Genomic DNA, 144179 nt, shown 5'->3' on the forward strand with positions numbered 1-144179 from the left:
TTCCCATTTTGATATGATTGTGCACTTGTTATATGATTATTTAGTTTATACATATTTCTTGCTTGCTTTTGGTCATTTTATTAAGTAAGATTATCTCACTATACTGGTAGATAATTTTACTAGTTTTAAGCACTGGGTCCAAAATTGGCAAGAAATAAATGACCAGATTTTAAATCTCACTGACTTTCCAGTTACACCTGGCTCAGCAGCAAAAAATCTTGGCATCATAATTGATTCAGATTTATCATTCGATCAACACACAGGCGGCATCACTAGGACAGCTTTTTTACATCTTCGCAATATTGCCAAGATAAGAAATGCTCTATCCCTGCGTGATGCAGAAACACTAGTACATGCCTTTAGTACTTTTAGGCTAGACTACTGTAACGCGCTACTGTCAGGATGTACGAGTAGGACTCTAAGCAAACTTCAACTAGTCCAAAACGCCGCAGCCAGGGTGTCACTAAAACTAGAACATTTCATCATATCAGTCCAGTGCCATCATCACTTCATTGGCTGCCTCGTAAATTCCATATTGATAATAAAATTCTTTTATTGATGTATAAAGCCCTACATGGTCTCGCTCCTGAGTACCTGCAAGACCTTATTTCCCATTACGTGCCATCACGACTACTCAGTTCACAGAGTGCTGGCTTATTAATAGTCCCCAGAATTCAGAAGGTTTCAGCTGGGGGAAGAGCTTTTTCTTATAAAGCCCCCAAACTCTGGAATGATCTTCCAGAAACTGTTCGGGACTCAGACACAGTCTCAATCTTTAAAACTAGGCTGAAAACTCACTTGTTCAGTTTAGCTTTTGGTAGCTAATGTTCTCCCTAGATAAAGGCAGCAGATCCAGGGGTCCATGGACACAGGGAATTATAGTAAACTGAGATGCTGGTGCTGTCGTCCCACTGCTCGCTCGCGGTCACTCAGGTTTGTGGACGGTGGAGCGGAGGGATGCCGAACTGTTTCAGAGTGCTGCCGTGTCTGTGTGTCCTTCTGGTTCTCTCCTCTTAGTTAAGCTGTCATAGGCAGATCTGCCGGAGTCGTTAGCCACACTCTGGAAATGTTCACATTCCCTGTTTTACGTACAAACAGACAGAATAAAACTAATTCCCTCTCCCTGCCTTTTTTCCAAGCATACAGCCGCCCACATGTCCGGCCGGACACTGAAGGACGACTGACTGTCAAGCTCTCCTGCTACCTACTTTAGACCAGCTGCCCACACCCCAGCTACCGCCACCTGCCTTGGACTAGCTGCACACCCTACACTGATGTTTTCATGGACTCCTGGCTATTCCTAATACTAATAGTACTGCTATTAATATTAGTAGCATAATCACTTATAGGTGTTTGACCAGAGGAGGATGGGTCCCCCCTGGTGAGCCTTGGTTCCTCCCAAGGTTTCTTCCTCAGCTCTGAGGGAGATTTTCCTTGCCACTGTTGCCCCTGGCTTGCTCACCAGGGGGTTTTTACATTCTTGTTAAAACTTTGTTTTTTCTGGAATTCTGTGAAACTGCTTTGTGACAACATCAGTTGTAAAATAACGCTATACAAATAAATTAGATTTGATTTTATTTGATTTAACACAAGCAAAATTATCAGCCAATTTAGTGAGATCATTTTACTGAATAAAACAAGTAAACAATGTGTGGAAATAAGGTAAATAATCTTAAATTATGCTTACAATAATCTCAGCAGGAGAAATATTAGAAACATGTTAATGTTTCTAATAGTGTGCTGTCATTGAAGCTCAGGAGTTGATATATATGAGCGTGTATGCCTGGGCTTTTTAAAGACCACTGTCCATGTCACTGAAATACTAAATATTCTACTGCTCTGGTCGACGGTATTGGAACACTCCAATCAGCTACACTGACACTGGTGATGGTAGAACTTTATATCACTGATATTTTAAAAACAATACAATATCCAGTTTACAGGTTTATTCAAGGAAGTTTTAGCAGAAATAACAAGCCTATTCTGTCAATAATAAACTCCTCTCTTAGCTTTGGATACATCCCAAAAACTTTTAAACTTGAAGTAATCAGACTGTTAATTAAGAAAGCCAACCTCGATCCCTGAGAACTATCAAATTATAAACCTATTCCCCTTTAATTCTAAGATCTTGGAAAAAGTGGTAGCAAAACAAAGCTCCTATTTTCTATAGGAATCATATACATGAAAAATTTCAGTCTGGTTTTAGACCACATCACAGTACAGAGACAGCACTAGTAAAAATGGTAAATTATCTTTTATTATTCTCTGAGAAAGGAATGTGTCTTTGCTAGTCCTCCTTGATCTTAGTGCAGGATTTGACACAATAGACCATGCTATCTTACTAGATAGACTAGAAAACCTTGTAGGGGTAACAGGAATAGCTCTTTCCTGGGTCAGGTCCTTCCTTATTGATCACTATCCGTTTGTTAATGTAAACATATCCCCACAAAAGTAAAGTATGGTGTTCCACAAGGCTCTGTTTTAGGACCTATATTATTCACAATATATATGCTACAATTGGGCACCATACTTTCAGCTACCATTGCAGTTGTACCCATGCTCAGCCTATTTATTTGGATTCTCTTACTTACTTTACCTTGTGTTTTTTCAGCTTTCAGTGGCTTCAAAATCAGATTTATTTATTAGTTTGTGGCTTTTTGTGTGTTTGTGTATCAGGGATGTGGAAAGGGGCTTTATGCATGCTGTGCTTTTATAACAGGGTTTACTGTCTCTGCATGTATCTTTATCATTTATCATTGATAGGACTTCTTATATGTGGAATACAACTTCAAACACAATCTTAAAATTATTACAAAAATCAAACATTAGCTATCAAGTTGAGTAAAACATGGAACTCCTGAAAGGTAGAAATGAGACATTCCAGTTAAACTGACAATGAAGAAAAAGCGATAACGTATTATATAGAATATAGACTGTAAGATGTAATTTAAATTCGATAAAACAAAGAATGAACACGTTTTAAAAGAAGTGATGTGAATCTTTCAGTGTCTGGATGGTGAAGGAGTAGGTTACTGCATCCTGTTAAAACGAGCGCTAATATAATAACTGAGAGCTTATTTTAGATTTGATAGCTTAGATTTAGCTAATAAAGGAAAACATAAACCAGAACTTGAAGCTCCTCCTGTTGTTGGCACTTCTATTTAATGTTAACTCTGTATTTGTGTACATGTATGTGGTTAAACATTCAAGACAAAAATAAGTCAAGTTTTTAAAATTTATTTTAGGCTAAAACAGAATTTACACATATAGACTTCCTAGTTAAGTCTACGGAGTGCACAGCAAGACAAATAGTCTTTTAATATAAAGCGGTGACAGACTAATGTTGACAAATACTAACAGACCAACATGAAGCTACAACGTGGACAAAATCGCAGAAACGTCAGGATGGGACTTTAATAATGTTATAAATGAGTCCCAGTTAAAATGAATTCCAAAAAATGGGATGCTGTGGAATAAAACAGTATGCAATCACGTGCAAATCATTTCAAACCTATATTCAGCATCCCAAATTTTTTTGGAAATGTAGAGGACTGAAAATCAACATTTTGTGATATGAGTTTTCAAAGCAGCAAAAGGCAAAGTCTGTACCTGATACTGGTTTATAAGCAAAAAAAAAACATTTTATAATAAATTCATAATGTTTTCAAATGCCAGCGTGCTCAAACAAATGCTGATGTAGAAAGGTGAAACAAAAAAATAACGAAAACACAAAAAACACTGGCGCCGTAATTACGGTAAGGCAGACTTTCCTTCACTTGTTTGCTCTTAGAGAAAACACCTTTTGTATGGCTTGGATTTTTTTTTTTGTGAGTAATTTGGGGCAATTACTCTCTTTCGTTTTTCCAGCCCTCTTCTTCTCTCTTTTTATATTTTGGGGCAACTTCTTGTCTCAGCCCTCTTTTTCTCTCTTTTGGTTTTGAGGCACTTTTGTTTTGTTTCGTTTCTTTCCGAAGACTAGGTACCACACTGGTCACCCCTCCACAAAGGTGTGACAAACACTGCCATTTCCTGCTGCCTTAAGTAGTGGAGCCTCAGGTGTAGCTAGTGAGCCTAATTAGTCTGTGGCTCCTCGCGACCATCGCCCTCTGCTGGCAACAGGCAGTGCAGGCTGGGCACCTTGCTGCTGTCGCCCTCTGCTGGCAACAGGCAGTGCAGGCTGGGCACCCTGCTGCTGTCGCCCTCTGCTGGCAACAGGCAGGGCCGGCTGGACCCTTACAGAAACCATGACAATTCTCTAAACCAGGGGTATTTAAATAAAATTCATTAAGATCCAGTTAAAGAACATTTCCTCAAGCAAAGATCCAGAACATCATGTCTAACTTGCATTATGATTCAGTGCCATATACTGTTTACTGAAGTAGCCTAGCAGGTGTATCAACATCTTATACAGTCAACAACTGAATATCAAATCAAATAAAGTACAATTCAGTGATATTTCAACGATATTTATCATCAGTTTTCTCTTTTTACATCACGCCATGTAAACTAACTTCCCTCTGACTCACTTTCTTCTCCGACTGCTGTGTCGTGCCTCATCCCTCCCCTGTGTGTGCCTCACTTGCTCGAGTCTCAGTGCTCTTTGTAATGCACAGATCTGATTGGTTGAGTAGCGTGACATGCGATATTTACAATGCATGCGATTGGTCTGTGAGTCTCCTGGCCACTAAAGTCGCAACATAAAAGGCTAGAAAAGCTAGGCTGATTAAAATAAGACCAGTCCGTCTAAAATTAAATAATTCTTCATAGTTTATTGGTTAGAGGTCCAGCTCCACATAGGACAGCGCCTGGATCCAGACTCGGACCGGACTCAGTCCACCTGTTAGAGACCTCTGCTCTAAACAATGCCCAGAAAACTGAGCCAGCACCTCTGTGACTCTCTTTCAAAAACATAGCTTCATAAATTAATAGCAGGGCTGCTGTTCAGAAACCAGTCAGGTTGAAGAGCTGTGATCAATGATGCATCAACTGGACCACTGGTCTGATTACTTATTAAACATTCACACTGGCTTGAGTAGACTGTCAGCGCAATGAACAAATCTGGGTTTGCCAGATGCGGGAAAAGAATACCTGCCAACTGCAAAGTTTGGTTGAGGAGCAATAATGTTTCTGCAGCCATTGTTGATAGTTTAGCCTCCTTACCTCTATTAAAAAGTCTTAACATAACATCATACAGTGCACAGTCTAGGGATTTTTATGTCCAACCTTTTTTCCTGTTTCAGCACGACAATACCCCTCTGCATCCATAAAGAAATTGTTTGCCGAGTTTCACGTGGAAGAACTTCACAAGCCAGCACAGCAAACTGACCTCAAACTTTCCCAACACCCTTTGGATCAACTGGGGAACACCAGTACCTATCCACCCTAATGTTGCTGTGGCTCAGTAGAAGTGAATCCTCACATCAATGTTACAACATCTAGTTTAGTGCCTTCCCACAGGAGTAGAGGCAGTAAAGGGGGACAAGGTCCCTACCATTGTCCTTCTCCTCGGAACGAGATGTTTAATTAGCACACATGGGTGTGCCGTCCCCCTACTTTGAACTACACAGCGTATTACTATACTGTTAGGTGCTTCTGATGTTATGTCTTGCCCTGTACGTACACTAGTAATAGTGCACATCTACAATCTAGTTCATTAACCCTTTAAACGTCCAGGGCACACTTCTATAATCCAAGAGTAGCTCAATCAGTTTGTACTGAACTCCCTGTAGTCGCTGAATAATAAGGCATAGTACGTAATAACCCTCGCATTGTAAAGATTTAACATCATTAATCTAACTGAAGTTCTTCAATAAGCTCCTTAAGCATCATCATCATCTTCTGGCCTGGTGCCAACTGTACAGGTGTGGCTGTACATTAGTCATTAAGATTAGTATAGGAGGATGTGGACTACAACCAATGCAATGCGAACTGTGATGCATTTAGGGGGAAAATGCACCTTCAGTCTGTCCCAGGATCACATGGGCTTCATGGGCCCCTTGGGTTCTGCAGCAGAATTTGAAACAGGTAAACTACCAAACACAAGCACAGAAAATAATAATGTTAACAACAAATGTTATTATGAACCACACAATTGCTTTACATGAAAAATCATGAAAGATTTTAGTGTGAATTTTTGCGAATTTGCAAAAACACCACTGGTTAAGATTAGAACCAGGGGCCAGTGATGGGCTTTGGATTGTTCTGAGTCCTGATGATGCCAAGTGCTCCATCTAATAAGAAGGACTGTTCACTACAGAGACGTGCCTTCTGTTAACAGAGTTCTCCTTCATCTCACACTCTCCAGGATTAACCCTTCGGGGAGTGTGTGCAGTCTTGAGTATGAAGTTAGAGGCATCTTGCTTAGGAAGTTCATCACCTGCCAACAGAATCAATTTGCATTCCTCTTTAGGGTCAACTGGACTTCTGATAACATGTGGAAGTTCTGCACCTGTTAAAAAGATGAAATGTGATGCAGTTCATTTGTCTCTCTAATGTTTGTTCCCTCAATAACAACGTCCACTAAGATTAACTCAAACTGTAACTGACTACACAGCAGCACATAAGAGGTTACCGAAAGAAGTCCGACATTCAGGCAAGTGGCTCCTGTTAACTGGCTTATTTGTGGGCTTCCAGTGTAACAAATGAAAACTAGAAGAAGTATTCCAGCCCGTATATCACTCAGTGCTACTGCCTTCCCACAAAATACTGGCATTATAGATTGTGCTGAGTGTGTTTTTACTGGTGCTTGTCAACACACACCTCTAATGTGTTGCTAGGTTAGTAACTTAGTAACACACGTGTGTCAGAAATTACTACATGGTATTAGCCACAGGGATAAGTATCACCACTGTCGATACACATACTATGTTTAAGTGCCAGTATTGGCGCCCATACAGATACTGATACAATATAAAACTGAGCAGAGCAATGAAAATGAAATAATGCACCTGACTATATTTAAGCTTCAGAATGCTTCATACAGACTCCGTGTTCAGTTCAATTTTAGGTCATGCTATAACTCAGGGCTGCCCTGTGATGGACTGACGACCTGTCCAGGGTGTATCCTGCCTTCCGCCTGATGACCGCTGGGATAGGCTCCAGCACCCCCTGCGACCCTGAGGGAGAAGCGGCTTAGAAAACGCCGCTGCCGTTTCTGCCACTAAACACTACAAAAGCATCTGATCTTTATTCAACATTTGCCCCTACTCACAAACAGCTCAGAGCTATTTAGAGCAAAGGATCTTTGCAGTTGTTCATGACATCGTTATGATCTGCGTCCACGTTTTTGCATTTGCATACATTTCAGGTTGATTACAGATGATTGACCGATCAGGTCAGAGCAAAAACCAGACAAAGCATGTGAACATGGCCTTATACCTGAGCTGATGAGCTCCCCAGTTAATCAGTCAACATTATATTGAGCTCATCATTCCTAAAGATGAGACTCAATGTAAACATTTTCCAAACAACAATTTGAGAAAATTGAATATTTTTATTTTGCAGCAGGCATCGGCCACGCATTGTACTTTTTTTTTTTACTTGAAGTAATGGTCATTGATGGGTTTGCAGTCATGTATGACAAGGACGTCTATTAAAAAAGTATTTAATATTAAGTGATTTCATGTGAAGTATGTAGTTAATTCAGTTAAATAATGCAGTTTCAAACCATCAGCAAGTCAGTTGTAACCATTTAACTTAAAGCATCAGAAACTGAGCTGACGACTTTTACACGTAATGTAATCTCGGCTATAGTTTGACAACATTCACAAGATTTACTGTAGAGAGAAAATTCTCATTTTGTATTAGGAAGATAAAGTTACTGTAATTTAATATTTACTGTACTCTAGCTTTAAAAACAGTTAATATTATAGTACATGTACAGATTATACTGTCTACAGAACTAAAAACTGCAGCAAAATTTATAGCACCATGCTGTAAATTTATAATACCTTGCTGGCAATTTTAGTTGCCAGTAATTTACTGTAATTTCACAAGAATAGTTTAGTGTACAAACAGGATCACCGATTTTTAGTTCTATAAATTAAAGTAAAATAATTTGGTCCCATACTGTAAACTTGCAATACATTATCAGCAAATAAAATGACCAATAATTTCCTGTACATTTTACAGTAAATTTCTTTAGTGTGGCCATACGTTATTTCATGCAATCAAATGTGGTGGGAAACTGTTCAACCTGAAATAAAGCCAAATTAAAGATGCTGCTGTGAGGATCAAGGGGTGAAAACTGCATGAGTGACTGCGCACCACATCGAAGCACTTGGTCATTAAGAAGCATTTGATTGTGGTGAGAAACTGTACAACCTGAAATAAAAGCCCAATTAAGGAAGTGTACATGTACAAATTTAACAAAGGTTGCAAACCAGATTTAAGGCCACATTGTGATGAGTGCTTGGCCATAAAGCTGCCTTGCAGGTCACAAAGCTGAGACCCTGTTAGGGTGGGGGCAGGTGGAAGTGCTATGATTGGTGCCATGCCATTATAGTTGCCATCTTCAGCCATTTAACGGTAAGTCTAAATATGTCAGTACACCACATCTGCATTTATTTGCTTGCTTTATTTTCCATAAGTGAAAGCCACTATATTCACAACAAGAGGGCCTACTGAAATGTTTGAACACAGCCCATTGAGAATAAGCAAACAATCAATTTAATTTACATCTTTTTGCAGCAACCTCAAGTGCAGTTTAATTTCACCCAGAACAGTGCAATGCAATCACATGACTTCTGCTGGTTTGGCACCAATTTGCTCCAAAGGGTACTTTCTGCAGCAGCTGCATTAGGCCAGTGCAGGGAAATCCTCTGGGTCCTCTGGGTTTGGAGCCTGAGGGAATAAAAGTCTCACTCAGCTATGGTGCAATTCAACTCAGCTTAATGACCATTCACAAAGATGAACATTCAGACATTTTCCATTCAGATGTATAAAACTCATGCACTTAATTTATTAAATGTGATGCTGCAGCTGAAGGTCCACATTTGCTTCAACTCTGCTCACAAACTGGAGAAAGTCTTTTGCACTGCTGCATTACCCATCAAAACACTCATTCAGTGCTGGACAGACCACATACCAGCCAAGGCAAGCCAAGTTGCTCTTGACTACACCAGAAATACATTAAATATATTTGCACTGCCAAGTGCGTCAAACCGGCATCTTTATAGGGACGACATCTAGAGACCTCCAAGCAGCAGACAAGTGATGCTAAAAATAGACACTAAAAAGTTTAAACGCTCACAGTGAATCAGTTCAAGCCATTAATGGCAACTCATTAATAAAAACTGCATAAATTAGAGGCCATGACTCAGCAATGCACACTAGCCAAATTATGTTCAGGTCTATATTAAAAGACAAACCTACCACATCAACAGTTTTCTCAGGTGATCTTTGGGGAGCGGTTACCCCACGGCCACGGCCACGACCCCCTCGCCCACCTCTTCCCCCTCGAGAAGGGCGGGCCAGATTACCAAAGTCAATCTCCAGCTGAAAGGTGATGTCATTTGCAGGATGCCGAAAGACTACATCCTCAACGATGCCATCTGCATGCTTCTAAAATATAGACCAGACTTCACAACAGACACTCGCCAAGACTGCCAATTTGCTTGCATCATTATGACAGTCTATTAGGAAAATGACAACTTGCCTCAATATGCTTGGACTTGTGTATCACCACAGCTTTGGAGGGCAACTTCGTGTCTGCCTTTCTGATGTTAAACTCCGTCTTGGGTCTGCTTTGCTCCTGCATGGACTTCCATTCATCCAGAGACATCTCCATGGCAACCTCAATCACTTCTTTCTCAAGAGGCCTGCAGGAAGAGTGTATTTACAACTTAACGCACGTTTCAGCCAATTAAATTGTCATCTTAAGATTTCACTCAAATGCCAAACATACTGGTTCTCTCCATCAGTCTCCAGTGCGTCCTCACTTTCAACAATCTCCTCATTGGGTAGTGCATCAGCCATTGCACTGTTAAATCAAATGAAAATTGAGGGCTACGTCACCAAGATAAACTGCCTCAGACAAAGTATACACATTAGTACAAACATTACAGTAATCACCCCTTGGACAACAGTTTTACCTAATATGATCCTTCATGGACCCCCAGTTACGAGGTCCATTGCCTCCCCTCTTCTCTTCAGGACGAACACTCCTGGTTGAAAGTCAACTCAATTCAGAAAATTCAAATATTCAGATGACAAAGCTAGACAGGCAGAAAGGCCTAAGTAAGCAATGGCATTTAGTTGACATCAATATTAAGAATGAACATAGCTTCCAGGACTTGCCACCAAGTGAGCTGGGGATAAGAGACCTTACTTCTACATTCAGCACTGGAGAAACAGAACACTTCTGGAAAATGGTGCTCTTACGCTCGGTCGCTCCCACTGTGGCGCTCAAACTCCCTCTTCCCCCTTGGATCAAAGCCATCAGTGGACCTGGGATACCCAGCACCGCGAGCCCCATGCCCCCTTCCACCTCCACGTCCAGCTCGGTCAAAAAGCTCTCTAGGCCTATGAAGGTTCATTAGGCATCACAAAGAGGTACTGCAAAAATTGTTTTAAAAAACTCTGAACTAAGACTTGAAGCACTTGTTACCAATCCTGGTCATGGGGTCTACCTTCCAACAGAGTATAGCTCCAACTCCTGCTAGTTAACTTCTAATGTTCTTGCATTAGTATGATGCAAGGGAAGGGCAGTACATTAGGCACGTCAGAACTAAACTCTGCAGGACCGAGGAATGCCAAGAAGAGGGGTGGTGACCCTGAGCTTGAACATTAGCCCATGGATTTATGAACCCAACATATTCACAGTTCACTCAGGCCCAACAGTGAGCAAGAAAGGTGAAGCATGAACACCTTGAATTTTATGATAACCATTCGTTAAGCACAAATTAATATCTAAAATGCTTGCCTGTCAACGGAGTACCTCAGGAAATTGTCACCCTCACTGAACCTGGGTTCATTAAAGGCAACACGTCTCTCCGCTCTCTCCTCAGGCTGACCATGAACAGGGTGCGTCAGGCCTGGTCAAGATCAAAGAGGAAGTGGATTAAAAGACATCTAAGTGAAAACCATAGCACAGGTTCCCAGCCCACCATCTATCCTGCATATAGGTGGTAACCTGCTCCAACACACCCACTCCAACTCAGAAAGGGCTTGTTAATTAGGTAGTTGGTAAGGACCAGGTGTGTTGGGAGCAGGACAACGAAGAGCAGAGCCCCTGAGAAGTCCAGGGGCTGGGAACAGGGCAGGGAAATCTCATTTCATCCATTAAGGGGAACTGTGGCTCCAGGTTTTATTCCCACAAAGCAGGAACTGGCATGGTCATTTGTTTACATGGGGCTATAGAGATGGATATTCAACTAACTTGAGGCAAAACTAGGTTATACAGCAATTCGTCACTTTAGACCAATTGGGCAAAAACAAAGCAGCCAGGTTAGTTGGGCTAGTGCGGCCTTCTCCTACCTATTATACCCCTATTAATATTCGCAGCAGTGTCACCGGCTGCACGAAGAGGAACCTTCCTGTCTCTCTGGGACTCCTTAACCGTTGTCGGAGGGGGAGCGGAGGGCGTCTTCACCTTCTCCTCCTTCCTCCGCTCCCGTGCCTGTTGTAGTAGCTCGAAAGGATCTGTCTCGTCATCCAGAAGCTCCCCGAAGCGGTTAGCCACGGAGCACTCGTACTCGTACCCAGTGTCGTTCATCTCCTCAATCAACCCCTTCATCCCAGCAGCGGCAGAAGCCTCACAAAGACCTTAAAACCATCGAGCGGTTGTAATTAAACACGTACAGACTGTAGGTAGCTCCAGAGAGTCAGAGAGCACCGAGAACCATCTCTGGAGAAGCTTCCCGACAACACGAACTTGGACCAATTAATCAGTCAGGCTCATTACAGAGAGCTCGAGCGCAACGGCGGTAAATTTATAAGCAATCAGGCCCCGCCCCCTAACCGCTGTGATTGGCTGAGCAGAACTTATTAACGCCGTCATCTACCAATCAGAGACGGAGGCCTTTGGCTGGCCCTTAAATGGTTCTTATAGCGCGTCATAACTAGTGATGTGTCGTTCGCGAACGATCCGGCTCTAAGAGCCGGCTCTTTGAAGTGAACGATTGGAACCGGCTCCACAATGGGAGCCGTTTTTTTCCTTCAGTGTCTCGCTGTCTCTCCGATTCCCTGTCGTTGCGCTTGTGCTCTGCAAGCGCCACAGAGCCGACAGTTTTTTCCAACGTCGTTTTTTTTGTCCTTCGGTGCCTCGCTGTCTCTCCCCTCCCCATCCCCCTCCCCCTCTCCCTCCCAGTCCCCCTAGGCGTGAAAATGAGTGACAGAAAACGTAGCAAGATTTGGACTCATTTTAATGCAACGTCGAGCTCCAGGGCAGTGCAGACTGTGCAAAGTCAGCATTTCATATAGAGCAGGCTCGACAAACAACTTGCACAGGCACATGAGGACATCACACTCATCAGTATTGCTGGAGGAGTCGAGACCAGAAAGGGAACCTTCTGACAGTGCAAGTGCATCAACTACAACTACTTCTTCAGGTGCAATAATATCAACTCTAACTGCTTCTTCAGCCGCCACAACGTCTGCCCCCATTCCTACATCCCAGCCTTTTTGTGGAAGTGGTGCTATTTTGTGATAATTTAATAATTGGTTATAATAAAAGTTTTATTTATAAAGCATTGTTATGCAGCATTTTTACTCATCACAAGTGCTTAACAATGTCAATAATGAAACAAAATGTTATAAAATTAGGTTTAAGCTATTAATTAATTAATCATGTGAAAATACATATATGGGGAGCCGCTTGGGAGCCGAAAGAGCCGGCTCTCCACAGTAAGAAGAGCCATTAGAGCCGCATCTCAAAATAGAGCCGAAAATCCCATCACTAGTCATAACCTAAAAAGTGCTGATCCAGGATCAGCTGCTGTTCACTTAATACAACTCAACGGGATGAAAGTGGCATTCCGCGCTCTTCACTCTTTGACTACATGTTACCGTATATACTTTACTGTAACACAAACTGATGTATATTATATTACTCTGATAATCGTTCACACCTGAGGTCATTACTGAGGGAAATCAATGGCAAGAGTCTGACCTATGCATGAAGTATACTCTCCCTCTACTTTAAAATTAGTTTCAACATAATGTTCCTTTCACTTGACGGCGCTGCACTCTTATTCAAAAACAGCATGGCCCAACTGTCAGCCTGTCTATTGAGAAGGCAGCATGCTGGCTCATGCTCAGATCAGATTGGTCCCTCACTCTTCACCCAGGCCGACTGAGTTGGTCAGAGAAGTTAGAGTCATGTCTGCTGGTCACGCTGAACAGATTCTCAAAATCAAAAGGTGAATTTGATTCGGATCTTTGTTTTCATGCGTCCAGGTAGGAGGCATGGAAACAACAAACTTTCACAGAGCCTTATTCGGATCAGCAGGCATACAAACCACATGTTCCACTTGTCATCTGCAGCCGGAGGCCAGCAGGGATGGACCTGGCTCTGTTCCACTGGCTCTGCTTTGTTAGGTACCAGGCCGTCAGGCATCTGCACAGCAGCCAGCAGCAAGTCCTGTTCACTGGAGGCTTTTACTGCCTTTCACCGGATTTTTCCTCCCATACCTGTCAGAAGCTGCCATAGTGTGCTCACTGCCCCCCTAGTGTGTGTGCTCACTGCCCCCCTAGTGTGTGTGCTCACTGCCCCCATAGCGTGTGTGCTCACTGCCCCCCTAGCGTGTGTGCTCACTGACTCCCTAGTGTGTGTGCTCACTGACTCCCTAGTGTGTGTGCTCACTGACTCCCTAGTGTGTGTGCTCACTGCCCCCTAGCGTGTGTGCTCACTGCCCCCCTAGCGTGTGTGCTCACTGCCCCCCTAGCGTGTGTGCTCACTGACTCCCTAGTGTGTGTGCTCACTGCCCCCATAGCGTGTGTGCTCACTGACTCCCTAGCGTGTGTGCTCACTTCCCCCAGTGTGTGTGCTCACTGCCCCCCTAGAGTGTGTGCTCACTGACTCCCTAGTGTGTGTGCTCACTGCCCCCTAGTGTGTGTGCTCACTGCCCCCCTAGCGTGTGTGCTCACTGCCCCCCTAGTGTGTGTGCTCACTGCCCCCCTAGCGTGTGTGCTCACTGCCCCCCAGTGTGTGTGCTCACTGACTCCCTAGCGTGTGTGCTCACTGACTCCCTAGTGTGTGTGCTCACTGACTCCCTAGTGTGTGTGCTCACTGACTCCCTAGCGTGTGTGCTCACTGCCCCCCAGTGTGTGTGCTCACTGCCCCCTAGTGTGTGTGCTCACTGCCCCCCTAGTGTGTGTGCTCACTGACTCCCTAGTGTGTGTGCTCACTGACTCCCTAGTGTGTGTGCTCACTGACTCCCTAGTGTGTGTGCTCACTGCCCCCCTAGCGTGTGTGCTCACTGCCCCCCAGTGTGTGTGCTCACTGACTCCCTAGTGTGTGTGCTCACTGCCCCCCTAGTGTGTGTGCTCACTGCCCCCCTAGCGTGTGTGCTCACTGCCCCCCAGTGTGTGTGCTCACTGCCCCCTAGTGTGTGTGCTCACTGACTCCCTAGCGTGTGTGCTCACTGCCCCCCAGTGTGTGTGCTCACTGCCCCCTAGTGTGTGTGCTCACTGCCCCCCAGTGTGTGTGCTCACTGACTCCCTAGTGTGTGTGCTCACTGCCCCCCTAGTGTGTGTGCTCACTGACTCCCTAGTGTGTGCTCACTGACTCCCTAGTGTGTGTGCTCACTGCCCCCTAGTGTGTGTGCTCACTGACTCCCTAGTGTGTGCTCACTGACTCCCTAGTGTGTGTGCTCACTGCCCCCCAGTGTGTGTGCTCACTGACTCCCTAGTGTGTGTGTTCACTGACTCCCTAGCGTGTGTGCTCACTGCCCCCCTAGCGTCTGTGCTCACTGCCCCCCTAGCGTGTGTGCTCACTGCCCCCCAGTGTGTGTGCTCACTGACTCCCTAGTGTGTGTGCTCACTGCTCCCCTAGCGTGTGTGCTCACTGCCCCCCTAGCGTGTGTGCTCACTGCCCCCCAGTGTGTGTGCTCACTGCCCCCTAGTGTGTGTGCTCACTGCCCCCTAGTGTGTGTGCTCACTGACTCCCTAGCGTGTGTGCTCACTGCCCCCCAGTGTGTGTGCTCACTGCCCCCTAGTGTGTGTGCTCACTGCCCCCCAGTGTGTGTGCTCACTGACTCCCTAGTGTGTGTGCTCACTGCCCCCCTAGTGTGTGTGCTCACTGCCCCCCTAGCGTGTGTGCTCACTGCCCCCCAGTGTGTGTGCTCACTGCCCCCTAGTGTGTGTGCTCACTGCCCCTAGTGTGTGTGCTCACTGACTCCCTAGCGTGTGTGCTCACTGCCCCCCAGTGTGTGTGCTCACTGCCCCCTAGTGTGTGTGCTCACTGCCCACTAGTGTGTGTGCTCACTGATTCCCTAGTGTGTGTGTTCACTGACTCCCTAGCGTGTGTGCTCACTGCCCCCCTAGCGTGTGTGCTCACTGCCCCCCTAGCGTGTGTGCTCACTGCCCCCCTAGCGTGTGTGCTCACTGCCCCCCAGTGTATGTGCTCACTGACTCCCTAGTGTGTGTGCTCACTGCCCCCCTAGCGTGTGTGCTCACTGCCCCCCAGTGTGTGTGCTCACTGCCCCCTAGTGTGTGTGCTCACTGCCCCCTAGTGTGTGTGCTCACTGACTCCCTAGCGTGTGTGCTCACTGCCCCCCAGTGTGTGTGCTCACTGCCCCCTAGTGTGTGTGCTCACTGCCCCCCAGTGTGTGTGCTCACTGACTCCCTAGTGTGTGTGCTCACTGCCCCCCTAGTGTGTGTGCTCACTGCCCCCCTAGCGTGTGTGCTCACTGCCCCCCAGTGTGTGTGCTCACTGCCCCCTAGTGTGTGTGCTCACTGCCCCCTAGTGTGTGTGCTCACTGACTCCCTAGCGTGTGTGCTCACTGCGCCCCAGTGTGTGTGCTCACTGCCCCCTAGTGTGTGTGCTCACTGCCCACTAGTGTGTGTGCTCACTGACTCCCAAGTGTGTGTGCTCACTAGTGTGCATGTATGTGGGTGTTTCACTGCACCGATGGGTTAAATTCAGAGGTCTAATTTCTCAGTGTGCAAACATAGTTGACTGATGGTTCTGAATTCAAAATGAGTGTGTATATAGTAACACACACACACACACACACACACACACACATATATATATATGTGTGTGTGTGTGTGTGTGTGTGTGTGTGTGTGTGTGTGTGTGTATGTGTGTGTGTATGTGGCATACTGAATATATTTTTATTAATAACCAAAATAAGGACAATGTAAAAACAATGTCTGGGGCTAACAGTTCGGTTTCGCCCATGTTTACGTCCCCTTGTACTTCACAATATGTAGTTAATGATTTCTGTGATCTGCAGATCTTTTCCAACATCTTCAGATCACAGAGCAGAATGTACTCTCAGACGGCTTTTCAAGCGTTGAGCTTTACACTGATTCCATTTTGGGTTTTCACACGCACAAGAGAGCTGTGTGCACTTCCGAAAGAACGATTCCTAAAGAGTTCTTGGCTTGGATGTACAGTTCTAGGACAAAGTATAGAACCTTTATGTTATATGAAGAATTTTCAAAGTTTAAACATATTTTTACATTTAAATATTTCATTATCATAATGCAAATTACCAAATAGTCCCTGTTTAATTGATTTTAATTTCATGACAGCCACACACTTATAAAAACAAAGGTTCCTGGTTTGTTTATTTTTTTGTTTGTCTGTTTGTTTGTTTTTTTGGGGTTGGGACATTTGTTTATATTAAAATAAACATTTACTTGGTATAGAACCTTTAACTCTGCGTGGCATGAACCCTCTTGTGTAAGCTAAAAAAAACAAACAAAACAAAAAACAAGGCTTTTTTTAATGTTCTCCGGTTTTCTCAAACACTAGAGGGCGCTCCCGAGCAGGTCCAAAATGAATGGGTTGATATGGAGCATTTGAGCAAAATCATAGTTTATAACTGCTTAAACATGTTTAATGTAAAATAATACATTCATTTACTGAACACAGAGCAAAATGAAACAATTTAACACCGCTGTTATATTTTTAAGAGCTTTTAAACTCGAGCTATAGGAGTTTAAAACGGCGCCTCGTGTGTGTTCGTGATGTCAGTGAGCGCGAACAGCCAATGAGCTGCTCCACACGCCCATCAATCATCCCGCTCTAGCAGTAAAGCCCGCCCCCTGCTGCCCGAAACCGGTTTGCTGCAGATAAAGAATAATAGGTGAGATTTCTGTGTTTTTTAGTGGAATTCGTCCTTCTACTCTCTAAAATTAAAGAATCGTTCTTTATAAGTGATTAGAAACTATTTTAACTCGTTTTTAGCCGATGAGCGCCATTCACTCCCATTCATTGAGGATTCACTCACGGGCGCCCTCTGCTGGTTAGTCCTGTTTTGATATAACCGGCGAATAAGAAGCGGCCAGGCTTTGCATACAGGCGTGAGGCGGAAGTTTTGATTTTCCTTGGTGAGAATACGTCACATTCTATTTCAAAATAAAATATTATTAATGTTATTATTATTATTATGGATGTTATTATTGTCAACAAGAACAACAACAATAATAATTGTATTACTATTGTCATCCATATTAATATTATTATTGTTTTATATGTATCCTTTAATTGAGGATACCTTATTTCATTAAATAGCATGACTTCGCAGAATAAGCTCAACAAATTTGTACCTATAACAGTGATTGTGTCACAACAAACTAGAAACCCTGCAGAAAGAAATTTGTTTTAAATTCTGTACCAGCCTTATTATTCTGTTGTTGAATTCAAGTGTCCACTATTCATTCACTCCAATAACCAAGAAAGTAAAAATAAAAAAATACTAGTTTGGTGTTCAGCTTACTTTGGTGCTTTGGTTACTTTGATGCTGTTGCACATTGTTCAAGTTACTGTACAAAATGTAAACGAGGACTGTAACAGCTGTGTGAGAATGCATCCACGTGCATTGCCAAAATCCTGGCATTACTTATAGGGACAATCTGACCAAAATTAAAAACATTACCCATCACTACATTTGTTTTACACATATCTATTTACAGCGTACAATTTGAAAGACTAATGGTTTTGAGAGGATATTTGAGGGCGGATGGATTTATTTTATACTGTCTGGCTGAACAAAGAAAAAACCAGCAACCTTCCGGTCACAGGGCCAGTTCCCTAACCTCCAGCCCACGACTGCCCCAAAAACTGCTCCAAGACTATAAACAATCTACCATACTAAACAACTAATTGCTATTTCTATTTGATCTTTGTTTCTACTTTAAATCTAAGGTATTCTATTGTGTGTGGTGGTATTTTAAAATTGTAGGTTTTTAGAATTTTTAAGAAAAGGGTTGACTCATCCCCTCAAATGGACGATGGACAGGGAGAGTTACGGGTCTCTTGCAGGTAACAAATGAAAAGATAACAGCTCACTTTGAACACTTCTCAAAAGAATGACTTAAAGTCATTTAAAAAGACTTTAATATTGTACAAAGTTAGTAATCCAATGATTTCAGTGAAAAAACATTCAGGTATCTTTCACAGTCAGACCCCACCGCCTCCATAATTAACAGTACATTCAATCTGCTGCAGCTGTAGTAGGGGTTAGCACAATGAATCTTATGAACTTAAAACAAAGACAGACTAACAACCACCTGGAATACAGCTACAGTACGGATAATAAATTAGGTGTGCACATCGAACAGAACTACAGGTTCATTTTCAGCCAGACCGAAGGTGCTGAGTTCAGTTCTTAGGGGAGTCTTCCAGGGCATCTTGTGCCTGAGGCTGTGGACTCTGAGGAGGGCTCTTCACAGCAGGAGTGTATGTAATGGGCACCACTCTCTCCTTCTCACCTGGAGAGCTCTCTCTGGGCGCCTGTATCTGCAGCTGACCGTTATTTAAAGAGCAGGTCACTGACTCAGGATTGACACCTTCTGGAAGGTCAAACTCCTGCCGGAATTCCTGGCATCTGTATGAGTAGGATCCTTTGCCATCGTCCTGCTTTTTCTCGGTCTTCCCGCTCACTCGCAGCTTCTTTCCCACTTGCTTGACGGACAGCTCCTCTGGGGAGAATTCTTTAGCGTCCAGTGTCAGCGCAAAGCGGTCGCCTTCTTTTCCCACCTGGAATGAGATGGGCTTGAAAGTTACAGAGGCAGGGACATGGTCGATCTCGTCGAAGATCTTCCTGTGGAGGCGCTCCATGAACTCCAAGTTGTGCCTCATCTCTTGCATGTGCCTCATCATCTCCTGCTCGATTTGGAAGAAGAGAGGCCTCGTCTCTGGCCAGAGACTGCGTACAGGCCAGTGGAAGTCCATGAAGGGGCTGAGCGGAGACTGAAGTGTGCTTGGGCAAAGCATCTTTGGTTGCTCTCAGTGGCTGTGCTGATCGTAGCTGCTCGGCTGTCGTGCTGCTTCTGTCTCAGCAAGCGCAGCGCTGCGCTTTTATATTCTGGGCTGGAAAGTTCCAGCAGCATTCCAGCTTTGCAGCTTGACACTATGTGTCATCCTTGTACCAGAGTGCGATGACCACGCAAGTGCAGTCATATGCCAAAACAAGCTGGTAGTATTTTTGTGATCTTACTGCCACATGCCAGAAGGAGTACCTCATTGTTCTATTTAGAGCCACTGCTACTGCACTTCTGTCACAGGCTGCCACATAGACAGACTTTCTGTTATTTGTTTTGTGATAAAACTTCACTAAAACACAGCTGAATGCAACACAGTCACTGGTTGTATTGTATAAAGTAAAGCTGGGCCCATTTCAGTAAACACACAGTACTGTGTTATATGTCTTCTGCTCTATTTCTCAGGGTTCAGAAGTAAATTCCCAAACATTGTCATTTAATGCTTGTCATATCTTAAATTTAGCAAGAGAGCAGGCCAACAGCTGTCCCTCATCCCACACTCGTGCCAGATATCTCATGTCTACTTTAAAAATAACTGTAACAAAACGCTATTTGAAGTATTTACTGTTTCAGAGTGTACCCCAATGGACTTTGAGGACTAATTGACATTTATTTATCCACAAATGGATGTATTTAGTCATCCTATATATGTATTTATATGATATGTACTATCTATATGTACTGTATATATATATTACTGTGTGAAAGTCTTAGACACCCAAGACACATTTTCAAAATCTATCTATTTGTGTTTATTTGCTGAGAAAAGTGTTAATATTTGAATAAACAAAATGTATAGAATATTAATTAATATTGATTATGTATACACTCACCAGCCACTTTCAATTGCTTGTTAACACAAATAGCTAATCAGCCAATCACACGGCCGCAACTCAGTGCATTTAGGCGTGTAGAGTTGGTCAAGCCAACTTGCTGAAGTGCAGACCGAGCATCAGAACGGGGAAGAAAGGGGATTTAAGGGGCTTTGAACGTGGCGTGGTTGTTGGTGCCAGACGGGCTGGTCTGAGTATTTCAGAAACTGCTGATCTACTGGGATTTTCACACACAATCATCTCTAGGGTTTACAGAGAACGGTCCGAAAAAGAGGAAATATCCAGTGAGCGGTCAGTTGTGTGGACGAAAATACCTTGTTGATGTGAGAGGTCAGAGGAGAATGGGCAGACTGGTTCCAGATGATAGAAAGGCAGCAGGAACTCAAATAACCAACCAGAATCTCTGAGGAACGTTTCCAACACCTTGTTGAAAGTCTGCCATGAAGAATTAAGGCAGTTCTGAAGGCAAAAGGGGGTCCAACCTTTTACTAGCAAGGTGCACCTAATAAAGTGGCCAGTGAGTGTATATGTCTGATAGGTGGGTGAATACATATTATGCGTAATATATAGATCATGTCTGATTCATGGTTGAATCTATCCCAGTAAATAGTGCTACTATTCCTTTGATCTGCTTGCTTTTGAATATTACTATTACTATAATATTTCGAATATTTCATGTATTTGGTGTTTTAATGATTTTATTGCATGTTACACTGAGCACGTTTTAGTGTTCAATAGCTATTATACTCCTTTTCACTTCATGGGGAAGTGTGTTGAAGAAACAAAGAAGATGCATGAAAACCTTATATAACATGAAACTAGCATGCATGAATAATATGAGCCATTCATATGTGAATGTTTTCTATCATACATCGTCATACGTACGGGTTACACGTGTATGTCTGTATATGCTGATATATGGAAATGTCCCATTTGGAAATGTCCCATTTTAAACAAGCTGGCATGCCACATACATATATCTACATATAAGTTATATAAGGCTGTATAAGTGACATTTAATACATGCTAATGTATGCCATGTATTTGGAATCAAAATATTTCCATTAGTTACTTTTCTGATTGTTGGTTGGTTTGTTTACGTCGCTCTTTTTGTCAGAATTTTGAAAAACGGGTGGATTTCCCCTTTAACGTAGTTACTTTGGCAGCTACGCGTCCTCGTTAGACGAGTTGAATGAGTGACGTAGCAGTACTTTTGCTTGATTTTAGGGGATTTAGGCCGCTTTGCTTAAACCTCCACCTCTGATTACGCGAAGGTTAGAGGTGGAAATATCTTCCACCACAGAGTCTAACAGGATTACTGCGCCCCTGCTGTCTGTCCGTCTGTCTGTCCGCCCGCCCGCCCGTTACAGCTTCAGCTTCAACAGCGCTAGCTAGCCACCATGGTCCCTCCTGTCCAGGTTTCGCCGCTTATCAAGGTAATTTCATACCACCCGAGAAAATGACAGCCATAGTAGTGCAGCTACAGCAGTTTTACGAGCCAGTCCTTCATTTGAATCAACGCGACCTTCATTCATTCAAGGCTAACCACAGTAGCTAACCGCAGTAGCTGTATGCTAAAGCTAAGCGTCAGAAGGTCAGCGGTGATGGCTACTATTAGCTTAGGGAAGCTAATTTAGCGAGCAGACGACGCTGGACGTTATTTGACAGTAAACTAATTGTGGTACTCAAGAGATTAATACACCTCGCCCGTCCGGCAGGAGACTGAAAACTGTTTAGCCGAGCTTTTTATCTTCGTGTCACTGAATGAATCACTAGGCTAATTAGCTCGTCTGTGCTGGCTGCCTGGCCTGTGCTGGTTGCCCAGTTGCTTGCTTACATCATTCAGAGGTGATGCTGGCGTCCAAAACTAGACCCCTGACACTGAACGCTGAATTACTCTGCCGCTGTTTCCTCCCCAGCTAACGCTAACGCGTCTTCCTAATGTGGAAAGTGTGGAGAGGTTATCTGGCCAGCAGCTAGTCTATGTCTAGCTCCATGACTAGGCAGACAGGTGACCTGTGGCGAGATCTCAGTAATAGATGGTCTCTCTGGCTAATTTCAGACTGCAAGATGGTCCGCCTTGCTGGTGGGAATAATCTATGGAAAGCAGAGATATGGTGAGGCCCTTGATTATGTATTGTTCTCAGTGTACAGGTATTTGATGGCCTGTGATGGTGTTCAGTCAATATGTGGACTCTACCAGTGCTGGACCACAAGTATTATGTGCCGTAATTTTGGTCCAGTTCTGCGAAGTTAGGTAACAGTATACCTGTTTTATAAATATTCTTATTATCTAAAGATTACCTGAAGCCCATTGCTGCCGAGGAGAGGCGCGTTGAAGAGGCAGAGAAGAAACTGAGGGAGGAGCAGGAGAGAATCTACAAACAGCTGGCTGAAGGTGTGTTGGGTTTGTTGCTGTTTACTCTCAAACTCATTAAGATGCATTCTATAAAAAGGTGGCCATTCAGTGATTCTTTAGTGAAGAAAGTTGTTCTATGTAGAAGCATGAACACTCGTAGAACCCTTTGCATGATTAAATGGTTCTTTATGTTGTGAAAGAGTTCTTCAGACTGACGGAGAATGTGCTGTAGATGGTTCTATATAGGACCTTTTTGAAAAGGCTTTGATTATAGTACCGAAACGGGTCTTGTTTTCTAAACTCTTGAAGAATCGTCTTTTTACGGGTGAAGGATGTGAGTTAGGGTGCTTTCTGTTTTCTGAACACAAAGTGGAACACTTTGGGTCTGCTTAGTGTAAAATTCAACATCCTGGCAGGCAGTTGTAACCTTACCTGGTGCTAATACACATTCTGGGCATGTATAAATGTTCATTAGTTTAAAATGAATAAGAATAAGCTAAAGCATAAGGATTTTAGTATTGTGAATGGAAAAAATCCAAATGACGGCAAATGAAATGGCACTGAAATCAACTCCCAGTTGTCAGACCTTTTAGCACACAGACAGTGCCACCATGTGGAAGCTGATGGATGATATAAATCCCACCTGCAGGCCTTGGTGCCACACGGCTAAACCAAGACTAACTCTGTCTTTCTCTTTGCAGCCGACTCTGAGAGCATTCTGAAATGAATCGCCACTTCAGTCTCCTCAGTCATGCCCTGCACTACAGAGTTTAAGTGTAATTATATTACCTCTATTTTTCAATAAAAGCATCAAAAGTATTTGCGTTGTCTGTTTTACTCACGCTTAACACACATGGATCAAAATAAGTTCAAACACTTTAAACAAACGACAGTTTTCTGATGCATTTGAGTGGCGTTGGAAACCATAAATGCCAGATTTCACACTTTGTTGATTGCACTTGAATGGCCAACAAAGTCATATTTACAACAGGATACACAGGTTTACGAGATGGGACAAATACCACAGCCTTTCACCTTTTGCACAAGTGAAAGATGCTAAACTTGTAGTGAGAAAATATTCCTGAAGCACTTAAATTAGATCTGTGTGCTTTTTAGCACAGGAGAATCTAGATATGTATTGTCTGGACCTTCATCAGTTCGTCCATTTCTGAACGAGCACCCAAACAGAGTTTAGTTGTACTTACTAGCAAACCACCTGATACAACCATCCAGAACCGGAAAGCACCATGTCAGTGAGTTATAGGCGCAAAAAACCGCCCACTTGAATTCTTTTTGTGATGTCACACAAACGGTCATATACCCATCTGTTCAGCCTCGAGCTCATTCACACTCATGATGTAAAGAGCGCTTCTTGGATTGCTTTTTGAATGAAGCAGAATACCTCGAGGCCAATCAAACCCGAGATCATTCACATATACTAGTCTCAAAGGCACAGTAACAAAAGCAGCCTGTCTAAATCTGAGGGATAACGAAAGGGTGGAAAATGAATAACGACATTGTTCTGCATGTCAAGCGACACAAATGTTATAAGTGGATGTCAGGCAAAAAGGAGGTTGTAGGATATGGGCACTTTAATGCAGCAGATAATTTTTCTACTCATTTAATTTTCTCAGTACTTTAGCTCCACAGCTTAAATTGAGGGAATGGGAAACAAAGTGATTTTATTCTGAACTGGTCATCTTTTCTTTAACAGACTGTATGAGCATTAAGACTTAATGTCCTATCGCTATTCGAGTCCCTATGTTCTGAACTCCTGCTTCTGTAGTGTAAATCATTAAGAAACAGTGAAAGATTCTAATAAAAGGAACCGTACGTCCATTATCCTTGTCCTTCAGCGTTACTACACTGAGGTTTAAAGAGTGCAGTTGTGTAAGCCACACATGGTTTAGCATAAATCCAGGGATTCAGGTCACAGTCCAATACGAGAAAGTGCTGAGTTTGTACAACACCACTCACTGCAGGTTTTACCCAACTAGGCTTTCGGTGGTCTAAACTGTTCCCGTTCCAGTCGTTTATATTGCTGGAAATGAATAACAAACTTTGATTTAAATGAAAAAAAAAAAAACCTATTTAGAGAATGTACATATTTCACCGGGGGCAATGAATCAACACAATAACAAAACAGACACGTGAAATGACAGAAGCAACACAAGCACAGCGTCCAAGCGTGAGTGTGTTATTTTCTTTATAAGGAAATTCCTAGAGGGCAAGACTAGAGCTACACTTACTAAAGTAACCTTAGCAAGTTACAGGCAGGCAAGCACTGAGCTAGAGGGGTGGAAACTGCTGATAGTTTGTATAAGATAAGAGGCTTTATTAAGGAGTGAGTCACTGCTCATAAACAGCTGTGACATGACAAGCTAATTAAAGGACTGGTGGAAATGGAACATCAAAAATAGTGACATGAATTTATGGCTTGGATTAAATCTTAAATCCATACTTTTCCTCCCACTTCACAGAGCAGCTGACCATTAAGCAAAAAAAAAAAGGTTGTTCATAAAAATACGTACTTTAATTCTTCTTGGTGGAAAGCATACAGAAACAGCTTTACAGGGTGAGTTATCAAACATGTTGGAGTGGGGTGGGGCAGTATCTTAAAAGCAATACAATGACAAATTAATCACAAAGTTGAGACCAGTTCTACACTGTCTTGTTTTGTGTGTGTGTATGTATTTTATATATATATATATATATATATATATATATATATATATATATATATATATATATATATATATATATGAGACAGTTTGACTTGATTTCCCTTTAGGCAACTAGTGTTGCATATGCGCAATCAAAGCAGCGAACTTTAAATAGCAAAAATTACTGCCATAATTCAGGTGCTTTACAGTGTACTCCAGTGACATTCTCTCATTCTAAAGTCTATCTCACCTACATGTTTATGTACAGAATGGAGACACTGCTGTCTTGATTTTCTGAGACTGTCTCATAGACAGCTAATGGAAGAAAGACACTTCCTTCCTCTGTAAAGATCACACAAAATCCACATCATACCCCTTTCTGAATACTCTTGCTATATCATTACGGATAGCTGTAACATCCACAGGTTTTGTGTCATCAGAGGTTAGCTGAGAATTCATTAGATGTATGGTTTCAAGGCCACTGGCATCAGTATTCCCTCCAATTTCATGTCTTACAAGGGGAAACATCAAGTGTTTTCTTCAGCAAAGCAGAAGAATTCTAGCACCTGATGTAAATAATGATGGAAATAAATGTTCAAATTGCAGGTCTCTCAGGTGGTCTAAACAGAACATAAGTGCAACATAGAATCTGATACTACTGATGCTTTTATCTTCGTACATACAGACCTTCATGCAAACAAAGCACGTATTACATGTCCATTAGCCACTGCCCATTTTATGTTTAATGTTTGGTCACTTCAGGAAGGACAGTGTTCAGTATTATGCATTCTGTGACCCAAATATGTATGTGGAATGCCGTTGGGATAACGGGTAGTGGGAAGTAATCACAGATACAGCATTCATTTTCCAGATTATAGTTATTCTACATCTTGAATTTCAATTACTGACACGGAATTACATTCATACTTTGGATAAATTAAGTGGATCTAGAGACTATGTGACAAACTTGTACAAATAAGAGTGACTGTACTGGTACAGTAACTCATTTTCAGTGACAAGAAGTATCAAACCACAGTTATCACAGTTGATTTCAAAACTTTAAATTTGTCTCCAAACAAAATGAATCAACAGGTATATCACCCGTTATTGCATTGTGATGGAGATTAAGTGCAACCCATCTATAATATGCACAATCCAAACTGAATTTCCCTTTAAAATATACCTTATGAATACTAGACTTTGCCCAGTGACATCACAAGAGGTAATTACTCAACAAAACAGATTTAACTAAGCCAAAACATAAACATGCTAACAGAAAACAATGATACAAATAGGAGCCAAACTTAATTTTTAAAAGAATTTGGTGTCAGGCCCTATTTAGTCTAAAGCAGAACGGTCAAGCTGGATTCCCTCCGGGCCACAGCTCTGAAGAGATGACCATTTTCCCTCTTCTGAATTCTGACTTCAGTTCATGAAGGCCTTGTTAATCAGCTGAAGAGTTGAATCAGTGGTGTTTAATGAGGCAGAAGGCTAATCTCTGCAGATCTGTGGCTCAGAAGGACCCCAGTTTGACACCCCTGATTGAGGCTTATTGATAGTATATGATGCATTGAAAATGTGTGGCCCCCTTATTCTTTTTCCTGGGTCCCTGTGTTCTGGGGTGAGGCCCACCCCCCCTCCCCCATGCCTTTAGTGGCTGTTACCCTTCCAAGTGGTCCCTTAGTTTTAGCAGATTGAGCAGGTTTTGGATCCTGAAGAACCTCCACTGGCATTATTATTAGTACCTGTAGAAGAAGAATAGACAATAAGTACTTAACAAAAACACAGGTCCTGTTTATTCAGAAGTTTAGTTTCACTGATAAAATGTAATATATTATTCAAACCATGTTTGGCTGCTGCAGCCTCCTGCTTTGCCTTGGCTGCTTCTTCAGCTGCCTTCAACTTTGCTTCATATGCCTCCTGCAAGGCCTTCCACTCTTTTCTGTTGTTCAGGATGCCATCAAACATGGGCTGGATGGATGGGTGGAAACGAGAGAACTCCTGCACAGGAGAAGTTCATGTAATGTGACATTGGCCTTTGGCCCATCAAGGTGTATTTACTACTCGGATGCAGAGGATAACACAATTCATGCAGTATAATCATAGTTAAAGAACACTGCTACACCTTACCTTGTAGACAAAAGTGCACACAAAGTCTATGAAACCACACTGAAGCTTGGGTAATTCTGCTGCTTTGTTCCGATCCATCATGGGCTAAAGATAAAATGTAGGATAAATGAATAAATGATAAATGTAGGATAAGTATACTCCAGAATCAGACTTGAGTGTACTGCTTCAACGTAAGTTAGCCTACATAGACATAAGAAATGGCCAAACCAAAAAGTCCTTACAATTGGTTGCTGTTCAAGAACAGTCCTCTCCAAGTCACCCTGCTCCCAAAATTCTGCTGCAACAGAGAGGGCCACCTGGGGAGAGTCAAAGAGTCATGTACATGAGCTCCAAGACTTTGTTATGCTATATTACTCTACAATAGACAATAAACCCTGTCAGCGCTCACCTTGCTCTGAACTTCCCATGGCTTAGTGATGGCCGACAGATCACAAGCTGTCATCATCATTGCCCTGTTTGTTCAGTGGGATGATAACAGATGCTTATAAACAAGCCTACACTGAAAGCCTTTATTACTTTCAATCAGGAATGTGGAACTACTTTACAGTTTGCCACATTTGTCTCCTAGAGAGCTTCATGCAACTTTAAATGGTTTACTCTCACATTACAATCTCCTTCCTTGTTGTTTCCAGAGACATAAAATCAACCCATTTCTTCTCATCCTCATACGTCTCTGAGAGATCCACAATTTTCTGGAACATCGTCCTCTTCCTGTTAACAGAGAGCGAACCACACTATAGGTACAAGAGCAAATTATACTTTGAAAAATTAATACTGGTCGAATAATGATAACTCACTTGAAGTACAAGGCAAGGTCAGTTGCGATAATGGCAATATCGATGAGGTGGAAAACATGCTCTGTCTGTCTTCTGTTGAGGTTTTGAAAAATGTTTAAAGACTGGGGAGAAATGCGAAAGGTCAAGATCAGTCCTTTTGGCTATGTGGTTATGATGGTTTCTCAGTTACTTCAAAGCAGGAGAGCATTATTTATTTAAGATGCAAACTCTTACCTCATCTGCAAGCAAAAACTTGCCAAATTCTAAGTGATGCCTCTCCAGAATGGAGGAGCCATGCAGCTTCGCTAGTGGATTTTGAGATCTGAACACGAAGAAAACAAATACAAAAAGAAATGATAAATTCTTAGAAGATCGCCCGTCTTATATGTACTCTGAACAACTGCTACATATAATTAAAATTGTTCTGTAAATCAAGTTCTGCAGTGAGAGTTATTAACTCACTTGACTTGGTAGAGATTATTGGTGCCTCTGTGATCGATATCGTGCAGGAAACCAGCTGTGATCATGGCCATGACCTCCAAATCTGTGTAGTACCGCTTCAGCTTCCCTGTCTGACTCCACAAATAACACACTATAAATGTAGCTTTTATTGTAGCTTCTCTTGAATTTAGAGTAGATGCAAAAACATTTTAAAAACTATTACATTGCAATGCATTGGTGATGTAAGAGAAGAGGTTCCTACCGTCAGTAGTGTGAACATGGTTTGTCCAACATTGAAGCCATGGCGCCAGTTGTGGTAGGTTATCCGCCTGTAGCCTTTGCTGACTGAGTACATGAAGCGCACTAGAACCTAATAGTTAAAACAAACAAAGCATTACTACCCAAGTTCTTCATTAATTTTCTTCACTGACAGGAATACAGTAAGCATTTAGTTGCGTAGTGTCATTTGAGTCTCCTAACTAGTGCGAACACTGACCTCCTGAGGGATCTGGAATTTCTTGACCACTCCAACTTCGTAGTACATTTGGATCCCACACATCACCAGGTCCATTTCAGTGCAGTCGAAGTCTGAAAACCGGAACTCATAGATCTCAAATTTGGTTGGCCCTGGAAGTTCTTTTTTCTATAGGCAAAGATAACGGATAAAGGAGTCAACAGTTTGTTTACAATACATTTTGCTTATAATTCATTAAAAGTGAATGTACTGATGTAAATTGTGGATTGACCAATTTTCTCTTTTTTGCTGTACCATTTCAGGGTGCTACCATCTTAACATTGCAAATAAATATCTATATAATTAGAATTTTAAATGTAGACTGTGAGGTTTAACAGCGTGTACATACCAGGATCTGCCAAAGTTCATCCTCTTCACAGTCTCTTGGTTCTCTCCCATAAATCTCCCTGGTTTTCTATAATGTTCAAAAATGGAATCAAAGTCTATTTGTCTGCATTATTAGATAAAGCAAATGCAACTGATTCAAAGACTTACAAGGACATTCTGAATCTCATCATCTCGACACTTGACGTGGTACAAGACCATGTCCTGGGCAATATCCTTTCTGTTCTCCAGTTTATTCATCTTATCGTAGGTGTCCGGGTTGAGTGCTGACCAGCCCAGGAACTGGGTCAAAGCCTAAATAAAGATCATTTGTTAAATCAGAGTCTTATTGGCATGCACATGCAGTAAGCGATTTATTCTGACTGGTTAATCACCCAGAGACTGATTCTCTAAAAGCAAACATAGTTTCTAAACTGGGGATTCTGTGTTGGTCAACCAAAAAACAATACCTCCATTAGTTGTTCATCCTGTTCATCAAATGGCTTGCCGTCTTTTCTGTTATAGAAAGTTGCCACTCCCACTATTTCTTCCTTCTTATTGACGATTGGTAGAGACAGCACATTTTTAATGGTCCAGCCTCTGTCATCAAGAGGTTCAGTCTACATCAGAAGGAGACAAATGTTTGGTATAGACGAAGACTCGTGAACTCTGAAGTTCACATTTTGCTATTTTAGATGCTAAGTAAAATTTAAAATATAGATTTTCGGTAGAAACCATGGATTGCTACCTGAAAGGTGAACATTTCCTCTGCTGCTGCATTCATGATATTGCAAATCTTAAACACAAAATAGAAAAATCATACACAGCATTACAATGTGACTTTCAGACCTAATGAATATACTGTAAAAAAAGCAAAGGCACAACACTTACAAAACCACTCTCTGCTACGTAAGTGGGTAGCCCACTGACCAGTGCCCAGTGGTCTGCAGGTGGATTTCTGTAAACAAACAAACAAACAAACAAACAAAAAAACCCCCAAATATATATATATATATATATATATATATATATATATATATATATATATATATATCTCAGCCATTTAGATTCCACTGATAAGTTTATATATTGTTGTCAGAACAAAAACTTTTTGTTCTGACAAAACATTTTGTGAACTTTTAATGCTAAATAGACTTGTAGAACTGCTCTAAAATTAATTAAAATAAAACCTGATTACCTTATCTTCCATTCAGAGCTAAGAATGTTTTTCCTTCTCCTGTGATTTTACCATTTTGAAGAGATTTTGTTCTTACACCAGTGATATCATGAAATTTATTTATTTATTTAAATTTTTGAAGATGCTTTTAAGTCATTTCGATCCTTCTACCAGACCTCCGGAGAGTGAGCAACAAAAGGCAAAAACTTACGGTATGACTTTGATTTCCTCTTTCCCGTGCAAAATGTAGTCAATAACCTTGTAGAAGTTGATTTCCTGTAAGAACAAATAAACAAGTCTTCAGGACATTTGACAAGCTTAGGTGCAAGTGAATCATCCAGCTACAAAAGCCGCTCAGACACGTACCCTCCCATCTGGAGTCACAGGCCCAGAGTACGGTGCCTGCTCTCCCATCAGCACAGGCCAGATGTCAAAAAATTCCTGTTCAAGAGCACACGAGAGAAATGCATTAATACAGGAGTAGAGAAGTATGATTCTGGCATAAACTTTGACAAATGTTTTTGGTGAAAGGGTATTTAATCCTTAGAAGTTGAGATTATTGCCGGTGATGATAAAAGCGTGTATAATTTTAGATTTATTATTTCTCAGTCTACGCCTCAAAACACACAGACAGGGTCTGTCAAAAGTGTGGATGCTAAGCTTTCACTCAATACCATATTTGTGTTTACAAGTCGGACATATTATAATTTAAATTTCATGAAAATGCATTGGGTATACAGTCCTGCCGTGTTTCTGTCATTGTTGGACATTGAAACAAACAGAAAAAGTGCAGACACAAGCCTGTCAATGCAGAACATAAACAGCATGTAAATGTAATTCATTATGTAATGTGTAGGTATGGGTTAACACATGGAAAAGTCGTGTGTGTTTATTCCTCATACTGTTAAATTGTACCTTTTCCTTAGTCATATCCAGCAGACCCACAGAGTACCGGTCACAGTTGAGGTACGCCCGCACTGTGTACAGAGCTTTGTGAAACTGACGCTCAATGTCTGTGAGCTCTTCAAAGACTTTGTTAGCAGACCACAAGAGCAGCTGTTCACAGAGGAGAATCAAAGATTTCAAATATCTTATTCTGGGCAACATTAGTGCAGCTGCACATATGATATCCAAGAGGACACACTCACACACTCACCTGCCCTTTACGTGTCTCACAGTTATGCAGGTAGCTCAGGTGGTAAATCTTCAAGTTCAAAGTACCAACTTTCAGATACTTTAAAAAAAGCTGTAAAGAAAGATTTAAAGAACAGCTTGAACATGGAAAAGACTTTAAATATCATCTATATACATTCAACATGAAATACAGCATATTTAAACACAAACGTACAGTAATATGTTGGTGCAACATGTGAGGAATGAATTAGTGTAAATGAATGTTTTTAAGGTGTGAATAAGCAGCGTTTGGAATGGCCAGAGCTTTACTGGACAACACCATATTTATGTGTCTGACCTTTATAACAGATTTACTTCACAGATATCTTATAAACCTCCAGAGATGTGTAAGCCTTTGCTTGTTGTCCAGCTTAAGAAGGGCAGTAGGGTAATACCCCCCCTCCCATAATGCACTGTACCAACACACATAACAGAGAACTGACAGTAGTCCATTGAAATGGCCTCCAAATGATTGCCAGGCTATAAAGGTTTTTTTTTTCTTAACCAAACAATGCATTTGTGCACTAGCCTACAGCTTTTCTGATATCCGTCTTCAAATTATGCAGATAATATATAATATGGCATGCAGCGTCCACTTTAAATAAATCTGCTTTTAAACAAAGAACATAGTAGCTCATGCATGGTGAATCTGAGCACATGGCATACTTCAGCATCATAATCAGATACAGCAGATATACGTTACAGAGCGTTGTTTTGGGGGGCATTAAGTGGTGGACGGTGACTCACATCCTCATCCTCGTCTGTGAAATAGGGTCCAGTGGTCTTATTGATGGCCATGATGACTGCCACTACATCCTTTCCGTTCATGACTGGTGCAGCCAAGACGTTGCGTGTAGTGTACTCTGTCAGTTCGTCAACAAAGGAGCTGAAGTGGCTGCTCTGGAATGATTAACAAAAGTTTTATCAAAAAAATCATTAATAATGCTAATCACATGTCTATGTACCTTTGATAAATACTATTGTACTACTAAGGTAACATTAAGGCTTCAAAGTTTGAAAGTTTAACTGCGAATGAATGCAGCAAATCTCATATCTTAACCCTGTGCACATACAATATAAAACCAGTCAAAAGTTTGGACATACCTGATTGAAAAGAGGTTTTTCATCGTTTTTGAAGATATTTTGATCTAATCTAAAATTTGTGTCTAAGATATAAGTAGTGACGTAGTGAATATTCTTATATACAATTATTTCCATTGCAACAAATGCATACCAAATGTTTTTGGCACCTAAGAAAAAGAAAAATTTAAAAGCTATTTATTTGGGCAGTAAGCATTTATTTTCACAGAAAATACTGACTGTACAATAAATACAACTAACATTAACGCAGTAAGTAGTGATTTTATGTCATATGCTTGTTCCATATTTATGCTACATGCTTGTTCCTACTCATGGCAGCTCAGTATTGTTTGGCTAATCAATACTTCATTATAACAATACAAACACGCTGGTGATAGATTTCAACAAATCTATCCGCAGGTCTTGAGGTCTTTATGTTACTAGTCTGTGTGCTTGTCTAGTCTGTTCTGTTGCATGTCATAGACATATGTATTCTCCAAGACAAATTCCTTTTACGTGTAACATATTGGTTCTAGTATGTGAAACTTCCTCAAGATGTTCAGGCAGCCTGTTTAAAGTTGTCTTCAAGGTAAAAGTGGGCTACAATGAAAAATCTAAAATATTACATATGCTCACTGGTCACATTATTAGGTACACCTTGCTAGTAAAAGGTTGGACCCCCTTTTGCCTTCAGAACTGCCTTAATTCTTCATGGCAGACTTTCAACAAGGTGTTGGAAACGTTCCTCAGATATTCTGGTTGGTTATTTGAGTTCCTGCTGCCTTTCTATCATCTGGAACCAGTCTACCCGTTCTCCTCTGACCTCTCACATCATCAAGGCATTTTCATCCACACAACTGACCGCTCACTGGATATTTCCTCTTTTTCGGACCGTTCTCTGTAAACCCTAGACATGGTTGTGTGTGAAAATCCCAGTAGATCAGCAGTTTCTGAAATACTCAGACCAGCCCGTCTGGCACCAACAACCACGCCACGTTCAAAGTTCCTTAAATCTCCTTTCTTCCCCGTTCTGATGCTCGGTCTGCACTTCAGCAAGTTGTCTTGACCACCTCTACACGCCTAAATGTGTTAACAAGCAACTGTACCTAATAAAGTGGCAGGTGAGTGTAGTTTTAATGTCTTCACTATTATTCCACAATGTGGAAAATAGCAAAACTTTTATCAGTTCATTTGTCCAAACATTTGAGATATGTGCATAGTCTGCTGAGTATGTGTACTTGGGTTTACTTCTGCACAACCGTCTACCACAAACAGTGCTGTGGTAAGAGATGTTTGCTGTGTCCGTGATTATACATCGATGCTGAACTAGTTAATAAATGGTTATATGGCAGTGAGGATGTTTACCCTGACATGTAATAGGTCTGGAGTTCAGGCGTGTTTGACTATTTTCATTAATGATTCAGAATGACCAGAGGTAAATAAAAACAAAAGAAGCACAAACAACCTTTTGCGTAAAAACACAAACACTTTTCAATTGAACATTCTTGCTGACACCAACAAATGCTGCAGGTGAAATAATCCTCAGAAATAAATGGATTATGTCAAGAGGATTTAGGTATCCTAAAATATGTATGTACTATACTGCACCTGTATGCGTAGATCATTGTTGCTTACATGTTTTCGCTGAACTGATTAATTTATGAAAAAAGATAATATAAAGCAAGTACCCAAAGTAGCTTTTTGCTAAATCATATAAATATATTTCTTACCTCATTAACATCCTTGACATTGATGGGTTTTTTGGTTTGAGCAACATGCCCTACTATGCCAATATCAAGGGGAAAGACAATCTCTGAGTCTGGTGGTACCATACATTCTTCCAGCTTGGCTGTAGTGTTGACATCGAATAGTCGAGTGGCCAGTTCAGCAATGCCGTTTCTCTGACGGTACATGAACAAGCTGCAGCGGTCGGCATGAATCAGAGCACTGATTCTCTTCAGGATCTTGAAGATCACTTTCTCCATGTTGACGTTCTCCTGCATGTCTTTGATTAAATCAAAGAACATTTCGCCTTCCTCTACTTGAGAAATTTCTTTAAAAGACTCCAAATCCACCTTGGACTCTGGGATTCCCATCACAGAGGCCACAGCTCCAGGTTTGAGTTTTTTAGCGAAGTAGTTCTTAGCAAAGCCTGGGTTTCCATCCAGGAATTTCTCCACATCTTCACTTTTGACACTCATCGTGGGTTTGGGATATTCCACCCCTGTCCCAGTACTGGCCTGTAATCACCTCAGGAAGTTCAAACAAAGTTCAAGCCTATTGTTGCCTAAAAGAAAGAAATATATTTGCAGCACATGATCCTGAAACTCAAGAAAACGGAGGACAGTAGAATACTACCCAATCGTGTGGAGAAACACCTGCAGCGGCAGGGGCGACCTGAGTCCAATCCGACTGTCATCAGCAAGGTGTTTCCCTAATAGTGTTGAAGGTGAACTAGGATCTGCTCATGCAAAACTGATCAGGTGATAAGTCGCAAAGCTGGGGTCCACTGCCACAACACCTTTGTCCTCCTTACTCCTCTTTTCTGCATCAGCAGGAAACAGACAATTTGTTGAAGATCTTTTCAGTTAAAAGGTACAGATGTGCTGGGCATGTACTGAAGATACGTGTCTGCTTTGTTCCCCTTGTCTCCTCTCCCAGGCCTTTGTGACCCAAGCTCTTTATGTTCTTATTAAAAACACACTCCTCATTCCTAAGCCCTATTTAGCCAGGCCACTAGCTGATTATCTCAGCACCCTGGTCCCCTCCTCTACACGTACCAAGACAGCAACAAAACTGCCCTCCTCTAAGATGAAAAGAAATAATGAACAAATCATTGCACACAATTATAACATATTTAACTGTAAGACTTCCAGTTCATACTCACTGTTTCATTTGATTATATGTATTTAAAGTAGGTCTATAATGAGGGTACTTTGTACCATTTTAGTCATTTTAATATTGAATATTGAGTAATATGGTCCCTAGCAAGTAAATAATAGTGAGCCTAAATAAGAAAATGTCATTAGCACATATCTATATAAAGACCCAGTAACCATCTTAAGTAAAAGGTCAGGAGGATTATCACCACATTAATAGCTCAATACCTGTGCATAATAATCTACAGTGAGGACAAAGCCTTCCAACAGGTATGAGTGAGTGACTGAGAATGAGACCAACACTTGACTTTCATACCGGTTGCAAAATGGGCAGCTACAAGTACAAATAACTGGACTGCCAATGTTCATATCAGTCTCCTTTGTGTATAGTAATATACAATAAAATTCACCTAATCTCTGAAGAAATGCACCTGCTTTGAACACCAGCATAGCCAGAAAAACATCTATTGGCCAGTATTATTGAATTGAAAACACATAAGGGAGTTTCTTACCTCTCCAAAAAGCTTGCTCAACACAATGAAAAGAAAAACAGACACATTTTGAAAATTAAATCATCAGCTTACCTGAATGGATAGTGAATATAAAGGCGCAGAGAACTTTCATATACCTATAAATATATACAGATGTCTGAATGCTATCCTGTTGCTCAAAATTAAACAGGTGCAATGTTTAAAATGCACAGAGGGGGGAAGCAGAGCACAGTTGGTGATGTCCCCTGACTGTGGGTCCACATGAGACGTCGATTTAATGCGCATAATAGTACTGTGATGACATGTGATCTAATGAACAAGCGCAGCACAGGATGAGTAGTATCCCTACATGGAAGATGCCAGACTGAAGGCATCTCAACTATAAGGCTACATAAAGCTGCTATGCTTTTTCATATTTTTTAAAACTGGGTAAAAGTGGAGATACAAAAGCATTCTCAGACTAGTTGTTTGAGACATTAAGCACAAGCAAGACCAACAAGACCACCCTTTCATTTATTCAATTTTCAGCATCAGCAAGGAAACTAAAAGATGTGTTAACAGAAAACTACCAAAACACACCTTAGCTTGCAGCTGTCTTTCTCATATGCATCTAAATTGGCTTAAAGAGATATTTCTGATGAGATTAGATATAAAATAATCCAAATGCACGAGGAAGGAGAAAGTCAAAGAAAAATAAGTAAAACATATTGAGAAAATGGGACTTCTAACAAACATGCAAGTCCTGGTAGACCACCAAAACTGTCACCACCAGACGACCAGCACTTAAAACTTGCATCTCTAAGAGATGAAAGAAAATTAAGCTTCACTCTTGCTTCAGATCTCCAAAAAAAATCACTATGGTTTCTCTCCATCCTTCCACTGTGAGAAGACAACTCAATGCTATGTGTCTGAAAGGATGTGTAGCTGCCATTATTTAGAAAAGGAAGACAAAAAATGAGAATATTTGCATTAGAACTCTGAAATGGGACATCTGATATGTGGAGGAAGGTTTTATGAACCAATGAGTCAAAATGTGACATCTTTCAGAAAGCAGTTTGTACACAACTGAAGCAATGAAAACTCTGTGAACTCTGTGTTTTCTGAACAATGGACTGACCACCCCAGAGCCCAGGCCTCAACATTACAGAATGAGTTTTGGATTGCTTGGATTGTGAAAAGCACAAAATGCAACCAAACTTTGGAAGTGTTGACTTTTCCCCCCACAAATAAATTAAAAGGTGGTATCTGAATTGTGCACAGTACTGTTTTGCAAATACACCCATTATGTCATTACAACAAATGCGATAACTGCTAAATTATCCACATTTATTTTGTATTCTGTATTCACATAAATGACAAGATACAGTTCAAACAGTACTAGCAAATCACTCACTCCTCACTTAAGCTAAACACAACTAGTCAGATTCCACCTTCTATTCTAAACTGAAAACATTTCCTCCACTGTGGGCCTGATGACTGGACTCAAGACATTTTTACATATACAAAGGAAAACTAAAGCGAGACTAAAGAGAGACGACTTAGCAGTCTCATTTAACAGTAAATATGCTATGCTATGCTATTCGCTCCAGATACCAGACTCCACTCTTACTCTCGACAGGATTTAAGCTCTTAAACTTAGCAAAGCGAACAAGGCCCAGACTTAGCAAAGGTCCCAAGCCTGGTCCAATGCATACGCCTGTGGGAACATGTGCTCAAAGTCCTCGCGGCTGAGCCTGCACTGAGCTCTGCTTTGTCTGAGGACTGCAAGCCTGTACAGGCTGGCTGGGGTTAAAGCCTAATCACATGGGCAATGTGGGAGATTAGGCTGCAAGTCCAGGGGAGGAGGCCCATGTGGAGCACAAGCAAAACAGAACAGTTATGGACGCAAAACTAGGGGAACAGGAGGAAGTGAGCCTGCCAGTGCTGGAATAAAGGTCCTATGAGGACACAACTTTACAGTTAGGAACTCTTGCATACTAGAAATCAGTGTGGTGTAAGTGCACATTGACGTCCTGTGATAATTTAGGGCAGGTACCCAAAGATGAGATTATTTTATGATAAGCCAAAAGATAAGTTGTGTCTCCATAAAGCGCATTCCAGCGCTTTACAGCACAAGAAAGGCAACTACACTGAGTACATCTTACTAAACAAAGTACATCTGCATCCCAGCATTTCTGTTTACATGTATAAATATAGCAAAAGCTTTGAAGTACAGTGGCCAAAGAAAGAAGATGGCTTTAAAAAAAGAACTGTGCTAATCCTTACAAAGCTCATCTGCAAATAGCCAATATCATTGAACTGCGTATCTATGGTCAATGCCAGGAGCTCAGGCTGGTTTTAATGAGAAGAGCAGCAGTGTCAGATACTTAAATACTGTAGCCCTGCCGAGCACAAATTCAGCATGTACACAACAGTCTCCCTAAGGCAGTTATCACCGGGACTGGTTATCATCAAATCCTCGTCTTATTCAGCATGGCATATAACTCTTAGTATTCTTTCCTCAAGCATACTGACATGAGTACACACTATGTTTAACACAAGTGCCTGTGGACCTTTAAGGACACTGACTGATCATCCAGTCCTAATGCTACTCAGGGGTGTTCACAGAATATTGGTCACTCAGTGTGAGATTACACAGCCGCGTGGGAAACAGTCACCTGAGAGGTTCAGTGTGGGTCATGTTGCCTAAAAGAAGCAGTTAGAAAAGTCTTGAAGTCTATATATATATATATATATATATATATATATATATATATATATATATATATATATATATATATATACACACACACACACACACACACACACACACACGAATACATATGTGGTGACGCAACATGGTGGCTATGCAACTTGAAATGCACTCTTAACTCAACAATGTGAAATGATTCCATTCCATCTAAGAAGAGTGACAGGGTATGTATAGTCATAGTTAAACATGCTATGAACTTTCAGTAGCTCATTCCACCAAACTCCACAAACACAAACATAAGACCACGAGGGCTATAATTACTATATCTGCTATTATCTCTGTGTCACTGCAGCAGCCATTAAAATAAATAGCTGTTTCTCCACTCCTGTAGTTTACTTGTACGGTTTTATTTTCTTGCTACATCATTTACCTCAATAATGACTTGCTCATGATAGAGTTCAAGAATTACTTTCACTAAAGTAATAGGTAAATACGTACAAGACTGATTCATTTGTTTATTGAACTACATAGAGCTGAAAAGCTCTTACATAACAATATTTATAATGTACAATCAATAAAACAATTCAGAGAAGGATATTATTACATACAAGAAGAGATGAGTTTTAGTTACCACACTGTGATAGTTATGTATTAATCTATTTAGACTATGATAACTGTTATTTCAAACTTGTTAGAACTCAAAATTACACAACGTGTTCTCGTAACAAGCAAAGCTGGTTCGGTAACTATGAACATCGCATCAAACTGGCCCACAGCCAGCAGGAGCCAATTACAATGGAGAAAACACTAGCACATGCACTTCCACATCGTAACCAACAATCATAGCGTAATCGTTGTCCCTTTGCCAAAACAGTAGAACACTCTTAGGACTTCAGATAACAGGCAAAGATTAAAGTAAGAGAATCAGCGACTACTGGCTTTGGGTCTACTAAAAGACAGTACAGTCAACTTTGAGCAGACATGTTGCCTCAAAAAGTGACTACAAGGCAAGATGTTCACCAAATACAATGCCGGATTAGTCATTAAGACATGTGACTTGGCTGGGCTCAGACTAAAGCAAATTCCAAAAACAGAAACCCTGAGAAAAGTCATAGGTAAACTTAGAGACAATTCAACTCTTTTTAAATCACCATTAAAAAAATCTTACCCACAAAGGGCATATGAACCAGACTAATGTTAGACAATAATAGAGTGATTTGTGTTTTTTAATGAGGATTGGCCTTTGTAGTTAATATTTGTCTAGCTCCAAGCCTACAATGCAGAATACCAAGCAGATGTAACTGTGTCAGCATATATTTGATTACTCTGCAACTGGGATATATATATATATATATATATATATAAATAACAATACAGCTTTATAGTATGTACAATGGCATCCCTTAAACTGCAAAGTAAAAATGTTGGTGAAACTATAGCAATACGATTTATTTGAACCATTTTAAGCAAAACCTTTCCCTGCATTAAACAGCTTTATTTGGATATGGGTCTTGTGATTACCCAATAAATACCCTAAGAAAAAGAAACACACAGTAAGATTGGCTGCTTTCATTACTAACAACTAACTCCCCTGGCCCTGTAACTTATAAATGTAATGTATTACATCAAATAAGCTCAAAATATGCATGGTACATTCAGACATTTAAGGAGATGATCCTGTTTATTTACAGTTGTCACCAGACTTTGTCATTGGGTTTAACTAATACAACTCCTTAGGTTATATAAAGCCTTAATTGTTTTTACGGCAAGCATGGGAGTGTTCAACCAAGAAGCCAGATTACTCTGAGGATTTCTACAACCGGATTAACCCTAGCTTTAAGCACCTTATTTAATTACAAGAAGTGAAAATAATCAATAAGCCCGTCTGTAGAATTGGTATAAAGAGGGCCCTGTTACACGCAGACGTCAAAGCCTGGTGGAGAACCACAAAGAGAGGTCCTACACCACTGTTTTCTTCTTACCCTTTCAACTCCAAACAACATCAGAACTAACAGGTAAGATCTGGAAATGTTGTGCTGAACTTTTGAAGCATTAGACTTGGAGTGGATTGTACCACACATTTTTTCTGGTGGACTGCTTTCTAAAGAGAAATTCTCTGGAATAACTCTTAAGAAAAACATTTTAGAACTAACAGCAAATTACAGCCGCATTTGTGGACAGTTATTCGTGGACATGGGGGTGGATAGGTCACCTGTGTTCTCTCTCTCTCTCTGCTGTACAGAATGGAATACTACAAATTTGCCCTGCTTGTGGTCTTCTTGTCCTACATTGAACGGTGCTGGTCTTCTTCCTGTGTGGTGGACAGCTTCACAGTCAAGCAGGACTTCGATCCAAAAAAGGTGAGTCTTGAGAATATGGAAGAATGAAGAAAAATGAGTCAAGACCTGGGTGGCATATTATTGGGTGAAACTGTACAGTATAGTTATTGCTAAATGCCAAGGCTAATATGAATAAGGCCCTCTAACCTGAGCTTTTCACTCACAGTATGCAGGAAAATGGTATGCCCAGCAGAAGAAAGACCCAGAGGGACTCTTTCTCCAGGACAACATTTCTGCAGAATACACTATTGATGAGGATGGCACCATGACTGCTTCCTCCAAGGGTCGTGTCACTCTGTTTGGGTGCGTTAAGGATAGAACACTTAAGCAAATATATAAGACAGGATAGGACATAAGACGTGGAAGGATTAAGTTTAGATATTAACGATTACAAATTGAACTTGAGCTGAAATTGTGCTAACTGTCCTTTCCACATGTAGATTCTGGGTTGTGTGCGCTGATATGGCTGCCCAGTATACTGTGCCTGACCCCTCCACCCCTGGAAAAATGTTCATGACCTACCAGGGCCTGGCCAGCTACCTGTCCAGTGGAGGTCAGTTAATATACACACTAGCACAGGTCTTTTCATTTAAAAAAGCACCACTCAGCAATCAGATCCCTGTAATCTTAATGATCTATATAACAGCATGGTTTATATTCATACAGGTGACAACTACTGGGTCATTGATACCGACTATGACAACTATGCCATCACCTATGCATGCCGCACCCTGAAAGATGATGGCACCTGTGAGGACGGATATGCCCTGGTTTTTTCTCGTAACCCCCGTGGCCTGCCCCCTGCCATCCAGCGCATTGTGCGCCATAAGCAAGAGGAGATCTGCATGGCTGGCCAGTTCCAGCCTGTGCTACAGTCAGGTGAGATGGCTTTTCTCAACTTTACAGCTAAAGCCAGAGCTAAGCCAAAGCACCTTTATCATGGGTGCTTTCAGGGCAAGAATGAGTAAATAAAGTGATATTTATGTAGTACCTTATTTATATACTGTGGTAAAACATGCTGATTCATACACAGCAAAACTCTGGGAATTAAATGACACCTACCATATTAAAGTGTAAAAATTAATTTAGCATTAAGTCATGAAGCCTTTTTAAAACTTGTCTGAATATATGAATTTACAAAATGACTTTTCCCCTTTTTGCCTACAGGAGCTTGCTGAACTCGCTGAGAGAGGTTCCATTATCACGCTGGCATGAAAAGAGACAGAGAGGCATCTCATAGCAGCATTTTAGAGATTCAGAAAACAAAGCATGTATCAGGGAGAAACTGTTTGCAACTCACCGTCTCAAGGGAAACTTGTGGCTCTGAAAATAAATATTTTTTAAACAAAAGGTCTGTCTTGAAGTGTTTAAAAAGTCTAGACACAGGAGTATGAAGCCTTTAGTTCACGTGTTAACACACGGTCTGCCTTTGTGGTGGTAAATGTGCTGAAATATAAGGTTACTGAACTTTTGTTACTGCAACGCAGTGGTTTTAGAATAAATAGTATTTACTAGTAATATTTTATTACGTAGTGATTGCCAGTAAAATCAAATGTTCACATTAACATCATATTTAAAATATGTTTCCCCTTTGAAAAACAGCATGTTTCCACATGCATTACAGGCTGCACTTAAACAAGACTGCTCTACTGTAGTTCCGGGCATTTTTTTTACCAGTTAAAAGGAAAATCATAGAGTTCACAAAAGGTCAAAATATAAAATGCGCCAGGATTCAAAAAGAAGACAGACATTCACATGACTGTCAGTATTCTGGGTTTACATGTAATAAATCATGTGTTGACTTTTGGTATCAAGATAGTACAGAAAACTAGATCTTTTTGTGATGAGGAATATATATATACAAAGAATTTAAGACTATGTTGTGCAACGATATCAGTTCCAGATCTAGACTGCTCAGTGTGGCAAAAAGTAAAAGTATTTTACCGTACCATGCAAATATCCTCAACACCTTAACGGCATAGTTGCTTGAGATATCAAATACTTTTGAGAACTTTGGTGATAGACAAAAGGATCCAACATGATCTCTCCAAAACTAATAACAAGATGTATTTATGTAGACTGGAAGTGTGTTCCAAAGCTATAAAGGAGAGGATAAAGTAAATTTTAACAATTCAGCAATATAATTTGGTCAACTACATTAGTAAATTATGCTTAATGACATCTCAAGGAGTTTTTCCTTGTCGGTGCCACCATCAAGAAAGCATGGACTGCCACAGTTGTTTTATAATAATCATATTATAAAAAGTACACATAAAAATACAAGAAAAGTAACATTGGACAAAGAAATATAACTATGAAGGGTGCATCAAAAAAAACCCTGTCATTTGTGTCTAGCAGCACTTAGGTGGACACTGTACATGAAGAAAAAAAACTGTGTGGTTTTTGTGGTTAAAGAAAGCATTCCACCAATGGGTCATACTTGGGATTTCATTTGGGATCTTCGCAAATCCTTTAACACTTATACAGAGACAGAGCCTAGCCAATGGTGCCATCACTCCTGTCTGGAAAAACAGATTGAATCTGCTCTAGAGAGTCAAATTACCTCATTTACTGAAGACAAACAAGAGCAAAATAAAAATAAAATTAATTCTATTGTCAACATTACACAATTCAGTTCAACTGACCAACAAAAATATGGGCTAAGAATTCTAATAATTGTAGTGTTTAATTATTAAGATTAAGATTAAGTGACCCTTATTAGTCCCACTACGGGGAAATTTCACCTCCGCATTTAACCCATCCATGAAGTGAAACACCACATACACACTAGTGAACACACACACACTAGGTGGCAGTGAGCACACTTGCCCGGAGCGGTGGGCAGCCCAATCCGCAGCGCCCGGGGAGCAGTTGGGGGTTAGGTGTCTTGCTCAAGGACACCTCAGTCATGTGCTGTCGGCTCTGGGGATCAAACCGGCGACCTTCCGGTCACGAGGCTGGTTCCCTAACCTCCAGCCTGTGACTGCCCCAATTATAAATAGATCAGCATTTACAAAGCAGAAATTAGACTCCATCAGACCACAAACTAAATTCAACAAACTGCAGCTTCACTCTTTGATGTTTTTAAAAATTAAGACAATGTTGTTTTTTATTATACAGCCAGTACAAAGTCTCTTGGCAGCTGCCAGTTGACCTTTCCTGCAGACGACAGATTGCCTGTGCAGGACTGATGAGAGCCTTTCCTGGAGAAATCTGTTTTAGGGAAGCCTGGGTTAATGATTTAAGTGGCTTTTAAGGGTCAGTTAGTTTTGGTCGCTAGGGTAAGGGAATAATGTTGAAAAGCCCAGACGAGGAGTCTGACACACTTTTCTGACATACTTTTGTTTAAAATGACATATAGGCTATAGGACAGATGGAAAGACTAAGAAAATGCTAACATGGTCGATATTTATACTTAAGTGTTTGTATACCTAATGCTTTATTTGCACAGCATAAATACTTAAGGTGAACGCTATAAAGTCATTTTTTGTACAACACCATGAAAATTAGGGGTGCGGCAGACTTTTGACCCATGCTGCATAATTTGATGTTCTAACTACCCAGGATTAAGTCTTCTCTCAAACTAAATGTCTAAATCCTGCTCCCTCTGGTGGTGGCCTAATTTATTATCAGTCAAGAAAAGTTTGTGGGTCCCTGGTCAAACAACAGATTGATTTTATTGGTGAATTTTTTCCACTATATGTGTATTTCACAAATCAGCAAAATATGCAATTTGACTGATGGTGTTCAAACGTTTGCATATGACTGTATGAATGTGCATGTATAAACTAAACATGGGTGTGTTCTGCAAGAATAAAAGATATATAACATTTATAACATATTTATATCACTTAGGAATGGTTCTTAATACATACATGTTGGATTTGTGCCGAAAATGAAAATAAGTGTTCAGTGGCTGGCATTGTTCATTTTGTTAATTACTTGCCTTGGTCCATCCTTGATATGCTTGAAGTCACTGATTCTTATCAACTAACCCTTGCACTTAGACACAAATTCACTACCTCCTCATGAAACAATAAGTAACCACACTTACTGTAGTGGAGAACTTTCCATGAAGAAAACAAAACATTAACAACTTTGTTTTGGTTTCCCAGAACATAACACCAAAGCATTTTCTCTTTAACTCCTTCTAAAGGAGATAGTGGACATCAAAATTATAATAATACTCCTAATTTAAACTGTTTGAACAGCACATGCTGAACAACAATGAATTAAATCTCTAATTGCTACCTGGGACATTGCCTCTCAAACATGAGATGTGACATTTGACATTCCCAGGCACATCCCTGAAATATGTAACTTGGTCAGTTGCTTGACTGAACATGTGTAAATATTTATATGTAAACAGTCTGGTCATGTGGTTAATATGTACGTTACAATGTGAGCTGTTGTGTGCTGATACATCCGCAGGCCTGACAGCAGTATGCCTGAACAAGCTGTATGTCTTTATTACTTTAGTTAATGCTAACACTAAAAAAAGAAACACAATAAACAATATACATGACTTAATTATTAAATCATTAAAAGGAATAAACACAGGTCTGAAATTCCTAATGTGCTTAATTTCTATTCTAGGTCATTTCTATTGTGCTTAATGTGATATGATTTGGGACAAAATATTGTCTCATGCAATCGACCACTAATTTTATTTCGCGATATCAAGCAGCACGTCCAGTCTTATAAAACAAATTCAACTTTAATAGAGATATTCATTCATTTTGCTCAGATTTTCTCAGTCACGACTGTGGGAGGCACTGTTTCCATGGTGATAAGACAGATAGCACACAACCCCCATCCCCCATCTGTCCCGGATTGGCTGTTGAGGTGGAGAGCTCAGTAAGAAGCGACATTTTTTTCCCATCATTCCTTTCCCCATTCAAAGCACGCTAGCAGAGCTGATGCACGCCAGGAGAATCAGCGAGCAAGGCTGGCAAATGTATTCTCCACTGTACTTACTCGCTCCAATGATGAGGGTGAGTTGTTCTTTCTGTCTCATGATACTCTGGCCCTTTAAAAGCAGGCTTTGCGAATGAGGGACTCCCATCTATTTGCAGGCACTTAAAGTGTCTGAAATCAGATCAGAGATTAGCTATTTGGATAACAACATGGATCTACTGCTTGATTGTCTTAATCTTTATAGATCTATTCATAGTTTGTTATTATTATGTTGTTTATAAATTCCAAAACATTGTACAACTTGTGATAAGTGATTTGGGGCATTATGCCATTTCCCACGCATTATCCAAACTAAGGCAAAATGCCTAAACATACGGCTTACAAAGAAAATAAGGCTCCTCATTTTCCCAGAAATCATGTTTAGATAATCTGTAATTCTCTCATAGCTTCTTGCATGAAGACACCAGCACTGTCTCATATCAGAACAGTAATATCAGATAAAATAATTCTCAGAATTGACAGCATACACAGTGACGGTAAGTTATTATGCAGGAATATTTTTCAGTGTCCAGTCCTCCACTAACAGAAAATTGAGGCCTTTGTCTGGAACAAAACCAGAGCTCAATCTTCAGTAAATACAGCAGCAGAGTATCAGAAGTCATTATCCATTTGCCCCACTCCAAACACAGAAAAATACCTGGAACAACCCAAACAACGTCCGTGCCGGATAAATCATGAAGTAAAAGCATCTCATGAAAACTTGCGTGATAAATTGCATCATATAAAGAAATACATTTCTTCATAATACACTACTTGTAAAATAACTCTCTTCACTGAAACTAAAAATGTCGGAAGGCCCGCTGCAGAACAAAAACACATAAGACTCAATTCTTTAATGTGGTCCTGCTGAAACATGCATGTAAAATCTATTTTTACACTCTCATACAGTGGTGTCACTAACTCAGATCACCCCAGTCATCACAAGACACAGACAGTTTGGGCCAGTTTCAATCTGCCTTGGTTTCAGCAACCTTGCAGAAAACTCTGCAGTGATTCCCATAATAACACATTGGGAACAAGTTTTCTACCCTTGAGACAGTAATTATCTTGACATAATCAAGACAATAATTTTGTAGAAATAAAAACTCATTTTAAATTTGGTGGCCAAGGACAGGATAAGTCTAATAAAATGATAGGACAGCAGAAGTCTAATAAAACGAATGATGCTTCTTAATCTATGGGCATGGACATAGAAATGTTTGTAAGCCACGAGGATGGTGGTTAATAAGTAGTTTGAACTTACATGTACGTAAGCTTAAATAGATGGTTTGAAAGAGTTGAACAGCAGTTTATGAGAGTAATTTGTGAGACATGCGAGCCAGATGCTGACATTTGGTGGCTTTTTCAGGTGACTTATGCGGCTGAAAGAACACAGCTTGAATAGACACCCCACGCTTGAGAGCAGTCAGTACGAAATGGACTGCACCCTTTGCCCTGATCCTGCTGATGTTGCTCAATGGAGGACTTGACAACCTACTATAACTATGTTCAACCCTATAAAGAGACAACGGCCCCACCCTTTGTGTTTTCAGCCTATAAAAACTGGCAATATCTGACAAGGGACTTCTATGTTTTTGCATCATTTGATAACAGGCTTGAACTCTAAGGGTTTCTAAGGCTAAGCGAGGTGACAAGAACATGTTCGTGTGAAAAGGAGAGTGTAGGGTTGTTGGTTTTTTTTGGATGAATACAAGTTGTTTTGTACACCTTTAAACAGTTTGAGGACTTCGCTCAACTTGTATTTTCTGGGTGAGTGACTTTCTTGTGTAGATTTCTTACACTTTGATGTACTTCTGCAGATAAGAAAGAAAATCTAGCTAGAAGCATTACTACAACATGTCTCAAGAAAAGTCGTTAACAGTCTTGGTGGGGATTTTAGAGCAAGTGTCATCAGATAGCTAGTTCTGTATTAACTGGAACTGATACAAACCTTTGAGCTAGACCAAACCATGCTATAGCTGCGGCTATTGGTGACAGATGCACTAGCCATTTAGTTTTTTAACCTAGAAAGATGGATTAGGCAGGTGAAACATTCTTGAAACATTCCCCAGATATTATCTGTCTCCTGCAAACCCTTCCAAAATCTGAAACAGGATTTTTTTAAAACAAGTAATACAGACATTTATGACAGCCTAATTTATGTTTAGTACAACCACATATGGTGGTGTAGTCTTTATGAGCTTCACAATGCATGAGCTGTTCTCAGGCTGTCTTTATTTGCAGGAAGGAAGCACAAATCAAGACCGATCTGTTTGCTTTAATGACATTAGATAGGTAAATGTGATATGACTTCACACTGACTTACTTCACATGACTTACTTTTTACTGTTTAAGGGTGTTTTTAAGGAAACAACTGAACTTCTTTTGTAATTACACTTTTAAATGCTCAAAGTGAAACGCCTTTTTCTTCCTGTATAAAGTCACATGCAAATGTTTGAACACTCCTGGTCACGCTGCATGTTTTATTGATTTTTCTAAGTGTAAATACGTCATTCTCTACATATTTAAATATTGTGGAAAAAATCAGAACATGTGACACTTTTGCACAAGGAATATTTTATGGCTTTATTTTTTAATTTAGCAAATAAACAGCAATTGTGCATTAATTGTGCAGATGTCTGTACTTCGTTTCACTCAGAACATCATCAAAACGTAATTTGACCAGGGGTGTTCAAACTTGTGCATACAACTGTATAATATAAGCAGACGTGGGTATTGTGAGTTGGTGTAATATCTGCTTCAGTAAAAATTGTACTTTTTACTAATATCTTTTCTGAACGGTGAGGTTAATTAATAAATTTTTTCCTCACCTGTTATAAACAGCATCATAAAATAGGATTAGTTTGTGCAGATCTCTATAAAGTCTGTGATACATACCCTGGATACAATGTCATGTCAATAAATTTCAAAACCAAGGTAAATTAGAGGGCACTGTGTTAGGCCAGGCCTTTGGGTCTGCTTAATATCCACCCATCATAAAGTTAAAGTCAGTTGATAAATAACGGAAATTTAATTAAGTACACAAGTTACTCTGAACAGCTGTTGCATGACATCTGCAGAGATCAAATCTGGAGAGATTTTACAGCACAAAGGGGTTTTTAACAGCTGTTGATTTACCGATGTAAACTGATTGATCATCATGTCCACCCCCTTCTGTCCCCTCATAACTCAGCATAATTTCTTATTGAGTTGGTGCCGACCACTCAGTGTGGCCATGGGCCAGCAGCTCCTCAATAACCTACTGAGAGGGAATATCTGCAGGCTCACCTCCACATCACTAAGCAACTACAAGCAGGTGTCTACAATGCTAAAAGTTCTGGATTTTGTATGTTCATCAGAAAATGCAAAGTATGTTAGGCTTCACAAATTTCAGTATGCAGTCTTCGAGCACTCCATTTGAAGAAACAACCAAGTCAATAAAATGGATAGGGCATGGGGCACATTTTTAAGCCAGCTGTTTAAACAGCTGATTGTTCAGTTTCATTAGTACTTTTTTATACTGCTAAAAGATTTAGTTGATCACCAATACCCTTCTGCCTTTTTCACCTTTTAGCCGACAGGATAACAGCCTCACCAGCACATGGATACAACACCATTAGAAGACATGGAGGTTGCAAAATCTCCACCCATGATATCCTTGGAACGCAAAGTTCGACCAAGAAAAGGACCAGTAGAGATCATAAGGACCAAACTGCGCCGCCAACTATCTTGTTCTGTGCCCAAAGTAAAGAGCACAATAACAGACTTCTTCCCTGTGATGCTCTGGTTGCCAAAGTATAAGATAAAGGAATATGCATGGGGTGATCTCATGTCAGGCCTCATAGTGGGGATAATTTTGGTCCCTCAAGCCATTGCGTACTGCCTACTGGCAGGCCTGGAACCCATTTATGGTTTGTATACATCCTTTTTTGGAAATATCATCTACTTTATCTTGGGCACATCCAGACATGTATCTGTGGGTATCTTCAGTCTCATGAGTTTAATGGTGGGACAGGTTGTAGATCGAGAAGTCTATCTGGCAGGTTTTGATTTGAGTGACGAGAGTAAGCAAAGCTCCTTGGACAGTGAATGGAACATCACTGAAGACTTCAGCAAAACTGCAATTAATCTCACCATAAATGCCTTCAATATAAAGTGTGGAAAAGAATGCTATGCTATCAGTATTGCAACTGCATTAACATTCCTTGCTGGAGTTTACCAGGTACCTCCTCCGTTCATTACACAAATTCCCAGTTCTAGTATATATAACTGTATATATACTGTGAAATCCTAATATTTTACATTTTCTCTCCAGGTAGTAATGGCTGTGTTTAGGATGGGGTTTGTCTCCATTTACCTATCTGCTCCAATGCTGGAAGGCTTCGCCACTGGTGCCTCATGTACCATTCTAACAGTCCAGGCTAAGTATCTACTGGGCCTCAAAATCCCTCGCCACCAGGGCTATGGAACAGTGGTGGTGACTTGGATCAACATTTTTAAGAACATACACAACACCAACTTCTGTGATATGATCACAAGTGCTATTTGTATTGCTGTGCTACTGGGAGGGAAAGAGCTGCAGGAACGGTACAAGAATCGTCTGAAGATGCCACTGCCCACAGAACTTGTAGTAGTGGCATTAGCCACCATAGTGTCCCATTTTGCTGATCTCAATGGACACTACAGCTCTAGTGTCTCAGGTGCCATTCCAACTGGTTTCATTCCCCCACAGGTCCCAGATTTTGAACTGATGCCAAGGCTAGCACTTGATGCCATTCCACTAGCTGTGATCAGTTTTGCCTTTACTGTTTCCCTGTCAGAGATGTTTGCTAAAAAGAATGGATACACAGTGAGACCAAATCAGGAGATGTTGGCGATTGGTTTTTGTAACATTATTCCATCCTTCTTCCACTGCTTCACCACAAGTGCTGCTCTGGCCAAAACTATGGTGAAAGACTCAACAGGCTGCCAAACACAGGTCTCTAGTGTAATAAGTGCCTTTGTAGTACTCTTGGTCCTTTTATTTTTAGCCCCATTTTTCTACTCCCTGCAGAAGTGTGTCCTTGCCTGCATCATTATTGTCAGCCTGAGAGGCGCCCTGCAGAAATTCAGAGACTTTCCCAGGCTTTGGCGTCTCAGCAAGATTGATGCAGTTGTCTGGATGGTGACCATGTCTTCAGCTGCTTTGATTAGCGTGGAGATTGGACTACTGGTTGGGGTAGTCTTTTCTATGATTTGTGTTGTGGCTCAAACCCAGTACCCCAAGGTTTCACTACTGGGTCAAATCGAGAACACTAATCACTATGAAGACATGGGCGACTACAACAGCCTTTTGAGCATTCCCAAAGTAAAAATTTTCCGCTTTCAGGCTCCCCTTTATTATGCCAATAAAGACTTTTTCTTAAAGTCATTATACAAAGCAGTTGGACTTGAACCATTCCTTGAAATAACCCGGAGGAGAAAAATAGAGAAAAAGGCAAAAATAAGAGCTGCAAAGAAGCCTGACGAAGAAAATGGTGATGTAAGTATAGGTCTAATAACTAGTGAGCTGGATTTCCATACCATAGTCTTGGACTGTTCCTCCATATCCTTCATTGACACTACAGGAACGAACACCTTAAAAGGACTGTTGAAAGAATATAAAGAGGTTGGGGTAAATGTAATCCTAGCTTGCTGCAACACAAAGGTCATAGATTCTCTGAGACAAGCTTCTTTCTTTGGTTCTGATGATAAAGAAATGTATACAGTCTCATTCCACACTGTTCACAATGCAGTTTCTTTTGCCATTGATGATGCTGCAGCATCAGTTAACGCTTCATCTGTGTAATCTGTCTGTAACTTGATCTAAACACATAAAAATCTAACAATCTGAAACAGTTATCAAATACACACCAAAAAAATTCCCAACTGTATTCCCAAGAATGTTACTGACCCATACTACCATTAGCCTACAGTGAGGGGAAACAAACATTCGGACACTTTTTTTTGGTTATGTAATATACTTCCGGTGCATACGTTCACTGCAAATTCACACACATGATGTTGTTTGACTTGTATGTATGAACAAAAATGAAGAAGTTTGTTTCTATGGTAAGAAGTAATTCACTTTTTAAAGCATTGTGGTTCAATTTTGACCCATTTCCTCTTAGAAAACCATCTTCAATTCCTAGAGGTTACAAGAGTCTTTCTGATGGGCTTGCAATTTCAATCTTCTCCCCAGAGACTACTTCTTTGCAGATGAAATTAAATTCTCCTCTAATATGTCCCAGTACATCACTCCATTCATGCTTCCTTCTATGACATGCTCCATACTTCACTGAAGCTGCGGTGTTCTTGGTATCAAAAGTGCAGCCCTCCTTTCTAGGAATATGACAAACTGAATTATTGCCAAAGAGTACATTGTTCAAAGGGGGTCCTGATTTGTCTAAACATCTGTGTGCATATTTTAGACATGGATCTCTGTGCTCCTCTTTCCACAGAGTCCTGCAAGACTTTTGGAGTGTTCCTTCCTTACCTATATTTGATGTTGATATATGCACTGAAGGTATATTAAGTAACAAAAACAAAAATATCAAAATACTTGTTTCCACTACACATTTAAAACTAAAAATTATATATACAGAAAATAACTTAGTGAAGCAGAAGGAAACCATGAGAGCATAAATAAGCCCAACACTGTTAGATTTCTTTCCCAACACAATTAGATTTTTTTCTCACTTTTTATTGCAAGGAGAGATGTGACCATGGTTACTGTATGTACTTAACCTATTGTATTGCATATGCCTAATGTGAATCCATTTTTGTATTTTTGTATGATTATTTGATATCCATCTAATGGCAAATAATATTTAGGGGAAATTGTGAAGGATGATCTGGTTTATAACTCAGAATAATCAATATTATATGAACTCAAGATCTAATAGAATTCCTGTCAGTTCGTTCAACTGTTAACAGATGTTTTTGGCATTATTTAGTGATGTCTGTATAGTTTGTTCTTTGGAGTGTCCAATATAAATCATTCTACTTTTTTACACTGATAATAAACAATGGCAAAACTAGATTGCTGGGGATTTTCATTCTGTAAAGTGGGTAATTAAGCAGCATAGGCTCATTTTGAGATCAGTTACCTTAATCCAGTATACTGTACCCCTTTTTATGTCTAGGGGCTTAAAGGAGATTCACACCCACGAAGGAGGATATCTTGCCCATAGGATTCATTTCAGTCTATATCGAGGAAGAGGGGCTGTTTCAAACTCAGCACAGTCACTTTACTTCAGCAAACTAAATAACCACATGGAATAGACAAGGCTAGAGTGCTGGTACCATTCCTGTGCATGCTACAAGCACAGTCAATCAGACTGGCTCTTCTAAGTTGATGTATAGAAAATGCACTGGATGAAAACGCAGTTGTACATAACTTATGACAGCTTGAAACCTGAGAATTGAGAAGATTATGCAAAGCCAGGACTGGAAAACAAAAACAATTCCACCACACTTTTCAGCTGGGCCACTAGCTATTATGGGCTTGCACATACCTTGTAGTAGTGATGCACCATACAATACTCACACCAACAAAGACAGAGGAGAAATGGAGCAGATGTCAGATCAGAGTGCTGACCATATTTAGAGCGCACTGGATTCCTCTCTTCTTGTATAAACCTGTGAAGGAATAGACAGTGACACTTTTGTAGTGCTCAGCATTTTGTCCATTTTGAAAGGTGAAATAACGTTATGAGTGACTGGTAATAAGTAACTAGTCTATGGGCAAGCCGTCGTACTGCACTGACTGAACCACAAAACCAAACGTAAAAGCTTTAAAGATGTGGAGCCTAGTCAACATAACCGTTTTGCCTACCAAACAGTGGAATCAAAACAACTTTTGACTCAGTAGTGCAGAGCATTATTTGCACCATGCACAAGCTCATTCTAAACACAGTGCAGACCTGCTTAAAAGAGTGAGATGCAGGCAGTTGTATAGTGATGCAGATTGCTAACGGCCAAGAAGCAGAGGTGGATGAAGTACACAAATCATGTACTTGAGTTAAAGTAGAGATACCCAAGGTAAAATATTCCTCCAGTAAAAGTAGAAGTTCCTCCCTTTAGACCTCCACTTGAGTAAAAGTACAAAAGTATTTGCCTTCAAATGTACTTAAGTATAAAGTAAAAGTACTAAAAGAGTAATTTTGGCTCTGATCTGGTCCTGTTATCATTTTTATAACCAGACTGGCTTCATGAACTCATTTCAGGTGAAAGTCCTCCAGCGTCTCTCTTGGTAAACCAGTCTTTTAATAGAAGGTCATTAATTAGTGACGCTGAGGTCTATTAAAATGATCATAAGCACAAAACACTGAAGGTAAACAGTTTCCATCAGGGAGAACCGAGTGGCTCTGAAATCACTTTTACACACAAGCAAAGTTTCAGTTTCAGATTACTTTGTAAATTAGTTACAAGTTGAATAAAAACTGGCTTTAAACTCAGGATCACAAGTAAGTTTTCCTTTACTATGTTGATCTGTAGGCCTCTGTTCATAAACATAAACCAGCCCAAACTAATTTACTATAAAATGAAAGTGTTTGTATGAATTCAGAAAAAAAGAAACAGGCCAGTCTCGACTGCATATGTGGACATATTTCTATATTGTGCTCTATTTACACAAAGTTAGGTTAGTTCATCATTTAGGTCGACATGTGCTCCCAAAATTTACGCTGCTGCGCTGACGTTGAACCGTGTGCTGCACTGGGTCGGTCTGACCAACAGGTCAAAACCAGCTCTAAACTAAGTGACCGCTGGGCCCTGATTGGTGCTCTGGCTTTGCGCTTCTTTCGTTTTTGACATGTTACGTTTTTATACACACAGAAAACAAAAGGAACAATTCTCAGAATGTAGCGGAGGAAAAAGTCAAATATTAGACTCTGAAATGTAGTGGAGTGAAAGGAAAAAGTCGCCCAACATGGAAATACTTCAGTACAGATACACGAAAAACTACTTAAGTACAGTAACGAATTACCTTTACTCAGTTACTGTCCACCACTGCCAAGAAGGCTTATGTCACAGCCACGCTTTAACTGTGTTCACTTGCATAAATCATCTTAAGCAAATATTGGCCTTACTGTTTCCCTTTTCCTTAAGAGAGCTGTGGAAAACGGTCAAGTGGAAGGTGAAAAACATCCATAACTGTGACAGTTTTACAATCTCCTGAGGTTTTACAACTTGTAATTTATCCCTCAAGCTTTTAACATAAGAAAAATACAGATAGAAAGGCTAGTCGAAGTGTTATGCTATGTTTCAGGCAATAATCAAGCCACTGGTCGAGTGTCCAGGAATTTGACTGGGCTGAGGTGGCAACGCTGCCCATAACACTGCAATAAGAGGAGAAACGGCAGTTACTTGTAGCTCAAACGGCGAAATACGTCTTGCAGAAAGCAACAACAACGGATTACCCGTGCCACAGACAGCCTGGACATGCTCATGTGCCCAGTAGCTAGTTAACAGGGCCTCTGGAGCTCTCCAGTAGGCGGCAGTAACATGGCCCGCTGAGCTCAGCCTCTCAGGAAGAAAGGAAGAGACACATTTCAAATTTTAGCGGTCGCGTTAGCGTGAGCTGCTCGGCTTGGGGTTGAGGGAGACACGGCCCTCCGAACACTCACTTCCTCGGTTGGGTTTGAGCATAGAAAAGTATAGGTAGCGTGAACAACTAACAAAAATGATGGGGAGTCGAAGAAGGTGAGTCTGGGCTCGACGTGCGATAGGAATACAGGGATAAGTGAGGGGATAACGTTAGTGAGCTTACCGCCAGCAGTGTTGCGGCGAGCTATCAGCTAGGTTAACGTTAACCTGTCCGGCTTGCTGGCTTTAGTCGAGTTCTCCGGCCGTTGGTTATTGTTTGCCAGCTGTTACTCCGTGTTTTTCGACAGTTTTCCAGTTTGTCCCCGTGTTCGTCGCTTCGTGTTGTGGCGAAGCTGAATACCGGTTAACGGAAAATCCGCATTCGTTTGTTTTGAATTTGTTTGAACTTTAACTCACGTTCGCGAGGGCGCGCGCACGAGACGTGTGTTTTGTTTGTTTGTTTGTTTGTTTGTTTGTAAGTTGGTTCAGTCAGAACATACTCTGTCCGAAATTACGTCGAGGGATTATCAGCCATTTTATGCCAAACATGTAAATGTGTAATTATTTTTAAAAGTGTCTTATAACTTGTTCAGTTTGGTTAATGATAATCGTATGTAGTTCCAGCTTGGATGAACTTCCAGTCCTTCCCATTTTAATGTCTTCTCAAGTTCTTTAAGGTTGGATATTCTGCTAAATTAGTTAAAAGTCTGCAGTTCCATGACTAACTTTGTTATTTAGGATAGCTACTGAAATTAAGATGGATTAAGTAGTAAAACTCACTTTTTAGCCATATGGATTGATTTTTTTTTTTTATTTTATTTTTTATTTTTTTGAAAAAGTTCTTCACATTTCTTCTAAGGCAGTTTCAGAGCAAATGGGCAAAAGGAAATGGATGGATAGATTGAAAGAAAGAGAGAATGAACTTTATCCCGGAGGGATGTCATTACATGTAAACTTACATAAGCTATGCAGAAAAATGCAAAATAAAAATAAATCTAGACATAAGTTAAAGTACAAGAGAAATAAAATAAAGTATAAACTATATCTATTTACATATTTACATGGCATATGAGACAGATTCACTGTATTTACAGACAGCACGCACTGAGTGCTATGAGGTAGTCTTACAGCACATATGTCACATTTTGAATATTTATGGTCCATTATGAATATTTAATAGGTGAATGCACTTTGGCAGTAACCTGAAGGGCTGGGCTGTGATCTAAAAAAATAAAAACCGATTCATTTCGACATACAGTGAAGCCATGGCCTCCTCGCTTGTGACCGGGATAAACCACGCTATGGCGAGGCTGGTGGACATATGGGACAGTATCGGCATCATGGAGGATCAGAGGATTGAACGAATGCAGACTGTGAAGAAATATATTGAGGTGAGCTGCTGGCGCATTTATGCATGTTTTCCTCTTGCGTGTTTGTTTTTCCTGTTTCACATTCTAATAATGTTCCACACAGGACCTTTTGACAGACATGATCAGCGAAGAGGAATCCCTGAGGCATCGGATCAAAACCAGTATCATTACTACTCAGAAGCAGTTAGAGACGTTGTGTCTTGAGTTGTCTGAGGAACCATATAAAGTAAGTTTAGTGCCTTTGATCCATCAGCTTTCTGTCTTACCATCTGAAACCAGTATATGATGATTGAATTCACACTGTACAGTTGGAGGAAGACCTGACCGTCCTGCAGATGGAGAAGAACCTCCGCTGTCGTTTGGAGGCACTCCTCAAGGAGAAGACTGAGCGGATGAAGGAGCTGAATGGCTTGAGGCAGCAGGATGAGGAGCTATGTGTAACCCTGTGTGCTACGCCCTACTACATTCCAAGTGGCAGCATGCCCTCCCGCACACAGCTCCAAGAGCTCAAAGAGCATATTAAGAAACTGAGCGAAGAGAAGGTAACAAGCAGTTCTGGTGAGACTCTTCTCTGTGGCTTCAAGCTATGTTTGTTCTTTCCTTCGCCTCTTCTTCTTTTGCTCCTCTAGGGGTTTGGAAAACTTTGAGCTTGAGTAATCATCACTCACCACAGGATCTTGATTATTAATCACTGCTGTCACACCGTCCCATCTGTTGGTGCAGGAGAGCAGGGTGAAGGTGTTCTCTGGGCTCAGGGAGGACATCAGGAACCTGATGGATGAGATGGGCCATGAGCCTGAAACCACTCTGGAGAGAGAGTCCGTGTGCTCTGATACGGACATCTTCCTACTTACACACGAGAACATCAAAGCTCTGAAGCTGCTGCTCAGTCAGGTGTTAGTGTGCACTTTTTAGTGTGTACAGAGTCTTTTATTGGGGTGGGCAATATGAAGCTTTATTGTTGCCATGATAAATTACATCAGTATATTTTTCAGAGCATCTATTATATTAAAAAAAGAAATTACTTGGCACTGGTAGTCAGTCCCAAAAAGAATTGAATCCTTGATTCTAGGCATTTGGGAATCGAGTCGAGTCCAAAGCTTTGGACTCATTCCTCCCAGAGTTCAGATTTGCCTGCACCAGCACACCCATGGAGTGTGAGATCCTACTGTCACTGGCTAGACGGCTTGTCTGAAAAATACATCCTTCCACACTTCGCACATCAGCAGTCTAGCTGTGATGTCGTATTTTTGCCGTATTGTCCACCCCTGCTTTAATCTTTTGGTTCTTTTAGTTTTTGATGTAGTAATTACATATTTTAAGCACTGAATTTATTTTATGTAATATCTCTAATTCTTTTATAGCTAGAAATGAAGAAGGAATCCCTTATTTTAACTCGGGACAAGCTCAAAGATCGAGCCATGAGCCTGTGGAATCGTCTGAGTTGTCCAGAACAAGAAGCTGCAGAATTCAAACAGGAAGCACTCCGTACACTTTCTGATGAAATTAGAAGGGTAGAAACTTTAAAAAGGCTTCAGTCCATTACCTGTCATCAGTTTTTTAAACGGGATGATGACTCAAGGGTTTATCTTTTGCGCTAAACACAGTGTCTTTGCAGTGGCAGAATGTGGTGGAGCGTCTGGAGGTGCTCCAGAGGGCCAAGTTGGAAGAGGTGATAGACAAAGTGCGACAGGAGCTTGTGGTCCTCTGGGACAAATGTATGTTTGGACCAGAGCAAAGAGAAGCTTTCGGTTCCCACTTCTGTGATAGTAAGTTTTATTGTTGGGACATATTAGGATTTTGTGACATTAAAAAAAAAAACAAAAAAATTTTTTTTTTTATTTAATTCATTCCAAAGACACGACACAGTTTTGTTTTCTTCTCGTCGTCTTCTTTTTCAGATAATTATACTGAGGAGCTGCTCTCTCTGCACGACAGTGAGCTGCTGAAGGTGAAGGAGTTTTATGAGACAGCACGTCCATTACTGGAAAGCATCGAAAAATGGGAAAAACACTGGGCTATCTTCCAGGACTTTGAGGTGCTCGCAGAAAACATTCCATAGTGTCTGTTCACCATGTTACTGTAATTCAAGTATTTAACCGGCCTTTTCCAAGTTCTGATGAGTATGTAAAGTGTTTGTGTGCCGTTTCATGCAGAGGAAGGCTGCAGATCCGAACCGGTTCTCCAACAGAGGAGGTGCCTTATTGAAGGAAAGCAAGGACAGGGCCAAAGTGCAGAAATTGCTTCCTAAGGTACAAAGTATTCTGTAGCACTAGGGTTGTAAGACTTCGTTGGTCTGAATGTAGCAATTCAATTACATCAATTTTGGAATGTTAGTTAGACTTGGAGATTATTGTTGATGTGAATATCTGATGTTTTTCATGTACATATCTGCTGATGCATACATTTTTTGAAAGCTACCTGCATTAGCATTAGAAGGAAGTGTTACGTAGAGTTACAAATGCAAGGAAATGATTAAAGTACGGTGTCAAGGTCTAAAGGTACAAAAATGATTGATATTATTGTGCATCCCTAACTGAACGACATTATAATGATGCTCAATACAGCATGCTCTCATTTCTTGGCCCTTATTTGTGTAATGTGTGTGTTTCGTGACTGTGTAAGTAAGAAGTGTGTATTTTGTCAAAACAATTCAGAATTAATACCAAATAAACAAATCATGGTTCAAACATCCATGATGAACTGAATTGTGGTCTAAAAATCTTAATTTAAAGTTAAATCCTTGTGGGATCAGAGATTTACAACAGATTTGGCACCATCTGTTAATAGAACGGCCTAAATTGCTGCAAGAAGGGAAACCTGGACCTGACATGACATGAATGTGTGGTTCAGGTATGATTTGTACTCTTGGTGTCTGCAGTACAGTACTAATTGTATGTACGTGCATATGCAGCTTGAAGAGGAGCTGAAAGTACGTGTAGAGGCTTGGGAGAAGAATCAAGGCCCCCCCTTTCTAATTAGAGGACAGGGGATCATGGAGTACATTTCCAAGCAATGGGAAGAACATCGCTTGCAGAAGGACAAGGAGAAGACCGAGCGCGTGAGTTCTGTGTTTTTGATTGTTTTAACGCCTTACGCAGTTCCTGGTGATCTTTAAAGGTCCTCTAAAATATAGGCATTAAACTCTAAGATGACTCCTGAACATCATGTTGAAAATTCATTGCACATATTAAAATCAGTCTGAATAGTCTGCCTACCATAAACATCCACTTTAGGTCAGAAACTGATGAGGGTGAAGGAATAGAGGAATAGAGGTGAGCTGAGCTGAACTGAGAGTCAAGCACACTGAAAAGATGAATGTCATACATGTTTTATATACTGCAACACAATAACTTGTACACTGTGAAGTATTTAAACCATTCACCAAGTTGTTTTTAGGTCTTATTCACTATTTCAAGAATTGCGAACAATAAACCGATTAGTTGTCCATTTACATTCATGTATTTTATTTTGTTAAATTATCAGACTGAGAATTTGATCTTCATTTTTGAAATATTACGTTTTGGATTTTATCACAATGTAATTCTTATTATAACCTCATTTATTATAGCTTGGTCCTATACTTTCTTTCTCTGTCGTTTTAGGTTTCATCATTCTGGGCTTATCAAGCTTTCTGATTTCCTAGTGCCGTACTATGTATCTGAAATCTAAAAGGTTGCTCAGTACTAGCAGATCTGTGACCAGATTGGTTTTATGTTATTGAAAACAGTGATTACAAACTTTTGAACTGCAGTGTATAACCATGTTTGATTTTCAGCCAATCTGTTTGAATAAAACGGGTATCAATATGTGCCATTTTGAGTTTTTTTCCTTTTAGGAATCTTTAGTATATTAACTTTTTTTTTTTTTTTTTTTTTTTTTTATTGTGTATCACTAGATTATAACTTTGCTGCACAGTGAGCTGTAATAATGAAATAATTCATCTTTGCTGAATTACAGATGTCCAAGAAAGCGGACACCTCTCAGTTTAAAACCCCCATTAAGAGAGCTCATGGACAAGCGAATAGTGCCGTGACTCCCAGCAAGATAAGGAAGGTACTGCAAGTAAACAGTCGCCTACAGTTGTTTAATGTTGGTCATAAACTCTTCCCTCATCCGTTTCCTCATTCATTTCCTGTTAAGACGCCTAATCAGGCTTCACTCCGCACGACTACAGTGAGCAGCAGCAGCAGCACCAGCAGCGTGTCCAGCACCTTCCTGTGTGTGCCTGGCAAGCCTCCACTCTCAGCCAAGGTAAAACCGCTGCTAAAATGCCTGCTTTCTTTGTCAGTTGGTCCTGTGTAATACTGATCTTTAATGTGGAGTGGGAATGTAGTTCATAATGTTAAGCAGTTCCTTTGGCTAACACTAGAGGGCACTGTTGCCCAAGAATAAGAATGCATAAATGTGACCGAGTTGCTGTTCAAGTTCACGTAATGGTCAGCTCACTAGTGACTGTTGGATGTCACTAGACAGGGGGTAGATGCTAGAAACACTTCATTTTGCTTATCTGGCTTATGCTTTCATTGTAAAGAGGTCTGCTGATCCAGTAAGACCCATTTGTTTGCTCTTCTTTGGTCCATCAGAGGACTAAGACTGTTGAGACTTATCCAGTCCCCCGAACACCACTGCAGGAGTTCAACACTGATAAAAAGCCCGTCGCCATCAGCTACTCCGATTTTACGGTGAGAAAGATTGAGTGCATTTCACAAGAGCAGTTTTGATTTCTGATAAAAACCACCTGAATATTATTCCTTTTTTTTAGTCTCTTACTTTGAGACCATTATGTACTTTACAGTAGCAGTTATCTTGGTGGAGGTGTTTAATTTACACCATGTATATGAATTCCTCCCACAGAATGAGCTCTCCAGAAAGGCCAGTCACGATGCTGTTCTGAACTCCACTGTTAAAGACGTGCTGTGATTTTGTCTTCAAACTGTGGGTTGTTTTGTCCCCCCCACCCCCCACCCCCATGTCACAGGTCATGCATAGGTCAGTATCATGTGCAGCTACAGATGGAGTGGCATTGAAAATTTCAGGATGATTTTATGTACTTTTGGTGTAATGTTGTTTTAAAGAGCTTGAGCCTTTGCAGTATATGCTGTTTTATCTATGCTTTTTTTTATCTGCTTTGTATGATATCATTCTTTTGTTGGGGCATGCAAATATGATACATTTCAAATATTTTGTGCTGAGCGCTTTTGAAGCTGTATCTTTTCTGTTGAAAGCCAAATAAATATCTGAAATTCTACCACTTGAGTAAGAGTTGACCCAGTCCATATAATCTTAGATTACTTGGTGGGCATGGATGCCCTAGGTAGTGAATCCTTTGCCTTACACAGTACTAGGCCAAAGTCAAAGCCCACCACTTCATTTATTTAAATAACAATCAAAATAGTTGTACAGTACAAGTAATTAATGTTTTACAGGGTCGAAAAAATGAACTGTATATTTAACAGAATAATAGACAAAAGCCTCCAACACTAAGTGCAATACTATCGGTGTTCAATTCGTCTTTTTTTTTTTTTTTTTAATGGGCAGAACTCTTAACAGGAATTACTTTGTGAGTCAGAAAATGCATCCAACTTCTAAGACTGAACTTGGGAGGTGTGAAAAATTGAAAGCAAGTCTGAAAAGAATGGAAGGAAAAAGTGGACACTACATAAATTTTTTTTTTTTAATTTCCTTTTTGGCTGGAAATTAAATGGCAGGGTGGTCGGGTGGTCTCTGACACTCACGGTGCTGTAAGGGTGGTTGGCAGAGAGTATTATCTAATCTATTTGTTTAGCGTGGGTGCGGATGTGTCCAGTTTTATCTAGTTTGCCCGAGCCTACATTTTCCGTCCATAGTACTCTGTATACTTTGCATTTTAATTGTGATTTGGGTCTCTGACAGCTGTAAGCTGCTTTCTGAATGGTGCATCTGTAATTGGCTCGTGTGGGCAAAATGGTATAATGGTTTGGGCACTGTGTGTATTCAGGGCAATGTGGCGCATTATGTAATTAACAGTCCATCGTTCGGCTGTCTCCTCTGAACATCTAGCTGTCTGGGGAACATAATGAGGAGATGAATGGTATATTAGGCAGTTAAGGTAGGTTTGTGGAACGAATGTGACTAATTTCATTGGAGAGGTGAATAGATACAATACTGACCACGTTTTTCTTTTTCTTCCTTTTTTTTTTTTATTTTAATAAAACTTGGCCACAGCTCCCAGATCTGTCCCACAGATTACATTAAACAGTATTTCAACACAGATCAAAGAGAATACAAGAAGGTGTAATAAGAAACGTCACACGGTGACGGGCGTCATTGCTCCTCATTTTAGAAGTCGAATCTACGCATTTTAAAATAAATAAAGCAGTAATGTCATGAACAACATCAAGCCTAGACTGATCTTCAACTGGAAGTTGTACCATTTAACAATGGGAGTAAAAAAAAAAAACATTTGAATGGCTTAAGCAGCTTTACGTTATATTTTTATTACTTGCACATACTGTCGGCCTGTGCTGGTCTTACAGCGAGCCACATGGCTTGCCTTGACGTTGCGATAGGAAGTAGGAAACCGGTGAGATATACACTTGTCATCATTTACAGTCTTGGGCAGATGTACTGTGCTGAGCTGGATGAAAGGCCAGTTACATAAATGAAAAATGGAGAGGCGAGAGCACCTCATGACCTCTTGAAAATATGTTTGCGCTAGAAGGTCAAGAGGTCAAAAAAGCTTTTTTTTTCGTTGAAGCATCCACTCCATTGTCCTCTGGCACTCGGTTTTGTTCCTCTGTGTATTGAGCTTCACTCGCGTTCCTGAAGGCTAATTATTTTCTACAGTCTATTGTACCTGTTTAACCTTTTGTGTCTATACATGATCTCAGCGAGGCTTCTTCAGGAGGTGATGGGTAAAATCCACGGTCATTAGAGCGTTCGTTTGCGTCTCATTTGAAGATGTGTCTTCCACCCACGGGTTGATGCTTGTTCATTGTAACAGCTTGTTGCCATCTGTAGGTCTGTCTTCTCTTTGCTATAAAACACCAGCAGAATCCTGCGATTCCTGTTCACTAGGCAGGATTCGTTTGCCGTTGTCACTATAGCTTCGGTTAGGAAGAAATGATAGTCTGTGGAGACACAGACAATACCAGTATTAGTGCTAAAGGTGCAAACAATAGTGTGCCAATGAACACTGTGCGAGAAATCACAATAGACAGTGGTTTGAATGAGATGCAAAAAAGTGAACATGCTACTCAATTCAAGTGATGTGAGGAAATCATATAGAACATGCAGAAAATGTAGTAGTCATACAAAATCTAGAGTTTGCAGTTCCACACATGAAAGGTTGATGCTAACGTACCATACATGACACAAATAGTAACCTTGGACAAGAGATTTTGCCAGAAAATGCACAGACAATAAATGAGCTGACGTATAACAGACAAAATTACAAGGGGAAAAAATCTTAAAGGGCCCATATCATGGATAACTTTCCTCACTTTTTAAATGAGAGTCTGATGGGCTGTAAACATTGTTAAATATTTCAAGATAATAAATACTATTCACTCCCCAGCCTATATCGTTTGAACACTACCCAGTCAAATGACATGTTGTGTGAAATTATCAGTTAAAAGTTAAATTAACATCATCTTTTTTGCATGTTTGGTCTTTTGCTGAGTTTAATAATATTAAAAAAATTAATAAAATAAAATTTGAAAAAAAAGTGCTATACAGGTATATTATATCTATAATATATGCTATATCTTAAATATATATAATATAATATATGCTAAGCAGGTATATTATATATATACTTTTTCCCAATGTGTTAAATTCAGCAAATACATAGTTATGATGCAGTAACATCTGCAGACGTGTGCTCTCTGTTGAGGATATGTTCATTTATTTTCACTTAGAAAATCGACAGAACGTAATTTGACCAGGGCCACCCAAACCTTTGCATAAGAAACTGTAAGAAACTCCCAAAACAAAGGCGACAAAAACACAAAGCCTGTTTTGAATTCATCATTTTTGTGATGTCACAAAAACAACACGTATATATCACTGCGGTTGGGAGAAAGTGTTCAACCTCTATTTCTGTCATTTTTTTTTTTTTTTAGAGAATCTGAAAAGAACAGCTGTCTGTTATTTTGTGTTAAAAGTGATGAATGGGCCAACAGAAGGGCTCCAAAATCACTTGATTCCATTAACTTCCATTCAAAGTTGAGAGAATTTCCTTCTTCTGTAAAGCTGTTTGTCCCAAAAAAACAGACATACCCATTTATTTAACACACAGCGGTTTAGCCCCACCCATTCACATTGAAGTTATAGGCAGTGTTTCAGTCCAGCCTGTTTTTTAAATGAGGTACAATGCAGGGAGATCATTTACATATTTCAGCTTTAAAGCACAGTAACAGAAGCAGCCTGTTTAACTGTAAGGGATAAAGAGAGGTTAGAAAATGATAAACATGAATCATGACCGCTTTTTGTACATACAAAAACATTAGAAAAATGCAGGATATGGCCCCTTTAAATAACAAAATCTCTCCTAGTATGGAATGTCAACAGTGATGACCAGAGGGGGCTTTTCATGAAGCAGGATTTCTCAGATTTCAGACATATGGGACCATCCCTTCTTTGCTACTGCATCATAACTGAGAAATTCCTCTTCAGGAAATACCTCCCATCACAGTCATCAAGACGACAAATGTAGCCACAACATGGACATAATCATGGTGCAGTACCTAGGTTGATGGGCCTGTCCATTGAATCTGTGTCTCAGGAGCTCCTGCAGAGCTGGTGAGGGAACCTCAATACAAGTACTCCTGATCAACAACACAAAATACAACAGATAATCCTAGTTATGTTAACACCAACACATCCCTAAGGGAAACTAAGTTAGCACATCCTCTACAGGGAACACACTTCTGCACAATTTAATGCACAATTGCTTTTTATTTGATGAACCGAGCCCGTGGGGGGGGGGCTTGTGCAGACATTATTGAAAATGTTACGTTTTATTTTTTCCAATGTTTAATAGAAATTGTGCAAAACATTTGCAGAAAAAAGTCCATATTTAAGTGTGTTCTCAGTAGAGATGTATTAACTCATTTTCACTTAGAAAATCAACAAAACATGTCGTTTGACCAGGGAAGCTTTTGCATGCAACTGTGTATGCGTAAGGAATACTTTATCTACAACCAGCACAGAAAGAATGCAGTGGTGTTAATCTTGCTGGAAATGCAGGAGGGAACTGTAAGCAGAAGTCGTCTAAATTTGGCCAGAGAGACACGTACGCTGCTCCTTATCTTTTTCATCAAGACATCTGCTTTTCTTTGCTCTACTCCACATTTGCCTTTTTGGCTGGAAACATTTTTTCCCCTTCAGTAACCCGACAGCAGCTAAAAAGTCCTGCCTTATTATGAAAATAGATCTGACCTACTCTGGGTCTCAGTGTGGAAGGAGTGCAATTGTTTTTTTTCTTCTGGAAACCAAATTAATTATAACGCATCTGAACGCAATAAAGCCACACACGCAGCATAACAGATCACTCAGAGATAACATTCCGAAAGAGAGTCATCTCAACTGAAGCTCATGGACTCTGATCCAAAACCATTAAACACAGTTTATCCTTGTTCGGGAAAAACATTATGCAAGAGCGTTCACAGAGAGCCCTTTTTTTCTTCTATCATTTTCAACGGAACGCTCCACTTCCTGCCTTAATGTCTGTGCCTGTTTCAATGAGATAGACTAGAATTACTGCAATGCTCTGAAAAGTCCAGATGAAGATACTGCTAGTAGAAAGGGTTTGGTCCAATTAAAGCATCACATCAAACAAATACAGCAATTCCTCAGTGTTTACAATGAATAAGGGCAATAGAAATACCTTCTGGCTGAGATTAACAACTCTAAGCAGCGCAAAGGTTTTCTAAACTCCACCTGAAAGCAATCTTTGCTCCATTGCTTTTGATCCATTCCGGCTTTTTTTTTTCTCCTTCGCTGGCAGAGGTTAATTCCAGAGACTTTCTTTAGAGTTATAGTATTGTAACCATTTTATGGTGGACTTAAATTTCATACTGCAGTCTGGAAGTTAAGCCCACTTGAATTACTGTAGGAACCTGATACTAAAACATCATCAGTCATGGAGCATCAGAATGTGGTGCAGAAACTCTAAAAGTATCACTTCGTGTGCAATATCTCAGCCCTCGCTGCTGAACCTCAGCAGACCTTTGACGCAAACTGTACAGCTTCAGCCAGTCAAACCTGGCACTGTTCATTCTTATAATAACTTGTTGTAGCAATTTGTCCCACGTTATGTTCCTTTATTATCCGTTCTACACTGTCAAAATTAAAAGTGTCCCAAAGTGTGTTTTGGAGCTCTGCCAGAGCAGAACAACATTTGGTTCCCTTTAAAAAATAAACCCAGGGAACCTAAATTCATGTTTTCTTTCGAAGTAGGTTGCTCTTGTGGACACCCAATGTACATGTATGTAACTTTCCAACGCCCAGTAAACCGGATGTACTTCACCAACATTCTCCTCTTTCAGTGTAAACTGGGCAGTCCTAATCTTGGGCAACATTTATGTATGCAGTACCCTCACCAGTCGCAAGGTTGATGTGGCTAGGCCCACTCACACAGCTTTTCGAAAATGATGGTCCCCTACAGTTTCTCAGTAAAACATGCCTAGAAAGAGAGCTAACAACCAAGTGAAAGCTAACCTACCAAGCTATCCCATCTGTCTGCCTGTCGTTCATCCATTCATCCCTCTGTCCATTCACATGTAGCAGTAAAATGACTCAGATCTATCTCTTAAGACTGCCCTGCAATGGACTGGTGACCTGTCCAGGGTGTATCCTGCCTTCCACTCAGTGACTGTTGGGATATGCTCCAGCTCCCCACGCGACCCAGAAGGATAAGCGGCTTAGAAAATGTGTGTGTGTGTGTGTGTGTGTGTGTGTGTGTGTGTGTGTGTGTATCTTAATATTTAAAATCTGCATAATGCTTTTACTGAGCTAAACACTACCTGCATATATAGAGCCCCACTTCATTCACAACCTGCTTTGGGGGATATCAGTATGAGAGCATGCCAATCACAGAATATTAGAATATTAGGACCATGGCCAGACAGTTCGCACACTTCTGATCAGCATTTTTAAAGTTGTGTTTTATTGTGTTTCTATATTTTTGTTCTCATATAAACATTGCTGGAAAACACCCAATTTTAGTATCATACTTTTTTTTATAATCTGTTCCCTGTGATGGTGGCGGTCCACGGTGGCGTAGTGGGTAGCACTGTCATCTCACAGCAAGGGTTCGACTCCTGGGCCAGGGTCCTTTCTGTGTGGAGTTTGCATGTTCTCCCCTTGTTTCCACCAGGTACTCCAGTTTCCTCCCACGGTCCAATTGGAGATGTTAAATTACCCCTGCAATGGACTGGTGACCTGTGGTGACTGCTGGGATAGAAGATGGGTGTGTGTGTGTTCCCTATGAGTTATGAGCGTCAAGAACCTAAGTTTAAAGAAGCTCATGTGATGTCATATGTTCAAGCTAAGAATGTGTATTATTTAGGAAACTATATTTTTCAGTCTGTAGAGTAGTTTTAGTAGTACGTAGGGGTGGGCAAGATAGCAAAAATATAACAATATAATATATTAAGACTTTTACGATACATGATCACATCAAAATATTCAGCTTTTCTGAGGTTTGATTACTTGGAACAGACAAAAAACTGAAAAAATCTATCAAAAAGTTCAAAATGTAATGGGCCTACTATTTAAGAAATTTCTTCTTAAAACTCACAGTTTTTACAAAGATTCTGCCATTCACCAATGGTTTTCACTTGGAATTTGTTCGCAGGTAAGAACAGAATCTACACACACTCAAGAGCACAAACGTGCGAATAGCTCTGCGGTTTAAGAACATGTGATGAAACCGACGCCGATTTTTTCTAAGGACCTTTCTTGAGAACAAATTTAGCAAACTTGGGGAGATATTGGAGAATGAGGCCCAAAGATTTTTATCCAGTGTTTCACATTCACACATTTCACTAAATCCAGTCAAACAGGATTCGTTCTGCTCTCTTTGTAATTTCACATGCAGCTGTGTTCTTTCAGTGTTCTTTAAGTACCGATAGTGTCAATGATCTGCTCCGAAATGCATACTGTGACGTAATTTATCACAATGATGATAGAGTAAAAATATCAGCATGCTGCCAGCCCTTACTTACAGGAAGGTAACAGTATCTAGTGCATGCATTAGTTCTTGCTTTTTATTTTATTACAGCTTCACATAGTAGCACTTTGGCAGTGTAAAACCTAGAGTGAAAGATTGGAGCGTACCTGCGGCGGTACAGGAGGAGTATAAAGTGATTGACTTGTGTGAATTAGCCTTGTAGAAAGCTTTGCTAAGTTTTGGTAGTGCATGACTGTGGAATTTTCAGCCTGGCTGCTAAAGAAGCCGCAAAGTTCATCTTGACGTTCACATTTCTCATGCTCGCCTTCGCCTCTTCCTCTCTTCCCCCTGCGCAAACCGACCAAGTCCCTAACAGTGTTCCTGTTACAACCGTTCAGAGCAAACACGCAGCCGTATAGGCGTGCATGGCTGCAGATACTGCAGGGCACACTGCTCACATGTATTTGACTTCGCAGGAACAGCATGTTTACTATCCGAGAGGCCTCTCAGATGTTTCTTTCGTGGATCCCCCCCTTGCCAAAGTCAGATACAATCGGTCTGTATCAGAAATCATGGCTATTTTTCATCTTTTCTGAGATTATCTCACGAGGAAAAGGTCACTTGAATGCATCCCAGGGAAAGGTCTCCTTGACTACTTAAATTTGCAGTTAAATGCAGACCTTGCAGTCTGAACCAAAAGCTTCTCCTGCTTTCCAGTACAAAACTGCGATCAATCACGGATGACAGCATCTGAAGCTCCAAAGAATCTGAATCAAATTATCATCAGTTCTGACTATTCTGACAGACGGATGCCTGAGTAATAACTGAGGGCTGAAAGGCATGCTAGAGCTTCATCTATAGGGCGGCCTACACCTGTTAGGTATAAGTAATATTAATATTGTACATTCTCAGAAATGCAGTTTGGGGAATGGAATTATGGAACTTAGCGTAGCTTGAACAGAACAAATCTCCCCTGCGCAGGGTTAGAGCTCTAAGAAGAGCAGGTTGTTGGCACTAGATGAAACAGTAGGAAACTGCAGTAGGTATTCTCTAATACAAAGTTAACAAACCAGATGTTCAGATATTTCTACCGTTAAGATGTGCTGTTCTGTGCAACATTCAAAGACCACCCTTTACATATTTCATTTCCAGTCAAAATGGCCATTAAGTACATATTTCAGTGTCAGAAAAAAGGCAGAAAACATATTTGGCAGAAACCTACAGAGAAGCCTCAACTACTAAATATAATAAATTGTTTTTCAAAGAAAATAGTATATTTTTCCAGCTGTGCAAAGTTCAGTCTTGGTTGCATTTTCTGCTTCCCACAATTCAAGTACTCCCAAACACATTCAATGATGCTGAGGTCTGGACTCTGAAGTGTCCAGTCAGTTGATCTGAGAATGGCAAATTTTGTCTTTTCTTTCTCTCGACACTTTTAGAAAAAAAGGTATATTCAAGTTGCCCATCACAGTCATGCCAGGTGACAGTACCTTTTTTCTGAGAGTGACATATGAAAGCTTTAAATACTGTTTATCTGATGGTGTCAGTTTTGGTGGTCTACACTGGTCTGGCACGGTTGTTAGGAGTCACAGTTTCTATTTTGACTCAACTTTTGGAAACTCACTAAGTTTCCTTTACCTTTCTACCTTATGCAACCGGATTATCGTACATCCAGTCTCCTCAGAAGTATCTCCTTAGGCCAACCCTTAATGACCATTTTGACTGGAAGTAAAGGACGCCGTCTGATTTGCCCAGTCCTGTGTATATGAAATGTCTCAATTAATAAAGACAAGAACACTAGTTAAAAAGCAAAAAAGTTAATAGGCAAACATTAATAGAAAATTTTATGTCTTTCTCACAAAAATGCGTTCACAAACAGGCAAAAACAAATTGCAGTAGAAGAATGTGGAGATTATAGTTTAGTGCTTTAACTGTCACATAGAAGAAAATGAAAGACTTTCAAGGTACCCTTGGGTCAACAAGCATTTCTAGAAGGCATTTTTCAAGCCGTTCACATGAACCTTTACTATAATAAGACTCGGTGCGATAAGATCAGTAATCCAGTTCAGCTCAGTTCCCTCTTTTATGAGGTACATTATACTTATAATGTCCAGTAATACTCCCCATATGTCAAAACAGATTCTCACGACTCGTGTGTTTTGAAACGCATTTTCCAAAAAGGACGGCCCATCTCTGTCTCAGGCTTCTTGTCTTTTGCCTAATACGAACATAGTGTTTCGACAGCAGGTCTCCAGATCACATTTCCGACTTTGGTTATGAGTGCAGGACAAAGGAAATGTCCAAAAACAAACAACAGTGGTATTTCAGAGCGTGAGAAGACTGTATAAAACACATGAATTCTAATTAAAAACCAGTAAAGATTACTTTGCTTTGCATTCTTCACAACTATAAGTATATTTACACACATAGCATGAACTAAATCGGACATTGATTGGAATTAAAATGGTCCGCTGTGCAAAACGATGACTACATAGGTTCTGACTCAACAGCTCGAGGCACATAATGACTTCAAAGCAGCACTTGAATGTTCACATGTTCTCCACTACTGAGTGGCCTCGGATCAATTTGCCTTCCCCCAGGTATCAACTCCAGCAGAGACACCAAACATCTGCTGACATCAGGACAAGCTCAGGCTTTTAAAGCCATTAAGCTTAAGAGCCGCAATTAGTCTCTGAGAGCCATCTATGTCTGTATATCATTGACAAAAATGACACTTTTCAACATCCCCATAGGCTCTTTTCATGCTAAAGACAATGCGTCTGCACCTTAGCTGCTGTTCTTTTTTTCCATGACAAAAATGGGACGTCTGTAATATTTGCTTCATGTTGGCGCAGAATGATTTGAAATATATATTAATTGCAAGTGACTCATGTTTTTATTCTAAGTTATATATATATAAAATTCAGGTTGATATTTTCCTTTGGTGGTATTTATGTAGCATTACGTGATAAGTGAACCACAGTGGTGCTGAAGCCAAAGGGTTAGTATATACACTGTAGACTGTCACTGCTGTAACAAAACCTCCCGTATCTGAAATGGGAACGTCATAGGAAGAGGAAAAGCTCCTAACTTGAACGGGCCCATATCATTTATCCTGCTTTTGTGTAGGTTTATGTACTAAGAACAGTCACAATCCATTTTCTAACCTTTCTTTACCCCTTAGAATGAAATGACCTGTCTTATTACTGTATCTTCAAGACTGAAATATGCAAATGATCTCTGTTCTGATTGGCTACCTTGTATTGCACCTCATTCAAAAAGCAGTCCAGGCTGAAACACTTCTTATAGCTTCACTGACTTCACTGTGAATGGGCAGGCTAAACTACTGTAGGCTGTTTTAATATAAATACAAATAGTTTAAGTATGTAAGTAAGTAAATGTTTGTGACATCACAAAAACAAGTCGTTTTTGCAGCTTAGTTTCAATGTACAGACTAGCTATACCTTGCTATACCTTGAACATGTCCACACACTATATCAAACTCTTTTATATAAAAAAGCTTTCAATGATACGAGCCCTTTAATGTATGTCAGTGTGTTTCTGAACAACAAATGCTTTTCTATTGTTTATTCATTATGAAATGTGTACATAATGTAACACTTTAACAGTACTTAAACTGTCATTGTCACACCGCAGACAGATCCTCTCAGTGTTGCGAACTCCATCTCCCAAGATACTTTGGGAGAACACGTGACCTCGGACTTTCTGACAGCTTCGGAGTCCATAGCGGATTCCATTTCCCAGGAGACTCTGGGAGATCACATGTCTGGTGACGATCAGCCACACACCTTTCTCTGGTCACAATCACCAGATTACTGACTCTCTACACCTGTGACAGGTGATCATGTGACTTAGTCAGTATAGTTCTTAAGCCTGGGCTTTAGCCAGCTCTCGTTGTGAGGTATTGCTTCATTCATGAACTTGCTGAGTGTTTTCTTTGTTTGCCTGTTCCTGAATTTGTGTCTGACCCTTTGCCTGTTCCTCAACCTTGATTTTTGCCTTGTCCTTTTGTCTTTGTCTACTTGATCTTGGATTACTGGTTTTGACCCTCCTGCTTGTTTTGTTTATTCTGAATGTTGGATGTATGTATTGGATGTGTGGTCTGATAAGTACTGTTCCGGTCTCCGTTTTTTGTTTGATCCCGTTTCTTTTTGGCGCTATGTCGGTCCCTCCTGTTTTACGTATTGGCTCTATGACCCTGGACTGTCTTAACCCTGATTTTGGATTTGCCCATAATAAATCTCGCTTGTCTCCGCACATGCGGCCGCCTCAACATCGCTCCCCATTGTTACAGGCATTTTCAAATGCTGTATAAAAGAGGGGGAAAAAAGGGGGAAGGTTTTGCTATGACAGTGATGAAATATATGTTTAACCCATTAAAATCCCAGGCTTATTACATACTAAGGCTGGGATTTTAACGGGTTAAACATGCAAACTGGCTGAGATATTCTTAGGCTTTAGAAGTGTGAAATAAAACTTTAGGCCTGCCGAAGGGCTCTGGCCACTTAAGGGGTTAAAGAAAAGTGTTCTGATGTTTGGGCTCTAACAGGTCACATGCTTTCATGAACATAATTACTGTTCCTGCTAACAGTGATCTGCGTGCTCTGCTGCGGACTGACTTAGTGAAGTGCTTTATATGCCCCTCTGCCAACACATTCTATGTTCTGCCTAGAGAACAGCCTGATGCCCTACTGTTCAGCAAACGACAAAGCACTGATCATTTTCCAACTGTACAAAATATCCATTTGGTAAATGTGTGCATTAATTTTAGCAGCCGAAATCTTCAGCGGACGTATATGATCGCACAAGCCGTGGCCGACTAGAGCTAAAGATGAACCAAGAAATATGGGTGGCTGAAAATATGCGGGGGCATTACGAATGTGCTCAGACACATCAAACTCAAATAAACCTTTGCAAATCTCATTTTGATATACAGATCAAATCAAACCACAGCCAAATAGCTTGATCATTTAAAAACATCCCAAACATCTGTGATAAATAGATCTAATCCCTGGAGGATATAGATCCCTTTCTGAACCTAAGTTCTCACATACTTGTGAAATCGGTGCACATTTTGTACAGAAAAGGACGTGAAATAGCCCCTTCCTAGCCACTGGCGGCTCGAATTACACAAGCAGTGATAGTAGAATAGCAAAGAGAAATACTGGCCCATGTTTCAGTTCAGCTGGGCCAAGTCCCTGTTTCACCTAAATGTTCTAATAATCATCTCTGACAAGTTTGGCAGCGCTTTTACATTAGATCCATATGCATCCAGGCCCCATCAGGCCAAATCCTGTGCTATTGGAGTTGATTTGTATATAAAAGTTTGTCATTTGCTTGAAGTGAAGCACAGATTACTGAACTCTAGGTATGAGAAACTTGATAGGCCTGAAAACATGATGTCATAGCTCATTGCAAAGCATTATACAAGGTGAACCATTCATTAACATTCAAAAAGTCATATTTTCTGCTGTTTTCTTTGAACAGTCAGAGTTTATCACTTCGTCAGCGAAGCCTAAATGGGTTTCCACAGTTCTGCACTAATACGTAAATTAGATGTTTGGCAGTTCCAACTCGATTCAGCCATGTAAACAAAGCTCAGCACACGTCCATGCCATGTGTCACATTGGAAGGCACTGATAGAACTGGATCTGGGCAGTGGTTGCTCAAAAGGTGGGATTTAACAACGAAACCCCACAGATTCTTACAGCAGAGGAAAGGAACACTGCCACAAGTTTGGCACCGATTAGTATTATAGTGCCAATTTATATAACAAATATGAGACCTGAAAAACGTGTTGAGAAGTTGAAAAAATTCTCTAAACAGGACAACTCAAGTTTCCTTCCGGTCCACTCGAAATGAGTGATATATTCCTGAAACATGCTAATCATGTATAGTCAAAGCAACCGAAAATGAGGCATTCACTCCAAGCACTATAAATTAATGTTATAACCAGAATTTATTTGACATGGCGTTAACCTGGAAAAGCTGGATTTATTGCCCCAGAGATTAAACCTGCCCCAGTTCTGACCAAAAATGGAAACATCATCCTTAGCGGTGGATTACAGAGGATACCTTTCAAATGCAGCTTGCCAAGATCGAATATCATTCATCTACAGTTCATCAGCACATTCAAGCTTTCAGAGCAGGCTGAAATGGGTAGACAGATTCCACAATGCTATCTGAATTGCAGGGTTTATTCTTTAAGTTTCTGCCTTTTGAATAAGAGATTGCAGCAAAAGTAGCAAATCAAGATAATCTCAGTACCATGAAGCGATCACGTTACTGATGAGACACTGAGATTGGAGTTTTGTCCGAAGTAGAGCAGCACCTCGCGCATGAGAACAAATGCTCATTCAAATGTTTATTTTCACACCAAAGCTATTAAACTTGCTCCATTATCTATTAGAGCAGACCATCTGAGCAAACCACCACTTTCACACACACACACAAACGCACTCACCCACTCACCCACCAACCTAACAGCACCCCTTGAATTAAAGAATTAATGTGAGATAGCAGTGCTGCTTTTATAACGATCCCGTTTGCTGCACATGCTCATATGATTTTTTATTCTTTTTTTTTTCACTTAACAAGAAGATTAAAAGATTCTACCAACTGTAGAGAGGAATTTTGGTTAAGAATTGAGTTGCTTTAACTAAATAGAGTTTATTAGACCTAAACTAAAAATAATTGCTTCTAAATTAATTTACAGTTATGCGGTTTTTTAGATAGGTGGATGAAGCATTGTTACCTCAAATGAGTATAAACCCCTGCAAACTGTATTACAAAATAGCTGTTCATAATCATGACAATGGTACTCAGATTGCAAGCAAAAATATAGTTTTAAATCTTTTCTGAAGTAGAAAAGCATATTTTAGCACAGTCTAACACAAAACCCAACATATTGTCGCCGTCCAAAGAAAAACAAGTATCTCCAAAATAGTAACTTACAGGAGAGGGCAAAAAGTTCTTTCATTTCACTGTAAGTTAATGTACTGAGAATATTGGAGCATTTCTATTGGTCATACAATGTAAAGGATAACTGAGCTGACCTCAAATGATGCAGAAAAGTAAAAACTGCAAAAAGAAAAAAAGAAAACAGAAAGCAATGATTTAAAAATCCACCTGACCTGCACTCAAATAAAAACAGAACAAAGACAATCAAGCACCTTCAACACATTCCAAAAAAAGTTGTGATGGGGTGATTTAGGTTTAGGAACATTGTGAAACATTCAAAAACATTTTGAACAGGTGATGCAGTCAAAAGAGGAGCATCCAAGAAAAGTCAAGTCCCTTACGAGAAAGATGAGTCGAGGCTCGCCGCTTTGCCCAAAAATGTGTCAGAAAATAGTACAGCACTTCAATAAAGAACAATGTTCCTCAATGGTAGTTCACACTCTACGGTGCGTATCATCAAATGATTCAGGAAATGTCTGAATGCCTATAATCTTAGATCTTTCAGACAGCACTGCATTAAAAACCAGCAAGCTTCTGTGATGGATATCACCATCGGTAATACTTTGACAAACTGTTGTGAATAGGCAGAATTTGTTGCTGCATCCACAAATGGAAGACAAGACTGTACGATGCACAGTGGAAGCCACAGGTCAACAACAGCCAGAAATATTGCCATCTTCTCTAGACTCAAGCCCATTTAAAATGAACTGATGCACATTGGAAACATGGATTGTGGTCCGATGAGTCACAACCTTTGTGTTGTGTTCTCAGTGCCAAAGAAGAAAAAGAACAACCAGATTGTTACCAGCATAAAGTTCAAAAGCCAGCGTCTGTCATAGTTTGGGGATGTATTAGTGCCCATGGGATGATATGACTTGCTCATTTGTAAAGACACTATTAACGCTGAAAGAAAATATTCACATTTTGGAGCAATAGATTGAGCACTATTGGGTGACATCTCACATCTTCATTTTGTTTAAAATTTTTTGTATAATTTGAAAACATCAGTTACTCTTTAGACTATGTTAACATTTAATGATGAATAGACCAAAAGAAATAATCCAACATTACATGGAAAAATCATTTTCCGTTAACTTCCATTTAAAGTTAAGAATATTTTTTCTTTCGCTTGTTAAATTACCTTTTTGTAGATATAAGGATTTCACCAGACATTGAGGATATGCTGCCTTCTAGACAACGTCTTTTTCGGAAATTGTATGACCTGGAAAAGCTGGGTTTATTGTTTCAGAGATTAAATCTGTTCCAAACAGAATATCTTTTATCTACAATTCACCACCACATTCAGGCTTTCAGAGCAGGCAAGGGACACTCATGCTTTCAACATAACACCAAGCCACATTTTGCATGCGTTACAACAGCATGGCAGCGAAATGAGAGAGTGTGGGAGCAATACTGGCCAGCCTGCCGTCCAGATCTGTCTTTCATTGAAAAGGTGTGGTTCATTATGAAGCTCAAAATACAAACACAAAAACCCTGTATGGTTGCACAGCTGAAGATTTTTACAAAAGAATCATATAAAATTTCAAAGTGGGATCACTTCGCATCTAACACTGGTTTAAAAATGATCCTGTTCCACCATTTTTGGAACATGTTGCAGGCATCCAATCTGGAATGAGTGTATATTTGAAAAACAAGAAAAAAAACAGGTAAAGTTTGATAAGGAAAAAAAAATGGATAGGGTTTGTAGAATCAAGGGGGTCATATTCTAAAAAAAATATGATTTGTTGTTTGTACCTTATAGAACCCGAAAATACTGTTGAAATGTGAAATTTACCTCTGCTTAGAGGTGAAAACTCACGAACTGTTGTACAATGGCCCCAGTCTTCATGTAGACCGTAGGCTTCACTGCAACAGACCAATAATGTAAACTACTATTTGCATATTCCGGCCTCAGACGAATATAGATGACCAACAAGTGAGCACAGAGCCAAAACTGCTACCATGTTTTGCTAACAAGGATAGAGCATGATTAAGCAAGGCCATGTTAAATGTGCTTTGCAATAAAAGAGGTGCTTGAAAGCTTCATATCATGCCAGTACCCTCAGTGGGACGTTTCATTTTGTTTGGCTGCTGTGCCTGGGGCTCCCTGCTGTGAGAGAATTACAGAAATGGCTAATGAAAATGTACACCTGGGTGTGTAACGCCCTTTAAAGCAACATGTGCATTGCAGAAATGTCTTGAAAAACAGATACAGCTACAAATACACAATAGCAAAATACACAATAGACAGAAATGCCCTGAAAAACTGATAATGACATATACAGAAACGTAATTTTTATTGAATAAACAATAACACATACATTCAACAGGCCACGAAAATTATTTTAAAGAAAATGGAAAAATGAAAAATATGGGCCCTTCAAGAGATATTAGATGTTTCAGAGATGCTAGTTATATGCTGCCTACATAAAGGCCTTTTATGGTGATGCTATATGGTCAAAAGAGCCGAGTGGACGTGTCCAGCAGAACATAATAAAAGAAATTACTCAAAAATGCATGACTCTGCGATTCCAACAGATACTATCACTCCACACAAACCCCACAAACCCCTGGTCTTTGTGCCTTAAACAGTTTACCAAGAGGCAGACCATTATAAGTGTACTTATAGTCACTGCAGTGTTCCAAGGCAATTAACCATTCAAACACTGAGCTGTTCTATCGTAGTTTTCACAGTAATCTCTTAGAGTAATCGCGCACACTTTGCAGCATACTTTACAATGCTTGATTCTTATCTAAATGCTGAAATGTTCATGTCTTTGTTCAGTTCAATAGCAGCCAGGTTTGTAGTGCAGGTTGCTACAACATTACCAGGGCTGGAATCAATCTTAGCTCTAATAACTGCATCAACCAGCAGTGAAAGCTTGTAAAAGCATGTTGTAAAATCAATAGCAAACATTAAACTCTATGCTCCTGTTAACCTACTTCCAAGGTCTCATGTCATCAGACTGCTGAAAAATGTATTTGCAGTCTGTCAGAACTGAGGGGGGGGGGGGGGGGGGGGGTTTGTTCCAGACACTTTTAGTTCTATAGGCCTGTAATTGAATACAGTGGTATCTTATTGGGTCTGATGGCTCTCCTCACTTCCAATCAGACTCGTTTAAATAAGCCTCCATAGCGAGTAGCATTAGGTTTATGGTGAATCAGCTTGTAAAGTGGAAACTAAAAGTCAAAAGTCATAATAATAATAATAATAATAATAATAATAATACACACACATTTTTAAGCCGCTTCTCCCTCACGGTCGCAGGGGGTGCTGGAGCCTATCCCAGCTGTCAATAATAATAATAATAAAATAATAATAATAATAATAATAATAATAACAACCATCATTATCACAATCCTCTTCTTCTACATCTTCCACACAAGGGTTAATTATTATTCATTATTATTATTATTATAATTATTTACATGCATTACAGGAATGTTCAGGTCAGTTGTACAGTTATCAGTAAAAGTTTGAATATTTTTTTAACTTGTTTTGTTGATTTTCCAAGTGAAAGTAAGTTAACACATCCTCTACACAGAACAAACTTTAATATGGCTTTTTTTAGTGCACAATTTCTTTTTTATTTGATTTAACATATGATTTTGAGCTTAGCACATTAGAATAAAAAAATTAAATGTGCCATAACCTTTTTACAGACCACATTTTATAGTTTTTTTTACCCCATCATGTTATATTCAACAAATAAACAGTAACTGTGCACTAAAATGTGCGAGCATTTGTTCTCTGTAGAAGATGCATATTTATTTTCACAGTACGTATAAACTGACCAAACTTTTGTATGCCATCTTGTTTTGTTGAATGCCTGTGGTTTCAGAGAACATGCTGGTGGTGATACATGACTGGTAAACTCGGGATGCTGAACCTGCCTGTGTTTGCCACAAGTATTTAGGATTTTGTCAGCAGTAACCTTGGAAATTCACAAGTTTACGAGACCCATCTGAACATGCTACCTACAAAAGCATATACTTTTCTTACATTAAATTGATATAAAACAGAACAAATCCATGAAATACTAAATTCCCCTGCACTACTCAACCAGTCATTTATCACGATAACAACATTGGTGGTAATTACAATGAGGTAATATTGCTAACGTGTTGAGATGCGCGTAAAAACATAACCTAACCTAACCGTAGGTCATATTCTGTTCCCCACCTACTGTAGTTTGATGTAAGGTTCAAGACTACGCAGCTGCCAAACGAAAGTGCACAGTGATCAAGATAACCTCCCAGCAGTTGAACCATTAACCAGACAAACCAGAGCTAACAGGACATCTTTATGGCATGCCATAATAACAAGATCCCTAATCTAAAAGAGCATCATAAAACACTTTAGCACTTGGTCATGTCCTGTTTGAGGTGCCATACGCCCACATTATGTCAGACACACACATCTACATGCCCAGCTGGAGTCATGCAATCCTATTTATCTAAGTTCCTAGGGAGATTATGGAGTTTCAGTGGGAATATTTGACATACAGCAGACTAAATGCACGAGGTGTACTATCTAATCTCATCTGGTCTTTCCTCAGTAACCCCTCATTGTTCAGTTTGGCGTCTATTTTATTTAATTGCAATGCAGTTACTCTGCAGTTTGTCAATTAAAGCTTATTTAACAGTTATTTTGGACAGCATCTTACAAAAAAACTGGTCAAGCAAACTCACGAACAACAGTTTTTGGCCCCAGTCCTTCATTACTCATTCTTGGCATAAACAAAGTGCACAGCCTTCTGCTTAAACCAGTAAGTACTCCGGTTGTAGCTGCCTCTCACTGCATGCAAGTCCAAAGTTCCTCTCATAGATGTAAAGCTTTGCCAGGCACATCTACCTAAGCATGTGTGCACGTTCACTTTCACTAATCACACCACCCCAAATCTCAAGAAGAACAGCAGCGGCCCTTTACTGAGGGAGTCATTTTTAAACCATTACAAGTTAAAATACATGTTATATCTGTTACAAGCTTCAAATATATCATGGAATGTCTCTTACGGGCTTGGAATTTCTGTTTAATCCAGAATGGCCACAAAATGTGCATGTGAGTCACACTTAGCTTAGCACTAACATACTACTAGAATCCACTATGGGCGCTAGCAGAAATTAACATTATCGTAAAGGTATTTTTCTTTGTTTTCTGACTGAATTTTTACATTTGTGGTCCGAACCCGAAGGCTTAGCTCTAATAGTCATAGTTTAACATTTGTACTATAATGCAATGACTACTCAAGATTTTAACAGATATAACATATATAGTGCTTGGTGCATACGTTGAGCATAATGCATATTAATGTGAGAAATAACTGGTAATTCTGAGAAATTATTGCGTTGTTGCACCACATACTGCCAAATATTACTTTATTAATTTATATTACTTGCAAATGCAATATGTGTCACGATTGGCTATTCCCACTCCCCATGTGCTTTTTGTTTACCTTTTGATAGTCCACGTGTTTTCTTTGTTTCGATTTTTTTGGTCCAGCCCCCTTGTTTAGTGACTCCGCCCCTGATTGTTTTCACCTGTCCCTCGTCATCCCTGTGTTGTATTTAAGCCTTGTGCTTTGCCCTTTGTTTTGTTGGTCTTTGTTTGATGTTTGTTTGATGTTTGTTGGGTGTACTGTTCGAAGTGTATGTATTGTTTGAAGAGTTTTGTTTGTTTCTGGTCTGTTTGGAGGTTTGTGTTCATTTTGTCACGTCTGTCCCTCCTGCTCTCCGTATTGGCCATCTGACCCTGGACTGTTTTGACCATGACCCTGGATTTGCCCTTAGTGAAAGTCGCTTATCTCAGCACCTCCTCGCTCCACGTTACAATATGTACAAACTTAAGGCTTGGTGCTAAAGCGCTGCTGAATTACTGCACCACAGCGACCCTCACATGCTTCAAGAACAAAATAGAAAAGAAAAAAAGGCTGTGATTGACACAAAAAGTGGTCTGTGGGTGGTTGGGGCTAGGGTGGGGGGTGTCGTCGTGTTAGATGGCGGCCAAAAGAGGAAACAGATATGTGAAATGGTGCATGAGGGTTTTTTCCTCCATCTCTCCAGCACCTCTAATCGTCACAGTGATAATGAAGCTGGTGAGAAAGAGCCCTCCTGGAGCAGTTTTGTGGAGGCTGAGCCCCCCTCTTCCCCTCTCCCCTGGCTTTGCTTCTGCTGCTGTTGCACCAGCACTGAGTCAGGCTGAATGGCCTGTGCCTCTCCACACAAAGTGCAACTCTTAATCCTTACTTTGTGAAACACTGAAAGCAGCATTGATATAAAACACTTTGGTGGGAAACGGATTAACCCTTTAAGCTGAAGTCTCATTATTCAGGTATTAATCTTAAGTCGTATTATTCAGTATAAATTGTTCGATACTTAAGAAATGAAATTAATATGTGTGCTAAAAGAGTGAGCAATTGAAGTGTGAGGGCTGTTTCAGTTTAAGGATTCAAAGACCCCAAATGAAGAAAAAAAAGGTTTTCGTCAAAAAAGACCTGGAGCTCTTTAAACAATACATGAGCAAATGTGCATTTCAAGATGTTCTGAACTGCTAAACTACATTAAAAACAACCAGTCTACTGTCATAAATGCTGTGGTCCATAAGCTGCCCTGTTCCTCATTCAAATAACGAGATTTTATCAATGTTAATTATGCTAATTATACCAGGTAATGTATTTCAAGAGGGCTCTCTGCTGAGTGGCCTACTGTCCTCAAATGATCAAAGAAAATACTTAAATGCTAGATTCTTTGATCAGATCATCATGAATGTACAAAAAACACCAGTGAATGCTGCCCATTTATACCAAGAAGAACATGGATTAATGCAGCTCTCCTGTTAAAAACATCAACAGCATCACAGCAGACATATTAACACACCACTTGGAATGTCTTGCAGACAGTTTCTGCTCTGGTGTCAGTAATTAAACGCAAAATAAACACATCTGCTTTGAGTCTCATATATTTTTAAACACATGGGCAGCAGGGAATTTAAGGAATATTTGTTTTTGTATTTCCTGATTATGTCATTTTAAGAGTTATGTTGTACCCAATAAATACCAAGATGCAGCAAACTTACAAACCATAAGGAAAGGTCCACGGATGAACAAGCTAATAACAATAAAATGTGGGGAATACCCACAAATAATAATTGTAAAAAAACAAACCATAAAGACCCACCCACTGTAATGGCACATAAACCTATTCTACGAGAAGAAGGCTTCAAAAACCACGAAGACCAGCACGACTGTGGTAATGGGTCTTATCACGGCAGCATGAAAGGTCACAACATCCAACTTCCAATTTGTTTGGAAGGAAAAAAATTCACATACAAGTAAAATAAATGCACAAATAAAACGGGAAGAAAGGGGCTTTTAAGATGTCTGCACTCTTTTACACACCACATAAAGTTCTGGAGCGAAGGACACTCCATAGTCACACCCTTCCACCATGATGTCACATAGCCCAGCTCTGCTTCTCCAAAGCCGTGTAGTAATGTCTCATTACAGCAACTAAAAAACAATATGACACCACGGAGTCGGAAAAAAAAATGTGGAGACTAATTTCAGGTCACCGCCCCTCTGAGACAACTCTGCCCGCCTCAAAAATTCCGACATTCCTCCAGGTTAGTTATGTCTTAGATTCATTCTGTGTCCCACACATCAGTTTTGCATTAGCCTCATGGCTTTAACCCTTTTAACTGTAACCCTAATATTCAATCTAAGGGTTTCTTATCTAGTACCTACTATGAATTAGCCTATCCAAGCTCCGTCCATGATCTTTCATTGTAGGGCTGCATGATAACTTGTGTTTTTACCATTACATGGGCTGCGATGACAGAACAGACCAAATTACCTCAGCACCAGGGTCACGTAATTAGATTGGTGGGAATGTAGCATTAGAACCAACAAATGCTTTCATGTGCTGGGCTTGAACGTTGCTTAACTATTTGGCTAAATGACTTAAGATGCAATGCACAGCTCAAACACTGCACTTTATTAAACTACCAACCTCTAAAAATACTACAAAAGTGACGACTTTAAGTGTGCACAAAATGTGTGCAGCAGTAATGGCTCCTGTTAATGACTCCTGTTACAACAAACCTGCAACACCATAAGAAGCCATCTAAGGAATTAAACATCCTTTTGTTTTGTAGGCCTATATATTTATTTGCTTCATGGAATGCTGACTGTCTTATAGCCTTACAATGCACAAAAATTGCTTGTAGTTCTGATGCAAGTAGCTATGAGTTTTTAATGACTCATTATCATTTAATTTGACAGAATTTTAGTGGACTAGTTTAGCTTAGTTTCAATACAACTACATAGTCCAACTTGGTAATACACTATTTTAAACAGCAAACTCAACGTTATGCAGCAACTCTAAAGAAAGTGCATTCCAATTTCTCACCAGTGTGAGTGGGCTTTATATCAACATTCTGTAAAGCTTGTCCATCTTCACCACAGTTGCGTTTGTGGGCGGAGCTTGGTATGCCAGTAGTTCAGGAGCTAATTGAAATGATATTTCTTGAGGTATTTCCTAGCTGTGCACGCTCACATTTCGGACCATTCCTCTACATGTCATGTGTTTTGCACAAACATCCCAGGCATCCCGAGGCGTTTGTCATAAACCAGAACAATAGTAGGACATTCATTTGCTCTGCACTGCCATAGGCAAAGTTGAAATGAGCATGAATTAAAGCGCAAAATTACCACAATGAGCTTGTATCTACTACACATAACGAATGTAGTGTCTGTCTCTGCTCGACCCACAAAGATGACCCTGCTAACCCTTAAAGATAAGGCTTTCATATGTTAGATAATCTTTCATCTCCTTTCTCCCAGAACTCATTTCTGGAAGAACAGTGTGTTCGGTGGGGGGGGGGGGGGGGGGGGTTACTGTACCTGAGCGCGATGGAGGTGCCATTGACAGACGCTGAGTAAGGTCTGCTGGGACTAAAGCTTCCCTGCCGGGCATAGCGCTCATCCCCACAACACAGGATCATGAGGAAGGCTCTGCGAAAAGCCCGGTTCAGAAAGGCATAGAGGAATGGGTTCAAGCCAGAGTTAATATAGCCCAGCCATAGCCACATCGTCCACATCTGCCAAGGCACGCTGTACTGGATGAAGGGGTCCACTATGTTGGTGATGAAGAATGGAGCCCAGCATAGGCAGAAGCAGCCCATGATGACCGCCAGCGTTTTGGCGGCCTTTGTCTCAATCTTCATGCGGCTTGAGCCCTGGTGGTCATGGCTGTAGTAGGACACAGGAGCGGATCCAGCACGCTGCAGCGTCCCAATCTGACGTGCATGCTCCATGGCAGTCACGTAGATGCGCTGGTAGGCAAGAATCATTAACCCTAAGGGCACGTAGAAGGCAACTGCTGAGCAGATGAGAGCATAGGGCCGGTTCACCAAGAAAACGCAGGATGTCTTGTTTGTGCCATGGCTGAACTTCCTCTCCTCAATCTAGAAAATGGGACAAACATCACAAGCCATTACAAAAACACATATAGCAATCTACAGAATATGAGATTGGATTTACATTAGGAATTCAAAAGGCATCAATCTGAAGCTGGCAATTCAACTTCATCCACTCTGGAAAGATACGATCACTCATAAAGGAACAAACTAACTCAAATTCTCAGGCTATATCATATAATTCTGTATAAAATACATACATAAAAATCCACCAAACCCACACCATCGCAAAGAGCTTGCGAATCTGAATTCTGATGATGCCACAGTCATCCTTGGCTGAGTTTCCAGGACCGAATAACTGGCCTTGCTGCTCTTTGGGTTTACAGGACGGCCCCCTCTCTCTATCGTTCAGTTCAGTTTGTTAGCACACACAGAGAAATGTGTAGTTAGTGCTGTTTTTCAAGCAGATTCAACTGCCATTCATGTAGCGAGATGGAGAGGCCTAGCTAGTAGGTGGGAACGGGCACTAATTAAATTGAGTGGACAGTCCACAAATTTTATTCCAGTGCAGAAAACGAGAGGACAGACGAGCAATCCTACGTCGCAGGAGCAGAAGCTTGAAATATGTGAGTCACAGCTAAGCTTAACTCTTCAGTGTTTATCTCAAGTACTTTGAACTGTACTAAAATAAACTGCAGTGAAGATTTCGTGATGTACTGAACCATCTTCTTATCAAATTCTTTTCACATATGACAGTTAGCATAGTTCATCTCTGCGCTAAACAAAACCATCTCCACTTTAATTCGTTTAACTTCCTCCTATTTATAGTAAGCCTACTGTTCTGCATCAACAAGATAATAGAAAAGACACTGTGATCTTTTTAAGTCAGAAAGACTCCAACCAATTGTACTGTAGTAAGTGCTCATCACCAACAGCACATATCTGGTGATACCTGGGTCACAGGAGTAGCGCTGACCTCTGCAGAAACCAGTCTTTTTTGTACCTGTGTAAGGTCTTCCTGTCAGTTTCACAACTGGGCTAAAATTTTGAGTGCTCACTGAAATTCGCATTTCAGTATTTCAGTATTTCAGTATTTCAGGCTCAGTGTAAATGTGAACTGCACTCCTAAAAATAAAGGTGAAAAAAGGTAAACCATTTTTCGCTCCCTAAAAAATCTTTCAAAGGACAGTTCTAAATAAATTATTTTGTAAATGAGATGTGGAAGCATCAAAAAAACTTTTAGGCCCAATTCCATTTCACCCTTCGCCCCTACCGCTTAGCCCTTAGCCGTCTGGTTTGTGCACTCACGTCTAGGTTTAGGGTGTCCCGAATTTTGTTGAGATAGAAGGGTGGGGCGAAGTGTCAGGGCTGCATGACCACCAAACGGAGGTTTTTCAGAGACTCACTCCAAACAGAGTGTTACGAGAAAAAAAAAAAAAGAAAACCAGCAAGATGTCTGAACAAGTGACCAAAGAAACACACAAATGTAAATATTTTCTACATGAAAAAATGACGATATCAATTGTTTTATCTTAGTTTAATGTCAATTCAATATATTGTGGTCCTTTTCTTCATAACAAGCATAAAACACTGCTAATAGTATGTTAATGTTTCAATAGCTATCTAGCTAACTTTCCCGTTCCACCTTAAATAGTCAAGCAGTTCTGAGGACCACTGAAGGCGGAACAGGAAAATTCGAACAAGATGCTGCCGAATATCTGACTTCAGCTTCATATCACCACAGAATTAGCGGTGGGCGATGGTGAATAATTGCCTTATAGCCCCTCTTTGAAGGCCTATGATGCCCTAAATGTAACTAAAGCCCAGCAGTGAGGAGCTGAACTTCACCCGCCTCTGCTCTTACTGAAGACGGGCCGGGTCGCCTACAGAGCAGCGCTAGTAGCTGTTAATGAAGTGATGTTTGTTTGTTTTTTATTTTTTTTATTTGAGGGTCCTATTTCACAGAGCAAGATTTCAACCACTACCCCTTGTAACTCACCTCCAGGGGGTTAGGGTGACCCTCGAAAACAAGGGGTAAAACGGAGAAATGGGATTGGATCTTAAAGTTTAAAATCTAGGTGAAGTGGAAATCATTACCCATTTGATGTATTTCAAAGTGAAAGATGGTGTGAGAAAGTCCCTGAGCCAGTTAGAGTGTTTTCATACAATGACAGGTGTGAGCGGTAGGAGGGGGAGGTAAAACCCGATATTATTATAAATATTATAATAAATATTATTAAATATATTTAAATATTATTATAAATGTCCCTGCACACATAATCAAAAATCAGAAGATGTGTTAGAGGTGGGGCAAAAGGCATAACATTTTGATGCAAGATTACATGAAAACACAAGTTTTATCTTTTACATGATAAGATACAATCAATTACACATCATATGACCAGGGACATGAGCTAACAAGGTAAAGAGGAATTCAACCAATATTTAACATTTTTAAACATGACTATGTAATTATATTGTCAAGATGTAAACAGCCTTTTGTCACGATTGGCCCCTCCCAATCCTATCCATGTGTGTTGGGGCAGTCGTGGGTTGGCGGTTAGGGAACCAGCCTCGTGACTGGAAGGGCGCCGGTTTGATCCCCAGAGTCAGCTGACAGCACGTGACTGAGGTGTCCTTTAACAAGACACCTAACCCCCAACTGCTCCCCGGGTGCTGTGGATTGGACTACCCAACGCTCCTGGCAAGTGTCACTGCCCCCTAGTGTGTGTGTGTGTGTGTGTGTGCTCACTAGATTGTATGTGGTGTTTCACTTCACGGATGAGTTAAATGCAGAGGTGAAATTTCCCCACTGTGGGACTAATAAGGGTCTCTTAATCTAATCTCTGTTTTGGTTTAGCCCCCTCGTTTCGTGACTCCGCCCCTGATTGTCTCCACCTGTTTTCCACCTGTCCCTCGTTTTCCATGTGTATTTAAGCCCTGTGTTTGCTGGTCTTTGTACTGATCTTTGTATTGGTCTCTGTTGTTGTTATCTGCTGTGTTGTTGATTCTGGTTTATGTTATATCTGTTTATCGTTCTCTCCGTATTGGCTCTATGACCCTGGACCGCTTTGACCATGACCCTGGATTTGCCCTGAATAAATCTCGCTTATCTCAGCACGTGCGTCCGCCTCCTTGCTCCCCATTACACCATTGGAGTGTTTTAATGCCAAATGCTCCGTTCTAGAAAACCTTACCGAGTTAGAATTGATCATAGTGGTGATGGCTCCCTCACATAAAATTTTATGAACACACTGCCTGTTGTCTGAGACGCTGATTTACACTAGTTTTGGCAGAAGATTTTGAGCCAAAACGTATTCTTTAATACACTCATGGTGGATAAGTACATGCAAGGTTCATTAAGGCAAAGTAGTCTGCAAAGAACTTGCAGGATGAGGATGTCTGGAAGTTCACTGATGGACTTGGATTGCAAGTGTTTGTGTTGTAGACTTCATGTCTTCTGGTTCCTATCACCACCACTAAAGAATCACATAGCCAAGAACCATTTAAGTACTAACCCCTAACTAACCTTTTCACAGTGTTATAAATAAATACCCGTCATTCACTTACAATGTCCTCAATGCCAATGGCATTCCAGTTCTGCATGATGGGAAGGAAGGAGATGAACGAGGGGATAACCCAGCATCCCCCCAGCATCAGAGACACTCTGATGGGTGTCATCTTGTTCCTGTAGACCAGTGGCTGGCAGCAAATTGCATAGTACCTGCCAAAGACAAGAACTGTGAATGATAACTCAAGTGTGATTCATGGATGCTGTTGAGCGACTTGACGTGCCTTACATAACTGACACATCCCTAAAAATGATTGACCACACATTGTTACTTCTTTTTACTCTGAAAAATCAACCTAGTGTAGCACGTCGTTTCAGATTTGAAGCATTTTTTTTTTATCTGCGTGAGGCGAAAACATGAGTCATGGCTCGATGGGGTGGAGAGAAGAATGAATGACATTGTGAGATGAATAAAATTGTGAAGGGGGGGGAATGTGAAATTGTGTATGCATGTGTCTGTGTGTCAGAGAGAGAGAGAGAGAGAGAGAGAGAGAGAGAGAGAGAGAGAGAGAGAGACAGAGAGAAAACATGAGTGTTGTTGCCATATGGACCAGGTGCAGCACAAGAGACACAGCTGCTCTCTCTAAAGCCATGGGAGGTGGCATCATCCTAATAGATGAGCAGAGAGATTGTGCATGCAAAACACTGCAAATTAGACTTCATTAGTCTGACAAACCTGGGCCACGGATGAAGATATACAAGGTCTTTTGGCTCTCGTGGACATACGGCATATGTCGGTGGATTGTACTGAATTGTATATGTAGATGCTTGTATGAAAGTCTAAGCATGTGGCAGTGAATTGCAGGAAAGTATTTAAAACTGATGACAAGCAAATCAGGGCTTCAGCACAAAGAGCCCTGGCTAGATTTCTGAATATATATGACCCAGCAGGGGACAAGAGGGAAAAAAAACATGAATAATAGCACATTGTGATACAGCGTTGCAAAATTATAGTGCTTAGAGCAACAGAAACTCAACGCCTGAATGTTGGAGAGCAAACCCACACGTTTAGGAAAGCACTGAAACCTGTTTCATAAGCGCAAATGTGTCACAGAGTGTAAGTGAATATTTATGAACGTTTCATAAACAAGTCATGATCCACAAAACAGTAATCAGACATTAATGAGCACAAAAACAGCAACCAGCAACCTTGGACCATTGTGTTAGTCATTTACATTCAATTCAATGACATGCTTAAAGTGGGCTCTCCGCCACTGTCATAATGAGACCATGCTAATAATGACACTATCTAGACAAGCCAGTCGTGTAACATTTATGAGCTTTTAAGCAATTAATTCCAGGAAAATTATTCCAAGTGAGTTGTAAAGTATCATAAAACTATTAATAAATAACCTAGAATCATATCAGATAACTTGCTCATAAGCTGAACTTATTATCTGGTCAACAGCTAGTATGGCATCCTTGTACCTGTCCAGGGCGATGCAGCACAGGTGCAGTATAGATGCAGTGGTCAGCAGAACGTCCAGCGAGGTGCGGACCAAACAGAACGTCTCTCCGTAACCCCAGTGGCCTGTGGTGAGCTCTATGGCCGCAAAGGGCATCACTAAAAGAGCAACTAAAAGGTCTGCAAAAGCCAGTGAAACGATGAAGTAGTTGGTCTTCTTCTTCCTACCATTTGAAAAAATGGCAATTCAAAATTTGTTCAGGACAACAAAACATTACTCATATAATATTAGCATTTTATTCACATAATTTACATATTCACAAATGCCACAATCAGCCTATTTTACAATACCTTATTTTATTATGTATAGTATTGTGCCCCCTGTTGTTTCGGTCAAAAAAAGCAATTGAGCACAAAATATACATTTTTTCAGGAGATATTTCTGAGACTTAATACAAGATAAACCGCTTGCACAAGGATGAAGAGATTCAAAGGAACGTGTGAAAAACGCAGGAGTACCTAAAACTGTAGTTTAGAAAATATGCTGACTTCTAGCAATGGAGCAAGACCTGATAGACCACCAAAAGGGTCACCATCGGATAAACAGTACTTCGATATTCGAGCTTTGTCCATCCTTTCACTGTAAGAAGACAACTTAATGCTATGAGTCTGAAAGGATGTGAAACTGAAAAAGAAGAAAATTTGCAAATCTAACAAAGAAGCTTCTGGTGTTCTCAGAACAATGGACTGACCATCCCAGAGTCCAGACCTCAATCTGCTTGTTTTTGGCATTACTTGGATTGGGGGAAGAAGAAAATATAACCAGCATCTAAAACTGAACTTTGGAGATGCAAAATATTGATGCAGATTTCTTTGAAAAACTGAAAGCCAGTCTTCCCAAAAGAATGGAGCTGATATAGAGGCAAGGCGTGGAGATACTGAATAAAACAGAAGTGATATTGAGTTGAGGTGTCTGTGTAATTCTCTGTTAAATATATGTTCTCTGCTTATTTTTTTCTGAGGCTAAAAAATGAAGCATCCCACTTCCTGTGCACTTTCTGGATAATTGAATTTTGCAGCCACATGACTCATGATTTTAAAGATGCACTCAGAAGACAAAAACTCCCAGTTGAGCTAACTGACGTATTACATCTCAGTTATGTCGTTCAATCCTTTATCTTCACAAGTTCTGATTATAACTGCCCTCCAAACCACCCAAGGATGCTGTGCAATAACAATAGCAGATTCATATAAGAACATTCAACAACATAAGGAAATCATAATTATATCAAATTGGATCAAATAAAATAAAAAAATTATATGATCAAAAATGAATGGAAAAAATAAGGTCTAAAACTAATAAGATAATATGGACAAACTGCCTACAAAGGAAGAGAAATACAATTTAGAAAAGGTGTACAGGTTTGTAAAGGTTTGTCTGATTAATGCATTAATGCACATTCATAATATTATTATCTATCTGAAAATAAGCAACACTCTAGCTAGAGTTGTAATAACTCTAAGGTCTCCATAATTCATTTGTTGATATGTAAACAAAGTCATTCAGAGCGGTTTGATGTGAAATTATTAGTTGTTGAGAAACTTACTGACTTACTGGCTGACTTTTTTCAAGTGGTGGTGGTAGGAACCTGGGGTTACAGTGTCTACACTGCAAATACAGCCTTTTTATTAACTATCACAAAGGAGCAATGAACCTACATGTGTCTTCTAGTTTTAATACGCAATGTTGATTATGGAGAAATGGTGATAAAACTAATCTTTGGGCACTATTTTTTCCTTAGGCTGGCTTTACACAATAAAACTTTCACGCAACTTTAGTTGCTTGAAACCTACACTACACTAAATTGTGCTTGAATTGCAAAACGCAAAGTACCTTGCAACTCATTTGAAACTCAGCTGCAAGCATTTCAACTTGATGGAACAAGTTTCGTGAAACAGCAAATCAAAACTATGATAACGCAGCACATTATCACATCAAATAACATACTTTCAATCAATGGGCAAGAAAATAAACAGAAGATGACTGGGTGGTTAAGAAGGAGATCCCCTCCTGTAGCTTTTCATCATGTTTCTGTAACCAGCCACACTGATTGGCTGGCTACCACTAAAAACCGTTTAAATGGCTGCTTGCACTGTTTATTCTTCCTTGATAGCCCGTTGTTCTCATGATTTACGTGATTTAGCTAGATTAATTTTCCCCTCGCTTGATGCCCCCTAATTTTACAGAGCTTTGATTTGGATTGGGATCCAAAGGATGGAATTTACTTCAGAAGGGGAGATTGAGACGTCGTTCAAGAAGAATTTGTTGTGCTTCTAGGACAGGATGGGGCTGTAACTGTAATAGCTTTTTAAACATACTTTTTCAAAGGCCAAACCTACACACAACAAAAAAAAACAAAACAACTCAAATTCATACTCCATCCATCCATTTTCTAAGCCGCTTCTCCATCAGGGTCGTGGGGGGGTGCTGGAGCCTATCCCAGCAGTCTTCGGGCAGAAGGCAGGATACACCCTGGACAGGTCGCCAGTCCATCACAGGGCAGACAGACAGTCACTCACACCTAAGGGCAATTTAGCATGTCCAATTGGCCTGAGGGAGGAAACCGGAGAACCCAGAGGAAACCCACACAGACACGGGGAGAACATGCAAACTCCACACAGAGAGGACCCCGGTTGCCCGGCCAGGGAATCGAACCCAGGCCCTCCTTGCTGTGAGGCGACAGCGCTACCCGCCACGCTACCGTGCCGCCAAATTCATAGTCAAGAAACCTAATTAGACACATAAAATACACAGATCTAGATATAGAAAAACAATGTCCAAGACTGGTGGAAAGAACATACAAAGATTCTAAAAGTGTTGCAGATATGTAAATTAAACCTTGCGGTTGACTATACAGTGAGAATTATATGATTTATCAAAAATATGAGGTGCTAATTTGGTTTACAAGTGAAATAACTGGATGTGTTGAGCACAACTTTGTTTGCATTTGAATTGCTTAGTGTTACTGTCAAGTTGCATGGAAGGTACATTGCAGGTAACTGTGACGCAGAGCGATGTAGCGGATGCATGTGTGGAGGTAAGCGACTTTTATTGAGGGCAAATCCAAAGTCAGGGTCATAACGGTCCAGGGTCATTGAGGCAATACAAACTAGACTTGACTTGACTTGAACTGAACAAAACATCCAACAGCAAACAAAGGTTCAAACAGGAGAGGGACATCAAAGAGGGACATCAAACAAAGACCGATACAAAGACCAGCAAAGACAAAGTGCAAACACAGGGCTTAAGTAACAAAGGGACAACGAGGGACAGGTGAAAACACTCAGGGGCGGAGTCACGAAATGAGGGGGCCGGACTAGAAAAACCAAAACAAAAACGCACATGGACAAGACTGGGAGGGGCCAATCAGTGACAGTAACTTGCAACATGCAACTAGTTGCAGGAGAGTTTCACTGTGTAAAACCAGACTTATGATATCTTGATTGTTCCCCTCTGCCATGAAAAGATTTATTGTAAGGTCAGAATCGTATCCCAAAATGATCCTAAAACAATGTCTCTGGCATCAGGGAACATATTTGTACTCATTTAGCGTAATAACTTTGTGCTAAGCACCTCTTAGAGGCAGTCAACACTTCTGGATGTCTGGTTCCTTACATCAAACCACCCTGTTAGACTTTGTTTACATCTTCACCATTTCATTACGCAGGAATTTTGAAAAAACGGTGGAATTGCCTTTGAACTGTTTCTCCTCATCTCATCATGTGACTACCTGACAAATGATAAATCAGTGCACTGTTGTTTCAGCAGTGGTTTTGTCATATCTGTAGCAGTAAGAGGTTTACCTCAGCTGTCTGTCTTTGCAGAGAGCCACCATCACCAGCAGGTTACCAAGGACGGTCATAATGATAATGGTGGCCAGGAAGAAGGTCAGAACGATCCTCTCCAGGGGGTTAAAAATGTGTTCGGTCACCACTTCATCAACTGAACTGGAAGCAAATAATAGCAGTGATTACACGGAGGATTCTCCCATGTCATTATGCGGTAACCAGTCAAAAACAGGAAACATGCCTTAACTGCAATTTTAAACCAAAATGTTCTCACTAGAGAATAGCAAAGGCAAACGTTCAAGATCTGAAATTCGTCAGGTGCTTCTTACTCTTCTGTTGGGTCTGATGTTGTGGCCATCACTGGTCATCTGCATGGAGACGGTCAGATGGGATTCCTCCTCACTAGACACTGAAGCGCCTCTGCAAAGACACAAATAACAAGCTCAGTTTCTCATGTCTCAAACTCAACCATATTCTTTCAGCATGGACACCAATGTGAGAGCACTGGGACCAAATCATATCTTCCAAAAGAAAGATGGATCTGTCACCAGGCCTTCTGAAAAAAAAACAAAAACAGCCCACAAGACAAATATGGACATTCTCAGATACTTTGTGCAGGTCATGTTCAGAGAGTTCTTCACACCGTCAATATACAGAAGAAAAAGAAGGCCTTTTGGATGGTAATTCCTTTGAAGTGTTTATAAAAATGAAAAAAGATCAAAACAATGCAGCATGTCTGTGCAACATTCCTCTTGACAAACATAAAGATGTGTAGGGTGAAGTTTCTCCTACATAAATGCACAGTTGAGGCAGAACAAACATAAAACTGTGACCCATATTTATGTGCTCCTGACCCTTTACTTTCTAATACAAAAGGAAGCTGACAAGCATTCAAGAAACAGACCTACATACTTTATAGCTCAGTATCCTTAAAGGAGCTGTATTCTACATCTTTTTGCATTTTATTTTTTAGAAGTACACTTATGTTTGTGTGGGTTTATGAACAAAAACAATCATTTTTTTTACATGACTATATTCCAGCCTCTACTTATGGAATAGTGAACAGGCGTAGAAATAGCCTTACGACAGTCATGTCCAGAATTATTTGCACCTTCGATAAAAATGTGATAAAATTAATTCAATTAATCATACATGCAATGAATGATACGGTGGGCTTTGACAAAAAGGTGTAAGCATTTCATTTCACCCTAGGTTTTGGAACAAAAATGTATTTTGTATTTTTTAATAACAATGAGAGCACCATTGATAAACTTTCAATTTGTGTTCCTGCAACCGTTTCTTTGTGGATTTTGATGTGTGTTTGGGGTCATTATCTTGCTGGAAGGCCCTCCCATGGCTGGCCGGCTGATAGAGGCTGATTTTGTGCAATTCATTATACCACTGAAATTCACAAGAGCCACTGGACCACAACAGCCCCAAAGCATCAGTGATCCATCCATTTGACAGAAGGAATCAGAGACTTCTCATGCTATGTAGTGCCTTTTTTGCCACATGTGAAAACACATATATATACGTATATATATATATATATATATATATATATATATATATGATCAAAAAGTTTGATATTTGTTTCATCTCACCACACAACATTCCCTTTGTAGCTATGATGATATTTGCAAAGATCAGGCACTTAAGAGCCAAGCTCAGCTTTTGTGAAAAAGTCTTCTGGTGATGGAGGTTGTGAAAACCTCCAGATTAACTAAACTGTGCAGTTCTGTAACTGTGATTTTTGCATTACTCTTTCCTCTCTTACCACCCTCGTCACTGTACGTGGGGGTGGTATGGTCATATGTCCTCTTCTTGGCAAAAGCTCAAGTGCTGCATGCTTCCCGTTTGTTATTATTACCCTGATTGGACTCAATGGTAAATGGACTATTATTTTTATAACCAATTTCTATATCATTTGAATTGACAGCTCTACAGTTTTACTCATGTAGATGGATGAAAAAGGGATTTTACATGTGTGTAACCTCATATTTATACCCCAGGGAAACTGAAAATGGCCATGGACAACAATGAAGCTCCTGGAGACTAGGAGCAATAAAAGGGAAGTTTTTTTTCCCCAAAGGTGCAAATTTCTTTGATTTTATTTGTATATGTTTTTGAAAGAAAACAGTATTCTTAAAACAATACTCTCACAGGAATTATTTCTATTCGATGAATGGTAAGCAATTTCCACAATTTATTGTTTATTTTATATGATTGTTTTTGCCCAGGTTTCGTCTTTAAACCTGATATACATAAACAGTCTCTGTTCTGATTGTGCATTTTTCAAAAAGTAGTCTGGACTGAAACACTCCTTCTAATTTCAGCCTGAATGGACCGGGGCTAAACCGATCGCAGGCTGAACAGGTGGATGGATGTTCATTAGCTATTTATTATCTGCAAAAGAATGAACTAATAATGAACTGTTTTACAGTTCTGGTAATTTAAGCCTGCATAGCTTTTCTGTCTTAACTTGTTCTCAGCACATTTAGGTTCAAAAGTTCTCCTTTTCTCAAAAAAGGAGAAACCTTTTTTTCAGTTCTGCATCTTAGGTGAGGTCAAGAAAACAAAAAAAGAAAAAAGTAAACATGATGGCTTCCTTATTTGCTGAAATTTCTAGTCTGATTTTACTTCCTCCTCTGATGTAGTCACTGCTAATTCCATCTCTCAGGCCACAGCTCCCCCTAACACACTGAACACCCAGCCTGGTGGGAAAGGAGGGAGGTGTGAGGGCATCCTCTCTGAATAAGGACTGAGGTGTTTCTGGGATTTAAACTCTCTAGATGATTAGGCAGTTTGAGAGCGGCACGACTCGAGGAGCCACAAAGTTGCTTCAGTTTCTGCTTCCAAGGAAGAATGAAAAGGTTAACTAACACAAGAGCTGCGAGACCTGTGCTCAAACCATTCCTCACGCTCAGCGAACACTGTCTGTGCTTAGATAAAGAACAGTTACCTGTGGCATGACTGCCTCAACATTAGAAAACAATCATGAGATCAAATCCCAATGACACCTCAGCTCTCTGTGGCTATAAGTCTGAGAGAAGGGAGTCCCCATCACTTCCCAAGCTATGTGATGGGGTGGGAACTGGAGGAAAGAAATGGGCCAGATTATAAAGAGACACCCGCATTGACTATTTTGACTATTTAAGATCAACTTAAATTATTTTGTAGGCCTAAATATAATTACCAGTATGTACCAGCTGAGCGATAAAGGCATTAAGACGATTTAAAAACATTTTCACAATAAACAGTACATATTTTTACAGAGGCACAGTGCACATTTAAAAACTAATACACTGTTTCTAACTAATTATGCTCTCTTTGCAATTAAACATGCAGTTAGAGATGCTCTTTAAGTACTGACGATATTCATGATATGATCCTAAATGCACTGTTTATCATGATAAAAAAAATATCATAATAACAATAAAATGTCACCATACTGCCCTCTTCTCAGATGAGTTTTAACTAAACCAAATCAGAACAATACAAAAAGCTATAAAAGAAAAACAACACTGTGATATATATATATATTTTTTTAAAGGCCTTATTGGTTTGATGTAGTCGGGTCAACTTGAGTCAACCTTCTGCATATATATATATCTGTATATATATATATATATACACATATATATATATATATATATATATATATATATATATATATATATATATATGTATATGTATGTATATATATATATATATATATATATATATATATCTCGTTGTTGTCAGAACAAAACCTCGTATCTCCATTTTTTCCGTTTTTCAGTTTTTGACATAATTTGAAAATGCACGCATGTCGTACTTTACATTGTAAATTCCATGATGAATGGACCAAAAGAAACGGCACAAGATGACTTGGAAAAAGTGTCTGGTTCCATTGACTTACATTAAAAGTAGAGTATGTTTTTTCCTTCTCCTGTAAAGTTACTATTTTGGAGATTTTTTTTGAAGTTTTGTTCTGACAACAGCGATATATAACACCACTACTAAACTAACATCTTAAAACCTTGGACAGGTCCTACCCTGAAAATGGAATGGGAAAAAAGACACCAGTGTCCAAACTGTATCGGTGTTGCTTGGTGAAATATATTACGACAGTCTTCCAGGCCACAGAGGGTTTCTTCCATTTGATCTTCTAATTTGAAAATGACACATATATCTAACACTTGTTTGGATGTGCAGGGGAGATGCCACCTCGTTCTTAAAGTCCAAGCACACAGCAGGGGCACTTCATCATCACACTATTAGTGTCCAGGCCTCAGTGGCCAGATCACACCCTGAGCCCAAAGCACTCTAGAGGTAAGTCCTGCAGGAGCAGAGCGAAGTCCTGCTGGGTAAACAGAAAAGGAGTGTGAGGTGTTTGTCCAGCTGGGAAACTGAAGTGGGTATTGAAACAGTTCTGCTGCTGCTTCTCTCTCTCTCTCTCTCTCTCTCTCTCTCTCTCTCTCTCTCTCTCTCTCTCTCTCTCCACTGGCATTTTTTTTTCATCTCCTTTAAAATCAGCTCACAGATTACACGGTTGTACGAAAGAAGCTTGGCACCAAATCTGCCATTTCAGCTATGGTCACCCTCAAGGGACTGCAAATTTCCACATGGGGTCAGGAAAGACGGATGCACAAAGATGTAATCGGGGTCAGTGTTATATTAATAGATCTTGAACAACTACGGCTCATGACTTTTAAGGGCATTCTACTTGTGACCACACTAATGAGCTCAAGCATGGTAAACGGTAAGGTTTAAGCAGAAATCTTGAAAAGAATCTTGGGGCTGTTGGAAGCAGATCAATTGTCCTTAGAAATGCATTCGGAGTGAGGCTGCCAATTCCGAGCACGACTTTACTCCTTGACCTTTTCTTTCTCACATGAAGTGCAAATGTGCATGCATCCGTCAAACGACGCTGAACCGCGCTTTCATTTCCACCTATCGAGGAAAAAAATGCAGGGGTGAAAATGGTTTATTGGAAAGTGTCGAAGACAAATACACACAGAGTGGACCAAAATGACTTGGCTTGAACCTGAAAAATGACTTTGTCTCAGGACGTTCTGTACCCTGTATGTTAGGTCAGCTGAAATGATTGGATAACAAACAAGACAAAGTTAAAATACTAACATGCTCCTACAGTTATGCATTAGTTACCAATGAATCATTTAGGTGAAAAAGCTATGAGCTGGTATGAGCACATCTGTAAATAAGGGGTTTCATTCCAAGATGCATTATAGACCACTTTTTTCATTATATACATTGATGTGATTGGGCTATATGCAAGCCAAGAAGTGCCAATGATATTTTATAATCAATATCACCATTCTTAGAGAAGTTTACTAAGTTATGTCAACAGAATTTGAGCTAAACTCCTCCAGTATACTCCATAAACATATAAATAATTAAGCAAAAGGGCAAAGCAGGCCAGTTACATCCTGTGAGGCAGAGCTGGGCACAAACTAATACAGGGTAAATGTACTATAGATATTTTAGTTAAACAGGTTCCAATAGAAAGTGCCCTGAGTCATTTTCTCGTATCACTCTAGAAAAGTCATCTGCAGATTTTGATAGCAATTGACCGATATTTCTTGAGATTCACCAAAAAGACTTTATTTCAAAAATGTTTATTTTGATTACTGATTTGCATGTATAAGTCACAGAATTCACATCTCGCCCTGTAGGTGTCTATAATAGTAACTTATAGTGAGAGCTAACCAGGATAACATAAAGCCTCTTCTAGTTATCTTCTATTTGTATCTAAGCCTCCCAAAATAAATGATGAGAACAGTCCATATCAATTCAAAATTAGGGGCCATTGGGGCTATAGGGGCCAACTATTGCCCCCTATAGATTATCTACAGATGTTCACATTTTTAACAAACTACCTGTTAAAACTCAGTAACAGTGGTGGGGTTAGGGTTGGGGATGAGGGTTGGGTTTAGGTTTTGCTTTGAGGTTAGGTTTAGAGCCAGGTTTAAAGAAAATTATGGTCAATTCAGTAGATATTTAGTTGAAAGTAAATGAAGTATTTTAATTTTATCTTATTGATATTTGCTCTTCTACTTTGTGCTCAGAAATGAATTTACCATATTCAGTCATAGACCATGCTCTTTTCACTAATTAGATTTATTGGTGAATGTATTTTTATGGATTTAATTGACCTCTTAACAGGCCATGGGCTCAGTGGCAGACCCAGAGTTTCATTACACAATTTTATAACCTAAGAACAGCTCAACCAGTTTGCATTAAAGCCCCTGTAGTTACTGAATAATAAACCTTTGTGTAATAAGCCTGAAATGTTAAGGGGTTAACTGTGTTTTGCATACAGACTTTTGAAGACAGTCAGTTGCATCTTTTGATCTCACTCTGCATTTGACTTGTTGTTCAGAAATGATAATTGCTGGAAACAATGTTTATGTTTTCATGTGTAGTTTTCAAATGATTTGGCAATAAGCGAAATGCATTAGGTTGTGTCCCACTCTTCCCTAGACTTCATGTTCGGTCCAGTGTTTATTCCCACAGACACTTATTAGTCACTAATGAATTATTTAGGTGAACAGGCTGTGAGCACATCTGTAAATATACTCCATAAACACATAAATAATTAAGCAAGAGGGCAAGTCTGTCATCCCAGTTACGCCCTGCACTCATGGTTATACAAATTACAAAGAAATTGGCATGTCAGTGCTGTCTAAGACGAGGATGCTCTGCCAAAACTGATCCAGAACAAACTGCCTCGTGGGAAAATAGCTCAGTGTTGGTTGTGAGAAATGAAATACTTGCACAATTTGTTTAAGGAACCAATTAAAGAGATTAGGTGTAAAGTCAAGCTCCCATAACACTGTAGCTGAGGGACAGCGGGAAAAAAAGAAAATCCACCACGAATCAGATTTCGTTATCAGGTCAGTACGGATGAACACCATGCACATTTTCCATCACTGTCCCATATATACTCACTTAATGTGATACAAACACATGAGGGAAAAAAAAAACAGTGACAAATGCTCTGATAATCAATTTTGACACCTTCCCACACGACTCCTATTTTAATTCCACTCCATCAGACTGAATGTTTTGAACATAGTTTACATTCAAAGCGATATCAGAAACTGTACAATCTAAAAGAACACGAGGGACTGGCATATTAGTATTATTAGATATTATTAAAAAAGCTTGTTCCAGCTTTCTCTAGTCAAGTCTGGAGTCTGCACAGGTCATCAGCATCAGCAGAACAGGAGCAAACCACGCGCAAAACATTTGCAAGAAGGAAATGTGGAAACAAGTTTGCACAGTGACTGACAAAAACAAGAATCAGAGCAGAGAACATGCAATGTATGATATCCTGTAAATATCCTGAAAGCACTAAATAGGCCATAACCACATAAAAAAGGCCTTTAAAAGTAAAGGTTCTTTAAGGGACACTCCGGCAATGAAAAATAGAACCAATGGGTTACATATGGTTACATGATGCATGTGTGCAATGCATCCCTGTTATAGTAGTGAGAGAACACTGATGAACATGGTTCTTCAGACAAAAGGTTCTACACAGCCATACATCTTTACTTCATTCTTCAGGGCAGTTGTTCTCAAACTGTTCCTGAGACAGACCCCATTTTTGCTCCATCCTGATGCATTTCAAGCTGGGTTGGAGCAAAAATGTGGACTGTCTGGGGGTCCTTGAGGAATTGCTTTAGGTAACCCAAAGTGGCATCACTCCAAACAACCCTTTTCAACACCTATGTTATTCAGAGTGAACCGAACGCACAAATGTGATGATATGCTCAGTTGAGACAAACACCAACGCAAACAGGATGCTGAGTTTACACTTGAGCTCCAGAGAAACATACGGTATCAAACTGCAAATTCTAGAGAAACATGAGATAGAGTGACTGTGAATTGTAACAATGTACGCATAAAAGCAGCAGTTAGCTTATCAGGGAAGCCGCTTTCATCAAGGAGGGTGTTGCCTCCTGAAATTCCTCAAAACAGCTCCAACGCTAAATGTTATCAAGACTGATTTATGGTGGTGATGCGTATAGATTGCAGAGTAATAAATCAATGCTATTTTGTCCATTATGGGGTAGAAATCTTGATCTTTAAACCATTGCATTAGAGCTTTTTTGAGATTGCATTATCTTTAAGATTCTTTGAAATTCCATTATCTTTGAGACTTGTTACAATCAGGGTTGATTACCGTAATGCTCCTTTCACTGAGCTTCCTAAGAAAACAATCCAACACAACTCACAGGAAATGCAGCAGCAGGGATCCTGCGCTGAAAGAGCTGCACTGGCTGCCTGTATATTTTAAGATACAGTAGATGTTCTACTACTTGCTTTAAGGCACTGAATAACCTTAATGCACTTGTGTGCCTCACAGACTGTCTGTAGGTCCCAGCACGTGATCTTAGATCTGCAGGTGCTGCAAATACCCTCCTTGAAATACAAAAAGTGTGAAGAGCTTTCCACTTTTTATTAGACAGTCAAGCTCAGTGCACACGTTTAAGAGACATTTGAAAACATATCTAACTTAGTGTTTAATTAAAATTCTACGTCTCTTTGGAATTGATCTTTTTCATTTTCTCTGTGTCATTGTTTTATATGACTTTAAATGAATACTCATAGTTTCACCTGTCTGTACAGCACTTTGAGCTGCCACTTGTATGAAAAGTGCTCTATCAATAAAGATAGTGTTATTATTACACACCAGGGCCATTTGTGAACATTCTGGGGCCACAAGCGAAATCATACTTGGGGGTCCCCACACTCCACCCACCCCAGTTACATTCTGCTGTAAGCAAGAATGGAAAAGAATTCATATTTCATTGATAAGGATCAATAAAAAGCAACAAAGTAAGAAACTCTCTGTGCTTTTTGACGAGTAATATTCTATTGGATTAAATATATACTTACAGCCCCTTAATGGTTTAAGGGGCCTAATCACTCGATACCTACAAACATCCCCCTAAATGTGAACCGAAATGGCAATACATACTCCTGACTGTTGCTTTAACTCACAGTGTGACCAAGACTGAACCAAAAAAATCCACATCAGATACAGAACCATGTATGAAAACATGACAAAAATGGACCTTAAGCTTGTGGTATGGGCTGGTTTCTGTTTGTCTTGCTTTCAAATGCTCTATTTATCAACTTGCTGTTCTGTGTGGAAAACAAAATCCACTTTTCAAAGGCTTGTGGGACTTGACTGGCATCAAATAATACCCTCATCTCACAAAGTCTCACCTCAAGACATGGTCTGCCCGAACCACATTGACCAGATCTATTCCACTATGAACCCAGCAGGTCATGAAATCACTGTGAATGAAGCACCATAGTGGATAAGAGTATTTTGTATACATGGAGATGCTGCATTACAAGACGACTGCATTTTAAATAGTAAAGCATTTAAAGAACCAACAGCTAATTTAAGGAGTAAATTAATATTATGATAAAGAATCACCTCCTAAACAAGCCAGAGTTCAATTTAGGTCAAATACCTTTTGAATAATTGCTTCTGTAACTATGATGCCGAACAGATTTGCCCAGTTTTCAATGTAAAGCAGCATCCCGAAAAACTGCTTCTAACACAAATCTCACAACTTTACTCACCCAGCTTCCCAGCACTTCAGTAATCCTCATCCATGAGCACCACATCTTCATCAGATGCCATTTGTTTCTGTGAACCGTCATATTCCATTTTCCCGAGCGGACTGAGGTCAGATGATGAGCGCTCGTGCTGTCTGGGCAGTTCATCCAAGAGCGAGAGGCAGGTCTGCTGGACTGTAAGGTGCACACACACTCTCCGTTTGCCTGTTTACATTTCGCCTGAGGAGCTCCTGATGACTTGATCTTCATTCTGGAACAACAGTGCCACCCAATGCTTGATGAAAACATGCCTGAACATTATTAAAGGAGCCTCTATGCAGGGGGAACTGCTCATGCAGTGAGGAACACTTTATCATGCAGCCATACTGTCGAATGCATAATGTGTATTGTGTGCTGTGTACATAAATCTGTTTCCGGCCTAATGCACACGGTTAAGCTTTTCACCCCAGAAGGAAAACTGTTCTCTCTTTGAATAAGAGTAAACTGATGTGCTCTCCACTTTTTTGTGAACTGCGCCGTAAGCCTATTAGAGGGCCTTTTGTACGTTTTGCAGTACTGCACATTATTTGTTAGATTAGTCCCTGATGCCTTATCCACCACCAAAGTCTTTAATTGTTGTTGCAATGGCTCAAAGTGCAGTTTGCCAGGGCGGATACAGATATACTCTGACACAAAATCAAAACCATTCATACACCGTCACTCTCTTGCTCCTTTAAGATTTAAACAGATGTAATCATTATTATTACCGTCTTTCTAGCAGCTGGGGTTTTTCTCTCAGTGCTTAAAGTCTATTAAACACAATCCTGTACTATTCTTAGCATTTTAAAACCATTTAAGCAGCTCTTTGAGTGAGAGAGTATTCCTCAAGACCGTGCTAAAAGGTGTCAGAATTTATGGAACAGCACATTGTTTCCTAGTGCTTATTCACAGCAGACTAAAGAGATGATGATGATGATGATGATGATGATGATTAACTTCAGTAAGTTATCAGTGGTGAGTGGGACCTGCTTTGGTGTGTTCTTCTAGACCAGTGGTTCCCCACAGTGGTCCTCAAGTACCCCCTGTTCTGCACATTTTAGTGTTTTCTCTGCTCCAAACAAACCTGATCCAACTAATCAGCTCATTAAAAAGCACTTTCGGAGCTGAAGTTGTGTGTTAGAGCAGAAAAACACTAAAATGTGCTGGGCAGGGGGTACTCCAGGACCAGGGCTGGGAACCTGTGTTCTAGACTGAAAGAAAGCAGTTCATCCACCAGCAAAGTCTTTTATTATTGTTGTGAGGGCTCAAAGTTTGCCAGGGGGACACAAATGTACTCAAAGAGACTGGCGTGAAATTGAAACCATTCACGTGGGTTCGGTTTCATGTTCAGGTGACTGGAGATTATGGTGTGGTGGTCTTATAACATCTTTCAGATCTTTTTGTTTTTTTAGGAGCTGGTGCCTCTCCTTTCTATATCCTCATTATATAGCTGTATAGCTACAGATGTAGCTCGCAACTTTAGAATTAACGTTGATGATCCATTACCTATTTCTAGGCTTTATGATTAATACAAGGTTCTTGCACATGTATAGATAATCTAGAAACCTAACTAAAGGTGCTAGAAAAGTATAAAAAAACAGACTGGACTCTGCCCAGCTCCATGCGAACTCTGTCCACTCTACACATAACCACACACCTGCAGCTAGTTTCTGGACAACATCACTAGCATTTGTAGCATCTGAATTTAAGCAAGTCGTGCCATTTCACTGCATTTCTCAGGCCACTATCCTTGTAATTTGTGTTTGCTCATTTTTTGATCCTTGCATTGTTGTTTCGTTGGATTTGCCCGATGTATTAGACAGTTATAGTTACACTTATAGTACAATGTCATTCATATAAACAAAAATAAAATATATTTTGGATTTGTCTTGTGTATAGGACAGTTAAGGGCCTTTATGTTATAATAAAGTATAAATATGAAAATTGAAAATTTATATATATATATATATATATATATATATATATATATATATATATATATATATATATATATAATCCTAGATCTGGGTGGGTAGGATCGATCTCCCTAGCCAGGTCGACATCTACTAGCTAAATTAATAGAACTGGCGGTTAGTGTTCTCCTCCAAGCGTGTTGAGCTGCCCTATTAGGGCTGCATTAGTAGCAGTTCAGAAAGATGCAGTGGCTGGCTTCACATGACTTTGAGGAAGCTTGCCTTCAAGGCCTTCGCCCTCCTAGTGCTGTTGGTTTTATGACAGGAGGTTCCCTAACTAGTGGGTGTGACTGAATACGACTACGATGGGAAATAAAATCTCCAGCACTGAACTGTTCTCTGATTTTGCTTACAACCAAATGTCAATTGGCAAAAGTTGTTTGTTTTCCCGTTTTGTTGCTTAGAGTAGGGCCCCTTTGGAGCGAGGCTAATTGGCAAATCCACCTCCCCTCCTTCCCTCCTAATACAGGCAAGGGGTCTCCACAATGACTCCATGATGGGCTAACAGCAGCCACTGGGTGGCGGTCATGCAGCTTTAGTCCAATTTCTGTTAAATATTCACCAAGATGACTCCCTCATATGCCGACTATGCAGGGCTCCTGCTTCAAATGACCTGAGATATTAAACACTTATAAATTGGATAAGTTGAATAGTGTAGTGGGTAACACCTCTGCCTTGTAGACTGGGGTTCAATCCCCACCTGGACAAACACCCTACACTATACCAATAAGAGTCCTTGGGCAAGACTCCTAACACTAACGCCTTGGCCTACCTGTGTAAAATGACCAAAATGTAAGTTGCTCTGGATAAGAGTGTCAGCCAAATGATGGAAATTAAATTCTCCTACCTGTTTCTTGTTGGTGACCTAAAAGAGGGTATTTTTTATTCCACCCGTATTCCGACAAGTCCCGCCTCCCTCGCTACGATTAGTTACGCTATGCTACGTAGTCAGCTACGAGTAGTTCACATCCAATCACAGATCAGGGGGCGGGGTTTACAGGAACGCAGGTGGAGGCCCATGCTGCTGGACTGGGTGTGAGATTACAGTACATGAAATAGGCAGAACTAGTGCTAATAGACATCCATTCGTTAGTGTAGCATGCATACAGTTGAATGTTGTTTTGGATGAAAGTGATATTTAAATAAAACAGCACTTGCTTCGTGTGAGGATTGAAAGAGTCATGTGTCGTGTGTGTCTATTTTAAGACTCTCCATGACGGATTATATTTAAAGCCAAAGGACCCCCAAAAAGAGAAGAACATACCCTAACACACTGTACTATTCTGATGGATGCTGAATGAGTGGATAATGCAAACTGGCAGTGTAGTTTAGTCCAGCCTGATGAAAAAGGACCATTAAAAACCATTATGATAAAAACAATATTGTTGTAAACCATTAGGATCCTTTACACTGTGATGTCAACTCATTAAAAAAGCCAAAACACATGCAAAATCGTCAGGAACCAACAAAGACACTCCACATACAAGGTAAAATATCACTCCAGTAAAAGTAGAAGTTCCTCCCTTTAGACCTCCACTTGAGTAAAAGTGCAAAAGTATTGTCCCTCAAATGTATTTAAATATTGAAAGTAAAAGTACTAAAAGAGTAATTCTGGCTCTGATGTCCTGTTATCATTTTTATAACAAGACTGGCTTCATGAACTCATTTCAGGTGAAAGTCCTCCAGCGTCTCTCTTGGTAAACCAGTCTTTTAATAGAAGGTCATTAATTAGTGACGCTGGCGTCTATTAAAATGATCATAAGCACAAAACACTGAAGGTAAACAGTTTCCATCAGGGAGAACCGAGTGGCTCTGAAATCACTTTTACACACAAGCAAAGTTTCAGGGTATAGCGTGGGTATGTTTGCAGTGGGTCGGTATGTTTAAGAGGTCAAAACAAGTTCAAAACTAAGTGCACGCTGTGCCCTGATTGGTGTTCTTGCTTAGTGTTTCTTTTGTATTGATATGTTACATTTTTACACACACATAAACCAAAAGGAACGACAGATTTCTTAAATTGTAGCAGAGTAAAAAATCAGATATTTGACTTTGAAATGAAGTGGAGTGAAATTAAAAAGTCACCCAAAATAGAAAAACTTCGGTACAGATACACAAAAAAACTACTTAAGTACAGTAATGAATTACATTTACTTTGTTACTGTCCACCAATGTTTAAAACACACACACACACACACACACACACACACACACACACACACACACACACACACACACACACACACACACACACTTTTTTTCAGGAGAGAACTGTGTTCATAGTGTTTCAGGAAGGTTCTACAGAGTCTAATCTAGTCTCAGACATTGCTTCTGATTTTGTGCCTTCTGAATAGGCCACAGTGACCTGAATGTATGGAGACACCATTGTCATGGATATTACTCAAAATTATGTAAGAGGTAAGAATCTTTTTGGCAAGATTTGGAATGGGAGAATACTTTAATGCTTTAGCTTAATGGGAAAATAACTTCAGTCATACCACTGACTGCCACTAGATGAGGCAATCATGCAAAACATTTCCCCTGCTGTTGTAACGCTGTACAAACACAAGACCATCATAGATCTTAAAAATGAAAGTCTGTTTAATGGGTGAGGTGTGAGAATGGAACTCTGGGTAAAACACAATCTCAGGGCAAAACCAATATCAACATCCAAAAACCAAGCAAGAGTCAAAAACCAGAACAGACAAAGCACACAGGCAAACAGAGCAGAATCCAAAAGGGCAAAATCCAAAAAATGGTCAAAAGGTTCAAGGCACAAGTAGAGAAGTCAGAAATAACGTTCAGTAATCTAGTGAAATGGCAATATGTCACCATGAAGAGAACAAACCAAGGATTATTCAAAGTCTGAGACAAACACAGGTGAATTGAATTAGACTGAGAACAAGGCAGTTGTGTGTGGTTGGAAGAATAGATGACGTTATCAGGACTGGAATTATGGGAAATGGAGTGCGTGCTAGGCAAGGAAGGAGAACCCGAAAACATGACAGTACATCCCCCCAAAAGAGTCAAGGACAGCTTGCGAACAAGGATTACCATGACGACCAGCCCCCCCCACCGCCCCCCCCCAACCCCCGCCACGGATGGGAACCCCAGCAGGAGGATTGCCCAAGCTGCTTCAACTCCGGACAGATCCACTGGAACACCTGCGACCTTGGGATGCACCCAGGGACCGGAACTTGGGACGGCCTTGCCGAAGACTGCTGGGAGGACTGGACAACAAAGCTGGATCCAACATATCCTCTGCCGGTACCCAACTCCTTTCTTCCGGTCCGAACCCCTCCCAAGGTACTGCAGGCCCCCTCCAGGCCGATGAGAGTCCAAGAGCCGGGTGAACAGCATAGATGGATGCACCTTCCACAAACACGGGAGGCGGGGAGCTGGCGTTGGGCATGTCCTCATCCAGCAGAGCAGAGACTACAGGCATGAACAAAGACATGTGTCACCACTTCGCCAATCAGCTTGGCGCTTCTGTCTCCGCAGTACAGCTTCTATCCGTTGATGGGTCTCCTCCCAAACCTGTTCACTAAGAGACATCCAGGACTCCGCAGCAGGGACATCTGAAGGAGTAGCTGTCCATGTTATAAGAGGGGGTTGGTAACCATACATACACTGAAAATGTTTGAGATTACTGGTTGAACTGAGGAGAGAATTCTGCATGATTTCAGCCCATGGTAAGTATCTGTGCCAGTCATGTTGGTTACAAAGCCTCAGAATAAAAGAAACAATAAAAGAAACAATAAAGCCTTGCCACTTCCTGGTTTGCTGTCTCACATTGACCATTAGACTGAGGATGGTAACCAGAGGTTAAACAAACTGATCCCCAGTCTCTCCATGAATGCTCTCCAGAAAGAGAAGTAAACTGAGCACCTCTATCTGATACAATGTCTTCTGGGATACCAAATGGAATGAAACATATACCTTTGGAAAATCGATCAACCACAGTAAGAATGACAGTATAAGCATCAGATACAGGCAAATCAATAAAAAAATTCAATGCTATATGCGACCAGGGGCGAGAAGGTACAGGCATCGGCATTAGTTTGCCAATGGGCAAAGTACGTGGGGCTTTGCACTGCGAGCAAGTGGAACAGGATGCTACAAACCGATGAATATCAGCGACCATACTTTCCCACCAGTATTTCAATGACAACAACCGGTGAGCGCGAGTTACTCCCAGATGACCCGAGGTGAGAGAAGAATGAGCCCCGGTAATAATAGGCACTAATGTTGTCACTAGAGCATGAGGTGGGCAGACCATTGCAATTGTTATACTCGATATCGGAATCCATTTCACCTTCGGATCGTAGTAAGTATTATTTTGGGTTCTAGGACTAATTCTGGTGCACCAGACTATAACTTCATAACTTCGTCATAGATACGTGATAAGGCACCAGCTTTCATATTGCATGAGCCCAGACGGTAAGTGACTTCAAACTGAAACCTTGAGAAAAACGGTTACCACCTCCACTGACATGAGTTTTAACATTTGACTGAGCGCAGATATTCAAGGTTATTATGGTCAGTTAAAACTAGAAACGGGTATTGAGCGTCCTCCAGCCAGTTCCGCCAATCCTCAAAGGCCAATTTCATGGGCAATAACTCATGGTCTCTAATACCGTAATTTTGTTCAGCTGGTGACATCTTGTGGGAGAAAAAGTCAACAAGGAACGGTTTAGCAGGTTCACCATAATGTTGAGACAGGATATCTCCAACTCCCACATTAGAAGCCTCAACTTCAACAAAAAATGGTTTGGAAGGATCAGGGTGTTTCAGCAAAGGAGCTGAGGCAAAAGTATCTTCAAGATTTTGAAAAGCGTCCTCTGCTTGGGTATTCCACATCAGTCTCTTGGTACCCCTCTTGAACAAAGCAGTGAGTGGGGCTGCAACAGTGCTATAGTTACGGCTGACCCTGCAATAAAAGTTAGTGAACCCATGAAATCTTTGCAGTTCCTTCACAGTGGCGGGCACAGGCTAGTTAATCACTGCAGCAACCTTCTTATCGTCCATGAAGACACCTTCGGCTCTCACGACATAAAGTAGGAAGGATGTCTCAGACAGATGAAATTCACATTTTTCACCTTTGAAGTATAACTGATTCTCTAGCTACCATGTCAGGACTTGGCAAACCTGTTGGACATGAGTAGTGAAGTCAGGTGAATAAATCAAAATGTCATCGATATAAGAGATCACAAATTTCCCCAACATGTACATCATCAATGAAAAATTGGAACACAGAGGGGGCGTTTCTGAGACTGAATGGCATAACAAGCTACTCATAATGCCCCTAGTGGTGAGAAAAGCTGTCCTCCATTCATTGTCCTTTTTAATTCTAATCAGACTATAGGCACTGCGTAAATCAAGCTTGGTGAAAATCTTAGCCCCCTGCAACTGGTCAAGAGCGACTGGTACTAACGGGGATAAGGATAGGCTTCAGTGATATTATTCAATCCTCTATAGTCAGTACACTGAGAAAGTCCTCCATCCTTCTTTTGCACTAAGAAAAATCCTGCGGCTGCCAGAGATCTGGAGGAATGAATGAATACTCGGTCCAGGGCTTCCTGCACATACTTCTCTATGGCCACTTCTTTATCCTGAGTGAGAGGACAGATGGGAGACTTGGGGGGTATTTGATATCGATAAGTTCAATAGCACAGTCATAGTCTCTATGAGGTGGCAATTTTGTGGCATTTACTTTGTTAAAAACTTTAGCAAGGTCAGTATATTCAGGGGGAAAGGTAACCTGAGTGTCCACAGCAGGACTCTCCAAAGATGTGGAATTTGCACTATTGGTGAGGACTTGCAAACAGTTCTCAAAACAACAGGAGGACCAAGACTAGATTTCTCTGTAGGACCAGGAGATACTGGTATCATGTATTGTAAGCCAGATAAGACCTAAAATCACAGCATTATCAGTGGCTTCAAGCACAAAATAACTAATGCATGTAGGGCACTAACATTCATTTTAACAAGTCATGTTTTGTGAGTCACGCTCCCTGGTCCAATAGGTCCACCATCCACAGCTGATAGACGTGTTATCAGCGGCTCCGTCTCTATCCCCAGCTGGTTCATCAGACCTGCTTGGATGAAACTGCCTTGGGCCCTCAAGTTGATCAAAGCTGAAACGACAATAGAAGAATCTTGGCAGAACAAGGCAGATGGAGGCGACAATCACATAAAACATGATCCCCTTCTCCACAGTATAAGCACAAACTCCCATATAGCCAAGCTTCTTGGACAGATGGGAGGTGTCCACCTGCAAAGGCTCAGCAACAGGGACATCAGGTTTCACATGTTTGGGTGATGGACCAGTCCATTGCATGCTATGAAGTGCAGCAAGACGATGCAAGACGATAGAACTCTCTTTTAACCGGTCCAAACGAATCGCAAGAGCAATGAGATCATCCAATGACAGTCCATCGTTCTTACAGGCAAGTTCGGTTGAAATCTCAGAATTAATTCCTTTTCGGAAAGTCACAATAAGCGCAGGCTTATTCCAGCCACTTCCGGCTGCTAAAGTCCTAAATTCCAAAGAATAATTGGCTACAGATCGTGAACCCTGGCAAATGTGAGATAATAATTCCTTTTGGGAACATCCCTCATGAGGGTGATCAAAAACAGCCCTAAAGCTCCATAAAAAATCTGCATATGTGCTCTGTTCAGTAGAAGGCCATACTGCTGTAGCCCAATCTAAGGCTTTACCAGTAAGTCTGGAAACCAGAAATGCAATACATCTGCTGTCAGAACTACCTGGAGAATTAGAAAAATACAACAAGCACTAACAAAAATCCCTTGCACAAGTTTGGACTCCTGTCATATTTATCTGTCTTGCTCACCGGAAACTGTTCATCAGGGAACTGGTGCAGATACCGTGCTGTTTCCTATGGGAGTTGAGGAAGCCAAGGGTTTAGGCACCAACTGACTTAGCTGGGAGGACAGAGATTTAATGTCAGAGACAATTTGTAGAAGTTGATTGTGTTGTTCTAGTTGTTGATGAGTAAGTGTCCCAAAGGTCCCAGACAGTGACTCAAAAAGCTGGTTATGTTGCACTAACAACTGACCTTGGTTGGTGACAGTACAGTGGAGCTCTCTCAGATCTGCCATCTTGGTGGAAATGTTGAGTTTCCAACAGAAATTCATTACCCAGTCTCTTCAAAAGTCTATTAAGGACCAACTAGAGTGTAAATATTAGGGGAGCCTGGAATTGAAAGCCTAACTGTAGAACAAACTTCGCTAATTCAACCAACTACATCATCTATATTGCTTTTTTTGCACATTTTAAGTTACAGTTACTGCTACTGTTTATAAACATAAAATGCAACCGCTCAAAAGTCAACGCACACTTTATATTTTATGCAGAATTTTGAACTAAACAATACACTTCATTTAATCCGGGGTGTTCAAACTCCTTCTAAAATCTTACTGCAATGTAGACTTCAGTGATTCAAGCCACTGCATGTGTGGTGGATGTTAATTTACACTCCGGCTTGTTTTCAACATGTAAAATCTAATTATCACGCAGCACAACCACCAAGTTGAATCAACACCTACATGTGCATTTAAAACTACTCAAATCTACCCTGCAGGTCTTAAAGTAATTTTGCCGCACAAAACATTTTCCTAACTTTGAATTGCACGTATGTGTGAGTCAGGCTTGTTAGTTGTCCGTTCTCCCTCTATAATGACACTTCTCTGAGTAGTTGTAACTGCCGTTATAGAAGAAGGGAAATAACATGTTCAACAGTAACGTGTGTTCAATACAATGAGTTTTTATTCCAAGTCATTTTGAACATTTCTGTTCTTCGAGAGTAGGTCACGATCTACGTGTGGTCATGAAAGTCATGAAAGTGAGGCAGTTGGTGTTTTCAAATGGTGTAAAAATAGCAAAATACAGGGAATGCAGTTTTGTATGACAGTGATGATTTGCTGCTGTTCAAAGGAAATGATGCAGGTGTATGCAAAATGGCCAGATGATGTTTTGTTGATTTTCTAAGTGAAAATCAGTTAACACATCCTCTGCATTCTCTACATCCCATATATTGCTACACCGCACATTTGAAACACTGACAGTGCATAACCTCAGTTCAGTTCAATTGAATTCAATTCATTTTCTCTGCAGCAGTTTTAAAGCAACATAGCACTGAAACATATCAAAGACAATATGCCAAATATAAAATAAAGAAAAAAAAGATAAAAACACCATAAAAGTGGTCTCACATACAAAAATCAGGGGTGCACAAACCTTTGCCTTGGGGGAACAAAGTGTAATATTTGTGGTGGGGCACAGGTCAAAAAGTCGCTCAAAATGGAAATACTTAAGTACAGATACACGAAAAAACTACTTAAGTACAGTAACGAATTACATTTACTTAGTTACTGTCCACCACAGTTACTTACTTACTTACTTAAATCATATGACCTCATGGGCTAACTTCACTTCAGCCTGTCCTTGTATATAATATATATTACACTTAAAGCGTCCAGTAGTCCATGTGCTAATTTGAAGCAGAAGTGTCTAATTACTGAATATGCCATATGAATTGAAAGTCATGATGCATTTTCCTCCTTCAACATGATGCATTTCTGTGACAAGAGGGTCTCTGAGCTAAAGGAGGGGTTTCACTTGTTGATAGGTGGGGCATCATAGGTTACTGATATTGCTGGTTAATATTATTTTTCCCTGTGGGCCTGTGTGCACAGTAACTTAATCAAAACTCAGACATTTTAGAGGCAGGCCAAGGTCATTACATTACATGGGAAAACAATAATTTTGTCTTTTAAATGACATGCTGTGGTGCTTAGTATGACCAGGGTCATGATCTGGCAAAGTTAAAGAGGTCAGGTTTGATTTCAGGTTGACTTAAATGGCTAAAGCGGTGGTCACAGCATGACATAATTAAGCACAAATTTGTGGGGATTTCCTTGCAGCGGGAGGCAAGAAATGACCCACTTTACCTCAGCCGTGTGCTGCTGGAGATGCAGAGACTGCAGCCTCCTTTCATCAGTGGCTGAAGATGAGAAGGCCAGGTGGGTCTGCCTCTCTGCACAGAACTACTGCTTCATACGGGACATCTATTTTGGGAGTCTATTGCTGCGTATCGATTTTCTTGGTTTCTTGCTTATTACTCTGTCCCTTAAGTGACTTATTCATGATATATGCCCTGCCCTGTCACTTGAAATTAAATGGCCCTCGAAAATGACTGTGAGTTACTCTCCACTGTGGTTTGTGTGACCTATTTCTTGTTTACATAACAGCTTATGTAGGTCATTGATTTTACTGCCATTGATCGAACTAGTCATGCTTTTTTGGGCCGTAATAGGAAAAAAAAAAACAGTTGTGAATGACGAGTTCCCAAACTTTGTTTTGAGAATAACTAGGATTAAAGTAAAAGATACACAATCACAAAGTATTAAGTAACCTCACACCATTAAGAATGTGCAATAACAGTGATATAATAGCTAATAACATGTTTAGCTTATCAGTGTGGAAAGTGTGTCAATCAATCAGCGAGGGGATAAAGACACGATGATGGTGAAGGAAGACTCTGGTTGGGAGTCTTGTGATTAATCAAGGCAAACGGGTGATCACAGATTAATATTTAATAAAATCGCTAATGAATATTTATGTACACCAGAGAATGAGTTGTCAAGGTGATGGAGTGTTTTTAGTCTGCAGCAGCGGAGAAGAGAACTGAACACATTCAGCCTTTCACGCAGAGCTACTGCACTTCAGCAGTATAAAAGCAGTGCTTTGAAACATCCTCTGTCCTGTTACATTCGACATTCGACGTATGGTGCAAACATTACATGCAGTAAGTGGCGGTAGATTTAGCATGTTGCCATATTGTCTGTTCTCAAGTAGTTTGTGTGTTCTGCACATCTTGCATGGCACATTTGACATGTCCTACTTTCAGCACTGTTACGGTCCAATCTTTATCTATATAAAAACTTTTTTCACCTGTTTACAGTCATTTATCATTTGTTTTGCATTGGTGCATCCTGTATATTACAGTGAACAAAAATATGAATGGAACAGTTTTACTTTTTTCTATTCTACTCTATTTTGCGGCAAAAAAAGTGTTATGTTCGTATTTTTTTCATTTTAGTTTTGAAATTCTATATATAACACACTATATTGCCAAAAGTATTCAGTCATCTGCCTTCACACGCATATGGACTTGAGTGACATCCAATTCTTAATCCATAGGGTTTAATTTGATGTCAACCCACCCTTTGCAGCTATAACAGCTTCAACTCTTCTGGGAAGGCTTTCCACAAGGGTTAGGAGTGTGTTTTTGGGAATTTTTGACCGTTCTTCCAGAATCACATTTGTGAGGTCAGACACTGATGTTGGACGAGAAGGCCTGGCTCACAGTCTCCGCTCTAATTCATCCCAAAGGTGTTCTATCAGGTTGAGGTCAGGACTCTGTGCAGGCCAGTCAAGTTCTTCCACACCAAACGGGCTCATCCACGTCTTTATGGACCTGCTTTGTGCACTTTGTGTAGTCATGTTGGAACAGGAAGGGGCCGTCCCCAAACTGTTCCCACAAAGTTGGGAGCATGAAATTTCTTTTTTTTTTTTTTTAAATAAAAGACTTGTGTATGTTTGTAAACACTGGCAAAGTTTTGAAATAAACCATTAACTTCTTGGTCCATACGATCCATATAAGAAAACTAAAAAAAAGAAAAATGTATGTATCATATATTTTATGATGTCACTAAAACCAGCTCATCTACTCGTATCCACATATTTCTCCCAGAGTAGTTTAGCCCTGTCCTCTCATACTGCGGTTATGAGGTGTGTTTGAGGCCAGACTGCTTTTTGAATGAAGCCCAATACAGAGCAGAGCCAATCAGAGCAAAGCTCATTTACATATCATTCTTAAAGGCACAATAACAAAAACAATCTGGTTAATTGTTAGGAATGAAGAGAGGTTGGAAAACCATTATGAAAAATGAATCGAGTACATTCTTGGTATTTAAACAGACACACGTTACAAGTACACCTCAGGGTCCACTCATGCTAAAGCGTTTACTTTTTACTTTTATATATGTGATTATGTTTAAATCTAGATACTTCTTTACATTTAAGTATATGTGGCTCCATACTTCCACTTTTTAGTAAGTAAGGTTTTGACAGAAGTATGATGTTTCTATGAACTATCCACCCTTGCACTTATGAAAAAAGTACTTTTAATTACTTAAGCCTGTAGTTTGTAATATCATTCATAGCTATTTATTTGTTCACTGTTTGTATTCTGTATAGTCCATTAAGTTCTTGAGCAATAAAATAGTTCTATTCATTCTGAGTTCAGATGTGCCAAAGCACATTAGCGACATAGTTAACGACAGTGCTGCTCAATTTTGAGTAAGATTTATTTATATTTGCCAGACTGTTAAGGTCTGTGATTCAGCAGGACCCTCAAAGAACAGCTGTCTGGAACATCTGCGGATGGTCAGTGTGCCCCTGTGACAACCAAAGTAAATTTCCATGAATTGTTAGAACTCTAATTTTGTTGAGGGCACTTTTGTGACCTTATGTGACATTGCAGAACTAGCACTGTAGCAGTGATTAACCAGTGGTACACTGTAAAGCTCTGATACCGTCATTCTCATTACAGCAAACCTTTAGATCACAAGTAAAAAAGAAAAGTGTAGAAAATCAATGCTGGATGAGTCAAAGGCAGGCAGGTGAGGTAGAGCTTGGCTGATTTGGTTTATTGGAAAGAATGTGTGCTTTTTTCCTCTCTGAGTGCCCTGAAGATGAGCTGGCCCGAGGAGAATCATCTGCATTACTCAAGCCTGGTCTGTTATTATTGATTGACTCCCAGGTAGTGAGTGACGAAGTGCAGCCCTTGACGTCTCCTCTCCGAACACACTGCTGACCCATGCAAAACAAAACAGATTACACGTTCATACAGACGGGAGTGGAAGTGGGAGTGCATGCGCTCAGCCTGGCCGCGGTTTTGGAAAGGCCAAGCTTTTTGTCCCAGCGTTTGGTTTCGTCAGCATGGTTACAGCGAGGAGGATCTGGAGACTGCGGGAAGGGATCTGTGTTAAATATTCATGATTTGTGCCTAGGGGCCACTTTCCTTGCTCGCCCTCTTCCTCTGCATGAATAATGCACAGTTTAGTACGTACACCAACCCCTGGGTTATGATCGGAAATTGATTGCTCCGTGAAGCCCTGTTTTAGCAGGGTGACATGGGGCCACGAACACAGAGCCTGGTGCCTTTGTCCTCATCACCCTAGAGTCATGCTGTGTTTACTATGATTTTTTTTTTAAGTCCTAAACCAGTGATTTAACTAAAATATCAAATTTGCACAGTTTTCTTCTTACTGCAAAGTTTAAGCCAGGACACTTTGGTGTCTCATGTTTTCTTCTGTAGTTTTGACCTAAGAAGCTAATGTAGCTGATGAGTAATGGTTGCATCAATGATTGTTATCCAGCGCAATGGTTCGCAGTGTGTGGTGAGTGGGTCGCAAGGAAGCTGCACTGATAGACACATAGATATGGTTTCCCAGGACAGCGGGAAGCGGGAACCACTCTATTTCTGAACCACTAATGCTTCCAAAGCCTCCTGTGTTATCAGTTTGGACTCTCATATGACCCACGCACAGAAAGCATGGCCACATGTGTTCGAATTGCAGTTATCGAGCGTCAGGGGAGTTACATGGGACACATGATCTCCCCATTTGGGTCTATTTTTGCTTTGTGATGCCACACGCCACCCGAAACATGTACAAAATACACTCCTCTTTGCCACTGTGCCACATCGGTTCTGGTATGAAACAAGCTTTTTAATTAACGGTGATCAGAACACAGCTAGCTATCCTATTAAACTAGTTGACAGCATGAATCAGGACAAATTGGAATAAGGTGTGTCCAACATATGTCCAACAAAACCCTACGGGCCAGTCCACTGGCAAAATGGAAATGAACTTTTAGTTAAAATATCAAAGAAATCAAAGAAAACATTTTCTGTAACTCTGTTATCAGATTAGCTGGGACACTGATGTGACACACTCACACTCACACTGTGTGAAATGTTGCGTTGAGCTGCCAGTGAGCAATGAGAGGTGGAAGGGGAGGATGTGTGAGAACACCCTGCTGCAAAAGCAATTCATGCATCTCTACAAAGATGGCTGTGCTGAGCTGCTGTGTTCAAATGATGCACGAAAATAAAAATAAACGCTTTCTCCTCAGGGGTTGCCATCTCCTTGACAAAGGGAGTCATCCTCCTGTGATAGTCAGAAACTCTATGACCCCCTCTTTTAATTGCCATGTGATTGGTTCCTAGGCACCTCAAATATGGTAAAAAATAAGGTGCTTTAAAATCGGATGAATCCTTTTGAATCACCATGTATTTTGGTGGGTCATAATATTAACTCTATGTGTGGATCCTGCCATGGAAACATTTGGGAATCTCTGATCTAATGAACAAAAGCACTACATTGTATAGCCTAAAAAGTAGTAGCAGTGATCTTGAAACCTTTTGCCTGTATTTCTTTCCATTTGTATTGATAACTGTATGTTACACAATGTCAGAAGCCAGATAAACAACTCTATTTGACATTACTTAACAACACAGCACAGTTTAAGGCAAGTATCTCATGATGTAGGCATGAAGTTCACACAATACTAACCTGGTGGCTTTTCAATACTTGTTGGTTACATTGAAAATTTCCCCGTTGTGGGACTAATAAAGGATTATCTTATCCTACCCTCAGTGTTCCAGTGCAAAATGAAAGCAAATTACAGACACCAAACATTTTTCTGTCTGTTCAACCAGGAACGTTGTGCAACTTTTTGATCAGACCATTAGATTAACATGCACTTAAGGGTCTGTGCATGATAAAAACTCTGCTTTAAGGTTCTCTGGCTGTTTTGGAGTCAGTGAGTAACCCAGGAGAATGGAGCAGTTAGTGTGCCCAGGCATTCTGAGCATCCTGTGTGCACTCCGCAGAGTGGAACATTAACCTGAGAGAGGTCAAGGAATCAGGCCATTCTCAGCCAGATAGCAAATCAAGTTTCCACAGCTGCCAAGCTGAAATGATCAATCTCCCAGCTCGGTCACAGCCGAGCATTTGGCCTGCCTCTCACGCAGAGTTAATATTCAAACCGCTCAGAGCGTCCATAGTTTGAACATCATCTACATCCTCAGACGTGGTTTGTGTTTATTTATTACAGGCAAGTTGTTAAGCCTTGAGCCAAGCCTGGCCCATATGCAACCGCCTGATAGGGTTTATGCATAAAACAACGACATCTGCCTCTCTTAAGTTAAGATGTAGGTGTCATTGTGAATAAGGATTGCCCGCTATAGACTTGCTGCAAAGGCTTAATTTAGTAGCCTAGTCAAGGTATAGTTACGTCCACTTGAAACTAAAGTTGACACAGTTTAAATCCATCGTTTCTCTAGGAAACTGTTACACACTTTTAAAGGGACACATTTAGTACAAGCAAGGAAAATAAATAGTCAACCTGTTTAAATGAGTCGGGAAAAATGTGACCACAAATGTGTCCAGACATTTTATCAGAAGAAAATGTTGCCCATGAAATGGTGGTGGATCGGAGCTGTTTTATCTTGCTCGTGGCACTTTTCCCCCTCTTTTGCTCTGGACAACTCACTGGGTGACAAGTCTTTTCTCAGTAAACAGGAAGCTGTAGCCACTTAATGACACATTAGTGCCACAGACAGGGTTAATGCTTTGACAAACACTGAGGTAAGAGGGTAATTGTTCCACTGGGCCCTATGTTTAGTGTTGATAGTGCTGGCTTATGCTGCTGGTTGTTTATGATAGAAGCATATAACTGAGATTGTACAGACTCCCTGCTGCTTCAGATAAAAATGCCTGTTATTAAGTGATATTTCTTCAGCATACGCTTAACACAGATGCCTCTGTCTCTGTGAAGGGCTGCTGTTTTAATAAGGTGTCAGTGTACTGTAAGTAGTTTTGTGCCCTTTGAAGCTAAATCTAAACGCAGTAAGGGGCTAAGACTGAAAGGAGATAAAATACAGCTCAGACCTAGACTTAGGCCCAATCCCATTTCACCCCTTGCCCTTACCACTTAACCCCTAGCCCGCGTTCACGTCTAGGGTTAAGGTGTCCCAATTTTTGTTGGGATAGAGGGGTAGTGCAAAAGAAAAACAAGCAAAATGGGTGAAAAAGCAACCAAAGAAACCCACAAATGTGAGAATTTTCTCTGTTAAAAAATTAAGATAACAGTTGTTTTAGCTTAGTTTCATATTGTTTCAATGTATTGTGGTCATTTTCTTTATAACAAGCACAAAACATCACTGATAGTATGCTAATGTTTTGGTAGCCAGCTAGCTAACATTCCCATTCCACCTTAAATAGTCTGGCAGTATTGACACCGGAAGTAGCAGAATGTGACTGCTGTACCATTTAAGGTGGAACAGGAAAATTCAAATAAGAAGGTGGTGAAAAGCTGACTTCAGCTTCGTATCACCAAAGAATTATTCACCATGGTGAATATTTGCCCCCCCTCTTTGAAGTCATATGATGCCCTAAATGTAACTAAAGCCCAGCAGTGAGGAGCTGAACTTTACCCTCCTCTCCTGTCACTGAAGACGGGCCGGGTCGCCTACAGAGCAGCGCTAGTAGCTGTTAATGAAGTGATGTGTTTTGTTTTTGTTTTGAGGGTCGTCCCATTTCACAGGACAAGATTTCATCCACCACCCCTTGTAACTCAGCTCCAGGGGGTTTGGGTGACCCTCGAAAACAAGGGGTAGGGGTAAAAAGAAAAAATGGGATTGGGCCAAAATCACACAGTGTCAGTTATGCAGCACTCGTTTCAGTAAGAGATGGCACCGGAGTCACTACCACATTGTATGTAGGACACTATTTGCCACTGCAATAGTAGATTAACCCACCTGTCTGATACCCAGTATTGGAATTGGGTCCTAACCTGCCAAAATACAGGATTGGATATCGAAGGAAAAAGGAACACAATGCTACAGAAAAACAAGATGAAATATCGCAGAATTTGTGAACAACCTGAAGTGAAATAAAGTGGATTACTTGATAACAACACTAGCAACACATAAGAACAAGCCATGAGCTAAGTATTATAGTAGAATTATAATTCTTTTATTTTAAATAGACTAATTTCCTCATAGAAAGGAGGGTTTGATTCCCTGGCCGGGTGACCAGGGTCCTCTCTGTGTGCAGTTTGCATGTTCTCCCTGTGTCTGCGTGGGTTTCCTCTGGGTTCTCCAGTTTCCTCCCACAGTCCAAAGACATGCAGTTAGGCCGATTGGACATGCTGCATTGCCCCTAGGTGTGAGTGTGTGTGTGATTGTGTATGTCTGTCTGTCTGCCCTGCGATGGACTGGCGACCTGTCCAGGGTGTGTCCTGCCTTCCGCCCGATGACAGCTGGGATAGGCTCGAGCACCAAACCCCCCACGACCCTGAGGGAGAAGTGGCTTAGAGAATGAGTGTGTGTTTAAAAAGCCTAATTTGGGCGCATTTCTTGAGTTAATGAGTTTTTTACTAGCCATGTTGTTGGCTCTGTATTTCATCCTGCGTGGAAGCCACCGTCAATCGTTGTTTAAGCATGGACATGAGATGGCAAGTGAACAGCATCATGAACATGGAGTGGAGGGGCTTTTAAATACATAAACATCTGATTAGTATTGCGATCAGCTAATACTTAACAGAATTTTTCTGAATGAGCATCTTTACTGGAAAACAATTAGCAGTATTGTGCCATCTGCGTTTCGATGTTGCGTTACCCCCAGCTCATGTGTGCTTCCTCTAAAGGACAGACTGGAAAGCTACGCTGTCTCCAAGGGATTGGCAGCCATGTGCTTCAGCTTTTTTTATACCTCAGTCTCCAAAGGTCTTCCACCAGCCAGATGAGCTCACGCCAGAGAGATGCTGAGGAAAGTGAGCTCAGAGCGATAACTCCATGTTAACTAGTTCTCTGTAATTTAATTTTAGAGAAACCATGCCGGTTGATTTGCCTCAGAGAAACAAGCTGCAAAAGAGCAGAGATCCTTTCCCCTGCAAATGTGTTTTTTCCTATTTAGACCCTATTTTTCAGTCCTACTTTGACCTTCTCCTGCGCTGGCCTAGCCCTCTAACGCACCCTTCGGTCACTCCTTGCTCTCCTGCTCCGCTTATTTCCAACCAGTTGTTTTTCCAGTGTCACTCCCTTGACCTGACTAACCCCTGGCTTTGCAGCTTGCCTGCTCTCACACTCACCTGGGGCTGTGTTTTAAAAATACACAGCAGGAACAACTTGGCTGTTTCTCCCTCACTCTGTCTCGGTCTCTGTCTCTCCTCCCTCCCAGCCAGCTAACGTTAAAGACCTCCTTCCACCTCTCAGCGGCTGTAAAGCTTTCCCTTAATCCCTGTTTTGTGTGTCTCTTCACATGTTTTGGATGACTTTGTTTTGTGAGTTATCCAGATGTCAACAGTATTCTATTTTTTGCTGTTTGTGTATCTGTTGATTTCCACTGGGATATATGGAAATGTAGCTCACCTGAGAACATACAGGTAATTACAGAGCAGGCCTCGGGACTTAGTGTGGGTTACAGCACACTACTAATGACGCGGGACTTGGCAATGCATCGTATTATTTCTGTGTCATCATTTCCACTATGCTCTCACAGCAGATCATTGTAACATAGTGGGAAGGTAGAAGCTAGGCTTGCTTATAATTTCATAAGCTTTCTCCTGTTGCGTTGTTTTGCATGTTAGAGATGGGATATTTACTGGGTTTAATGATATTATAAAACCCAATGACAGTCTTGCTGTTTTAATGATTCTGATAAGCTGTGGACTGTAGGAATGCTCTCTGCAAGGCATGCCTAGTGTTAGGGGGTGGGGTTAAACTGCAAGGGGCTGAATATGAGGATATATGTAAATGTGCTTTTTTGTGACATCACAGAAACAGTGTTAGTTTTCATATATGGAGTGTATAGACTGGGAAGTGAACGGTATGTTTTGACACTTTTACAAAATTTACATACAACTTTAAACTCATTTAAAAAAAGTGCAGTTTTTGGTGGAATTGGCCCTTTAGGCCCTTTAGAGTTTTTTTACACTGTAATTAATTCAGTGAGTGTGTGTGAGTGAATGTGTATGTCTGTCTGTCTGCCCTGCAATGGACTGGCGACCTGTCCAGGGTGTATCCTGCGTTCTGCCCAATGACAGCTGGGATAGGCTCCAGCATCCCCCCCACGACCCTGCTGGAGAAGCGGTTTTGTGCGTGTGTGTGTGTGTTTGTGTGTGTGTATATGTGTGTGTGTGTGTGTGTAATTCATTCATTCTTTAATGTAAAGAAACATGAACAGTTCAATAAAACGTGAATTTAAACCTTTGAACCATGGGCTCATTACCCAAGGTTTAGAAGGTGTAATGATTTCTCAGTACTAAAATTTTATGCCTATAATTTTAGTTCTTTTTTTTTTAATGGACTCATTTTGCTTGGATCTAAACTCTGCACAAAATATAATACCCTTATTACATTGCTGAGTTTTGGTTGAAAACAAATAGGCTAAAATCTTGAAAACTATTACAGAAAGCTGTTTTCTCTGTGGTATGTAGGTAGAACTGAATGTGGGCCTACGTATGGGGCCTTTAGGGTTTGCAAGGTTGATATCTAAGGTGAAAGTATTTTAATGACTTGTAGTTCTCTTTAAACATTTCTGTCTATTTTAATATTACTGCAATAATACTAAAAACCACAAACGTCACTGATATCATATCATTTTCATACCATCTCATTCCTAGTGTGGTATGTACCAGATATGTCACCAGTTGTTTTTAATGCATGTATGAAAGTAGGGCAGTCAACAGAGAAAGTATTTCTGAGTCAACGCTGTCGCTTTCTGTATATCAGTGGCTAATCCAGCTTCATCCATTGCTTGAGTGACTGTACAGTGTCCCATAGCACACACTGTCAGGGGTGTGAGACAGAGCCCTCCTATGGAATTAAGGTGGCATTGGACACGTATTCGTCCTCCTCCTGGCCTCCATTGAGGCCACCGTGCTGACTTCATCAGCATCCGGCCGCCTGTGTCATGTCTCAGCTCTAATCCTGGCTGGCATGGCCTCATCCTGCCTGGCTGTGCGCAGCTGAGCTGAAGGCTGGTGTCTCCGTGCTGATGAAAATAACTCTGACGCTGGCCGGAACAGCCTGAGGGAGCGCCCCTATCCGTTCATTCAGCTGGAAAGAGAGTGAGAGAGTAGAGAGATAGTCTGAGAGCAGGAAGAGAGGGGGAATGTGGGGCATGAAAGGTTGTGATGACCCAGGCAATGGGTTGAAGGTGACTCTTTTTTCAGAGCGCAGTCAGAGCCCAGCACCCACGCAATCCATTTTAAAGAGGCAGCCTCAATTTCCTCATGGAGCAGCTCCTGCTATCATGGGGCCTGTTGATGAGGACCATTCATCAATGTGCTCAGAGCTTTATCTACTTTCTAGCTTCCCTATATCATTCTCATAAAAGTTTTCTAAAGGGATTCTTGTTGGGTTTGTGAGATTCTTCCTGCAAAAACTGTCTTTTTCCTCTGTAATCAGAAGATCTGTGTGAGAACTATGTACATAATTATTTTAAAGAATCCCATGCGCTATATATTATGCGTTATGCCATATAGTAGAGCAGAAGTGCTTTAAACTGAGACTACTCCTCATACATTACCTGTCCAAAGTCATTAAATCAAAGTTTTCAATAATATAAACCAGCTTGGTTGCAGATAAATATGTAAAATGATTCCGTCTTGGTTTCAAAAAATTTGATGGAAGCAGTGCAAATGTGTTTTGAATGATGAATGGAGTGGTCAATGATTCTAAAGAGCATTCACAATATCATAATGCAAAAAGGCTATTCAAATCTGGAGACAAATAGCTCCCGTCTAAATTGTCAAATTTTCTTTTATTTAAAATTGTGATGGCCAGGGTTGGAAAAACGTATTTCAGTACAGATGACTGGTTACCTGTTAAAATGTAATCTGTAATATAATCTAAAGGATTTCTGTATAAAAGTAAGGTAATCTTATTACATTCTGGTACTTTTGAATTACTTGTTGTGTTAAAGTCATATAATTAAATATAGATGCGAAGAAAACATTGCAGCATGACTTTAACCTAAAGCTAAACAGAAATGCTCTGTTGACAAAAGCAATATAGGTGATTTATATTGTTTGTACTGCATGTGTGCTGCATGGACATGCATTTGAATATGTAATTAAATATTTTGGTGTTTTTAGGATATTCAGGCATAATTTGGACAAAATCTGCATTTAACAGTCAAATTTAGCTCATAGAGACAGATAGAGAGAAAGATAGAAAGTCAATTGCCATTGTGGCTTTAATGTAATCCTGTTAATATGCACCCTGTGGCTGTAATGCAGCTGTAATCTAATTACTGCTTTTTTTCCCTAAATATAGATAGGTGTCGGGGGCCCTGGTGTCAGAGGGTCATTGGTAATGGGATAATACTCTACTAGTCAATCATCGGGATCCACTAGATGCACTACTTTCTTTACATGATTTAGCAGGCAGATAATATAAACAAGCAAACAAAAAACAATTAAAGTGAAACTAAACTTTGCCTGATATAAAAGGCTACATTGATTCACATAGGAGAGTTTGAATGTTGTGGAAAGATACATGACGTTTAGTGATTTTCTGTAAATGCGGTCTCCTGTTGATTCTCTTTTGAATGACATGTGGCAACATAAGGTCTGTTTTTTGTTTGTTTGTTTGTTTATTTATTTATTTTGTTGTGATGCATGGATATACTCTAGACCAAACACATAACCCCCTCCCACCCTCCCCAACCCAACCTACCACACCACCCACCACCCCACCGACCCCTACACCCACGACCACACCCACGACCACATCCACCACCAAAATACCAGGCCCCTCCGTGTTTTACAGATGGTCGAATCATGGTATCTTGATTATGTAACACTTCTACATGTAATCACATTACCACCCAGCTCTGGTAAATGCAGCGTATGTGAAAATATGCATAGCTGTAAGACAGAAGAACATGCTCCTTTACCAAGTCAGATCCCGGTGAGAGCCTATAGTGACTAATGTGATATCTGTGCTGAATGGACAGTGAAGAGCAGAATGAAGGGACTACCAAACTGTTCTCTACCATGAGCCCATAAACAGAAGACTGTTGTTATCTTACTAGAACTCTTTAGTTCTAAGTTGTAGACCCTTAGTTGACTTTCTCCCTGGTTTCATTGTCATTATCTTATTACATGCTATAATCTGTATTAACATATATGTCCTGATGACTATGCTGCTGGTGATTCAAGTATCTCAATGGAGCCTTTCTGCTTCTACTTTGGTGTACTAATCAGCGTAGCTGAGGAGAAATGGCCACTTAAAGGAGGAAGTGTGTTGCTTTTAAACTTCCGGAAGCATCTGAATGGCCTGGTTAGGCCTGGGGGCCCTAAGGCGAAGGCCCTGTGAGAAAAGCTTTAAGTAGCAGTAAGCTTTCAGAGCTGGGGCGCATTAAGAGCGGGAAGACTGCCCAGGAATGTGTAAGAATCCCATTTTTCTTAAAAGCGTGGAGAGCGATGTATTTTCTTTTTCATAAATAGGATCATTCATTCATGATCTCTTTCTCTGGTCATGTGGGTTAAGTCATGGGTGGACCTCCTTGCATGCCTTCCAGTATGACGGTGGAACACAAAGATGCTGTCTGAAAGCTTTACTCCAAGCTAACCAGGGTGATCAGCACTGATGACCCATTAGTAGCAATGTAGCATGGGAGTGATGTTTGGATACCTTACATTACTAATCTGGTTAAGAAATCTTCCTTTTACCTCAAAGGTCTTCTTTAGTTCTGCGCTGAAGCTATAAGGCTAACGCAGCTGGAAGTGATGGAAGCTTTTACCCCATCTGTTAACATCGTACCACTGTTTTTAGCCTTATAATGTACTCATGGTTATCTATTAAAATTAATATATGTCATACAGCGTCTTATAACAAGACCTTTTTAGAATACGTAACGACTCAGCAGTGATATACACAAGCATGTAATGATGTTAACTTGTGGCTATGGGAGGAACACACTGTACATGTGTTTTAAGGACTGAGGTGCCCTTTTCCATTGTTTTTATGCGAGAGATGGACTTTGAATGCTGTTTTTTAGGTGATGATGTCCTACTATGTACCCTGCAAGCCCCTGTTTCATACAGATCCCTCTGGGAAGCCTGAGATGAAAAAGTTAGGCAGGCCTTCAGTGGCATTTGTAATAGAGGGGGAATTAGTGACTACGGTCTTTCATGGATCAAAATCCACGGCAAGTTTATTTATTTAGCACGTTTCATACTCCAAGGCAGTTCTAAATAAAGACAAAGTGCTTAAGCGTGAAAAACAGTAAAAGATAAAAAACGTAACACAAAAGTAAAAGAAAGCACAAGGTACATAAATGTTAATAAATTGGTGGTCAGAATAGTGTACACGTTTTAAAGCTGCAAAGAGAAATGTTCTTAAACTGGATTTAAACATTGCTACATTTGGGGCATGTCTTAGATCCTCTGGCAGTTTGTTCCAGTTGCATAACAGCTATATGCTGCTTCACCATGTTTAGTTTGGACTCTGGGCTCTACTAACTGACCTGAGTTCTCAGATCTAAGAGACCTATTGAGTTTATATTCTTTGAACGTATCAGAGATGTATTCTGGGCCCAAAGCCTTCAGTGATTTAAAGACTAGTAGCAGCACTTTCTCTCCGTAGCTAACTGGCTGGAGTTCTCTTGGTCTCTAGCAGCAGCCTTCCGAATGAGCTGCATTTTTTTAGTGTAGTGGGAAGAAGCAGAAGCAGAAGCAGGAGCGATTGTATTAGCCAATTAGATTAGCCAATCAGATCACAGCAGCATACTGCAGGCTTCAGCACTGAACCTATTATCTTAGAGAAAATTTCACCTCTGCATTTAACCCATCCATGAAGTGAAACTCCACATATATTCTAGTGAGCACACACACACTAGGGGGCAGTGAGCACGCTTGCCCGGAGCGGTGGGCAGCCCAATCTGCAGCGCCCGGGGAGCAGTTGGGGGTTAGGTGTCTTGCTCAAGGATACCTCAGTCATGTGCTGTCGGCTCTGGGGATCGAACCGGCAACCTTCCGGTCACGAGGCTAGTTCCCTGTTGCACCACTGTTGCACCTTTAAGGGGGGCATTTACATTGTCCGTACCTTGATGAATGAACAACGTACCTGCACGATATCATTTTTCTGATGATGTATAGAACCCGTAGCTCTAAATAGAACCATTCCGTTTACTAAAGAACCCTTAAAGAACCATCTTTTTGTAGGAGTAACTGGGCTTATTATATAGTGATGCTGACTTTTGCGTGATGTCATTTCAGTGTAACAGTATTCATGCGTCAACTCATTAACAACCTTGTAATTAAGTGGAAACTGTAAGGATTAAAACGTATTCCGAATTTTTCTGTATATCATAGAGCTTAATAGCACCACAGAGAAATACGACTTACTAAGGGTGCTGTGCAGGTACATTTTTCATTCAGCATGGTGTAAACAATGTAAATTTATCCTTAAAGGTACAGCTGGGATTTCTGCCCAATTATGTGCCTTAAATAAGTTTTTCCATGAGAAAAGTATGTATTTGTACCTTTTCATAACCAAAGCAATAAAATAAAAAGCCTGGAGACGAGACGGGGTGTGTGGAGTCAATACAACTTAGAAAATATAATTTTCAAAGATTATAGGACAACTATTATCCCTTACAAAAGTTACTGAGAGGTGCCCTTGAGGTTCCACAGTGACAGAACTGCCCCATTGACAATTTCATACCTTTATTTCTGAGAGTACAGAGTTGCTAATGCATGCATGACCTTGACTACAGCATGACACAGCACTTCAGAGGTCTATTACCTGTAGCTACATTAGACTTGTAGCTCCAGTGCAAACATAAAGAAGCAAGCATTTGGGGAATGGGAGAAATAGTGTAAATGAGATGTTTTGCCAATCTACCACTTTATTAACTACCAAACATTATTGCATCCAGAAGAGCTATCAACTGCAGTATTTCCACAGTATAATGCTGTAGCTCCTGGTAGGCAGTATGAAGCGCGAGGAAAGAGGAGGGGTTGATCAGCATCTTCCTGCAAGTGAGCAGCAGCGTCCTGCCTGGGCAGTCTGATAATAAAATCCAAATATAGGATGATTCACCCGATCATTTACGTGCCTCTCGCTAGCCCTGCTCCATTATCGCGCCAGGCGGCAAGGGTTGGTGGGGGAGGGGGTAATCATGTGGAAACCTGAACAAGGACTGCTCTGTGTCTCCCTCTAAATCACACCAGGGAAAAAGAGTGCAGGGCTGGGCCGGTGACTCACCCTCACACAGGAGACCAGCTACCTGAGAGACAACCCGTCTGCTTTGGTAACTGCAATCACTTGACAATTAAAGGGAAAAACAGCAGCACATATAGTAATGGCTGAGAATCGGATGCATGAATCATCAGAAAACAAGAAATGTATAATTGAGCTTCGTGGCTAATTATTATATTATTCAGCCCTACCTGCAGTTCTAGCTGTGATTGGTACCATTTGATGACAGAATGGAACTTTATTAAACACCATCAGCTCTCATGCACTGATTTTTGAGTATCTTCAAGTCATTGCTATCATGATTTGGTGGGCTGCTGCACAGCTGTTAAACAGATGTGGTCCCCAGCCATGTGAATGTTTTGACACCCTTGGTCAAACAACATGTTTTGTAGCTTTTCTAATTAAACATAATTCAACAAATTACACTTCTGCGTAGTTTAATGTAGTTTTATGCTTTATTGGTGGAATGTGATGTGGTCCGTGCAAACGTTACAGTACGTTTTATATTTTATGTCTTATTTATTTTTTCAACATGCTGAATGCAAGTAAGTAGAACATTGTACACTGAAAAAGCTTTTCTTCACTTACAGTACATGAACTTTCTTTTTTTTGTTGTTTTTCTACAGCATCGCCCCAAAGAACCCTTTTTGTCACCTTTATTTTTGAGGGTATTACGTTGACTTACAGTCTTTAATGCTTATTTTTATTTTCAGCTGGCCTTCAGGTAGTATGCACTTACCCATTCCTTGACAAATGAAAACATTTTTTAATCCTTAAATTCTGTATGTATGGGAGCTATTTGCTTGGACCAAGCGCCACCAGGCAGTGGCTCAGCTGATACATATGGGCCTATTAGTCATGGCGCCATGAATGATTTTTATTAGCCTCTCGATCGACAGCCAGTCACTTGACATAATGTGGGGGGAGGCTGTTCAGATCCATACTGAGCTCAGCCTCAAGGTTAAATGCCTTGGTTAGCTGTTCCTGCAGTTAGTAACATGCTGCCTTTATTTATAGTTCACCTCCAATTATGACCTCAGTTATGACCTCACTCTATATGCAATTGAGAAAGGTAACAACTATGACCAAGGAATATTACTGTAGCTTTGATGCAGTGGGAGAATTTAACAGTTTGTGGAACGGATTATTAGAGCAACAACAAAGGGTGTAATTCTCCCAGCAGTTTAAATATATGCTGCATGTACCTACTATATACTGTATACTTAAACATGAACTATACTTTCTGCACTTATTCCAGCAATTTTAATACTGTACGCACCTTTTACATGTAATGAAATATACTGTGTAAATTTCCATGTATATTCCAACAATTTAAAGCCACACTGTATGCAACAATCCAACACTATACAGTACTCATCTGTGTGGTAGATTCTTGTTTTCTCCTGAAGCTTGTCTGCCTAAGAAGTGCTGATTGTAAAGATCATTTCTCGGTATATGGGGCTGGTTTAGTGATGTGATTACCGCTGTATTTCTTTGGAATCTACTGCACCTGCCTACAGCTCCAGTGTGTTTGATTCATGCTCCTTTTCAGTAGGGAGTCCTCTCTCCCTCCCTCCCTCTCTCTCTCTCTCTCTCTCTCTCTCTCTCTGTAGCCATGTTCACCAAGAGTATGAATGAATCTCATGCACTCTCCCAGCTCCTTTGAGAAAGGCAGAAGGTGGTTGTTGCTATGGCAGCCAGTCACCTGATTGTGTCCTTGCCAATAGGGATTCCCCATTCATAACCAACTGTGCTGTTGGAATTCTTATTAGGGTGTATTTGTGTTTGTGTGTGTGTGTGTGTGTGTGTGTGTGTGTGTGTGTGTGTGTGTGTGTGTGTGTGTGCAAAAGCAAACAGTGTGTTTATCTTTGGTCACACATGCATGTGTATATTTGTGTTCATTCACCAGACATGCATTCATGTCTATGTACAGATTTACGTTTTATCCTCTCCTTTCTCACTCACTCTATCTTTATCTCTATCTGTGTGTGTGTGTGTGCGTGTGTGTTTTGCAAGGGAGAGGTTCCAGCTTCCTCCCATGATGCCCTGGGGAGGGGGATGAGTCAGGAGTGAATCACAGAGTGGGAGAGAGAGAGATGGAGGCAGAGAAAGAGAAAATAGGAAGAGAGAGAGAGCTGGAGAAAGAGAGAAAGAAAGAGAGCATTCAGGGGAGATTGAGGCTGGAAGGAGAGAGAGAGAGAGAGAGAGAGAGAAGGAGAAAACAACAGACAGAAAGAGGCAGAAGGAGAGAGAAAGAGAGAGAGACAAAGAAATATGGCTAGGGAGAGAGAAAGAAAGAGATGGAGATCGAAAGAGAGAGCAAGAAAAAGAGTGTCCTTCCTTGATCCCTTGCTCTCTCTCATTGTGCTCTCTCTCCTTGCAATCATTCACTCACTTACTCCTTCCGTCTCCTTCTCCCTTTCTCTCTTTTTTCTTTTGCTCACATAGACTTCACTCTCTGCTCCATCACTCAGTCATGCTTGCACACTTTCACACCCACGCAGAGCTGACCTGCAGTCAGGACTGGATGGACAGGGCTTTTCCATCATGGCTGCAGTTCCTAGACCACCTCTGCATTCCATGCTTTCCTAGAAAGCCAATGCATAAGATAATGTAACTAGTTGTGCCAGGCTGAATACGCACCACACTGCTTGGAGGACAGATACCCTGATCAAACAAGGCGTCAGTCCTTAACAGCCTGCAGGAGCAACCTCTGAAGAATTAGAAAAATATTGAATGTACCTCCCAAGCCAAGACATGTTTACCTTATAAGCCACGACACGGCTGGTGTACTAAGTTTGCTTCTTTATGTTTGCACTGGAGGTACAAGGGAAATGTAGCTAATGACTAAAAGTAACTTAGAGTAAAGTAACTAAAGTAACTTAAAAGTAACTTAGCCAGTCCTTAGTATTGTGTAAACAGCATGTCTATATATACATAGATAGATAGATAGATAGATAGATAGATAGATAGATAGATAGATAGATAGATAGATAGATAGATAGATAGATAGATAGATAGATAGATAGATAGATATAGAGGTGTATATACAGTATATAGATAGTGGTTAGGTTGGTTAGGTTTTATAACTGTTGGACTTCACTTGAGCCTTGAGCTTTACAGAATGCAAGTAACTCCTGGCCTGGTTGCCAAGTTTGGTGAAGTGATTGGGAATTCTGGGTTCCTGGAGTGATAGTCTCAGCTTTGCCTGCACCTGTGGAAGTTTTTTAAATCTTAAAATGTTAATTTGAAACCCAACAGGAGCAACAAGCTGAACCACTTAATTAAAGCAATGCCCCTAAAAACATTTAACTAGTTATTGCATAATTCAAGAAACTTATACAGGTACAGGATTCCAGAAAATGCCTCCAGTCACTGGTTGCATATTTGGTGGCCCACTGCTGACTGCATGTTGCATGTTTGGGTTCAAGGCAGAAAAAGATATGTATCTATTCAAGTGAATGTGCATGGACCCCTACAAAAGTCTTTCCAGTGATAGTGTGAATGTTGCTCACAAGAAGAGCAATATACAGTATATATTTGTGTTTTCCTACAATGAATATGATGTGCAAATGTTGGTATGAATGTGTGTAGTGGGTTAGACCACATTCTTTCTCAGTGTGCAGCATGGACATGAAATTTCTAGCTCGAGAAAGGACCAGAATCGAGTCTCATGCCAAAACTGTGGGATTTGGCAACCCTGCATTTAACCTTGTGAGACATTGTAACTCAGAACGACGTTCTTGTCAAAATTCTTACCTTCAGGGTGTTTTTTCCTGTGTAACTGAGCCGATGGATGTCATTTCCAATCTGCGTTGATTAGCTACAGCTTTGTTATGTGCAGACACAAAATACTTGCCTTTTTGCCTTCTGACACGGCTGTAATCTATAAAAATAGATCAGTGTAACAGAATCCAGGCTTTAAGATGACTACTTCTACTATGCTATGTGCTTTTGTCTATTTTTTGATGGACTATCAGTTTAAAGATGAATTCCGCTGATTTATACAAATGTTCAACATAATTCAATAGTTGAGATGCTACCAAAGCAATTCAGAGTGGTTTGGTGTGAAATGGTTTATTGTGATGAAACTTATCCACAATTTTTTCTTTACAGTGGTGGTGAAGGGAACCAGGGGTCTTAATATCTACAGTGCAATACATAGCCATTTTATATCATATCCAAAACCACCAGTGAACCCACATGCGTCTTCTGAGGTAAAAGAAATATGTTACAGACCAAGACCGTCTCAACATTATCATAAAACCATGCTTGACATTAGGCACTCTATTCGTGATCATTTCCCGTGAGGTAGCTTGTAGAGGCATTAAACACTTCAAATGTCTGCTTGAAAAGTTCTGGCTCAGTATGTTTCTCTAGAACTAGAGTATTTCACATCAAACCACTTTCAGTGACTTTATTTCCATCTTAACCATCTAACAGTGCAGTCATTTCGAAAAATCATTCCTTAACATTAAATCATAAGATGTCTTTCCTTTCAGAACAGTGTGAATATCTATCTAATATAATAATCGTGTTGTCTTCCGTCCTTTCGTCCTGAAAGCTGTCTGTATGGTTTTGAGCACAGCTCCTGGCCTCATTTGGAACCGTTAGCCATGTTCGCCATTCGGCCCTGTTGTCTCTGAATAATGAATGATTTCACAAATGCTTGCTATTCATCCCTGTTCTGTGAAATCAGTATTCTCCCTTTGAGGTCAGCACACTCGCATCTACATAAACCTTTGAGGCTTTTTTTTTGTGTGTGTGTGTGTGTGTGTGTGTGTGTGTGTGTGTGTGCTAACAGCAGCACGACAGTCCTCGATGCTGGCTTTGGTTCACCCCCTGTCCCTTTTTGGCATGTTTGTTTTGCCCTAGTTTGGTCACTAATGTATATAAAATTCTGTCATTTGCTCAGTCGACCATGCACGCAGCTCCAAGCATGAGGTTCCTTTTGATCCGTAACTGTCATCTGCCCACTGATGTGATCAATCTCCTTGTTGTTTATACTGATGTCCCTGTTTTCCCTGGCTGACAGGCCATTTGTCTGATCTGCAGTTTAGTCAGGTTCAGTCCATCAGCAGCCTCGCCGATGTGATCATATGTGAAAATGACACATTCTGGCTTTTCCTGAGATGAGCACAAATCAGAATCAGATTCAGAATTATTACTGGTCGAGTGAGATATCGATCACAAGGTGGTCACCTTGCCAGTAGCTCAGATTGAGACAAACAAAGTAAATAAATGGAATAGTCTACAGGTGATATTACAAAAATATAACGTCATGATATTTCAGGATATATAGCATGTAATTCTGATGTTAGTGAATGAGATGAATTGGACAAAATACACCAGTTAAACATTAATGCTGCTAATAAAATAAAATGGAAAAAATAAATGAATAAGTAAGATAAGATAATGCCATAATGAGCTGAAAACCAATCAGCTGCTTATTGCCAGTGCAGTTATTATACACTGGCTGCTGTCATTTGCAAGTTCCCTATCACTGGTCTGAGTCTTTTAATACAACAATACTGTAAGGTATTGTGTTTCTTTTTTTAATCCCACAAACGGGGAAATTCCACCTTCACATTTAACCCATCTGTGAAGTGAAACACCACATACACTCTAGTGAATACACACACACTAGGGGGCAGTGAGCACACTTGCCTGGAGCAGTGGGCAGCCCTATCCACGGCGCCCGCGTAGCAGTTGGGGGTTAGGTGTCTTGCTCAAGGGCACCTCAGTCATGTGCTGTCGGCTCTGGGGATTGAACCGGCAACCTTCCAGTCACAGGGCCAGTTCCCTAAACTTCCAGCCCACGACTGCCCAATACATCATATCATATAATACTAATGTTATGTATAGCCAGCCATTATTACTGGCGACAGTTCAAAGGAAAAACAACATTAAATGTCTCTGTAAGGTGTTGGGCCACCACAATCCAACAAGTCTGTGCCAGAGGGATGGAACACTGTTCTTCCAAAACATAATCCCTCAGTAGGTGTTTTGATGATGGTGGTGGGCAGCGCTTCCAAGCACATCAGTATGAAATCCCTCTTAGGTGTTCAGCTAGATTGAGATCTGGTGACTGTGAAGGCCATAGCATATGATTTACATCATATTTCCACTCATTCAACCATTCAGTGGCCCCTTATGCCCTGGGGGTAGATGCACTGTCATCCTGGAAGAAATTTTACATTACACAACTGTAACATCCTTTTTTTGCCCCTGTCCCAACCTTTTTGGAATGTATTGTTGGCCTCAAATTCAAAATGGGCAAATATTTTTCAAAAATCAATAGAATTTGCTATGTTGTCTTTATGCTAATGATCTGCACATCACTGCATTTTGTTTTTATTTACATTTTGCACAGTGTCAGCTTCCAAGTCATTTTGGGCTGTTTCTTTTGGTCCATTCTTCATGAAATGTGCACACCATGTAAAGGGCAACAGGCATTTTCAAATTATGCCAAAAAACTGAAAAACATCAAAAATGGATATGTAAGGGTTTCTTCTGACAACAGTGATATATAAAGTTAGCACAAGTCATGAGAACTGATTTCTGTACACAAATCTCACTATATACAGACGTGACATTGCCTCCATTCTTCAAAATCAAATCACTAATCACTGTCAGCTTCTTTCATGCAGACTGCTCAGGCGGGCTGGCTTTGATGAGTTGTTTCTTCTCTCATGCGTCGAGCGTAGTCATGCTAGATGGAGTGCTGTGTCAGAACTGTTCTTTTTTTTCGGCTGGACTGTCCCCTTGTTGTCTTCTCCGCAAGCGTCAGACGGAACAAATGCTGTGGGTCAGGCCGTCCCGGGCCTTTCATCATCCTTCCCAGCGTCGCAAATGACTCTCCAGACATGTAATAAGATGCTGCACATGGACGCCCACCCCAGCCATGGAACAGGGGCTAGCCAATCTCACATCAAGAGCCTCTGTTAACCATGTTGACAACCGGCCAATTCGCCCTTCACTCTCCTCCCTCCCTCTGCCTCAGGATATTTGATTTACCTCAGCTGCAAAAAAAAGAGAGATGCGCCTGATGGCTGTGGAAAAGCTGTGATATTCTGTGACGTAGGAGTGTCCGGAAAAAAGATAGTGGCGCTGAATGAACACAGAGTGTGAAAATAAATTGGCTGGCAAAAGCAGATGACAGTGAGCCATTCTGCCATGTCAATGTCTTTCTCTTGCGCTCTCACTCTCTCTCTCTCTCTCTCTCTCTCTCTCTCTCTCTTTCTCACTTGCTCATTCACACATGCTTTAAATAACCCATGCATTTCCACATAACTCACTATGGCCTTTACTGAAGCATACAGGGCAGGTTAGATGGTAAATATCAAAATGATAGTGAGGAGAGGATACTGTGTTTATCAGTAATTTGTGTCTCCTCTAGCTTTGATGACCATCCCTCAACACTTTATCACACAAAATGTTGTTAAACTATCTACGTGAACTGTTTCTTATATATTCTTAACAGACTTAACAGTCTCTACAGACCATATAACTAATTTGGATTTTTCAGTCACACTTTATTTAAATAAATAGATTATCTACCCACATGTTAGGATTAGGATTAGCACCAGGGTTAAGTTCAGGACCAGGATTCAATTTTGCGATGGTTAAGGTGAAATAATCCTAAAACAACCTCCTATATAAAATGGTATTTTTACAGGAGAAGCATAAACATTCTTATATTTGAATGGAAGTCTATTGGTCATTTTGGAGCATTTTTGCTCAATTCTTCATTTTGAAATTCATTCTGAATTTTGAAAGATCTTAAAGTGCAGCTGGTATTCAAATTGTGTAAAAAAAAAAAATTAAATAAATAAAGGAGATACAAAGTTGGTTGCTCCAGCAGATATTTGGGCTAAGTTCACATTACAAGCCTCATCGCACAGTTCTTTTGTTCAGATCAGACACACTGATTCATCACAGTGAATGAACCTCTGTCTCGGACTGACCCGCATACCCACCTCCCAATCAATAAATTCATGTGAATGAAGGAACAACAAACCATTCAGCAGAACAAGCCTTTATTGAGAAGATAATGTAGCATCCAATCTAGGGCTGCATATGAAGCGGCTCTTAGATTTGCATGTCCACACCACTCTGAAAACAGCTGATCTGGTAGCATCTACAGCAGGCTATCCAAATAAACTGATTTTTCCTCTAGCATAATCCCAGGCGTTCTCAGAGGGATTTAAATCTGGTGGCGGTGCTAAACATGTCATCACCTGAACTTCCTCCTCCTCACTTGAGCTGTATGACATCATGTGTTTTTGGCACATCCAGTCAATATTTGTGGTTTTACTCCTTCAACACTCATTCATTACCTAATGTCTCGCTGGCAAAACATTCAGACACTTTGGCTTTGTCTCTTTTAACTCACTCAAATCTCAGCAGAGCAGTTTGGCTGCATGCATGTCCTTGTTGGATCAGCAGGGGTAACTGAGAGCTTTCTGTGTGACACTGTGTTTGCTGAGAAGCACTGTGACAGTTGCACCCAAGTGTGTGCATATTCAGAACAGAATTTGAATCATGAATGACTTATGACTTTATCTTTTAGATAAGAGCAATGATAAATGGCAAGTGCCGACTGAAGTGTGAAATATATACCTACTCATATGTCAGCTTGCTCAAGATGGTAGTTTGTGACATGAAAAATTAATTTTTCACTTTTTAGGTGATTTTGTTTACATATCAGAATAGACAGCATAAGAAATCACATTATTCAAGAAAGTGGTAGATTAAAGGGTAGAAATAGACACTTATTGCTATAACGGCAAAAGGTTAAAGGGGAATTCCATGGACTTTTCAAAATGTATAATTCAGTGCTTCAGAAGTAAATAAAGTCAGTCAGACTGGTTTGATGTGAATTGGCTCATTTGCAGACTCAAATTTCTTTACATTGGTGGTGATAGCAACCAGGAGTCCTGATGTCTTCCATGCAAATATAGCCATTTTATATACTGTCCAAAACCACCAGTGAACCTACTTCTGAATCACACACACATCTATCCTGCCTTGTGCGGAAGGCAGCATACACCCTGGACAGGTTGCCAGTCCATCACAGGGCAGACAGACAGACATACACATTCACATTCACTAGGGGCATGTCCAATTGGCCTGACTGCATGTCTTTGGACTATGGGAGAGAAAGTATTCACTCACCCATCCAAATCATTGAATTCAGGTCTTCCTTGGCCACAGGTGTATAAAACCAAGTGGTTGGCCACGTAAAATGACAGAGTGGGGTCAGCAGATGCTGAGGAGCATAGTGCACAGAGGTCGCCAACTTTCTGCAGAGTCAATCACTACAGACCTCCAAACTTCATGTGGCCGTCAGATGAGCTCAAGAACAGTGTAGAGAGATGGAATGGGTTTCCATGGCCGAGCAGCTGCATCCAAGCAAAATGCAATGCAAAGCGTCGAATGCAGTGGTGTAAAGCACCGCCACTGGACTCTAGAGCAGTGGAGACGTGTTCTCTGGAGTGATGAATCACGCTTCTCCATCTGGGAATCCGATGACGAGTCAGGGTTTGGCGGTTGCCAGGAGAATGATTTGTGAATGAACTGAATTGTGCCAAGTGTAAAGTTTGGTGGAGGGGGGATCATGGTGTGGGGTTGTTTTTCAGGAGTTGGGCTCTTCTTAGTTCCAGTGAAAGGAACTCTTAAAGCTTCAGCACCAAGAGATTTTGGACAATTTCATGCTCCCAACTTTGTGGGAACAATTTGGGGACGGCCCCTTCCTGTTCCAACATGACTGCGCACCAGTGCGCAAAGCAGGTAAATAAAGGCATGGATTACAAGTTTGGTGTGGAAGAACTTGACTTGCCTGCACAGAGTCCTGACCTCAACCCGATAGAACACCTTTGGGATGAATTAGAGTGGAGACTGTGAGCCAGGCCTTCTTGTCCAACATCAGTGTCTGACCTCACAAATTTACTTCTGGAAGAACGGTCAAAAATTCTCCTAACCCTTGTGGAAAGCCTTCCCAGAATAGTTGGAGCTGTTATAGCTGCAAAGGGTGGGCCGACATCATATTAAACCCTATGGATTAAGAATGGGATGTCACTCAAGTTCCTATGTGTGTGAAGGCAGACGAGCGGATACTTTTGGCAATATAGCGTACTTTAGTCTGTACTCTGTAAACATGAACTACACTAAGTGCTAACTCACTTCCATCCATAGAGGGAACTTGGCTGCAGCCGACCCTCTCTGCTCACTGTGGGTAGCATGAGGGTCTAATGAGGTTAATCAGTAGCCTGGTTAGCATAGCCATCTCCGCACAGGCTTCTCTGATTGGACGGCTACTGTGCTAGCTGCAGGGGGAGTTAGCTTCCAGTTCTTCAGTCCGTCTACTGACTTCCCCCACAACTCCTCACCCAGCCCCCTGAACTCTCTGTTCTGTCCTGGCAGCAGGTGGATTACAGAGGGAGCTTAGTGATGCAGTAAGTCATTAACCTCTCTCTGCTCATGTAGATTTGAATCGATCCCTTAGCCAGCATGTGTGTTCTCCTGGTTTACGTCACCTGTTTGAGACCTATTTGCCTGCTGTAATGGCCTGCTGTTCTCTTCACTCCCATCACAAGTCTTTATCTCCACCAGTCCATTAGCTGCTTTTCAGACTTATTGTATGTCCTGCGTTAAGACTAATACGTAAATAAGTATTTGATGTTTGAACAGAATGTGTCTGCATCAATCTGTGCTTAGAGCATTTAGAGAGTGGAATGACTCATGAACTGACAGAGAGCTGCATATCTCACTGGTATTGTTTTGTTTTGTTTTTTTTTGGCTTTTTTCTGTCTACTGGAAAATTACACTCCTGATATTACAGCCAGTCCTGCACCTTGGTCAGTGTTGCGTAACTGTGGGTTGCGTCACCAGGTAGAAGGTCACATGTGCCCACTGATGTTAACCAGACTGTCACGAGATGTGGGCACTTTTAGGAAAGGCCTTGCTCTCTCTCTCTCTCTCTCTCTCTCTCTCTCACCCTCACCCTCTCAAAATTATTTTATTCTGGACTTTCCTGAGGTCAGTCATATAATCCAAAATCAGGATACACCCTCCATTTGTGACCCATTAAAACCTTCCACCATTACTGTACTTTCCTGTTAATGGGGTAAAAATGCATCAATACATCAATACATCTGAAGGTCAGAGACATTTCTTGTTATAAACTTTATATGTAGATACTTAGGCGTCCCATTCTTAATCCATAGAGTTTAATGTGATATTGGCCCAGTCTTTGCAGCTACAACAGCTTTAACTTTTCTAGGAAAACTTTCCACAAGGGTTAGGAGTGTGTTTATGGGAATTTTTTGACCGTTCTTCCAGAAGCGCATTTGTGAGGTCAGACCCTGATGTTGGACGAGAAGGCCTGGCTCACAGTCTCCACTCTAATTCATCCCAGAGGTGTTCTATCGGTGCTCAGGGCAGTCATGTTCTTCCACACCAAAGTCACTCATCCATGTCTTTATGGACCTTGCTTTGTGCGCTGGTGCGCAGTCATGTTGGAACAGGAAGGGACCGTCCCCAAACTGTTCACACAAAGTTGGGAACGTGAAATTGTCCAAAATCTCTTGGTGCTGAGGCATTAAGAGTTTCTTTCACTGGAACTAAGGGGCCGAGCCCAATTGCTGAAAAACACCCCCACACCATAATCCCCCCTCCACCAAACTTTACACTTGGCACAATGCAGTCAGACAAGTACCGTTTTCCTGGCAACACGGAAAAGCATGATTCATCTCTCCAGAGAACACGTCTCCACTGCTCTAGAGTCCAGTGGTGGCGCTTTATACCACTGCATTCCACGCTTTGCATTGCGCTTGGTGATGTAAGGCTTGGATGCAGCTGCTCAGCCATGGAGACACATTCCATGAAGCTCTCTATGCTGTTCTTGAGCTGATCTGAAGGCCACATGAAGTTTGGAAATTTCACGACTGGACTTGTTGCACAGGTGGCATCCTATCATGGTACCATGCTGGAATTCACTGAGCTCCTGAGAGCGACCCATTCTTTCACTAATGTCTGTAGAGGCAGTCTGCAGGCTTAGGGGCTTGGTTTTATACACCTGTGCCTACGGAAGTGATTGGAACACCTGAATTCAATTATTTGGGTGGGTGAGTGAATACTTTTGGAAACATAGTGTAATTTTTATGTATTTATTTATTTATTTTTAATATTTCATGCTAATCATAATATAAGCAGAAAAAAATGAAATGAATGTCACAGAAACACACAATGTTATTTAATTTTATTTATTCATTTTATTTCATGGAAACGGTTTAACACTTTTGTGTTCAGACTTCATTCAAAATCCATATTTTGTTGGTAAATAAGTATACACACACGTACATACACACACACACACACACACACACACACACACACACACATATATATATATATATATATATATATATATATATATATATGTGTGTGTGTGTGTGTGTGTGTGTGTGTATTTATATGTATATATAGACCTTCCAAGCAGGATGCTGCTAAGTACCTCTAAAAGCTTAGAATTTGCCCCGCTGAAAGTGATAAGCACTAAGCACAAATTTGGTTCTGGCCATTAGAGTCTCTCAAGTATTTTAAGCAATATACTGACAATGTACATGTAATTTACAGAGAATACACACTACACAATATACAAAGTTTAACAATAAGCAGACAATAATATACAGACAATTATTAATGGCAAACAGAATTATACTCTATATACAAGCAATATGCAGATGATATAGGGACAAGTAATATACATAAGTCTGTGTGGTAGTTCAAACAACAGTAATGTATATTATGTGTGGGAATTAAATAATGGTGTATTGTATGGGCCCTGCAATGGACTGACGACTTGTCCAGGGTTTATCCTGCCTTCCGCCCAATGACCGCTGAGATAGGCTCCAGCACCCCCACGCGAGCCGGGGGAGAAGCAATGGTATTTCAGCTGTCTTTACTGTTGGTTGCAGTCAGTTCCTATCCTGTCTTGTTGCTGGTCTGAACCAAATCAGAATCATATTGTTGTATATGTGTTGCAGTGTTTGAGACATTTGTGCTTAATAGACTAGGAATTGACGTCAGCCGACATTCAAGGTATCAAGATTGTTATTGGTATCAGAAAAGTAGAATGCTGCTACCTCTAATACACACAAACGAATAATGAAAAAACAAATTAAATTACGTCATGGTCAAATTTGAGATTTCAGGCTCTTAATCATTTCCTAATGAATGGTAATCGACTCATGGTGAGGTCAGAGATTTCCACCGCTGCTTCCTCTAAAGACATTTGTAACATCATGTTCTGTTTTTGTACAGGTCCGACTGTGCTGTGTTCGCTCAGAAGGGCTCTGTCCTAGTTTTCAGATTTCCGAGAGGGTGTCAGTTGTGGGCTTATTCAGGAGTGTGCTCACAGTGGAGCGGCAGACACCTGCTCCCCCTACCCACGGAGCGCACATAAAGCCCTTCTGGAAGTTTCTGTGCGTGGGCACACGAGCACTTCCCCTTCCTGTGCGGTGCCAGTGGCAGCGGGCATGCTATACCCCTCTGCACCCCCCTGTCTGTTAGATGCAGGCATGAGTCAGTGGCCACTGG

At 40.6% G+C, this 144179-nt stretch overlaps 7 protein-coding genes and 1 long non-coding RNA gene across 10 annotated transcripts; 4 read left to right on the forward strand and 4 right to left on the reverse strand.

The window, feature by feature from the left end:
- Positions 1–8556: 8556 nt before the first annotated feature.
- On the reverse strand, positions 8557–11889 carry zgc:103482 (uncharacterized protein LOC450001 homolog). The gene is made up of 8 exons (XM_017713264.2): positions 11476–11889; positions 10922–11033; positions 10381–10521; positions 10092–10163; positions 9905–9979; positions 9656–9818; positions 9373–9561; positions 8557–8841 (listed from the first exon to the last, which is right to left on the reverse strand). Exons 1-8 carry the CDS (start codon positions 11732–11734, stop codon positions 8797–8799), a joined length of 1056 nt encoding a protein of 351 aa, XP_017568753.2. The 5' UTR covers positions 11735–11889; the 3' UTR covers positions 8557–8796.
- Positions 11890–18472: 6583 nt separating this feature from the next.
- LOC108436651 (heat shock protein, alpha-crystallin-related, b11) lies at positions 18473–19461 on the reverse strand. The gene has a single exon (XM_017713271.2). It carries the CDS (start codon positions 19385–19387, stop codon positions 18773–18775), a length of 615 nt encoding a protein of 204 aa, XP_017568760.2. The 5' UTR covers positions 19388–19461; the 3' UTR covers positions 18473–18772.
- A 1981-nt stretch (positions 19462–21442) lies between these two features.
- Positions 21443–23445, forward strand: LOC108436660. The gene is made up of 4 exons (XR_001858541.2): positions 21443–21703; positions 22330–22384; positions 22567–22665; positions 23328–23445. It is a non-coding gene; the product is annotated as an uncharacterized LOC108436660 (long non-coding RNA).
- Positions 23446–26009: 2564 nt separating this feature from the next.
- pde6b (phosphodiesterase 6B, cGMP-specific, rod, beta) lies at positions 26010–35580 on the reverse strand. Its single transcript, XM_017713749.2, has 22 exons — positions 34635–35580; positions 32572–32724; positions 31808–31897; positions 31567–31707; positions 31018–31092; positions 30863–30927; positions 30366–30432; positions 30223–30270; positions 29945–30094; positions 29646–29789; positions 29500–29565; positions 29133–29279; positions 28899–29006; positions 28658–28767; positions 28430–28517; positions 28217–28317; positions 28023–28130; positions 27808–27871; positions 27641–27715; positions 27420–27503; positions 27134–27290; positions 26010–27034 (listed from the first exon to the last, which is right to left on the reverse strand). The coding sequence occupies exons 1-22, from the start codon at positions 35103–35105 to the stop codon at positions 26976–26978; spliced, it is 2571 nt and encodes an 856-aa protein (XP_017569238.1). The 5' UTR covers positions 35106–35580; the 3' UTR covers positions 26010–26975.
- Positions 35581–40866: 5286 nt separating this feature from the next.
- rbp4l (retinol binding protein 4, like) lies at positions 40867–42655 on the forward strand. Its single transcript, XM_017713289.2, has 6 exons — positions 40867–40981; positions 41209–41326; positions 41472–41608; positions 41746–41858; positions 41972–42184; positions 42473–42655. Exons 2-6 carry the CDS (start codon positions 41210–41212, stop codon positions 42481–42483), a joined length of 591 nt encoding a protein of 196 aa, XP_017568778.1. The 5' UTR covers positions 40867–40981; position 41209; the 3' UTR covers positions 42484–42655.
- A 3511-nt stretch (positions 42656–46166) lies between these two features.
- slc26a1 (solute carrier family 26 member 1) lies at positions 46167–53321 on the forward strand. 2 transcript variants are annotated; one of them, XM_017713762.2, is made up of 4 exons: positions 46167–46299; positions 47631–48031; positions 49836–50483; positions 50577–53321. In XM_017713762.2, the coding sequence occupies exons 3-4, from the start codon at positions 49863–49865 to the stop codon at positions 52086–52088; spliced, it is 2133 nt and encodes a 710-aa protein (XP_017569251.1). In that variant the 5' UTR covers positions 46167–46299; positions 47631–48031; positions 49836–49862; the 3' UTR covers positions 52089–53321. The 2 variants fall into 2 exon arrangements, with proteins under 2 accessions (XP_017569251.1, XP_017569261.1); XM_017713772.2 differs by lacking the exon at positions 47631–48031.
- A 2473-nt stretch (positions 53322–55794) lies between these two features.
- zgc:86764 (uncharacterized protein LOC797431 homolog) lies at positions 55795–62496 on the forward strand. The gene is made up of 14 exons (XM_017713301.2): positions 55795–55984; positions 57126–57258; positions 57341–57463; positions 57546–57779; positions 57961–58131; positions 58602–58751; positions 58856–59006; positions 59139–59275; positions 59394–59489; positions 60152–60298; positions 61198–61293; positions 61381–61491; positions 61824–61922; positions 62095–62496. The coding sequence occupies exons 1-14, from the start codon at positions 55965–55967 to the stop codon at positions 62158–62160; spliced, it is 1734 nt and encodes a 577-aa protein (XP_017568790.1). The 5' UTR covers positions 55795–55964; the 3' UTR covers positions 62161–62496.
- Positions 62497–63124: 628 nt separating this feature from the next.
- On the reverse strand, positions 63125–104417 carry si:dkey-247m21.3 (5-hydroxytryptamine receptor 4). Of its 2 annotated transcripts, XM_017713312.2 has the most exons (8): positions 104222–104417; positions 94945–95035; positions 94631–94774; positions 90790–90990; positions 89361–89514; positions 85276–85838; positions 65967–66047; positions 63125–64349 (listed from the first exon to the last, which is right to left on the reverse strand). In XM_017713312.2, exons 2-8 carry the CDS (start codon positions 94971–94973, stop codon positions 64256–64258), a joined length of 1266 nt encoding a protein of 421 aa, XP_017568801.2. In that variant the 5' UTR covers positions 94974–95035; positions 104222–104417; the 3' UTR covers positions 63125–64255. The 2 variants fall into 2 exon arrangements, with proteins under 2 accessions (XP_017568801.2, XP_017568808.2); XM_017713319.2 differs by lacking the exon at positions 65967–66047.
- Between the last annotated feature and the right edge of the window lie 39762 nt (positions 104418–144179).

This window comes from Pygocentrus nattereri, chromosome 16, assembly GCF_015220715.1.
Source record: "Pygocentrus nattereri isolate fPygNat1 chromosome 16, fPygNat1.pri, whole genome shotgun sequence".
In the NCBI taxonomy this organism is placed as follows: domain Eukaryota; kingdom Metazoa; phylum Chordata; class Actinopteri; order Characiformes; family Serrasalmidae; genus Pygocentrus; species Pygocentrus nattereri.

Excerpts from the sequence above, each read along its gene's own strand:
- zgc:103482 (XM_017713264.2), bottom strand. The coding sequence starts at position 11,734 with ATGAAGGGGTTGATTGAGGAGATGAACGACACTGGGTACGAGTACGAG. Across the intron at positions 11,034-11,475 it reads TATTAATAGGGGTATAATAG|GCCTGACGCACCCTGTTCAT; the intron begins GTAGGAGAAGGC and ends GATCTTGACCAG. Across the intron at positions 9,819-9,904 it reads GAGACTGATGGAGAGAACCA|GCCTCTTGAGAAAGAAGTGA; the intron begins GTATGTTTGGCA and ends CTCTTCCTGCAG.
- LOC108436651 (XM_017713271.2), bottom strand. The coding sequence starts at position 19,387 with ATGCTTTGCCCAAGCACACTTCAGTCTCCGCTCAGCCCCTTCATGGAC.
- pde6b (XM_017713749.2), bottom strand. The coding sequence starts at position 35,105 with ATGAGTGTCAAAAGTGAAGATGTGGAGAAATTCCTGGATGGAAACCCA. Across the intron at positions 28,318-28,429 it reads AGTTTTTGCTTGCAGATGAG|TCTTTAAACATTTTTCAAAA; the intron begins GTAAGAGTTTGC and ends ATTTCTCCCCAG. Across the intron at positions 27,291-27,419 it reads TGTGCACTTTTGTCTACAAG|GAGTTCTCTCGTTTCCACCC; the intron begins GTAAGGTGTAGC and ends TCTCCTGTGCAG.
- rbp4l (XM_017713289.2), top strand. The coding sequence starts at position 41,210 with ATGGAATACTACAAATTTGCCCTGCTTGTGGTCTTCTTGTCCTACATT. Across the intron at positions 41,609-41,745 it reads GGTCGTGTCACTCTGTTTGG|ATTCTGGGTTGTGTGCGCTG; the intron begins GTGCGTTAAGGA and ends TTCCACATGTAG. Across the intron at positions 41,859-41,971 it reads CAGCTACCTGTCCAGTGGAG|GTGACAACTACTGGGTCATT; the intron begins GTCAGTTAATAT and ends ATATTCATACAG.
- slc26a1 (XM_017713762.2), top strand. The coding sequence starts at position 49,863 with ATGGATACAACACCATTAGAAGACATGGAGGTTGCAAAATCTCCACCC. Across the intron at positions 50,484-50,576 it reads TCCTTGCTGGAGTTTACCAG|GTAGTAATGGCTGTGTTTAG; the intron begins GTACCTCCTCCG and ends TTTTCTCTCCAG.
- zgc:86764 (XM_017713301.2), top strand. The coding sequence starts at position 55,965 with ATGATGGGGAGTCGAAGAAG. Across the intron at positions 58,752-58,855 it reads TTTCTGATGAAATTAGAAGG|TGGCAGAATGTGGTGGAGCG; the intron begins GTAGAAACTTTA and ends GTGTCTTTGCAG. Across the intron at positions 60,299-61,197 it reads ACAAGGAGAAGACCGAGCGC|ATGTCCAAGAAAGCGGACAC; the intron begins GTGAGTTCTGTG and ends GCTGAATTACAG.
- si:dkey-247m21.3 (XM_017713312.2), bottom strand. The coding sequence starts at position 94,973 with ATGGCCACAACATCAGACCCAACAGAAGA. Across the intron at positions 94,775-94,944 it reads ACATCAGACCCAACAGAAGA|TTCAGTTGATGAAGTGGTGA; the intron begins GTAAGAAGCACC and ends ATTTGCTTCCAG. Across the intron at positions 90,991-94,630 it reads TGCAAAGACAGACAGCTGAG|GAAGAAGAAGACCAACTACT; the intron begins GTAAACCTCTTA and ends TTCAAATGGTAG.